Raw genomic sequence first — 144,179 nt, forward strand, 5'->3', positions numbered from 1 at the left:
CTTCCTTATCTTGACTTAAAACATTCCAAGCCTTTAGACAAAACTTCATTTCTTTAAACAATTACTAATCAAAGAATTTTTTTTTTTTTTTTTTGAGATAGAGTCTCACTCTGTTGCCCTGGCTAGAATGCAGTGGTGTCATCATAGCTCAATGCATTCTCAAACTCTTGGGCTCAAGTGATTCTCCTACCTCATCTTCCTGAGTAGAAGTGCCAAGATGTCTGGCTGATTTTTCTATTTTTAGTAGAGACAGGGTCTTTTTCTCACTCAGGCTGGTCTGGAATTCCTGAGCTCAAGCAGTTCTCCCGCCTCAGCCTTCCAGAGTCTTAGAATAACAGGCGTGAGTCACTGTGACTGGCCCCAAATCAAAGAATCATTAAACCCACCTATAACCTGTAATTCCCTGCTTTGAGATATCCCGCCTTTTCAGACCAAACCAATGTATACCTTCCATGTACTGATTTATGGCTTTACATGTAATCCCTCTCTCCCTGAAATGTATAAATCCAAACTGTAACCCAATCACAGTGAGACCACTTGCTCAAGCCTTCTTAGACATGGCTCTGGGCCATGGTCACACCTGCTTGGCTTGGAATAAACCTCTTAAAATTATTTTACAGAGTTTGGGTTCTTTTTTGTTGACACTGCCAAGTAATCAGTTATTGCCCCTCAACAGAAGTACCTATGTTCCTCATCTCTCCCCTCGCCTCTAAAATAAAGGTATATAAACTTCTGGACCCCATTGGGACATTGAATAATCACTCTGTGATTTTCCTCATGTGCACAGTACATAAATTTGTAATCTCTTTCTCTTATTAGTCTGCCTTATTGTGGGTTGATCTTTCAGCAAACCTTCTAGGGCTAAGGGACAGTTTTCCCTTTCCCCGTATAATTTCATTGGAAGAATTCTAATGAGTCCTTCATTTTAGGGTCAGTTTTATTAGTCCATAAAACAAAACAAACAAAAACTTGGTGGAATTAGAAATTTTGTTGAAACTGAAGGAAAATTGATATCTTTATGTTCTGAATATCAGTATCCACATACATATTATGTTGACCCAAGTAAATGAGACAAAAATCTCAATCAATGGAGGTTTATTAAGCCAAAGCTGAGGATGTACCTGGGAAAAAGAAGGACTACAGACAAGGTATGGCTGTTTTTTCTGAAGGGGAAGTTGGAACCTTGGGCATTTTCAAGGCATACAAAGAAAAGGAAAAAGGAGGGGGGTGTTGCTGCTGAGGCAAAGTGGTTACATTGTTGTGAGGCCCAGGAAATCCACATTTTACATAAAATAAGGGGAATGCTACAAGGGAAAAGGAAGTGAAGGAAGCATCAGTTATGTAGATGTCCCTGCCTAGGGGGAAGAATGTCTGATTCTGCCTTGTCTCCAGTTCGTTTAACTGTAAAGATAAACTTATTATCGGTGTGGAATCCAACAGGCTTCAGTTTTAGGTGCTAAACATAGGTATGATTTGCATGTCCTTCCTTATGGGAGGTTACAAGGAATTTCCATAATGAATGATCTCTGGGGCCAGTTTTTGACAGGTGCCTTAGGCTTTTACCTTCTCTTTTGCATAAGGAGTTAGGTGGTGGCCCTGTAACTGGCTCTATGAACAAATTTCAATGACCTCTATATTTTTTTTATAATCCTCTCCCTTAACTAGCTCCTTGACCTTTAGAGTTATTTCCCAGAATTGGTGGATTTTCTGCAAGACAAAGAAGCTGAGATTCTAAAGGCCCCTGGGCAGACTTCTGACTCCAATATTCTCCATCCCTCTTCTACCTACCCCCAGTGCACAGTAGCCCCTTCTTAATTATACCACTACCTGCCCCAAGGCACATGGCCCCTCCTTTAAAAGCCCAGGATCTCCCATTAGCTGGAGAGATGGATTTGAGGCAGCTTCTCCCATTCTCTTCACAAGATGTCTTTCATATTAAAAATTACTTTCTTCTTTGGCAATCCCTGTTGTCTTAATAATTGGATCTTTGTGCAACAAACAACAGGACCTAGGCCAGAAACCCCCTTGCAGTTTCAACAACAGCTCCAAGACTTATATTTTACAATTAGTAAGTCTCTTTTAAAGTATACCAATAAAGATTTATAATTTTCTCCATAAAGTCTGCACAACCATAGATAAGTTAATTTTTGACAAATTATGCATTTTTGCTTTTAAATGTAACCTTTAAAAATTACATTGTGCACGGGGCGAGGTGGCTCACACCTGTAATCCTAGCACTCTGGGGGGCCAAGGCGGGAGGATCGCTCGAGGTCAGGAGTTCGAGACCAGCCTGAGCAAGAGTTAGACCCTGTCTCTACTAAAAAACTAGAAAGAAATTATCTGGCCAACTGAAAATATATATGGAAAAAATTAGCCGGGCATGGTGGTGCATGCCTATAGTCCCAGCTACTCGGGAGGCTGAGGCAGGAGGATTGCTTAAGCCCAGGAGTTTGAGGTTGCTGTGAGCTAGGCTGACACCACGGCACTCACTCTAGCCTGGGCAACAAAGCGAGACTCTGTCTTTAAAAAAAAAAAAAAAAAAAATTACATTGTGTAATTGTTATTGACGTATAGAAATACAATTGATTTTTGCACATTGAAACTTGCTATAATAAATCTATTATTATTCTAACAATTTGTCTTTCGTTTCTCTTGGGTTTTCTATGTAGAAAATTGCTGTTTGCAAATAATACTTTTAGTTCTTAATTTGCAATATTTGTATGTTTTATTTGTGTATTTCTTCTTGAACTCTCTAATTATTAGCTACAAGATTCTATATATATCTGTTTAGGTCATCTATTGCTGTTGTTGGGGAGGAAAAATCATTTCTCTCCTCAACTCCTCATAGCTCTTAGCTGGGACACCTCTTACAAAAGGCAGATTAAGAAGAGAAAAACAAACCAGTGTATTAATGCTTGCAGAGCTCATCATGTGGGAGAAAGCTCCATGAAAACTAATTCAAAGCAGTGACTAAAAACTCTGACTTAAATAGCATCTTCAACAGAGAACAATAAACATATAGAGAAATGCCAGGAGAAAGGAAAGTGGTTTTTGGCTTTCAGGGGTGGGGAATTGTGGGAAGGGAATGTATGAAAGAAACCAATGAAGTAAGGTTTTTTTGCAGATTCTTTTGGTGCCTTCTCTCCAGAGGGTAGATTGATCAACAAGTTGATAAATTGTGTCCAGTAAAGGAGAATTTATATCCTGTCTTTAGGCAGAAAAGGGTAGGATAAAGAGAGCTTTTCCTCCACTTGCTTCTTTTTAATTACCTTCAACTCAAAAATAATTTTTATGTCAAAGAAGCATATTTTGGAGTGACATATTCTCGTTTTCTTCATTGTGTAACAAACTATGCCAACACTTAGTGGTCCTTCAGTTTGGGAAGATGAAAAGGTTCTGGAGATAGATGGTGGTGATGGTGACACAACAATGCCACTGAACTGTACACTTAAAAAATGGCTAAAATGATAAATTTAATGTTACGTACATTTTACTACAATAACAAAATTCTTATTGGCATAATACAGCAATTCATTAGCAGTATATCTTATGCTTCTGTGCATGAGGACTTTATTCAAGGCACAGCCAAGACGGGTCCTTAAGGTCCAGGGCTGCAGCTGGGATGACTGGGTTCTATGGGTTGGAACAGCTAAGGGCTAGCTGGACATCTCTCTTTTCTCTCACACAGCTCCTCCATGTGAATAAATTGGATTTTTTTCATAACACGATGGGCTCAGGGTAGTTGTGAAACTGCCCTTTACAAATTAATAAAGGGATACAAGGCAAGAACTGTGGTGGGGCCTGAATTCTGCGAAGGCACAGACATAGTTAAAAATAATAATAAAAACCAGCAGTGTCCCCTAGTTTCCTTTCCTATAATTGCTACTCAGTAGTCACATAGCTAATAGTAATAAAAATTCTTAACTTTCCCCATAGATAACATCACCCTTGTGAAATCTAAGGCTAGTTTTTGAGATATCGTCCAGGCTGTGCATTACAATGGATCAGCTGACCCACAGGACCAGTGGCCCATGCCAAGAAACTGACTCAACTGGTATTGCGACAGCCACCCAGGAACTGACTCAGCACAAAAAATGATTTCTACACCCCTATGATTCTGCCCTAAACCCAGTCAATTAGCAGACCCAATTGCCTAGCCTTTTGCCCTACAAACTGTCTTTAAAAACCCTTTGTACCAAATTCTCAGGAAGAGGGATTTGAGAAGTTCCTCCTGTCTCCACACTTGGCACTCTGTGGCATTCAACACTTTGTCCACTGCAGCCCTGGCTGTCTCAGTATATTGGCTCTTCTCTGTGCGGTGGGCACTACAACCCAACTGGGCTGTGACAGTTGGATTTTTTACATGGTATCTCAGGTCAGCAAGAGATCAAAATGAAAGAAGTCAGTCCTTACAGACTAGTCCCTGAAAGAGTACAGTGTCAATTCCACTGCTCTCTATTGATCTAAGCAGTCAAGGAGAAGGAAAAAAATCCTCTCAATGGGAAGAATGGCAAAGAACTACAGCCATCTTTAGTCAACCACAGTGTTCATTTAGGTAAAGCTTTTTAATTCTCTTTTTTAAAAAACTATAGTCACTCTTTCCCATCTTGCAAGATGGTAGGTGAGAAGCAAGATACTAAAGAGAAGAAACCTGAAGCCAAGAAGGCTGATGCTGGTGGCAAAGTGAAAAAGGCTAACCTCAAGACTAAAAAGGTTAAGAAGGGGAAGCCCCACTGCAGCTGAAATCCTGTACTCCTCAGAGGAATCGGCAGATATTCCCAATCTGCCATGTACTCTAGGAAGGCCATGTGCAAGAGGAAATACTCAGTGGCTAAACCCAAGGTTAAAAAGAAAAAGAAGGTCCTTGCCACTGTTACAAAACCAGTTGGTCGTGACAAGAATGGTGGCACTTGGTTGGTTAAACTTCGCAAAATGCCTAGATATTATCCAACCAAAGATGTGCCTCAAAAGCTGCTGAGCCACGGCAAAAACCCTTTAGCCAACATGTGCGGAGCCTGTGAGCTAGCATCACTCCTGGGACCATCCTCATCATCCTCACCGAACGCCACAGAGGCAAGAGGGTGGTTTTCCTGAAGCAACTGGGCAGTGGCTTGTTACTTGTGACTGGACCTCTCTCCCTCAATCGAGTTCCTCTGCGAAGGACACACCAGAAATTTGTCATCACCACCTCCGCAAAAATTGACATCAGCAATGTGAAAATCCCTAAGCATCTCACTGATGCTTACTTCAAGAAGAAGCTGCAGAAGCCCAGACTCCAGGAGGGTGAGATCTTCGACACAGAAAAAGAGAAATACGAGATTACAGAACAGTGCAAGCGGATCGGAAAGCTGTGGACTCCCAAATTTTACCAAAAATCAAGGCTATTGCTCAGCTCCAGGGCTATCTGAGATCTCTGTTTGCTCTGACAAATGGAATTTATCCTCACAGATTGGTATTCTAAATTTTTACAAAGAACCTAATTAAATAACTGAAAGATTAAAAAAAAAACCAAAAAACTATAGTCACCATGATGTGCAATAGAGCTCTAGAACTATTCCTCCCATCTAACTGAAATTTTCGTATCCTTTGATCAATATCTCATTTGTTAAAATCTTTCATAGTCTTACTAATTTTTGTTTGACTGATCTATCAGTTTCTGTGAGAGTTAAAACTTCCCATACTGTACTGGTGGGTTTGTTAACATCTTCTTGTAATTTTGACAATTTTTGTATTATGTTTTTTTAAGCTAAGAAATTAAGTTCATACTCATTTAGAATTTTTTAAATTTTCCTATGAATTGTACTTTTTCATGTCACATAATGATGCTATTTATTCCTAATAATTATTATTTTCCAGGGATAGTCTTGGTTTATGCTTGCTGTCCTGAGAATTTACTAATAGCAGCCTCTCACCTTCAAACATGTCCCTTGGATAACAAATAGGTTACCCTTCAAATAACGGGTTTTTTTTACTTAAAATTATCTTTTCTTCAAATATTAATATAGATATAGCAGCTTTACTTTGTTATATCTTCTTCCGTTTTTAATTTTCAGTGTTACTTAACCCTTTGTTTCAGGAAATTCCCATATTGCTGAATTTTTAATATTTTCTTCTATCTATTCTCAAAATGTGTCTTTAGTGAAATTGAGACAGAGCAGGGACCCTTCTTAGGGACCTTCCAGGCCTTCCCCCACCCCCACCCTGCCCCACCCCGCCAACCCAAGCATGGAAATAAAAGAAAACCTTGAGTCCCTTCAGGGGAAGTTCTGGGCACCTGGCTAGCCTTGAAAAGCCAATGGGCAACCGGATGAGAACAATACCCCTCTAAGCAAGCCAGAATCATAAGGTGTTTTGGTTCCTTATGGAAACTAAAAGATGTCATCTGAACATATCCTCTTGAGTTGTTTTTCAGAACTCTCCCCCTCATGGAAAATGGAGATAAGGGGGAACTGAGAAATTAAACTCTGACCTCCATTCTTTGTTCTAAATTTCTCCCTGAGGAGCCTACCATACCCATCTTAACATTCCTTTCTACTAAACTAAGAATCTCTGAATTCACCTATTCCCCTCACCCCCACTTCAGGATATCCCACCTTTTGGGGGCAGCCCAATGTATAACCTCCATGTGTTGAGTTATAATTTTGCCTGCATAAAATATACCCTTTCCTTTAAAAACCCTAGCTTGTAAGCCATCAGGGAGTTCAGGTCTTAAGCATTAGCTGCCCGTAATTCTTGCTTGGCGCCATGCAGTAATGATGCCTCTTTCTCCAACCACAGCTCTCAGCTTCAGTATTTAGCTTTACTGCACTGGGTGAGTGGACCTCAGTTTGGTTTGGTAACAAGTTCAGTACATTTTCATTTATTGTGATTACTGATGTGATGTTTGGTTGCATTTTCAGCTTTTTTTTTTTTTTTTTGCTCCCCATCCTGCATTTGCTTTGGTTATTTGATTTGGCAGGTGAGTTGTTACACACTCCTTAGCAGATTCCGACTTCCATGGCCACCTTCCTGCTAAGAGTTTATACGTTTTTTCAAAGGAAGTTAGAAATTCTATTTTTGCCCTTTTAATAGTTAACCTTTATTGTTTTAAAACATTGCTATGTAACTAACAAAGCCAAAGTTAATCACTGTGATAGCCTATGCTATGAACAATACAAGGATCTTAGAATATCTTAACTCCAAACCCTTCCCATTATACAAATTATTTTTGTCCAGCACTGTGATTACATATTTTTCTTAAAACTCCCCAAATTCATAATTATAAGTAGCATTGTTTTATGCAGTCTCTTTTTTTAGGCTTAAGCACATTTGAATGCTTTGTTTGAACATAAATCTTTCTTGAACCTCATCGCGTTCCTCTGAATTCAATTTCCTTCTTCCTACAGTTTATCTTTTAGAAGTGCTTCAGTGAGAATTTGTTAGTGGTAAAGGCACTTAGATTTTGTTCATTTGAAAATGTCTGCATTTCACCATTATTCTTCTCAGTAATTTAGGCATGTGTACAAGCATTGGTTAGCAGTCATTCCCTCTTAGCACTCTGAAAGATAGTTTATTGTCTTCTGTCTTCCTTTGTTGCTGTTGAAAGTCAGCCCTGGGTTTAATCAATAGTCTATTTTCCTTGCCTGTTTTTAAGATTTTATATTTACCTGTGTTTTGCAATTATATTCTGTGCCTATGTCTGGTCTTCTTTTTATTTGTTGTTAAATCAACTTTATTGAGATATAATTTATTAATACATGCAATAAAATGTACTCATTTAAAGTATATGTTGATAAATTTTGAAAAATTTATAAACTCATGAAACCAACATCACAATTACAACATATAACATTTTCGTAACCCAAAACGTTCATTTGATGCCCCTTCTAAGGCATTCTCCACCCCAAACTTGGCTCCTCCTTTCTATCACTATAGATTCAAATTTTTCTTTTCTAGAATTTTCTATAAATGAATTCTTACATTATGTACTATCTTCTGTCTGGCTTATTTTGTTCAGTGTAATGTTTTTGAGAATCATCTATGTTATTGCATGTATCAGAGTACATTTTCCTATAAGGGTTATAGTTTTAGCTTTTACATTTATTGATACCCATTTTAGAGTTAATTTTTGTGCATAATATAAGGTAAAAGTAGAAATTCTCTTTTCCTTTTTTAAAAGTTGCCAGTTGTCTAGCATCATTAGTTGGGGATAAAAAAACTATCCCGTGTCATTGAATTGCCTTGGAGTTAATTGACCATATATGTGTAAGTATGTTTCTGAACTATCTGTTTTCTTCCAATGATCTCTATGTCTAGCCCTATGCCAATATGACGCTGCCTTGTTTACTGCAGCTTTATACTACATCTTGAAATCAGGTGGTATAAGTTTGTCTCTTTCTTTCTACCCCTCCTGCTCCTGCTTCTGCTCCTGCTCCTCTCCCTTCCTTTCCTGGCACAATAAGCTATTTAAAGTAAAATGGAATAAAACACTGGTATTAAACTGTTGGCAAATGCCTTAGGGTTTTTATATATAGCAGTGTGTATGTGTGTGTGTGTGTGTGTACAAAACCCTTCACTCTACTTCATACTCATGTAAATTTTTTAGGGATATTGATTGATTGGTCCTTAAACTAATCAATAAAATCTAAGAAAATCAGTGTTGTTTGCATTTCCTCCATTGATTTGTTCTGATATACTGGAAAGGTGAAGTAACATTAAAAATTAAAAATGGATAGAGATATTACAAAGCTGCTATATCTACATTAATATCTGAAAAAATGATTTCAAGTAAAAATGTATCATTTGAAGGGTCACCACATGATTTGTTATCCAAGGAATATGCTTGAGAGTGAGAGAGGACACAACTAATAGTTTCTTCAAACTTGGATAATTTTTCCTTCAATTAACTCTGAAAATTTGGGGAGCATCTGATTTTATACACACACACACACACACACACAAACACACACACACACACACACACACATGTTAGCCCACTACCTACCTGCTCCTTACATTTTGCATACCACTAGATTGTTCATATTTTTAAATGGTAGACTGATTCTAAAATTTTAAAAAAATCTATTACATCTTTGCAGATAAATAAAAAGCTGTTAGAAAGTCAGAAAAAGATTTGTCTAAATAGTCTTCATGTACATGACATCTCTAACACTTGTTGAAAATTATTTGTACATAAAATATGTAGAATTGACATTAAAATTAGAGATAGGAGTCATTGATGCCTTGTTTTCCTAGACATTTTTTTTCTTCATTCTGATCTGTCCTTGTTTCCCAATGCAATCACACAAACCCTTGCAATTCAGTTTCCTGCTGACTCTTTAAGCAAATCTTTTACTAATGTGCCAGACCCGTGTTTCTGTGTCATTCTCCTGTGGTTTGTTCCCCATCCTTTCCATGAATCCAAACCTTGCTCACTCTTTAAGGTCTAGGTTAAGTCTATAAGAAGTATTTCTTTTTTTTCTTTTTTTTTTTTTTAGACTAGTCAAGTGCAGTAGTGAGGAGGGGGGAAAGTAGTAGAACAAGGAGTTCAATCTGTAACTCACTGTGAACAATCAACTGAGATAACTCACTACCTTTGGACCAGCCTATAAGAAGTATTTCTTAAGTGTTATAATTCATGTTCATTTCTTCCTGTCTTGTACCATTGGGAAAGATATAATTTGATTTCCTGATTTTTTACTTTTTCTTTTAATCAAGATGTAACTCTAAAGGCATTAGTATGACAACCATCGTTTATTTAAAAAAATATTATCATTACCTTTTACATGTAGATAGGTTTACCAAATGAAAGAATTTGTTATTCAGGCTGGTGCGGTGGCTCACACCTGTAATCCTAGCACTCTGGGAGGCTGAGGCAGGAGGATCATTTGAGCCCAGGAGTTTGAGGTTGCTGTGAGCTAGGCGGATGCTACAGCATTCTAGCCCGAACGACAGAGTGAGACTCTGTCTCAAAAGAGGAGTTCGAGACCAGTCTGAGCAAGAGTGAGACCCTGTCTCTACTAAAAAAGAAATTATATGGACAACTGAAAATATATATAGAAAAAATTAGCCAGGCATGGTGGCACATGCCTGTAGTCCCAGCTACTTGGGAGGCTGAGGCAGGAGGATCGCTTGAGCCCAGGTGTTTGAGGTTGCTGTGAGCTGGGCTGATGCCATGGCACTCTAGCCAGGGCAACAGAGCGACACTCTGTCACAGAAAAAAAAAAAAAAGAAAGAAAGAAAAGAAAAGAAAAGATGATGACACTTGGACCTGAGCTGTTCCCTGGAGCATATCTGGGATGGAACCAGGATCAGGATTTCTTGGCAGCTGAAGTAATCAGCTACTGATTCTTTTTTCCAGGGTCATGTAGCCATTGCACTGAGGAGCTGCTCACAGTTCTAGTTTCGGAAGTGTTTGAGAATTTAAAAAGATTTACACTAGTTCCTCAGTATCTGTGGGGGATTGGTTCCAGGACCCCTTGTAGATACCAAAATCCAAGGATGCTCAAGTCCCTTAGATAAAATGCATAGTGTTTTCATATAACCTGCACATATTTTTCCATATACTTTAAATCATCTCTAGATCACATGCAATACCTAATGCAATGTGAATGCTATGTAAATAGTTGATATGCTTTATTGTTTGGGGAATAATAACAAGGAAAGAAGTCTATACATGTTCAGTACAGACAAAACCATCCTTTTTATATATATATATTTTTTTATTTTATTTTATTTTATTTTATTTTATTTTATTTTATTTATTTATTTTTTTTTTTTTTTGAGACAGAGCCTCACTCTGTTGCCCTGGCTAGAGTGAGTGCCGTGGCGTCAGCCCAGCTCACAGCAACCTCAAGCTCCTGGGGTTAAGTGATCCTACTGCCTCAGCCTCCCGAGTAGCTGGGACTACAGGCATGCGCCACCATGCCCGGCTAGTTTTTTCTATATATATTTTTAGTTGGCCAGATAATTTGTTTCTATTTTTAGTAGAGACGGGGGTCTCACTCTGGCTCAGGCTGGTCTCGAACTCCTGACCTCGAGCGATCCACCCGCCTCGGCCTCCCAGAGTGCTAGGATTACAGCCGTGAGCCACCGCGCCCGGCCAATATATATATATATATTTGACATGCTGTTTGTTGAATTTGTAGATGCAGAACCCACAAATATGGAGGGCTGACTGTAATTGGTTCCAAAATAGGAAAAGAAACTACAAAATAGAAATTAAGTAATGATTCATTAAATGCTTATAAATTGTAAGATTATGCCAATTTTATTACTCTTCATAAAAATTGTATTCCATTTGCAAGTTAGATTTTCATCACTTGGCAAGAATTGCCAAGTATGTTTCATGCTGTGTGATAAATCAATCATTCTATAGTACTAATTGTAGTCAAATCATTTAAAAGGCAAAATTATTAATGTTTCAAAATCTAAAGAAAAATTTCTTTGTTATGATTTATGGGTGCAATGGATTCATTTTAATATGTTTGCTAAATTGAGGGGATTGGGTCTTCAGAGAAAGAGTGCCTGGGGCCCCCGAGAACCCAAAATGGCCATGCTGGGTTCAGTACCATTTAGTGCTTTTACTATGGAAAGCATAATTACATGTACAAAAGAAGAAAAAAAGAAATCATAACTATGAAATAACATTTTTCACAGTATAAAAGTAACATTTGTTCACTGTAGACTATTTTGACATAAACATTTACAATCCTATGCAGAAATATCTACTGCCAAATATTATTTTTAAAATTTTTTTCTTCTATATTGCTAAAAACTTTTTAAAGTATTGTCTCACTATTCCCTAATAATATTTGAATACCAGTTATGCTTTATATTATTGTTATAGCTTAATTTGAATGACTATTAAATGAGCCAATATTAGAGCTAGCATTATTAGACCCTGGCATTTTTGTATATTAAATTGCATGACCTGAAAATCACCCCCGCCCCCATGACGGAGACCAAGAGAGAGTGCTCCGTTTGGTAACATATCAGACTCTCAAGGACATAAAACAAGACAAGAGGGAACCTCAACCAGCACCCCTCTTTATGACAGGACACATAAAAACAAAGACAGAGGAACAGGCTGTTTCTGGGAGGAAAGGGATCAAACAATATGAATATTTATATCACAAAACATCAAAAAGTACAGCAGAGTTGCACAATCTTTTTCTCCCATTAATCAAAACCCTACAGAAGAAATAAACAGTGATTTTTACTGTCTGCTCAGCCAGATTGCACAGAGAGAGAGACCAGGAGCCTGACTGGTAAGAAATTCTGGCTAATCAAGTTCCTGGATTCCCTTAACTGGCCTTCAGAGGAGCAGAGCTTTGATCCACTGATCACTGCACCAAACTGTAGGAGTCAAGGGAGAGCTTTCCCCTTGGCCGTCTGAAGTTCTGCTGAAAAATCAACCCGCAAAAGGCAGATAAAATGCACACAAATGTATTTAACGTGTACACACAGGGGGAGAATCACAGAGTGATTACCCACCCACCCCCAACAGGGGTCAGAAGCTTATAACCATTTTCTGGCCATTTTTCTCCATATTTTAATGGATACTAGGGACAGGCTGTATTACAAAAGAAAATCATTTTGTTTTCTTTTATGGGTTCATAGGCAAAAGCCACACAATTTTGTAAGATATGACCCCAACGGGTTGCTTGGGGGAATCAAATTAGCATTTCCCATATGGCCAGAGACAAAATCACAATGCACACATAACAAAAAACGGGTCCCCAAGTCAGGCCTGCTGAGCTTCTGCTAGCAATTCCTTCAGGGTTCCCCACAAACAAATGAGACAAGACAAGACAAAAACAGAGACACAAGGTCTCACAAGTCAGAATTCTAAAACCAGATTTCAGAACTGAGACCCAAAGTGTCCAGTAGTACTTTCTCCGAACAGTGCCCTTTATTCTCCTTCCAAATGGGCAAAATCCTCTTAAGCAGAGCCCTAACCTGTAGGTTAGGGAGGGTCAACAGGACCTCTGAAGAGGTTACAGGACCTCCAAGGAGGCCAATAGACCAGGAGAAGGGCAAGGAGGTGTCAGTTGCGTTTGGGAATACTCGCCAGCGATGGCTTCCAGATTCAGAAACTGTTTCTCCGTTGCAAGCAAGCTTGTGTGCTGAAGGTTGGTAATGCCTCCCCAGCAAGGGAAGCTCCAGAGATGGTCCCTGGCTGAAAGGAGCCTGCCAACCACTTGGACTCGCCTCTGGCCCAGTGAAGTGGCAAGGGGGCACTGAGACACGGGCAAATGCCCACAGAGGGCCTTTTGGCTGGATGGCCATTAAATTGTAACCATAATAGGTTCATTGCTTGGTGTGCACGGCAAGTCAATATGCTGAGAACACCAGGTTGCAGCAGACAAAGAGGCTTAATTGTAAGGCCACCAAATGAGGAGATGGGAGGAAACCTTAAATCCACCCCTCCAAGGGGTTTTGGGGCTAGGGATTTTAAACGGTTTGGAGTGGGCCCAAGTGTGGGGATTGTTGATTGGTTGAAGAGTCCAGAGTGAGGTGATGGGAAGGGGAGATGAAGACACTGCATTCTTGTGCTGATGCAGTTCCTCTGGGGGCGGGGGTCTTCAAACTGGTTGGCATCGGCTGTTCCACTGGAATTCAGGATCTGAAAAACATCTTAAGCAATTCTTACACAAAGGCCTTATGATTCTAACGCCAGAGATCCTGTCTATAGGAACAACAGGGATGAGAATGGTCAGTATCCAGTGCTACCTGACTTTCAGTTACAGGGAAATGGGTCAAAGTGCAGCCTCATTAAGGTTTAATTATCACTATATTTCTGTCCAGAATCCAGCATGTAATTTTGTTAACCCTGTGAGGCCAATGTCACCATCACCTCCTGGGTCTTTCACATGTCTAAGCATTTTTATGCACAGCCCAAGAAAGAGCTGCCTTTCACTGGGGAAGGTCAAACACCACTGATTCAACTTCATTCTTTATTTCTCTAATAGGAATGATAAAACGATAAAAGCTAAAAAGCTAGCACAATCTTGGTATACATATATCCATAACTATAAACACCTTAAGACAGGGCTCGGTGGCTCACGCCTGTAATCTTAGCACTCTGGGAGGCCGAGGCGGGCAGATTGTTTGAGCTCAGGAGTTTGAGACCAGCCTGAGCAAGAGTGAGACCCTGTCTCTACTAAAAAAAAAAAAAAAGAAAAAAAGAAAGAAAGAAATTAGCTGGACAACTAAAAATATATAGAAAAAATTAGCCGGGCATGGTGGCACATGCCTGTAGTCCCAGCTACTCGGGAGGCTGGGGCAGGAGGACTGCTTGAGTCCAGGAGTTTGAGGTTGCTGTGAGCTAGGCTGACACCACGGCACTCTAGTCCGGGCAACAGAGTAAGACTTTATCTCAAAAAACAAAAAACAAAAACACCTTCAGAGGCCCTATATGCCAGACTGCCATATCCGAATTACTGTGTTTTATTCTGACTTTACACTTGAAGAGGAGTGTTGACAAGGCAGCGTGATAATACCCGCTCCATTTGCTCAATTCCATTCCACAAATATTTATTGAGGGCCTATTTTATGCCAGTCCTTGACTTGGTCTCAGTAATATAAGGATGAACAAGACAAATAGGGCTCCTGTTCTCAAAAGGCTCACAGTTCAACAGGAGAAATAGATATAAAACAAGAAATTACAAGTGTGATAAGTATTATAGAGTTAATATGGGAGATTATACATAGGGGATTTAGACTAGTCTTGTGACTATGAGGAGGTATCTGTAAGGAATTAAAGTTAAATTAAAGTTTGAAGTATGAATAGATATTAGCCCAGAGTACCGGGGGGTGGAGGAGTGTTCTGGGCAGAGGTAACAGCAAAAAGTCAAGATAAAAACGGAAAGATTTCTCATTAGCTGGAGCACAGAATGAAAAGGAGGATAGAAATGAGGCTGACGAAGTAGGTAGGGTAAGACCATGTGGGAGCCATATAAGCCAATTTACAAATTTTGAACTTAAACTTGAAAGCCATGCATAATATCCTTTAGCATTTACCACACCTGTGTGAGGTAGGTACTGTTACTACTGCCATTTTAGAAATGAGGACACTGAGACTCCAAGAGTTCAGTGAATTCCCTGAGCTTATGTAGGTAGTAAGTGGCAGAGCTAAGAATGAAATCCAGTATGTCTGGGTCCAGAGTACTCTCTCAGATGCATGGACTACAAACTCAAATGCCTTCAGACAGATAAATGAGTAAAAACTGCTGGGTATAGAACAATAAACAGTGGTTGAGACTGTTAGAATTTGGAGAGTATAAATCCAGGTATAAACTCTGTTATGGGTACCAGACACTACTTGGCTCCAGCTGTATGGGTAAATTAGAGAGCCCAGTATTATCGGATATTTTGATTTCTCAAGAGAAGCTGAAAAATCCTTATTATCATGAAAATATTCTTATTTTTAAAATGTTGGGAACTAATGAAAACTTTAAAACAACTATATATTCCCATTGAAGGCAGTATGGCAGACTAGAGACAATAAATGGCCTTGCCTATTAAAATAGTGAAAATGCTAGAAAAACAAAAGAACTGTCTTTTATGGTGCATGGCTGTGTTTATACAAGAAGCAGAAGCTCACAGAGGCCAATAATGAAGTTAAAACAGAAACCCTAGGTCATGTGGTTGGAGGGTGGGGAGAGGGACAGGTAACACAGGCCACATTTTTCTCTGTAGGATTCTCCCAGCCCTGGATATTTTGAGATTCCACCTTGACAGCTGAGAGCCAGGATTGAGGCAATAGAAGGCAAAGCCTGGAGTCTGTTTGGATGAGAAGTCTAAAAAGGGACTCCTACATAAATACGGGACCCTTGTGGGCTACCTTTCAGTGAATGGGTGAATGAGCAACAAGCCTAGTGATCAGCAGGAGACCACAAGGAAGCCAGCCAATTTCCATCTCCGTACAGGGAGGAGAGGGAGAGAAAAAAAAAATCATTTGCATATTAGAATATACCTTTCAGTCTTCAGGGAGGTCTGCAGCCATTTTTCATGGAAACTGTGTGTTCTGATAAACCTCAAGTGGAAAATTTGAAGTAGTGCCAATTTATATTGCCCCTGATGACTAGAAGAAGCAAACACAAATCCTTCAACACAAGTCTCAAAAATTCAGTACAAAGCCATTTACAATCAATCTCAAATGCAAATGAAATCAAGACATGAGAGCAAATAGAAACAAGAGATGGCAGAATTAGACCTTAAAACTTCAGACACTGAAATTATCAAAACATTGAAATGATCAAACTCAGACTGTAAAATAATGGTTAATGTGTTTGAAGAAGTAATAGAGAAGCCTGAATATACTAACAGAAATGATAAATATTCTAATTAAAAAAAATTTTTTTTTTTTTGAGACAGAGTCTCACTCTGTTGCCCAGGCTAGAGTGCCATGGCATCAGGCTAGCTCACAGCAACCTCAAACTCCTGGGCTCAAGCGATCCTCCTGCCTCAGCCTCCCAAGTAGCTGGGACTACAGGCATGAGCCACCATGCCCGGCTAATTTTTCTAGACATATTTTTAGCAGTCCGTATAATTTCTTTCTATGTTTAGTAGAGACGGGGTCTCACTCTTGCTCAGGCTGGTCTTGAACTCCTGAGTTCAAACGATCCACCCGCCTCAGCCTCCCAGAGTGCTAGGATTACAGGTGTGAGCCACCGTGCCCAGCCTCTAATTAAAATTTTTTAGAATTTTGGAATACAATATAGAATTAGTAAAGCTGAAAATAAAATTGTTGCTGCTGTATAAGCTGGAGTTCCAAGCTGCCTCTTTGAGTTACTTTTGTGAGATTTCTCCAGCATAATATGCACTGCGCGCATTAATAAACTTGTTTTACCCTTGTTAACCTGTCTTTTGTTACTAAGATGGATAGAGGTAAAGTTCTGCCTCCCCTGCAGTGGTCAGTGGTGGGCGAGCCAGCGACACTCTGCATTCATTTGGTCCGGGTGCCAGATCCACTGGTGCTCTCACAGCAGCAGGCATCGTGGGGGCAATGCGGGAGCTGGCACTGTCTGTGGGAAAGATCAGGACAACTGGCAGTGCTTGTAGATGAGGCAGCAGCCTCAGCAGCCATGGAGTTATCAAGAGCTCCCCAAGAGCCATCAGCTGAAGACCCTGGGGAAGGTGAGTCTGAGTGAATCTGAGGAACTACATTAATTATGTCCAAAACAATTGGATATTCATATGGGGAAATATGACATCTGATCCTACCTTTCTTTTTCTTTTAAAAAAAAAATCAATTCCAGGTGAATTAGAGATTCAACCACAAATGGCAAAATTTTACAAGACAATTTAGGATAATATACTTACCTCTGGAAGAGAAGGATCTCATAAACATGTCTCCAAAAGTGCAAACCACAGAGCAAAGATTTTAAAATTTTATAACATCAAGGGTAAGAATCTACTGTTCATCAAAAGACCTCATAAAAGAGAGAAAGGACAAACTACAAATTTGGGGAAAATATTTGCTACACATATAACTGATAAAGATATTCAGGATATAACAAAAAGTTTTACAAATCAGTAGGAAAACGACAAGCAATCCAATAGAAAAATGGGCAAATGGTATGAACAGTAATTCAGAGACCACAAATGGCCTGTGAATGTATTTTAAAATGCTCAAACTTAATATCTGAAATCAATTAATGTAATATGCCACAAAATAATATAAAGGACAAAAAAAACATGATCATCTCAATAAACACAGAAAAGACATTTGACAAAATTCAACCCCCTTCATGATGAAAATTCTCAATAAACTAGAAGTAGAAGGGAAATTCCTCAATCTAATTAAGAGCATCTGTAATAAACTCATAGCTTCCATCATACTTAGTAGTAATAGATTGGATGTTTTCCCCTTTAGATCAGGAACAAGAAAAGGATGTCTGTTTTTGTCACGTTTATTCAACATTGTACTGGATGTTCTAGCCAGGACAAGTAGGCAATAAAATAAAATAAAATGCATGCAGGTGGGAAAGGAATAAGTAAAACATCTCTATTTGTACATAAAATAATTTTGCATTTATAAAATCCTAACAATTTCACTAAAAAACTATTAGAATTTATAAACAAGTTCACATTGTAGGATACAATATTGATATACAAAAATCAATTTTATCCATATACCATAGCAGTAAACAGAATATGAAATTAAGAAACCAGTTTCATTTACCATAGTGTCAAAAAATACTTAAGAATAAATGGATAGAAGTACACAATTTATACTCTAATAATTACAAAACCTTGTTGAAAGATATTAAAAAATGCCTAAATAAATGAAAAGACAGGCCGGGCGCGGTGGCTCACACCTGTAATCCTAGCACTCTGGGAGGCCGAGGCAGGTGGATCGTTTGAGCTCAGGAGTTTGAGACCAGCTTGAGCAAGAGTGAGACCCCGTCTCTACTAAAAAACTAGAAAGAAATTATGTGGACAACTAAAAATATATAGAAAAAATTAGCCAGGCATGGTGGCACATGCCTGTAGTCCCAGCTACTCAGGAGGCTGAGGCAGAAGGATTGCTTGAGCCCAGGAGTTTGAGGTTGCTGTGAGCTAGCCTGATGCCACAGCACTCTAGCCCGGGCAACAGAGTGAGACTCTGTTGCAAAAAAAAAAAAAAAAAGTAAAAACCATCGAATTGTACACTTTAAATGAGTGAATTGTAAGGTATATGTATTATACCTTATACATATCAATGAAGTTGTTATAAAATAATAAACAATTTAAAAGTGCCCAACGTCATTCAATTAAATGAATGCAAATTAAAACCACAAAGATATAGCATTTTACTGCAGACAGGTGGGGACAATTAAAATTCTGGAACATACCAAGTGTTGGTATGATTTCAGGCAATGAGAACTGTCATCCACGTCTTACAGAAGTACAAATTAGAAGGACCACTTTGAAAAACACTTTTCCAATAATAGCTTTGCATACCCTGTGACCTAGCAAATCGCCCCTTCTTTTTTTAAAAGAGATGGATGAGGTCTTGCTATGTTGCCCAGGCTCGTTCTGAACTTCTGGGCTCAAGTGATGCTCCTGCCTCAGCCTCCTAAATAGCTGAGATTATAGGCACATCCCACCACACCGGGTATAAAATCTCCTTTCTTGCACTAAATACCAGGAGACATGTGTAATAATGTTTATAGCCACTCTTTTCATAACAGCAAAAGACTGAACACAACCCAAATGTCCATCAGCTGCGGAATGGATTCAATTGGCTGGGACCGGGTGGGCACCTTATCGATTGCCCCATCAAAATCACTCACAATAGGGGAGAGGATATTTTGTAAATAAAAATTGGGTGCTATTAAGAAAGGAGAATGGCCAAAAACAACTGCCACCACCACAAAACAAATACCTTCTAAACACTAGTTTTTGTTTGTTTTTACCCAGTTGGTTCAGAACCCACAGTCAATATGGGTATGATTACCTAACTCCCTTAAACTTCTAAAAAGCAGTGCACCTTATTATTAGCCTAGCCATAAGCCCAGAGTCACGGAAAGAAGGTGAGGGTAGAGAAAATGGGGGCTTGGCAACTGAATGTTTTCCAGGGTACAGCATGGTACTGTGGGGTGAAGGACGCTCTGCCTTTTGCTGTGCATGAGGAAAAGTAACAGCAGGCAGAAGGCAGATCAGTCTGGCTACATCCCCCTTCCCCAGAGAATCAAGAACAGGAAGCGAGGAAGCCCCTGGACCCTCCATTATCCACATGAACAAGTCCTCCACTCTCCACCCTCTCACCCAGGGCCTGGGAGAAAACCAAACTGATTCTCCTTATTTTCATTCCTGTCCCCTTAGGCATACAAAGTAGAAACTGTCTATCTTCCTTACTGCTGAGAAAAGCACTTTCTTCTTTCGTCGCAAGTAGGTTCCCAGCTTCTCTCGGCACTAAATCATTTATTTTCTAAGTGTGACATTTACCCAGTTGCCCTTTCTATTAATAAACCCTCATTGCCACCCCGTCTTCCCAGGTGACACTGATGTCATTGATTTGTGCCCTCACTACAGCTTCCTCTTCTGGCCATAATACTTAAAATCTCTCAGGAGTCCCTCCGAAAGCTCTCTCTCCTCCCCCACCATCAACTGTAAACAAATCTCAGTGTCAGTTGAAGGATTTCATGGCCTGAATCTGCAAACCAGGATCATCTGGCAACAGTGTTTACCTAATGTAGTAAAACCCATGAATCATGATTTTTATCCAAGTGTTTTTTCCTTGTACAAAGGAAGCAGGGAACTCTGCAGGCCACACAGAGAAGGGGTTTTAAGTGGGTCTGCAAGAATTTTTTTTTTTAATGTAGTAAAGTAATGCTTGAACAATTCAAGTGGATTTTACTCTTTAAAACAAAGCTTAACCTTTTCACTGATAAATGTGATCGGTTTTAAATATATAATGCTTACTTATTCTCACATAATACCCTATAACGTAGCTGAAGAGTAAAAAAGCTCTTTCAATTTTCTGCTACTTAAAGTTTCTTTGGTCACTATAAGTTAACCTTTCATGGTACACACATCATTCTTTCTGGGGGATTCCTAAAAATTCAATTTTTACTGTGAAGAATATTTATTTATTTACTAAAATTTTTAAAAATTTTTTAATTTTTAAAAACTTTATTTTAGAGACGAGGTCTTGTTCTGTCACCTAGGCTGGAGTGCAGTGGCATGATCATAGCTCACTGCAGCCTCCAACTCCTGGGCTCAGGAGATGCTTCCTCTTCAGCCTCCCAAGTAGCCAGTACTATAACTGTGTGCCAGCATGCCTGGCTAAATTTTTTTTTTTCATTTTTTGTAGAGACAGGGTCTCACTATGTTGTCCAGACTGGACTCCAACTCCTGACCTCAAGTGATCCTCCCACCTTGGCCTCCCAAAGTGCTGGGATTACAGGTGTGAGCCACTGTACCTGGCCTTATTTATTTATTATATGTTACATGCTTTCAAGAAGTATTTGAGATGGCGTAAAATAAAAAACATAAAAATAATGCAATTACAACAGTAAAAGAAAAAATGCAAAAGAAACAAAACAAATATGCTAGTTTCATATAGCAATATATAGCAACATAGCAACATATACAGCTATGCTGAGCACTAATTTTAGCTCTAAGCTTCCTAGCAGCCAAAGTAAAAAGGAAAACAGAAACCATACCAACACTTCAAATTAGAAAAAGAGGTTTTGTTCTGTTTTACAACCAAATTCTAAAATGGGTTTATCAAAAAGGAAACATTCATTCATTTGAAAAGCATTTATTTCACACTTACAATGAGCCAAACTGAGCATAAGAAAGATACTGAGAATACAATATTAAATATTTCAGAAATGGTCTTTTCCCTCATAGACTGTAGTAGAGACTATTGGGAGAGACAGAGAATAAACAAGTAATCAACACAAATATAAGTTTCAGCTGAAGAAGTATACAGAGACCTAAGAGAATAACCAAGATTCAGGAAGGCCTCCCTAAGGGGCTGACATTCAACAAACAAGAGATAAAAGATAGTTTCTGTACATAGATAAGATTTAGGGGAGAACAAAACCTTGGAAGCACTCTTACTGAAGATTTGATTTTGAGGGGCAGAAACCCCAAGTGTGCTTATCAGATGTCTTGCTTAATAATGTTGCAGAGAGGCAAACTGGAATATAGGCTTCAGATTTGTAATAAGTATGCCTAAGTATGAGGCCCTTGGGATAGAGCATCAAGGAACGCATTTAATGTGGCAGTGGCTACGAGTAAGATGTACCTAAAGAAGTAGCAGAATCTGTTCCAGGAATCCTTAAGGGTACATGCCTACGTACCTGGGCTTACGTTATTTTGCCTTACCTCAAAGGTTAAGGAAAATGGTCCCACTTGGGTAACTTTGGGCCTTATAATTGCCTCATACCTCCCATTTAAATAAAAGAGAGACAAGTAAGACATGCAGTTTTATGATGAAAACAGTTCATTCAGACTCAGTTAAGGTCTGAATAATTTAGAGATTGAAAACCCAGAAGGAAGTTATCTGAAATGTCTTTGTTCTATTTTAGTCTTCTGGGAGAGAGTGGTCAGTGGGGAGATTGCAAGGGGAGAGGCAGAAAGAGGGGAAGAAATGAGAGGAAGAGAGGAGAAGTGGGGGGGGGAAGCGCGACTCTGCTTAAAAGAAATATGATGTCGAAAAAAACTGACAAGCAGAAAACAAGCCTAAGTGCTGTTGCTATGGAAACACTGTACCATCTGTGTTCTTACCTACCCTACACCAAAGGGTTATATAATCTAATAACCAGTTAAATATTAAAATGGACGTTACAGTAACCAGTTATTTTTATTATTTTTAAAAGAGCGACTTTACATCAAAATGAAACACTGCACAATTGCTCTTTATGTTTAATATCTACCTCCAGAGATGCTCCCTAGAATGCAAGTACAATTTCCCTGGAGGGCATCTAGAAATATCTGAACTACTGCAGTGGCCCTAATTTTCAATCCTTGAGAGACTACTGTTTTTATTTAATTTATAATTAGGCAATGTCATAGCACTTAATATATGCTTCCATTTGCAACTGATTTACAATTAAACCAAAGATCGGCTAAAACACAAGAACTGTCCTCTACAAGGACTCTCCATTGACCAAAAATTAATCCAATTTTTCCCAAATGTAGGAGTTTGTAAAGAATACACTCTCCCTAGCACAGAGAAGATGATATTCTAAATCTACATCATTCACTAGTAATAGAACTTTCTTGTGCAAGTTCATAGGAACTGTGATAAGAATTGTGGTGTCACAACCGGCAGAAAAATCAGCCCTGAGCCGTCCCACCTACCTGTGGCTCATAACATGGTGTATTAGATAAATACAACTATGGCAAGCTAGAACTGGACCGGTGTTGGGTTTGCCAAAGTTTCAGCCCCAGACCACTTCTTAATCCCTCTAGAAAAAGTAGTGTTATGGTTCCCTGAATGCCAGTCATTCCTAAACCAGTATTTCCAGTCCTCAGCTCTTCTCTGTAGATATCCTGCAGGGACCCAAAATCCACATGTCCAAACATTCATTCAACTTTTCCACATCACAGTCCATGTTCTGCTTTCCCTGTCCCAGTTGATATCCAAGCTAGAAAAGTTCAAAGCTACCTTCAACTTTCTCACCTCCGAACACTTAGCCATGTAGCTTTCTCACATTAGCCTGGGTTTTCCTCGTCGTCAACTGAGTACCTTTCTTCTCAAGTCTGTGGCAAAGGTTAAGTGAGACAGTTTGCGGACAGGGCTCAGAACAGTGGCTGGCAATAGGAGACACTCAGGGAGTGTGGTGGTTTCCTGATCACCCTTCGCTGGAAGACTGTGTGGGCTCCTAATCCATCTTGCTGAGGGCGGTACCTCCCCACTGTTTCCCGTGGTTACTCTGCTCCCTTCAGGGCCCCGGTTGCACACGGTCTGTGAGCTTTTGTCTGTAGCAATTTTCCTGTCCTTGCCTCAGCACTGTGTGTTGAGTGAGCGGGGAGCAGGTGTCCAGAAGGCACACCTGAGCAGCTGCACACAGGAACACAGGGAGCTTCGCCCCTCTAGGTTTGCAGCTGATCCAGAGGACTAGACCTTGGACTTTGAGCAGATGCCGTAACACGATGCCTCACGGAAGCGGTGATTAGCATAGTTGGCATGTGGGAGGAATGTGAATTATTTTAGGTAGGAGGTGGAATGTAGTAGATGGCTTCCAAAAATGGCTGCGTCAATATCTCCCATCCCACAAGCCTTTCTCAATGTGACCTTGCCACTTCTCTCTTTAAGAGTTGGAGTGTACTTTCTCTCCCCTAGAATCTGGGCTGGCTTCTCTGCTTGCTTTGACCAATAAAATGTGGCAGAAGTGACCCAGGTCTGACAGCTTTTCTTTAAAGGTTTTAAAGCTCCGTTGTTTTCACACTCTTGAAATGCTCCCACTAAGCATGCTGCCTTGAGACTACCATACCGTAAGAAAGCCCAGGCTGGCTACGCGGGGTGACCACACGCTGTAAGATCAATGTGCCGTGACCGTGACGACAGCTCCCGCTGAGCCCTGCCCGGCCAGTCTGCCTCAGAGGTGCAGCCACACGAGTGATGTCAGAAGAGACGAACACAAGAATCACCCAGGCAACCCACACAATTGTGAGAAATAATAAATTATTGAACTATTAATCATATAGTTTCATAATCTGCTTCCAAGCTTCCATTATAGTTTCCTACTCTCTCCCCTTGAAGTTGCATCAGGACCTATTTAGACAAATGTTAAGAAGATCATAACTTTCTTCACAAGAGTATTATCCAAAAGCATCTTGAGTTTTTAAAGTGCAGTAAATCTATAATATTCACGGCAATTTTTAAAACATGGGGAATTAATTCAATGAATACCTAGATTAAATTTTTAAGTGACAATATGAAATCTGTAGCATGGGGATCCAAGCAGTTGAACAAGCACTTTTGTTATCAATTGACTGCTGGTGCAGTATTCGACACGTGAGAGTCAAAATGTGAGTTTTGCAAAGAAAACTTTGAACATGTGTCGTTACTCTAGCCAGTTTGATTAAACACATTCGAAAGAGAAATTATTCCTGCTGAGCACATCAGGAAACAAAAACAAGAGACTGGAGGCATTATGGCAGAGTTAGTCACCAGGAAGCAAATTTCATCTGGAAATTAAATCTTGGTGAAAAAGATTTCTTGGTGGAAAATCTTACTTTGGCCTTACTTATTTCTTACTGGACATTTGATTGTCAATTATATTTTAACCGCCAGTGAAAAGAATGCAGAGGCTCCTAATTTAAAATAATAATATAATGAAATTTTGTAGTACTGTTAGATTGGCATCTTAGTTCATTTTGCATTGCTATAAAGGAATACCTGAGTCTGAGTAATTTATAAAGAAAGAGTGTTATTAATATTTGGCTCGCAGTTCTGCAGGCTATGAAAGAAGTATGGCACCAGCATCTGCTGCTGACGAGGGCCTCAGGAAGCCTCCACTCCTGGGAGAAGGTGAAGGGGAGAGGGGAGCAGATGGCGGAGGGTGGCAGGGGGTGGTGGGTGGGGGTGGGGGAGGGGAGCAGGAGACACACTCACTACTGCAACAACAGCACCAAGCTGGTCAGGAGGGATTTGCCACCATGACCCAAACACCTTCCACTAGGCCCCACCTCCAGCATTGGAGATCAATTCTCAACATGAGATTTGGAGGCAATAAATACCCAAACACCAATATCAATTGGTCTTCCAAACATGGTCTTGCAAGATACCAAAGGGTAGAGGAGGCCTTTCCAGAGGTGGGAGATGGTCAGGTAGAGCGGCCATCTGAGGAAGCGCTCACAAACCACCTGGTGTCCTGTTAATCACAGGTGGGGATTGCAAAGCATCCTTTCTGCTGACGGAAAGGACAAGTCCGCCCTGCTTAGATCTCTGTGTACTTCCGGAGTCTTGGGACAATCCTTACACGACAGTTTTAGGTTTGGGGTGGTGAGGCACGCATTTTTCTGTTTTCCTAACTCTTAGTTATATACACACCTATAGCTACCTTTTGTATTCTCCCATCTCTGAAATGTATTTTCTTCATGTTGGGAGTTAGATACCCTTCCTAGAAGAATTTGGATCTTTTGATTTCGCTTATACTACATTTATCCTACTATGCTGAGCACTGCTGGGTAATGACAACTGGGACTGACACGGGTACCTCACAGAAAATCAGTCTGGCCCTTGGTGCCTCGCTGACTGGCTGGCAGACCCTTTGCTTTTCGGTTAAGATGTCACAGGTTACTGTATCAAGGAAATTTGATCTTTGGCCTTTTAGAAATCAGAAACCCACATTCCTCCTTCCTTTTACTCAATACTATATTTTTTGTCATGTAAGCAAAGGACAATTTCCTTTTTCGATGACTTTATATAAATTAAAAACTTCTGTCATTTATTTACACATTAAAATCTGGATGGAAAGTTCTGCTAATAATATACATCGTATGAGTAATGTTATTACCTACAAATGCATTCTTTTTCTTTAAGAAAACTATTTTGGTTTTAGACTCAGTTTCAGAATTAAACTTTGGGCTCCAGTGTTGACATTGACATAAACATCTTTTTCCTGGTTGTTTAAAAGGAAAACAGACATGGCTTCTTTTTTAGAATAGAAACAAATACTCCTCTGAATACATTTTTAGAATTCTTCAGACTTTGAAAAGACTTCACTGCTGACTTTACTACCCCATCCGTCTTTCCCCTCTGCAATGTTTTTTGAGAATGTAAATAACCTGTTTCACAACATACCCTTTTGCCCACAGGCCTTGGTTGCTTCCAGACTCATTGTGATCTCAGTGGCTATAGTTTGGTTCAGCTGGTCTTACTTACAGTTTTCTGTTATTTGGAGCTTCCTATCTTCTGCGGATTCCCTGTAGCTTCAAAACTACAGCCTTGCAATAGAGCACGAATGAATAAGAACACCAGCAGTCTGATGGACAGATCCAGGCATGGAAAGCAGAGCATTGGATAATTAGGCTCAAAATGCACAACTGGGCAAACCACACATGCTGAGCTCCCACTGTACCAGGCAGGAGGCAGAATTCCAGGCTCTTGTTATTTCTTTTTCTCCTATCTTTATTATTCCCATCTCCCTTCCTTTTTTAAACCCACAGTACTATTGAGTCCTTACCCCGCAGATCTACGGCCTTGCTAGATGTTCTAGCCTTTTGTCAATTCTTCCCTTCTATAGTGCCCATCCTAACCCCATGGGCACAGCTGCACCAACTACAGATGCATCGCACCTTGGATGTTTCTTCAAATGTGAAGAACAGAAGTGGCAGAGGAAGCCTGGCCTTCTAGGAGGACAGTCCTCACTAGCACCTGCACCAACATGTACCAGGATCATCCCCTTCCTTACCCCTGGCTCTTTTAGTCTCTAGATTACTATCTGATTGTTCATGTATGAGAGTTTTTTCCACAGTCTACGTTCAGCATTAGCTTCTTATTGACAGAAAACATTTACCCCCTCTGTTGCCCAAAGGATTTGGCACGCAGTAACTGTTCCAAGAAATTCTGACTTAATAGGATCCAGAGTTTCCTACAAAAAGATTACATTTCAAACTGAGGGCAGCAACATGGGGCATTATGACAGTGGTGTTATAGAGATTCCTAGAATGTCTCAGCAGTTATTATTCAGAGGAAAACATCTGACACTTAAAATCTTTTGTGTGTGTGTGTGTGTGTGTCTCAGAATTCAACCCGGGATGCTGGCTTCCCATCCTAGCTGTAGATCAGAGCCACCTGGAATATACTCATGGGAACTACAGATGTCCCACCCTGCTCCATTCCCCTCACCACAAATTTGATTCATTAGATATAGAATGCAGTTGGCAACTCTGCATTTAAGTTGCCCAGGTGATGATCTCACGCCTAGCGGGAGCACGATGGGCACATTGCCCCAGAGGGTGCCAAAAGGCAGAGCCCTGTATTCAGAATGTGGTGAGACTAATTCTTTCACAAAGAAATTCTTTTCACAAAGAAATTCTTTCTTCCTGCAAAATTGCTGGAGAGGTCAAGGGTGTCGTGCTCCGTGGTCTTACCACTCTGCTTCCTATCAGAACTTGAACTAAGAGGGGTGAAGATTCAAGTTGATCGTTTACACTAAATACACATTGACTGTTGGAGCTAGAGGTGCTTCCTCATTGGTAAGCAACACAATTTTCCCTTGAGTGATAAGCTCTTTTTCTATTCATGTCATTAGACGTTGGGATATATATTTGAGACTGATATGCTGATCGTCAAAGAAATTAGGTAGTGTAGGCTACAAAATGAACGTTTTTTAATGGGAACATGTATGTAAAGGGAAGGAAGATCATACCATTTGAAAAATCTCTGTTTGTCTACTAAGGACATTGCTTAGATACATCCAGACAAGTTTGACTAGAAAAGGAGGAATGACCATACCCAATACTGGCTTTGATCCAAAAATGTGCCCTGCCTTTCCAAACTCAAGGTCTCGACCTGCACCAGCCCTGCCCTCTCCCCCACTAACAGGGGGCTCTCCTAATTAGAGGAGTGTCTTTCTTTCATTCCTCAGCCCCACAGCTTGGTTAAGTCAACAGAATCATCTGAGTTGGCACAATCCTTTTTCTATACAATTATTAATAGTTCATTCATACACAGTTGATCCAGTAGCCGTATTGATCCAAGAAGTCACATAGCTATGTTCCCATTAGCTGTCAGGATTCCAAAAGACTGAATCAGTCATGTCACAGCCTAGTTGCCTTTATTATAAAGACACGCTCATATTTTCCACTAATGCAGCAAATATGCTTGTGGACAGAGTTAGAAGAGGCTGGCTAAAAGCTTATCCGTTTATCCGACTAAAGAAGGGAGGCAATTCAAGTCTCATTTCTCATGTATCCCAGCAAATAGAATTATTATTGAATTTCTGCACATGGAAGGCATATTTCCAATGTCAAATTAGAAAATTTTAGAAATGTCATTATTCAACCTGCTATAGTTTTAGAGATATGCTGCCTGAGATAATGCCTGCTTTTCCACACACTGACTTTACATTTGCTTCCTTAAAGATTGTAAGACATTTTGCTGACATTCTTATCTGAAGTAAAGAAAGGCACAATATGACTATCCTTTTTGATAGTCATGAAAGATTCCAAAAATGCAAATTGGGAGAATGAAATAGAAACCAGGCTCAAGGTTGCCACTACTTAGTTATATAACCTTGCATAGTCAAATCATTGAACTCACTTTTCTTAATCATACATTTTTTCATTTAACATATATTTCTTGAATTATGTGCAAATGTTTAGAGCCAAAAGAGTCTCACAAATAAAGTGCTTCAGGAGTTCATGCTTTCGACTTGGAAAGACAGAGAAGGTCTCATTCCCTTGAAGCCAGGGAGGAAGCTGCACCCTCTGTCTGCCTTATGCACAATGAGGCCTGCTCTTATCTTCATAAATGCTCACAGCAGTTCATAAGTCACGAACATGATGAGTATGGCCCTTTCTTACAGAAACAGATGCTTCTCATTATTCTTATTAACCACATTAAAATAAATCACTGTGGAGTTCAGAGAGGACGGAATCAAAAGGCTTGGACTTAATTTCATGCAAGACAAGTCACTCCAAAAGTAACTCGGAATGGTATTTCTGACATTCACATTTAGGATCAAGTTATACCTGATGCTCTGGCTCTGGCCTCTCCTCTCTGGTTGAACATTTTTCTCACTACTTGTGGTCAGTTTCATGCCTTAGATCTCATGTCCTATCTGCACAGACCTGTTCTTGTCCTGCCTTGTGCACCAGGTCTGACAGAAAGAGTCCTGGGCCTGGGAAATAGGAGACAGAGCCATTTGTGGCACATAGTAGGCACTCAAGTCAAAGTTCGCTAATTGAATTGAGCCTGCATTCTAGTCTTGGATTTAAAACTAACTAGATGATGTGTCCTTTGGGCAAGTGGGATAATATTCTAAACCTAAGTTTCTCTCCTTGTAAAAGTAGGAGAGTTAGACTAGGTCACTTTGACTGACTCTTTTGGCTCTAAAATTCTATGATTTTACTATTTTATATCTTAGCTTTACCCTCAACTTGGATCCATAGTCTAATCTTTCTAATATCCCCTGAACTGCTCCATAAAAGGGTACTAGGTAATCTCTCCGAGTGTTTTTGTTCTCATTATAAAGCTGGACAACAATACCTAAGGCTGTTTTATGGCTTAAATGAAATAAGGATGTGAAGGGCTTAGAAACATTCCTGACACATAGAAGGCACCCAACAAATGACAGTTGTTGCTATTTTCATTATTAAATAACAGCTTTTCCTCTACTCTTTTAGCTAATGGAACTTTGCTAAATCAATTGGCCTTAAATTAACTACGGTATATCACTTAAGTCTCTAGTTTGAACCTATTCAGTCCTGGACTCCAGTGTTGGGCAAATCTAGATTCCAATGAGATCAGCCACTTACTAGCTGTGTAACCTTGGGTGGGTCACTTAACCACTCAGAACTTCGGTAAAATAGAGATCATTATGACTCTTGCGGGTTTTCTGGGAGAAATAATTGTATGTAAAGAACCTGGCATAAGAATGGCTCAATAAATGCCAGCTATAATGGCAAGTTCAAGGTGTTAGGCAAGGCTAAGCCTTTCACCATCCATGGGAGAGAACAAGCATGTGTAGTATATTAAGTCCTATTCTCCCAACTGCAGCCTACAGTGATTTCTTCTAGCATCCCCCATGATGGTTTTATTTCTCTCATCCCACCTTTATCTAGGAACTTCCAGAATTTTAACATGGATCTGATAATAAGTGGGTGAGAAAATGTAACTGGGTTACATAGATAAGGATACTTACTGCACCCGACTCCCTGTTACAGGGATGCTAAAATATAAGTCTGGAATGTATGCAATCTGAACCAGTGAGTAATGCAAAAATCATTTTGATTTGACTTTGAAATGAAGCTTGAGATGTTTTGGCAACAAATTTCCTCTTTAAATTCTGCCTAGGATAAAATCAATTCCCATTTTCTGAGCTCACATCAACTGAAAGCAGGAAGAGGCAGCTCAAAAAATCTACTTGGTTTCCGAGAAGCTCACTTTGCTCAATGTTTGATATTTGCTACAAAAATCTTTCAGCAACTCATAAAATGCATAGAGCCAAAATTTGTCTACTTATTAAATGAGGAGTGTGTAGAGAATATTTATTTTATGAATTCAGCAGGCTCTGGCTGTCCCACTCACATGCATCTGTGTCTTTCCTGGCCACATATGGATGTGGGAGCAGCCCCTGGGGACACTGGACTGCTGACCCTGCCCTCAATGGCTTGTAGAATGAGGCTTTGCCCAGGGAACCTCAGGCTCCATGCTGTGGAAGGCCAATCTTGCTGGGACTTTCATTACCTGAGAGCGAGTGTGATTAACCCCTGCTGGGCTGATTAACCCCAAAGACAAGGAACACTTTGTTTAGAACACAGCTAATAAACTACTCAACCAGGCTGTCCTTTTCAGAATCAAAATTGAAGAGAATCTGCAGCTCAAAAGAAGAGAAGCTTTGAAGGGCATCTCTCTTCATTCTTTTTCTAGCATCAGAACCTTCATCAAAATCCAAGAGTTAAAGTGCCTGATGCAGGCCTTTGTGCCTAAAATACCTGAAATAGGTAAGTCATGACCAAGCAAAGGAAAGAGCTGCATTTATTTGAGTGAAACAGGCTCACTTTTGAATATTATATTAAAGTTTACAGTATATTATATTATAGTCCATAGTTTCTGGGGGCATTTTGGGGAAATGATGCAGAGAGGTCATACTTTTTCTCTATACCTGCATGTATTCTAGAGATAAGGCTTTTGTGTAAACTTTAGAAACAATGTTTGCATGAACTTTGGAACCCCCACCTGTCAGATAATCCTACCTTGGTTACTCCTAAAAAGCAAATTTTTTTGATCTGATTCTTCTCATGACATTACTGTGGTTTCCCTGAAGGAAGGTGAGTTTGGGGCCTTAAGTGAAACGCAGCCCGGGGCCACGCTGACTTGAGCTTCTGGCCCCGGTCCAAGAGCCTTGGGCATGGGGCAGTGAGAGAGAAGCCCCCTCTGCCCTCCTAGGTGCGCAGAGGGCCCTCTGTGCATAATATCCTGGCTGGATCATAGCCTGAACCAGTAGGTTATGCTTTTCCCCCACAAACATTCTCTGTTCCCTCCCTCTGCCCACTTCTCCCCCTTCTCCTTTCGTTGCCTCAGGGGAGGCACAGGGCAGGACAGACAGCAGAAGAGTCTATAGGCCCTTCTGGGTTTTGTTTTCCAAAGACCAAAGCCATGGAAGAGGACCCGGTTTGAGGGAGAGGTAGAGGCCTGGGGGACATGGGAGGATGAGCCGGCGTCCCTCTGGATTACAAAAGAGATCTCCCCAGGTCTCTGCTCAGGGGGAGACAGTGCACTGAGGGCCCCTGCTGGGATCTGTACAGGCTGGGGGGCCTGCTCTGAGGACATGCCAAACCTCACGCTATAGCTGTTGGGTGCTCCTGAAGAGGACACCCTCAAGCCCCGACTACCCAGCTTGGTGACGGATATGTGGCAGATGCAGAATCACTAGACTGCCCTGTTGTGGGGCCAGCACAATATCATGGACTAAGTGTTTGTGTCCTCCCAAAATTCATATGTTGAAGCCCTACCCCCTAATTGATAGTAGTATTAGGGGGTGGAGCCTTTGGGAGGTAATTAGGTTTATTTTTTATTTTATTTTTATTTTATTTATTATTATTTTTTTTTGAGACAGAGTCTCGCTCTGTTGCCTGGGCTAGAGTGAGTGCCGTGGCGTCAGCCTAGCTCACAGCAACCTCAAACTCCTGGGCTTAAGTGATCCTACTGCCTCAGCCTCCCGAGTAGATGGGACTACAGGTGTGCGTCACCATGCCCAGCTAATTTTTTTTTTCTATATATATTTTTAGTTGGCCAGATAATTTCTTTCTATTTTTTTTTTTTTTTTTTTTTGTTAGTAGAGATGGGTTCTCGCTCTTGCTCAAGCTGATCTTGAACTCCTGACCTCAAGCGATCCACCCTCCTCAGCCTCCCACAGTGCTAGGATTATAGGCTTGAGCCACCGCGCCCAGCACGTAATTAGGTTTAGATTAGGTGGGTCATGAAGGTGGGACCTTTATGTTGGGATGAGTGTCCTTATAAGAAGAGGAGACAATGTGAGAGCTCACTGTCCACACGCATGCAGGCACTGAGAGGAGGTCATGGGCACCCACGGCAGGAAGGCAGCCTTCCGCAGCCCAGGAAGCAGGTTCTCACCGGAGCCACATCTGCCAGCACCTCAGTCTTGGACTTCCTACCCTCCAGAACTGTGAGAAATAAATGCCTGCTGTTTAAACCAACCAATCTATGGCATTTTGTTACAGCAGCCCAAGCTGACTGGGACACACAGGGAATGTGCCAAAGACCACTACTTGGGGAACTTTTCATCATTTTCGGCCCTCTGTGGGCCACCCTCCCAGATTCTGATGCAACCCTAGAAAGGAGGAAAGGCTCCAATACTGATGGAAACGCATGTGTAGTTAGGCACAGGCTTAAAGTAAAGATTAAGTTGATGAACAGAATAGAAAAGAAAACCATATATTTTGCATAAATGCATTTGTGGATGGAGAGTCATGTCAGCAGGAATAGGTGACTTTCTGTTTTCAAACCATCCTGAATTTAAGTTTTGAGGACTCCATGATTTTCACTGATCAGAAGCAATAATAAATGATGTAAAGACAGGACTTTTCTCTATCTTTTGTATTACATCAATAATGTCACATTCGTCTGGAGCCAGTCCTCATGGCACCAGAGAATTGCTTTTCTGCTTTTTGTTCTGCCTTTTAGAAGACATACGATGCCAGGCACAGTGGCTCACACCTGTAATCTTAGCACTCTGGGAGGCCGAGGCAGGAGCATTGCTTGAGCTCAGGAGTTTGAGACCAGCCTGAGCAAGAGCGAGACTCCGTCTCCACTAAAAATAGAAAATTTAGCCGGGCATGGTGGTGCATGCCTGCAGCCCCAGCTACTTGGGAGGCTGAGGCAAGAGGATCACTTGACCCCAGGAGTGTGAGGTTGCAGTGAGCTATGATGACACCACTGTACTTTACCCAGGGCAACAGAGTAAGACTCTGTCTCAAAAAAATTTTTTTTAAAAAGATCATATGATGTGTAGTTTATTTAACCTCTCTAACAGCTCTTCATCCGCAATATGGAAAAGGCATTTATCAAATTGAAAAGTGCCACACACAAAATAAGGCAATGACATTTTGTTTCCATGGCTGTGCCCTCCGTGATGTAGATTCTTTACCCATGCCTAGGCAGTGCTGGGTGAACCGAGGTTACTCAGCAAATAACTGATGATGATGATGAAATTGCATATTGATAACAATGGGCCCAAATATCTGTCAGTGTTTTATGGTTCGTGAGGCAATTTCAAATATTTAATGTGATTTGATCCTTCCAGGAACTCTGTGAAGTGGGAATTGTTGTGCCCCTTTCACAGAAAAAGAAACCTAGAGAGCTATCTCATTTTTCTTTTCTATTTTTCTTTTTTGAGACACGGTCTTGCTCTGCTGCCAAGGCTAGAGTGCAGTGGTGTCATCATAGTTCACTGCAACCTCAAACTCCTGGGCTCAAGTGATCCTCCTCCCTCAGTCTCCCAAGTAGCTGGGACTGCAGGTACACACCACCACACTCAGCTGATTTTTCTATTTTTTTGTAGAGACAGGGTCTTGCTCTTGCTTAGGCTGCTCATTTTTCTTCATAAATGCCATGTAATGTTTCTGGATTCTCTCCCTGAGAGAACTCTAACTCTCTCACTGAAGCTGTTAAAAAAATTCTAAAATAAAGAATAATTGTATTCTATGTCCCCAGAGGCTTCCTTCTCAGTCCCATTTCTTGTTCTTTGTCCAGTCTTCACACTTCCTTGTTCTCTTGTGCTGGGTCACCTTCTGGTATTGCCCTGAGGGACAGGGTGGTGCAGTTTTTCTAAGAGGGAACAGTGGAACCACATCATCCCACTGCAAGGCTCTGCCCTTTACTAATTGCATAAACTTGGCAAATCCCCAACCTCAGACTTCGCACTTGAAACTATCTTACTTTGATATTTGATATTACTTACTTCATGGTGTTATTGCTTTTTTTGTTTTTGTTTTTTTTTTTTTTTTGAGACAGAGTCTCCCTTTGTTGCCCAGGCTAGAGTGAGTGCCGTGGCATCAGCCTAGCTCACAGCAACCTCAAACTCCTGGGCTCAAGTGATCCTCCTGCTTCAGCCTCCTGGTTAGCTGGGACTACAGGCATGCGCCACTGTGCCCAGCTAATTTTTTCTATTTTTAGTTGTTTGGCTAATTTCTTTCTATTTATAGTAGAGACGAGGTCTCGCTCTTCCTCAGGCTGGTCTTGAACTCCTGAGCTCAAGCGATTCTCCCGCCCCGGCCTCCCAGAGTGCTAGGATTACAGGCGCCAGGCCTGTTCTCAGGTTTTATCCTCTGACATTGCTCATATTCATTTCACTGCTCTCACCCCTTCCCACTTCCAGTAAGCATTTATTGGCTCAGGCAAATGCCAGTCATGGGATAGACAGACTAGTAAAGAATCATAGTCCAGAGTGATGGATGCTATGCTGCTGCTGGTGACACTAATAGAAACACTAATAATTAGCATCTGTTTGGTGCGTTCTACAACGAGGCAGTCTTCTTAGTGCTTTATGGTTATGAGCTCAGTCCTCTCAACAGGTGAAGTTTATTCATCCTCTAGGTGTCGGGGCCAGATTCACACCCAGACAATCTGGCTCCAGAAGCTGGTATGGTTACCAGCACATACCACCAATCATAGAGAGAGAGCATGTTGCTGTGGGAATCCCTTAGAAAACACCAATGGAGGAGATCCTGGAGGAGGTGACCCATGAAATGAGTATTAAAATGTAGTTTAGGTTTAGCCAGTTGGAGACGGTGGCCTGAAAGGAGGTGATTCTGGTAGAAAGAGCAAAGGTTGGAGGTGAAAAATGATAGAGAGCATTATGGGTGAAGCCATTGGGTTAGCCCAGCTGGAGTGTAGAATGCACAGGTGGGAATGGCAAGAGATTAGTCAGGCAAGGTATGAATTTTATTTGTTTTTGTCACCTGGCACATAATGTTTGGGCTGGAAAGTATTGTTAACTGGAATATTACTTAAACTGCTATGGCCCAGCCAGGCATGGTGGCTCATGCCTGTAATCCTAGCACTCTGGGAGGCTGAAGTTAGTGGATCATTTGAGCTCAGGAGTTCGAGACCAGCCTGAGCAAGAGCGAGACCCCGTCTCTACTAAAAAAATAAAAAGAAATTATCTGGACAACTAAAAATATATACAGAATAAATTAGCCGGGCATGGTGGCGCATGCCTGTAGTCCCAGCTACTCAGGAGGCTGAGGCAGAAGGATTGCTTGAGCCCAGGAATTTGAGGTTGCTGTGAGCTAGGCTGACGCCACGGCACTCTAGCCAGGGCAACAGAGTGAGACTCTGTCTAAAAAAAAAAAAAAAAAAAAATGCCATGGCCCTCTTAAAATTCTTTCTTTATCCCTGAACACCAGAGGTTTCTTTCTTTCTTTCTCTTCCTTCCTTCCTACCTTTCTTTCTTTTTTTCTTCCTTCCTTCCTTCCTTCCTTCCTTCTTTTTTTCTTTCCTCCTTCCTTCCTTCCTTTTGGAACCCATATAGCATTTTGTTTGGTATCATTCTTAACAGCATCCACATTGAGCCTCACACTGTCACCACCTCTGTATTTATCCTATCCTCTGTCATATTTTAAGCATCCCTCTCTGAATCTAGAGAAGAGCTTTTCATATAGTGGACACTCATGTATTTACTTACTCAATTAGTTCCAGGCAGAATTCAGGGGAGATTACAAGTATATACTTGGGCAAATTGTGTAGAAAAGCCTCTGATTCAAACTGAGGCAAACCTTGAGTCAGATCTGTTGGTGGAAATGAAGTATTCGTTCTGTGGGTCATGGAGGTCAGTGGCCACAGGAAGGTAAACGGTAGTTTTAGGAAGGACTGCAACCCAGGACAGATAGCAGCCAGGAGCATGGAGAAGAGGAGGGCCGTAAGTCACTTTCTGATTTGGTGGGACTCTGGGAACAGAAACAGAAAGAACCCAGGAAGTGACCCCATGGCCTGGGAATTTATTCCCTGGAAAGAGGTTCTGCTTCAGATAAGCACTTCTGAGTTCCCTCTCAGGGCTCAGCCCAAATGTTGCTCATACAAGGGACCGACACAGGCACAAGGCAGAGGCGGCCAGAGGACGCGCTGTTAACATCTGCAGTGGACAATGCCCTCAACACGGGTGCTCACACATGCTTGGATTGTTTGGGAGCCGTCCCGCTGCTTGGGAGGCCACAGGCCCCAGGGTTGCTTTAAGTTTGGGGGACTCACAGCAGGGACCACACACTGCTGGCATAGGGGGTGGTGTCAAATGGAGCTTGGTTTTCAGCCCATCAGCAAGTGGGGCTGGACTTCCCTATGAGTTTACAAATTCACTGTAGTTCCAGGTTGATGTGGTCTGAAAAAAGATCAGCTAGAGTCCAGCCGGAACACTATCACCACAGTGACCTCTGGGAAGCCTCTTCTATGCGGAGTGACGCTGCAGCCTGGTGCTCCCTGCTCGTTAGTACCTGTGTGGGCTTTGGAGTGGGACCCAGACACAAAGGTGGCTCTGCACCGTACTCGATAGATCGCTTACCTGGCAAATCTCTCTGAGCCTCGGTGTTCTCATTTATGAAAGAGTTGCTGTGAGGATTGTGATAATACTACAAAGTGGTTGATACCATGTTAAACCTTCCACAAATTATTATTATTTTTTACTTTAAGAGTCCTTGGCTCTTCCTAGGTATAAACTGTATCGCCCAGTAAACTGTACCCACCTCAAGGCCAAATGACTTCTGGTTTTATATTTTTTTCTAACATTTTGTATTTTTTTGTAATCTGCTTTTAAACCACCCCTGATTTCTTCAGGGTCTTATTTTGCAATAATGTGGGCTGAAGCCACCTTCTTCCGCCGTGTTTGGGAGTCAGCGAGGCCCTGAACAGCTGTTAATGACGTTTCCTCAGCAGAATGACACAGCAGGGCTGGCATCAGATGGCAGGGGCCGAACACCCACAAGGAGAAACAGGAGCCCATTTGCATTATGATCCTGCACACAGCTTTTCTCAGGAACGCCCAAATGAGATGGATGCTGAAAAGGGCAACTGTAGGAAGAGCCGGAGAAGCAGAAAAATAAAGGGAGGGCGGTGAGCATCTACAGGCAGGAGTGATGAGAATTAACAATAGTTCACTGTTCATATCCAAGTCGAATATCCTGCCCAGATTAAAATTTCCTTGTCTCTAGAAGGTCTGTTTTATAGCTTCTGATTTTTGAACCAAGAGCCAATCAAGTTTTGCCCATTGTATTTGCTTAAGCAAGTTAAACAAGAACAGTCTCTCAAGCTTTGGTTTGTTTTGTTTCATGACATTGACTTTTAAAAGAGTCCAGGCCAAAGTTTGATAGATTAACCCATGTTCTGGATTTGTCTGATGGTTTTCTTGTGATGTTAGTTAACTCCGCCCTGCCACTTCCAATTTTTCCTGTAAACTGAAAGTCAAATCAAAAAGGCTGGACTAGATTTAGGTTAAACATTTTGGCAAGGATACTTCATAGGTGATTTGTACTTCATGTTACATCAATCAGGCGGCACATAATGCCAGGTTGGCCCCAAATAGTGACATTAAATACAATCGCTTGGCTAAAGTGATGACTCATACTTCCTTCTGTTATGAAGGTATGCAATTCCCTTGAAAACAGCCAGCAGTCTGTACATAATCTGTTCCACAGCAGCCTTGTAGTTAATGGTATTAGCACCCATTAATAACTGTTTAATTATATAGATTATTTAATTTATAATTGCCACATGGTTATTTTCTAAATTATCACTTCTTTATGTATTTGCAGGCATACCTCTGTAAAAAAGAGCTTCTCCTTACATACTGAAGATGAATTATAGTTCCTTTTAAAAAGGCAGGGTAAGTGCTTAATTCTTTCTCTTTGCTGATTTTCAGAGTAAAGAGTTGCTGCTATAGTCACTTTCAAGGGTGGCAAATTAGTGTTTTTTGTCTTTCTTTTTTTGAACAGTCCTATGGACTATGTGGATTTTTTTTTCTTTTTTGAGAAAGGGTCTCACTCTGTCACCCAGGCTTGGGTGCAGTGGTGTCATCACAGCTCACTGCAACCTCAAACTCCTTGGCTAAACCAATCCTCCTGTCAGCCTCCTGAGTAGCTGGCACTACAGGCATGCACCACCACACCCGGCTAATTTTTCTATTTTGTATAGAGACGGGGTCTCGCTCTTGCTCAGGCTGGTGGACTTTTATTTATTCAATTTTTATAACCCGTTGCAGTCACTGATCTTTTTGGTGTTCACATTGCCCCACATTTGCCCAGAGGGAGCTCTTTTAAGCTGGCTAGCTCCCGTGCCCTTTTGAGATGTCCCCATAATTTTTTGAGCACTTCTCTTATTTTTTGCACAAGAAAATGGCCAGGCTCACTTTGTACTTTTGCTGCCCTGAGAATCAGCTATTTCTCCAAGAAACCCTGGGACCTTTTATTGGAGAACTGTACGTATTTCATAAACCAAGATCTATGCATTTGATAAGCTCATTGCCGCTGGAGTGTCATTGCATCTAGCTCTTATAGTGACCAAAGCTAAGAAATATATTTATTTATATCATGAGTTCATAGTGACACTTCCAATTCAAATTTAATATTACAGAATTCTTCTTAACTTTTTTGATTTATATCTGTACCTCTTGTCTTTTACATAGAAAATTTCAGAACCTAATAACATTAACTTATTTATTTTTTGCCATAGTCTACAATATACACAAAGTAGATTTAAAATTGAAATACTAGAAAATTACTTGGTAAATTTTAGGGTTTTTATTTTTTGGCATTTCTTTTTACATTCTTAGAATGTATTCCATTAAAGATAAACAATGAGAACACTGTGTTCCTAAGTCACTTGAAAGAATTATATTCTATGTATATCATGTCACTCTTGTGACATACAGTTAGGATAACTTGTTTCAGTTTGATTTCAAATTTAGTTCGTTTTTATTTTTCTTTGCAATTAAATTTTATTTTTGAACAGATAAAATATGTTTGAGCCATTATGTGGCTCAAATTCAAAACTACACCAAAAACATAGTCAGAAAAATGGGCTATATTCACTCAGATTGCCTCCAACCTGCTTCTCTTCCTCCCCACTGCCTGACTCTTGTAGGTAACCAGTTATTTTATCTCTTTTAGTTTGATACTTTATGTTATCTGTGTGTTTAATTTCCCTCCCTTCTCACACGAAAGATAGCAAACTGTCTTCCCTGCTCCGTGTCTTGTGTTTTCTCCCTAACAATATTAATAATATATCCTAGAGAATCCATGTAAGTACATACACATCTTCCTCATTCTTTTTGGTTACTGCAAACTTTACTCAGCAGTCCCATGCTGTTGTTTAGCATGTGTTGTATTACTTGTGGCCCTTTTCGTCTTGTTGAGACCCTCATGGTCTCTGTAGGCATTTCAGGCTTTGACCCCTGCTGAGGCTTTCTGGGTGGGCAGAGGCAGGAACATTGCATACATTTTGATTCCTAGAGGCTTCATCATGTCAATGCCACTTGCCCTTGGGAGAGATGAGGGTAAATAGGAACCGCACTGCTGCTGTTTCCCATTTCTAGCCCCAAACACCCTGGGCTCTTTCCTGTTTAGGTGGAGAGCTGGGAGGGATGAATGAGGGGAGGGTATGGCTTTAATGTAACTTGGTTTTAATGTCAACATCTATTCCCTTCCCCATCTCTCGGAGGCACAAGTGGGAATCGTTCCCCTTTTGTGCTAATTTAAAGTCAATTTAAGAAAAAGAAAAACAAAAACAGGGTTTTACTAACATTCAGAAGCCATACCATTCAGTATTAATGGAAAGTGAAGGAAGATTATATTGCACAATGAAGCTGGAACATCTATTTTCAAATACAAACGTTTAAGATTCCTCAGAATAGCTTTCTCTTTATGCTGACATCCCCCCCTGTTCATCTCCAAAGCTCACAGTGCTTTTTCTAGTTTTCTTTTTCTGCCATGTTCCATTCGTCACTCTCATAGGTGAGAGTGAACAAACGTTCTTTCTTGCTGGGTAATTCTTTTGCAAATACACTTTCAAATCTCATTTCTTAGGTGGTTTGGCCTACATGCTAAAAAAATGGTGAATAAACTAATTTGGGTAAATGTAAAGATTTTTTTTTCTGCCTTTCTCTAAATTGATTTCCTTTTGACCTTTAAGAGAGTGATATGGCAAAAAGAAAATAATGCAATAAGATGTGTTTATCAGACAATTGATACATGTTATGTGTATGATTATTGCCTGGCTTGTGAATTACTTATTTTTTAGCACATGTGGAATAAATTAACTACACTCTAAGTATATCACCTATTAGTTCTTGGAGGATAACTGTTTCATAGGAATCTGAAGAGTCTTGTGTGAAGGTCAGCATCCTTTTCAGCTTTGAAGTCAGGAGCAGGGTGAAGCAATGATAATTTCTTGGCCTGAAAGCAAGGGGAAGGGGGACATGTATGGGAAAAGAAAATGGAAGAGGAGATGTGAGAAAAAGTGGAGAAGAGGAAGAGAAGAGAATGAGAGAAAGAGGCAGGAGTAGGGGATAGTGCAGAGAAAAATAGAAAAGGTCTAAATTATGTCATAGACATGGGTCTGGTGGAAAGAACTCTCTACTGAGAGCTGGAAGTCATGTTTTCCAGTTCTGTCTTCTGCACATGTTGTTCTCCAGGGAATCTGAAGAATTTAGTTGTAAATCAAGCACTTGGGGAAATATAGTGCCTCTTTTAAGAGTAGCTAATATTTATAAATGCTTACCATGTTTAAGTTTTATCATTATCTCTACTTTATTGATGTAGAAACTGAGGCAAAGATGATGCTGTGATCTAAATGGAAACCTGATTCCCAAAGTGATGGTATTAGGAAGTGGGGCCTTTTAGGAGGTGATTAGGTCATGAGGGCACAGTTCTAATGAATAAGATTAGTGCCCTTATAAAAGAAACCCTGGAGTGCTAGCTAGTCCCTTCAACCCTGTGAGGACATAGCAAGAAGGTAACACCTATGAACCAGGAAATGGGGCCTCACCAGACACTGAATCTGCTGGCACCTTGATCTTGGACTTCCCAGCCTCTAGAACTGTGAGAAATAAATTTCTACTGTTTATAAGCTACCCAGTTTATAGTATTTTGCTATAGCAGCCCAAACAGACTAAGACAGATGCTAAGTAATTTACTCAAGGTCACATTGAGCAAATGACTATTTGTTGCCACATATTCCTCATTGTCTTCCTTGCTAGCAGAACTCCAGTAGTCTGGGATGGTAATATGCCCACCCCTCCCTGCAGACCCAGGGGGTGAATGATATCAGACCTAAACCCGTCTTGGCTCTCCAACTCTCCTTCCTGATGTACGTTTTCCCAGCCTTCCTTGCAGGTGACCCAGTTCTGACCAATGAGGTATAAGTCTGCTGAGGGCCAAGAGACAAGCATGTTTTCTGCTTCTCTTTTCCTTCTTCCTGCTTGGGATGATGGTATAAATAAGCCACACTTGAGGCTATGGCCATCAGCTTGCAGCTATGAGGCAATAAACCCAAGGAAGAATGTCATTATGCTGAAGATGGCAGAATGGAAAGCGAAAAGTGTCCTGGGCTTTGAGGACATTGTTGACCTAGATTCACCTCCCAGCACACATCTTGTTATGTGAAATAATCAAATGTCACTATTACTAATGGAAATTTGTCAGGTTTGGCCAAACTTGCAGCTGTGTGTATATCAACTGATATGGGAACAGAGTGGGTTTGGGAAACAGGAAGCCTGTCCTCATTTTAGTCTGATAGGTTGCTACACAGTACTGCAGGATCTGTTTCCTCCAGCACCTCCCATGCCCAACCTTGACTCCACATACACAGTTGTTACTCTTAACTGAGGAAAAATGTAGCAAAGTGTAGGAAAATAGATACTGGTGAGATTTTAATTGCCTAAACTACAACTTATTTAACTTTACTATCTAAAACCGGAATGATAATTATACATATTGCAAGTAAATTTTAGATCACAGTACAAAGATCCTTTCAAAGGAGACATATTCCGGTGTCTCTCTGCCTGGGTCTCACACAACCACTCACTTCCTGACCTTTTTGCTTCTATCCAGGACTTCAGTTTTTTCTAAAACTGTTTCACTCCACCCCCCAACACACACTCTCTGTTTTAAAATCTTCATATTTCCACCGTCTAGTACAGTGCTTAGTGTATAGTAACAATTTAATAAATGCTTGGAATTAAAACTGTATTAATATAATACCCCCTCTATTGAATAGCTATCTAAGTCATACACCTTTTAGGAATTACAAGGACATATTAACATTTTTTCTGGTCTTGAGAGATGATTTCTTAATAATTATTAAAAATGTAAAGACATGTAAATTTCTGAAGAGAAGTTTGATAAGTTACTGATAGAGAGCAGGTGTTCAACAAATAAGCTGAACTGAGCAGAATGGTCTTTTAAAAAGCTATATGTTCTGGGCAAATATAAACTGTGGTTAAAATAAAATAAGGCATTTCACTACATTGTTCTTGGGGCAGAAGAATTAAACGAACTTTTCAAATATGTCTGATTTACAACCAGGGAGCAATTAACATGGGAAGGACTAAATTCCATTATTGAGAAACTGGGCACCGTGGGTGGCTCACGCCTATAATCCTAGCACTTTGGGAGGCCAAGGCAGGAAAATCACTTGAGGCCAGGAGTTTGAGGACAGCCTGAGCAACATAGCAAGACCGTGTCTCCTCAAAAAATAGAAAAATTAGTTGGGCATGGCAGCACGTGCCTGTAGTCCCAGCTACTTGGGAGGCTGAGGCAGGAGGATCACTTGAGCCCAGGCATTTGAGGTTGCAGAGAGCTGTGATGACACCACTGGACTCTACCCTGGGCAATAGAGTGAGACTCTGTCTCAAAAATAAATAAATAAAATAAAAATAAAAATAAATTCCATTATTGAATACTTCATTTTGTCCTAGACTTAGTGATATCTGGGTCAGATGAGGGCTTCTGAGTATGGTAAGTTAAATTCATAGGGAAGTCTGGCTTCCTGCCATCAGTGTTAAATGGAATTCTACTTAATGCAAAAATGCTTCCCCCCACCCAAAGACACCATTTAAACCCAAAGGCTCTCACTGAAGTGTAGACAAGAATGATATCTACAATTCAAGTTGCCTTTGAATGAACTGGATAGAGATGAATGCAAAGAACTAAGGAAAAGAAGTGGTAACCTAATGTTAAGATGCCCTGTGGTTTTTCTCAGTCCTTTGACTTTACTTTTAGAAAAAAAATTGAGGAATTTAAATGTACAGACCTCATTGTTCTCTTCAAAATATTTATCCCTTAAGGTACTAAAAAGCACTAAAAAAAATTTATAATTTCCATTCAGTAGGCCCTTCAAAATCACAGGAAAAAATAATTAAAATAATTGCTACAATAATAACACTTTATGTTTGTTTAACCCAACTTTTCCATTTTCTCTTAATTGTATCTATATATAAACATTTCTCATACTTCCTCTGTTGTAATTATTCTAAATGGCCTTTATGCCTGCATAATGAGAAATTATAATGAATTCTGAAGCTCATTAGCAATGTATTTATGAGGAAACAAAATAGTTTCTGAATTCAACAATGGCCTAAATGTAAATTTTATGTTTATTGTGATATGGTAATCATTTACAAAGTAGTGAACTAATAACCAAAATGTAGAGTATAACTCGTATAGTCTATAACTCGTATTGCCTAGAACTATTTAAGCAATAATCAACTTTGAATATTTACTTTGTTATAGTGATGTCATCTCCTGTCTTGGAATGTAATCTTGCAAAAAAACCTCCATATATGTATAATATACATCACAAAAAAAAATGGTTGGCTAGAAGAGTCCTATAAGATTAAAAAACAAAACAAAAATACAAAACAAAAACAATATCTGGTCTTTTCATTTAAGCACTTAGCGCACTTGGAATGACATGTTCAATTTTCATTTTCCCCAATTAGGCCATCATTTTCATGAAGATAGGGATTGTGTTTGATTTACAGCTCAATCCCCAGCATCTACTATAGCATCTGGCACATACTGAATGAATATGGCTGCAAGACATGAACTGCACACAAGGGATTTAGTTCTTCCGGCGGTTCTATCAGCAGACCTCAAAGCCTCTTTGTTATAGTTCCAAGATGGTGGCTTGTGCCGGTCACCTTCCTTTCATCTCATACCTTTTTCACGGTTTGCTGGATTTTACAGTGGGAATAAGGCATTGGGGAAATGAAAATGTTTTTTCCTGTCAGAGAGGATAGAGAACCCCGTTGGTCAGGTTGAATGTGAACTGACTCAAGAATATGTCCTGAATGTTGATTTTAAGTCTAATTCCTAACTTCATGATTTGTCTCCATGCCCTAAACACAAGAGCTGAAAGTTTCATCTAATTCGGGGATTGGTTAGTATAGTTCCTGTTAATTAAGATTTTATTTGGTCAACAATAGACAGAATCAGCCTGATGCAGCAATAAAGCAGCAGATAAATTTTCTTCTTATGAAATTAAAGCTGCATTATTTGGCTTTATTGATGTTTCCTTTTATCTTAATTATGGCCTCTAAACTTCATTAACATCAAAAAGATTTTGCTAAGTACTTTAACTGAACATGGCAAGGTACAAAGAGGCTCATACAAACAAGATCCTTGGTATTTAGAAAGTTAAAAGCACAGACATGAAACAAATATTTATAGGATTTATATGCTTTATGCAAATGCAGACCATTCCTTGATTTATTCTGCACAATCAATAATAGCTAATAATATCTATTGAGTCCTAACTTATTGAGTCCTAACCAGGAATTGCATAAAAAAGCACTTTACACATATCATTTCCATTAAGCCCCCCAAAAATGAGGAAAGTGAGGGAGGTGAGGTATTGGCAAGTTAAGCAAGCCGCCTAAGGTCACACAGCTGTGATCCAGGTCTGGTTCCAAGGCCCATTCCTTAACCTCTCTGGCCGACCTCTGCCCTTTGTCTCATAATTTCCTCTGCCACGAATCTATCACCCATTAACAGCCAAAGGTGCTGACTCTGCTTTTGGAAAAGTAACCCCTTGGGACAGGACAGGGATTGTGACAGGCATGATGTGGTGACTGTGCAGTCCCTTAGAAAGTTAAATCCTTAGGGAGCTAGACAGTATTGGTTTAAGAGCTATTAAGAACAGGGCAGCTCTAAGGGAAATGAATTATCAATCAGATTCCATTCCATTCTAAAAATAAAATCTGGACAGTTGAGACTTCAAACTGTTTAAAAGAACCCTGTATTTAATCTGTAGATAAACCTTAATAAAAAATATTTATGTTTCCTGAGTCCCCTTATAGCTTCTGCCTTTGCTCTCCTCTCCTACCATTACCCCTCACTTTTCAAATAGGAGAGACTGAGGCTGTGCTGTTGCCTCTACACCTCATTGGCTATCAGTTCTCGAGCCGCTGCAATTTGGCTTCTGCCTCCTCCTCACTACTGGAAGTGCTCTCACAAAGGTCAGCAATGATAAGAAGCCATCACCATAATAACTGCTAGTGCTTCTTGTGGATTTATTGGGAGCCAAACCCTAGGCTCAGTGCCTTAACGCTGGAGAGAGAAACCTGGAGAACCATAGGGCTATACTTGCAGATAGTTTTGGTTTAGTGGGCTCAGTTTTTAAAAATTAAGCTAACATTGAAAAATCAGAATTTTTCAGACAAAAATCTGAACGAGACGTGCTATCCAGCTTGCTCCAGTCCTCACAGGGCTCACCTCTCGCACAAAGTGAATTTAAGGAGGGACCTTCCTCACCTTCCTCATTCTGGCACCTGCTTGACTGCCCAAGGAGCACGATTTACTCCCCATGCTTTACATGGGTATTCTGCACAGGATGTTACAGTTGCTAGGAAAAGAGGCTCATTTAAAGGTGCTTTATGAAACAGCAATTCCAGTGCAGGAACTGTGGCAGACTTGGATTCATAACAACTGAGACTAGAAGCCAGCTTCCTTATTAGTGTCTCTGCTTCTCACTATATAGTGACTCCATGCTCCTCTTGCCACTGGCAGACTGGCTTCCTCTTCTTAGTCATCATTTCAATCCCTTCATTGCCTCAACTTGATCAAAGAGTCTCATCCCAACCCCACACCAGACCAACAGCATCCTCCTTTACTGCCAACTGCCTTAGCCTTTAAATTTCCCAACCATAAACCAGGTACTGTGGTGTGTGCCTGTAGTCCCAGCTACTCAGGAGTCTGGGGTGGGAGGATGGCTTGCCCCCACAAGTTTGAAGCTGCATTGAGCTATGATTGTGCCACTACCTCCAGCTTGGGTGACAAAGTAAGACTCTGACTCTAAAATAAATATTAATAAATAAATAAATAAAATATCCAACTATAAATTCCTGAAAAAAGAATTTGATTGACCAGCATGTATTTTCAAACTTGATCATATATGTCATAAATCACTTTTATAATGCAACAGGTCATGCTGGGGGAAGTACACAGATGTGGTCCAAACATCTGTGACCAAGTGGACTAAAAGTTTCCTTTTGAAGGGCTATGGGTTGACAGGCATAACTTAGATAACACCCTAAGCATAATAACCCTCATTGCAATCTTGAGTGAGAGCAACCATTTATACCCATTTTATAGAAAAGAAAATTGAGTCTTAGAAAGATGATGAAATTTTCCCAAGATATTAAGAGGTAGAGCTGGAATGTGAACTCAAGCTGCCTAACTGACAAACTCAGAGCCTCCATTTTCATTATAATCTTTCATAACTTCTAGGCTAACATTCTTAGCTATTCTCTACTTTTTGAAACTTAAAACTCTTCTTTTGGGTTCTGTGATACTATGCTCTTTCAGTTTTATACTATTCTAATTGTTCCTCCACTCTTTAATTCCTTGCTCTTCCAATTCTTAAATGTAGACTCTCATGTCTCTTTCCATACTTTCTTCTTAGGCAAAATCATAGGCTTCTACAGATTTGGACATAGTTAGACATCATAATTTCTTAACCTGGGGTGCTTGGACCTCCCCTCACTCCTAGCCTAAAGGGATCCGTGGATAGAATTCATGTATAGAATTCATGAATTTGAATGAGAAAAGAAATCTCATCTTTATATTTTCATTAAACTCTAACTAAAATTTACCAGTTCCTTCAATTATGAATATAGGGAACAAACCACTGTAATAACAGCAACACTGGTGACCTTGTTACTAATAGAAACCGCAGGTATTTTCATATTTTCCAGTTGTTGTAAATATGTCAAAATTTTATTTTTTCTCATTACTACTTCAAAATCATGGTGGCTATTTGACCTCCCACTAGATCTTGATATGTAATGCATTAATAAAGAAGCATGTATATTACCATATCAAATATTTAATATTTTGATCCCTGTTTTGCAATATAGTTTCCTTTGTAATCCTGTAATTTTTTATTTTCTACATTTAGAAACTTTATTTTTTTGAGAAAGGGCCCATAGACTTCACCAGACTTCTAAAGGGTCCTTGGCACCCCTCCCTACAATGAAAAAAGTTTAAGAACCCCCACTTTTTTTTTTTTGAGACAGAGTCTCACTCTGTTGCCCCAGATAGGGTGCTATGGAGTCAGCCTAGCCCACAGCAACCTCAAAGTCCTGACCTCAAGCGATCCTCCTGCCTCAGCCTCCCAGAGTGCTAGGATCACAGGCATGACCCAACACGCCCGGCCAGAGAACCCCTGCTTTAAAGCACTATGGCCAGATGGTCTCTCATGACATGTAAAGAGGATCGAGTCCTAGGCAACACAGGGGCAACTTCCCTCAAGCCTAATGACCTGCTCAGTTTTCTGAGTCCTGTCTTGAAGTTTCAGCTGCCAGCTCTATCCTTAGACTTTACTTGTCAGATCTGCATCTAATCTTCTTTGTGGTCTGATAACCTGGTGTTGATCTTGGATCTCTACCTTATAGCCCAGATTGCTTTCTGCTCTTGGTCACTCTTCCACTTTGTTTACTAGCTCTGGGTCTCAATTCCATACTGGCCTTGCTTGGTTCCTGGAGTGTTAACACACTTTGGCCTGCATACAAGCTCTGGAGATGAAACTTTTCATCTAGGGTGGACAGAAATAGAGCTAACATCTGCTTGAAGTATAGTTCTGATTATGTCTTTGTTTCTCAGAATACTTATGAAGTAAAACTTCTCAGTGCACTTTAGGTTGCACAAAACAAACCCCATTTGAAGTGGCTTAAGCAAGATGAGAAATTTATAGATACAGGGATACTACACAGCCCTCCAGAACGGGGATATAGGAACAGGTTGAACCACAGACAGCGACTGACAAACTTTTTCTGTAAAGGGCAAGATGTAAACGTATTATGCTTTGTCACTCCATAGACAATACAAAATGTAATATGTCCCAATAAAACTTTATTTATAAAACAACCGGCCAGCCAGGTTTGATGCACAGGTCATAATTTGAGGACCCCTAGATTAAAACATTGTCAGGACTCTTTCTGAAATTTAGCTGTTACTCTCCAACTCTATTACATCTCTGTTGTTCTCTTCCAACTTAACTATTAATCGCTTCTTCAGCTTCTCTGGTTCTCACGTTGGAATGTGCCTTCTGAAAGGTCTGAGCTTCTGAGGTACAAATTCAAGCTCTCTTGCTTTCCCAGCCCCAATTCCAAATCCTTATGGTGGGGATGTTGCCTTGCCTTGCTCATCCCTAGACCAATCAGCTGTGGACGGGGGGCTACGTCTTGCTGTATGAACAGGGCTTTGGGGACCCTTAGAATCTTTAAGATGAGAGCAGAGGGACAGATCCCAGAAAATTGCAAGAAGCTGGGCAACCCAGTGCAACTTTGTTGCATTCATTCAAACCTACTTTTTTTTAGCATTGTCCTCTATTGGGTTCCCTCATATCACTCTCTGAAGCAAAACCAACTCTGTTATTTTCCTCACACACTCTGAATATTCTCACTCTGCATCCTCCCTATCTGCCAGAAGAAATTCTACTCATCTTTAAAGTCCCTTCTATAAAAAGCCACCTTTTCCTTCTTTTTCCTTTCTATCCCCACAACACTCCATTGGCACACTGTGTCTTGTTCTGTTGCTATTTTTGTACCTGTCTTTTTCTTTCACAGACAATAGGCGCTCTGCTGAAGGAGGAAATGACTTACTCAACTTTTCATCCACTCTGGTACCTTTCACAGAGTAACCTCTGAGTTCCAATTTGTTGAGTTTAACTATATTTTCATAGCTGAATAATTCTAAACTGAAGAAAATGTTGACTTTAATAAAGGCTTGCACTTATACAGGAAATATGGTATCTACTTTTAAGAAAATTATTTTATTCCACATTTATGGTAGCAAAATTACATTTGCAGAGAGATATTAACTGCAGCAAAATTTATATTTAAAATTCTTAAACACTAGGAAGAAATAAAGTCCCACCAGAATTGTATGTTCTGTTATCGTACTAAATTAAAAAAAGATTCCTACTACAGAAATGACCTGTTTAAGATAAGCTATAGGAAAGGTTATAAACTTGAAATATTCACAATTGCTCTAAAACATACTCCAAGGAGATTATTTGTGCAAGCAATTTATCAAAGAGCCAGAGACCTTATCATCTAATTTCTTTCTTTTTTAGAACTATTAATTAACATTGTTCCCAGATCTCTGCTAAACTCCCCTGCTGAAAGTAAAAAAGTAAATACAGTACTGCAGGGAAAACTGGTTCATTTCCACGAATTGTGAGAAGCTTGAGCTTTTGTCAAACAGAAAATACTTGCTAAAGAACTATTCCTAGTGTATTAGCAACTACATAAAAGCTTTTTACTTAATGGCATCCTCCTGGGATACTGCGCTGGAATGTGCAGCAGTTCTGAAAAAGGCACAGATTTGGCAGAACTGTAAATATTAGGTGCACACAGGCGAAGCCATTGTGTAGGGGGGCGGGTGGGGTCCTGATTTCCAACGTTGATAGCAGCATCTCATTTCGTTTGGTATTTATTTTTTCTACTACAATTACAATTTTGCTCAGAAAAATAAAATATCGAGTGTGCTCTCATCTGGATTTCTAATTTTCAGCATCCACCGAAAAAAGAAAACCTCTCATTTACCCCAAAGAATCACCTTTCTGAAATCTCCAGAGCCGCTGGAAATGCAGAGGGGAGCCCCACCCACGCCCCGCCACCTGCTGAGAACCCGGCCCGCCCACCCAGCCAGACTCAGGTCGCTGGGCTCGCCCTGCGCGCTGCAGCCCTGAAATGAGTCGCCGCGGCACAATCCATCCATCGTGTCTGTTGGCAATTCTGGGTGGGGATGCTCCAAACCAGCAAACCGCAATACACAACCCCAGCTTGGACTTTGAACTAAGCCCTTTTGCCCAGTTTGCCTTTTTGCTCGGCACGCCGGAATCCTCGCCGCCCCAACTCCCAGCTTGTCCCCAGCCTCCGGCCCCCCTCCCGCCACCTGCGCGCCTCCCAGATCAAAGCGCTTCTGGGAGGGGGCTGGAGGGCGCCCAGTCCCCCCGCCACCTTAGGGAGAGACGGAAACTACAACTCCCATCACGCCCCGCAGCCGGCTCCCCCCCGCCTCCCCCTCCCTCCCCTTCAGCCTGCGGCCGGCGGCGCTGAGCTTTCATCTGCGGACCCGGCGGGAGGGAGCCACTCCCCGCGGAGCTCCCCGACGGCGGCGCCGTGCGCGGCAGCTGCAGCTCTAAGCCGGGTTCACCTTTGCGTCCGCGCCAGCCCGGAGCCTGGGGGCAGAGGGTCCGTTCCGGGCGCAGCGAGAGGATGGGCATCCGCGTATTCATCGCCTCTTCCTCGGGCTTCGTGGCGGTGAGCGCGGCGGGGGCCGGGCGCGGGTGGGGGGCGCGGGGCGCGGGTCCTGCGGGAGGCGCCCGGCGCTCGCCCCTGTGCGGCTGGGCGCGCAGCGCGTCCGCCGCGGGAGCCCGCGCCCGGCAGGTGATCCACCACACCGGGACAACAATGGAAAGGGTGGGGAGGAAAGGTGGGTGTGGGACCCCGGGCTCGCTCGCACGCCCACCCTGTGCGGCCTGGGAGCCAGACGGCGCGGCGGGAAATGGAGTCCGAGGGAAGCCCCCAGCCCCTGTTGTGTGGCTGAGGAGATCGGCGAGCGGGTGGCATAAGAGCTTCGGGGGTCCCCCTCCTTTAGTTTAGTTCTTCCTGATTTGGGACCTTCAGCCTGGTTATGTTTTTGTTCGGGAGCTTTTTCGGCTGCTTTGGTTTGCTAAACTAGTTCCTCAATGAAACAAGTTTCAGGGAATTGCTCTCCACCCTCCCTTCCCCGCCACCAAGTACATCTCTTTAGTTTTATACCTGCGCAAAGAGAACAACAACCCTGTTGTGCCAGGGTTGCTAGTTTTTTGTCGCTTTTCTTGCTAGGGGGCCATAAATATTTTTACGTCTTTATGTAAATATGTGTGTATTCGCATTTTCTTTCTACCTGTAATGCTGTGGTATATTTCATCTTGGGGAGCTATACATTGTAGTCTCTTTATTTTTAGCTGTTCTGTTTGGTGAATGTTCTTGAAATTTTTTAGGAAGTTTTTTTTGTTTTAAAGAAGAAGAGAAGTTAAATAGCCAGAGATGTCAGACTTTATGGAAAAATTCAGTAGTGTATTTGACATCCCATTCAGTAAGACATGTAGCGCATGTGTTTTACATGATTGTTGAAGCTTGGTTTTCTTAGCTAAGAGTTAAAGTATAGATTTAAGAGTCTCCTTGGTGAGATATATAATCAAATACATCAAAAAGTGTACTGTAGATTGCTTAAAGTTTGGATTGGCCAATTGCCTGCCCAGTAGTTTAAACAGATTGTCCCAAAATTGGTTTCTTAAGTGGGTGGGGTGGAGAATGGAATAAAATATTGCCTGAAAATCCTTTTAAACCACTAAAGCTTTTTATTTCAAAAGAAACCGACACTATAATACAAAGACCCCTGCCCCCGCATTTAATGCTAGGAGCAATAGATGGGAAACTCCAACTTATCTTTATGTACAGGCATGTTCTGGTCCTCAGACTTCTGACAATTTCTGGTGTTTCTAGTTATTTGGGTTGCTTAGTCATCCCTGCCTTTTATAGATTTCCCCATTGAAGCTGCACTTCATGTGTTTGGAAACCAGTATTGTTTTATGGATAGATTTATTCAAATGCTCTCTCCTTACTAAGAATGCTACAAATCGCTGGGTTTCATCACCAACTGGCATGCTCCAATAATTGTTCCAATAGCATTTTATTGATTGCACGAGGGATGCTTTACAGTATTAAGCCAAGGCCATGTTTGGCAAGTCAAAGACAAAGTCGGAGTAATGACTTGGCTATTCCTGTCAGTAGGTGGTATATCAAGATAGTTCTGGAACCCCACATTTCTGTTTCCTTAGTTCCATTAACAAACATTTATTGTCTGCCTGCTATGTGGCTTTTTAATTTTAAGATTTGTTGTTGTGTGTTTTGCACATGCAGCTAAAATTAAGAGAGTTTTCATGTCGGTCCTGACTGGCACTGTAAGGTGCTCTTTTTCTGCCTGAGTTTCTTTTCTGTAAATGAAGGATTTTGAGAACTCAGAATTGCACTGTAGTTTTACAAATGTTTTGAATTCATCAGTTTAGTAAATGTGGATGAATCCTCATAACAGCTTCTTTTACTTGGATGATATACCTATTTAGTCTCTCAGAGTGAATTTATTCTTCTCCTTGGGCATTTTACTGTGATGGCTTAGGTCCCTTCAATGCCCTACCTGGAAGCATGTGTTCTGACGAAGTTTCATTTGAGCTGGAAGACATACTCAGTTATCACACACTTACAGTCCATAAACACTAATTATCTATTTTAATGGTCTGCCGTTTTAAGACCCAGTCTTTTCAGGTCTTAGAAAATTCTTGTTCATTGAATTTTCCCAATTACATCATATATCAGAACACAGTTATTCACTGACTCCTTCCAATTGTGATATCTCCTATGTCAGTACACAGTTTTTCTGTAATATTGATACTTTTGTTGATGTTAAGCTTATGTTCATATGCAAGAATAATGATTTCTAAAAATTAATGAAAATGTTTAGGTCAATTCTTGGGCTGAGGAAGCTAATGGGGCTTAGCATTAAGCTACATTAAGCTTTGATGCCACAGCCATAATGTTTTTCCTCCAGCATTGTTGGGTTGACTGTAGGCAGTGTTTTATTTCGTACCCAACCATGACCAGATAGTGCACGAGAGAACAAATAATTTCATTCCCAAGTCAGTCTGGTTTTAGCTGAAGTTTATTAAACCACAAGGAGGAAATGTGACTAGAATTAGACTTAGCTAAGTAAGTTCCATGGAATTCAAAAAAGATGCTCTGTTTCAATCACAATAGATTTAAACAAAGTCTATTTGGAGAAAATCAAGCTTTCTTATTCTGATTCCCCTAAGCTCTCAGCTTCAGCAACTGAAATAACTAGCATCAAGGGGTGATTCCCGTATTAATTCTACCAAACTACAGGTGAAGCTTGCTTTTATCAGGAAACAAAAGTGATACCACACTGTTATACAATGAATACCTGAAAATCAGATTTCTTATGCAACTGACAGTGTTGCTGTCATTCATGTTATAGTGTAGGAACATTTTATTTCAGTTCTAAGAAAATAGTATATTCATAGAAAAGTCATTTTAGAATTTAATTTATTTTGGATGTATACCTGAAAGGGGTGGTCTTGGTAACTTTGTTCAGTAAATATATTCATATGATTTTTGAATTTAAAAACATTGAAGTCAGTCAATTATTTCATTCATTTATCCATTCAACAATTATTTTCTAAGGGTCTGTGCTGCTTGCTCAGCTCTGTCCTTGGTCTTATGGGGAACCAAAGGATAGAGGGTGTGGTCTCCGTCCTCAAGGAATTCACAGACCAGGTGAGGAGATAAGAGAGGAAAGGTAAAACTGGCAGTAATAAAGTACAGCCTGAGGACACATGCCTGTTTCAGGAACATTCTTACCAGAGACAGAAATAATATAGGAGGCTGCGGGATGTATTGCAGGATGTCAGATAAGGAGGAAATGTGCCAGAAATCATAAAATATGCATGTGGGAGCCTGAGGCAGATGGCAGGGAGAGGAGTTGAGTTAGATTTGGAGATGGGGAGAGAGTTCATGAGCCCATCTTGCACAAGCTGGGAAGGAGTGAGCTCTGGAGGGGACAGGGTACACTCCTAAGTCCCTGAAAGAAGCCCATGACAAGCTCCATAGGCTCCACATCTCAGAGATGTTTTCAATTCCTGCAGCTTGTCTGCTACCTGGAGCAATTTGTCCCTCAGAGAACATGGTGCTGTCCGGCAGTGGGAGACCCTTGGTATATGATTTCTGAAGAACCTTTACTTTCCTACCTGCCTTGAATAAAGTTTCTCAAAAAGCAAATACAGTCTTTTACTCATTAAAGTCCCTGGGCTCAGTTAGAGTTGGAGGGAAACCTAAAGAGGTTTCTGGTGAAATCCAACCACTAAATTTTATAGAGAAGGAAACTTGGGGATAGGGGTTAAGTGGCTTGCCCTGAGGTCCTTTATATCCACTCAGTGCAGAGCTAAGATTTATTATAATAGGAAGCCAGATTCCTGAATGCTTTCATTCATGCATTGATTGATTCACATATTCATCAAACAAGCATTGGAAACTTACTACCCAGGCTCTGTATTAGGAGATGTTAGGTGCTAGGTGTATGTGATGGCCGGGAGAACAGGCTCTTCCCTCATGGCACAAATCATTGCTGTCTCTGCTCACCTCAGAGACTTGCTGTGCAAACCATTTAATCAAGGAGAATGAAGGACCAGTGCTGGCGTGGGGGAATGTTTCCTGGGGGTAGGGTGAAATGAGCTAGACAGAAGTATTACATGGATATTGGAGAGCCATGTCACTGGGAGCAAAAGATATAAAGATACTGAAAGCAAAGTTGGAAAACAGAGCTTTATTCGGGGCTATAACAGTATTTTCAAGAGAGGATGAGTAGGGAACACATAGAAACTACACTCAGAGTTGTGAGTTGTCTTGCTCTTTGCAACTGTAAAATGTATACCTACTATTTTGCATGATTTATAATTATTTTAAACACAACAATTACCAGGTAAGCTATTGCATCCTACATGAATGTGTTCAGTAAAGCTTCATGGTGTGAAAAAGCCTTAGAAAAGAATTCCAAGGCAGTTAAAGTCAGGATGTGATCATGTAGAATGGACTGGGTATTAATTTCTAAGTTATTCTAATGTCACAAGGAGCTAGTGAGGGTATGCCTGGGCTCTTTAGGATCTTTAACTCTTTAGATCCTCACTGTCACATGCAAAGTAGTTATTTATTCACATTTTGCAGAAGAAGAGGCTGAAGTGAACTGACTTGAGATCACCATACTCAGTAGGTGGTGGGACCTAGAGTCAAACCCTGGTGAACAGGTGGCTCCAGAGCTTCTAGAGCAGAAGTTCTCCCTTGTGGTCTCTGTTGCACCCTGGGGGAATGAGAATATCAGGGATACTTGACATCCTGCAGTGTGGGACATCAGGGCACAGAGAACTGCCCCATTCAAAATGCTGGTGGTATCTTGGGGAGACACAGTGCTGAAGGACTTTGGCAGAGGAGGGTGTGGAGCGAGGTTAGGGAAGAGGTGGGAGCATAAGAGTGATCAGGAGAAGCAGGAATAAGTTGGGGGCTCAAGGGCAGGATGTGGTTGTAATGGAAGGTCAGGCTAAGTAGGCATGTGTATTAGTTTCCTAGGGCTACTGTTAACAAAATCCCAGAACAAGGGCTTACCTAATAGAAATGTATCTCAACTTTCTGGAAGCTAGAAGTCTACGATCAAGGTGTTGGCTAGGTTGCTCCTTTTGAGGGCTGCGAGGGAGAATCTGTTCCATGTCTCTCGCTTGGCTGGTGGTTTGCTGGCCATCTTTGGCATTCCCTGGCTTGCAGATGTAATCACCCTGGTATCTGCCTTCACATTCACATGGCATTCTTCCTATGTGTGTCTCTGTGTCCAAATCTTCCTTTTCGTTAAGGACACAGTCACACTGAAGTAGAGCCCACTCTAATGACTTTATCTTAAACTTTATTATCTATTAATGCAAATATCTTATTTCCAAATAAGGCTCCATTCATAGGTACTGAGATTTAAGACTTCAGCATCTTTGTGGGTACACATTTAAACCCACAATAGCATGCAACAGGAAGGTTGAAATAAAAAGGCTAATTTCTGACATTTTTCTCTTTTAATTGGGAAGACTATGGGCAAATTTCTTGACTCTTAAAGTCAGCAGCTAGATATTGGATTATGTGGAATTGTAGCCTATGTATGAGGTCTTTTGCTAGAAAGGGGGATTTATCAATATCTCAGTGAAGACCTGACCTCAGTTTTTCTAGTATATTTTAATATTTCTTAAATTTGATATGTATTTTTCTATTTTACAATAACATTTAAACTTGTAAATATAATCAAGGGCATGGACTCTTTTAGGAAATTAGGAGCTTTTTATCCATTTGCTTTGGACACTTTAAGCATTTCAATCTATTTCAGGAAACTAAATTTTTTTTTTTTAGCCAAGATAAAATAATTTATTTGAAAAATAAAATGTATTCCACTTATAATTATAGAAGAAATTAAATAGATATATAATAACAAATAAATAGGTACAGATAAAAATAGATTATCAAGAACTATGTCTTTGCAGGTAGAGTGATTGGTATTGATGTATTGAGAATCTCTGAGATTCTCACAGGTCCAGTTATTCAAAGAAAAACATTTAACATTTCAAAATTAGATAGTATTAGAAGTAAACATCAAGATAAAGTATTAATTCTGGAATGATATTCAAATATTGCAAATATACTTTTTCCTACTGTAAGTAGTATACAGACAGTAATTATTTATTTACTTTTACTTTTTTATTTTTTGTAGACACGAGGTCTCCCTGTTGCCCAGGCTGGTCTTGAACTCCTAGCCTCAAGCGATCCTCCCGCCTTGACCTTTCGAAGTGCTAGAAACTTATGTGCAAGGGTGCCACCTCCTATAAACTTAATTACTTTTAGGCCTTTGCAGCCCCCGGGACAATTTGGAAACAATTTGGTTGGTCCCCTGGATCTAGTTCCCTTTGTTACTGTTGACAGCTTATTCCTGAGGGATGGGACTCCTCCGGGCTGGCTCAGCATTTGGCAGAGCCCTAAGAGGGGTTTCCTGGAGCTGCCCCCAGAGGTGGAAGAGCAGGGCGAGGCGTATAGCAGGGTGTGTCTGCTTTGCTGTGGGACCTTTGTGGCCCTCCGCCAGCTTTGCTTCAGGCTCCCAGAGCAGACAGGGGTTGTTGGCTGTGACTGAGGGCAGAGGGTTCTAACTACTTCAGGATATGTTTTCCATTTCCTACTGGGTCATGGCCCAAATCTGGAAATGGCTTTTTGTCATCTGAGATCTAGTGGCTTTTTTGAGTGTGGAGGGCTGAGAGTAAGAGGCACCCAATTAGGTGACTTGCTTGACAGGTTAGTTTAGTGGGATTTGGTAAATGCAAATATGGTTAAAGTCAGCAGGTATTGCTGCATACCAATCTAGTATTAAAAGCAAAGCAAAACAAAAAAACCCAAAGCAACAACAACCAGCATACCTTTTGAGTTAGTTTGTTTTCCTTCTGTGGGTTGCACAGGAGTGGGAGTGTGGTCTTCTTCATTCGTGACATTCCTGTGTGAATTGAAGCTTGCTGGTTCTTTGCTTCAATAACTATATTCATTGGTTGCAGTTCCTTTAAATGGAAATTGGCCACCTCCATAAGCCTGGAGCCCCAGTTGACAGGAGTTTGGATTATACTGTTCTTTTATGATAAATAGACTGCTTACTAGCCAAAACAGATGTTTGGGTTGAGTATATGCTGATTTATTTGATTCTGGAGTCAGTTTATATTCAACCCATGCACCTACTTCTGTGGGATACCTGTCATTGGAGGGCAGTGTAGCATTATGAGTAAGGCGGGGGCTATTGCCACCGATGAAGGACATGACCTTAGGCAAGTAACCTCAGCCTCATCATGTGTAAAAGTGGGATAGGAATAGTACCTTATGTATAGAATCGCCATGAGCCTTGAATGAATGAATGAATGAATGATTCTGCATTAGGCATTTAGCAGAGTGCCAGGAACATAGTACTCAGTGCATATTACTTAATTTTTTTTTTTTTTTTTTGAGACAGAGTCTCACTCTGTTGCCCAGGCTAGAGTGCCGTGGCATCAGCCTAGCTCACAGCAACCTGAAACTCCTGGGCTCAAGCAATCCTCCTGCCTCAGCCCCCCGAGTATTTGGGACTACAGGCATGTGCCACCAGGCCTGGCTAATTTTTTTTTTTTATGTATATTTTTAGTTGTCCGGCTAATTTCTTTCTATTTTTAGTAGAGATGGTATCTCACTCTTGCCCAGGCTGGTCTCGGAACCCCCGACCTCGAGTGATCCTCCTACCTCGGCCTCCCAGAGTGCTAGGATTACAGGCGTGAGCCACCGCGCCCGGCCCGTATTACCTATTATTCCTATTATATCATCATTGTCTTCAGCAGCAGTAGTAATAACAGTAAAAAAAAAAAAACCATGACCTTGAACCATGTGAGATCTTTAATCATCCAAAAATTATGTACAGTATATGGTACTTACTAAGCTGAGAATGCATGCTGGTATAATTTTATGAGAGTTTTTAGCAAATTTAAGTGTTAAAGGTTTTATACATCAACTTAATAAGAACATTGTAATATGAGCAGGTCATTATATACTACCTTAATTAGAGCTCTACTGTAATTTTTGGATATTTTATAGGTCTAGAGCATGTTGTGGAGTCATTCTGACCATATTTATTCACTGCTTACAAAGTGCTCACTACCATGCAAATGCTAACTATTCTTTGCTATACATAGTGCAGTTGGCCCTCTGTATCCATGGGTTCCACATCTCTGGGTTCAACCAACCATGGATCAAAAATATTCAAAAAGAAAAAGTGGATAGTTGTGTCTGTATGAGTTCGGTTGTCATCATCCCCTAGATAATACAGTATAACAGCTATTTACATAACATTTATATTAGGTATTGAGTAATCTAGAGATGATTTAAATTATATGGGAGGATGTACATGATTATATGCAAATATGAAACTATTTTTTATCTAAGGGACTTAAGCATCTGAGGATTTTGGTATCCGAGGGGGGTCCTGGAACCAATCCCCCATGGATACTGAGTGATAACTGTACATAGTATTTTTTAGAGTTGTAGCTTGATTTAAGGATTGCCAAGACTTGGCAAGTAGATTTCATTCCAAATGACAGTTCTGACTGATGGAAAGTGGCTGCCTGGAAAGCTGGGAAAGGGGTTTTGGAGCTTTGTCTGAAATTGGCAGAAAACAGTATGATTGATTGTTGGTGCCTGGTGTGGCACCAGAGGAGGGAGAATCAGGGCTTATGCCACATATTTGCCATCCCTGTCTTAGACTTTGTGCATTTGGACTTTGTCTTTCAGATTTGTGTAACTGAATGTAGAATATTTTGAGTCTGTGAATAACAGGGAAGAAGAATATGAGACACCAAGTTGAACTGATGGACAATGTCCTCTGCAAACATCCTGCCTTGTGTCTCCCCGCAAATTTGGTGGTGGTGGTGGGTGGTGGTGGTGGTGGCAAAGAAGGTCCAGGATTTCTCTGTTTAATGAAGATAAGTGGTACTTCCCAGAACTACCAATTTCCTGACTGTGAAATTGAACACTGTAAATTTTGGATGCTTGTGAAATATAGATTGGGTGCTTGCAGATTGGCAGAAGGGTGGGTGAATGATGGCAAAAGAGGTCAGGGGGCTTTGTGGAAAAATGTGGTGGAGACAGGAGAGGGAGAAAGACACCTACCGACTTGCTGTGCTGAGCCTTGGAGCACTGAAAGGGCAGGTAAACAATGACTGTTTCCCTGTGCCCAACTGTGAGGTAGGATTTTTCCCGTAGGTTATTTCATCCTTACAATCACCCTACAAACTATGATTTATTATACTTATTTTACAGATTAGAGTATTGAGGCACAGGGTGATTAAATACCGTGCCTAGGATTATTCAGCTCAATGGTAGAACCTAGATTTGAACCCTTTTCTTCTGATTTTGTATCTGGTTCTTTTTTCATTACCCCACATTGCCTACCGGAGAGCCCCTGACCAGAGACTAGTGAGAACCTGGGTTGTGCTAATGCAGAAAGCAGCCAGAATAACAGGGTATGAGCATAAGCTAACGAAAAGGGATGGCTCAGGGTTCCTAAAGAGCAATTCCAGGGCCTCCACTCAGCTGTTGAGCTGGCAGTTGTAGTCATAGGGTCCTGAGGGCATGTGAAAGCAATGGCTGTGCTGCAGAGACTGAAAAAACAGCTAAAAAGAGTATGATTTGGAATGGAAAGCTGATATTTCATAATAATAGCAATGAGTACCATTCACACTATACGCAGGAAGTACTGTGGTGGAGATTTGCATTTGTTTTTGTCATTCCTTAACACAACTCTGTGTAGTAGCCATTCATATCCTCCCTCCGTCCCAGTCTCAGTGTAAGAAACCCAAACTTTACATAACTTGCCTTGCCATAGACCCCAAAAGGTCCAGGCAGCCAGATCGGTGCCATCCTCTTCCTATGGGCTGTGTCCCGGACGAAGACATCAGAGGTTAAAGGAAATGAGAAAAGGCAGTGCTCTGAAGGGACTGTTTAATGTTTTGTTGGATGTGCTGAAACTAAATGTGTGATGTGATTCTCCTGCTGTGTGTGATGAAGTTGAGTAGAACTGACGATGTGTTGAACTGGCGGGAGCAGGTTGGGATGGGAGGGAACTAGGGTAACATGGGAGAAAAGGGGTTGGCTGGCTGGTGGCTGGCACCCAGAGATGGGGTTGGGGCAGAGATAATTAAATGTTAGGGCCCTTTGAAATCCACTGGGACAGATGTTGGTGGAGGAGATGTGTGCCCTCATCCTTTCTGTCTTGGACCCTGGGTTTCTGGGAGAAATGTTCTCTGTCGGCTGATTAGTCCCTGTTTTCTACTCTGCAAAAAAGCGTCCTTGTGGGTGGAAGGAGCTTACTGGCATATTGCAGCCTACGGTGGGAGTTCAGTGGGAGGCCAGAGTTGGGGCTGTTTGGTGGTCTGAGGGAAGGAAGTTGAGAGCCTGGGGGAGTGTAGACATCCTTCCTGTGTAAAGGGAAAGATGCAGTCAACTGGCTCTGGAAGGCCAGAGGGAAGACAGGAGGCCCTTAGGGGTGGTCAGGGAGCTGCGTTTTGTGTATCGTCAGTCATCTCTAAGATCAGATTCTTCGCATGGAATTTGCTGAGAGCCTCATAGGCTTGAGAGGTAGAAGAAATTTGTGTGTTATAAGTGAAGTGATGAGTGTAAAGAATGCAGAACTTTAGGTACAAAAAGTCTAGTTTAGGTTCGAACTATGGATCTTGTACCTTAATGGGCAAGGTGGCTTAGCAAGTCTTTTAACATCTCTGAATCTCAGAATCTCCACTTGTAAAATTGTTGAAACTTAATGAAATGGCAGCCATTATTATTATTGAGTGTCATTTAAATTTAATACTCTGGTCTTTTGTGATTTTTCAACTTTAAATGAGCTATTAATATCTAGTTAAGGAAGGCCTGGTGCACAGTGGCTCATGCCTGTAATCCTGGTACTTGGGGAGACCGAGGTGGGAAGATCGCTTGAGCTCAGGAGTTCAAGACCAGCCTGAGCAACAGTGAGACCCCTGTCTCTACAAAAATATAGAAAACTTAGCTGGGCATGGTGGCATACACCTGTAGTCCTAGCCACTCTGGAGGCTGAGGTAGGAGGATCGCTTAAGTCCAGGAGTTTGAGGTTGTAGTGAGCTATGATGACACCATGGCCCGGCTGACAGAGCAAGACGCTGTCTCCAAAAAAAATAAATAATAAATAAAAATCTATATAAGGAGAAAAATTGCTTCAATAATCAGATAATAGGTCCTGAGTTAGATGGAACATAGCCTTAGGAAGACCTGAAACTGTCAATGTTTATTAAGGTTAGTGTCAGCCGGAAGTCACAATCTGGTTGCAGGATCTGAAACCTCCTCATCTTTGGGTTAACACAGTGCTTTAAAAATTTTTGAGCAAAGATTTTAGATATTAGGAGATACCTTTCTTACACACAAACATAACCTGGATTTCCCACTCTTGAGACATCTGATGATCTTGCGGTCCTGGGGCCTTACTTTATCACAGCATCATGGCGTGGGTCCACCAGAGCTGAGCAGTGAGGGCCCCTTCAGCAGGGCATGTGGTCTTGGCGTCTCCACAGCCCTCACCATTCCCACCATTTTCCTAGCTCTGAGCTGTCTGTTGCTGAGCTTGTGCTATTCTTTTTCTTATAATAGAAAGTATTTCTTGGCATCTATGTCTATCAAAAGTGGGAAACCACAAGATTATATTGAGAGAGTTATATGTTTCATGAAGAATTGCAGCCAGCAAAAGTTTTTTTGTGTGTGTGTGTGTGTGTGTGTGTGTGTGTGAAAGGAAGGAATTAATAGTCCTAAATGGTTAGTAGGTGTTTGTTGGCTTCATTCCTTTATGTTATTAACTGACCCACTCCTGTGAGCATTTGAATATTTGACTCTTTGTGGAGACTGACTACTATCAGAGTAAAACGTGCCCCCTCTATTTGCTGTGTGCTTGGTGCTAGCCTCCTAGTCACTCTGTAATCTCAAAACTGCTACTCTAAGGTCATTAACTCTAGGGCAGACCTGCCTTGAAAAGCTTAGAAATAGTTGGTCATACCCTAAGCCAGGGTTTCTCATCAGTGGCACTGATGACATTGTGGGTTGGACAGCTCTTTGTTGTGTGAGATTGTCCTGTGCACTGTAGACATAGAGCAGCACACCTGGTCTATAACCAATGGGTGCTAGTAACACCCCCTGCCTCCTGGTTGCGACAACCAAAAATGGCTCCAGACATTCTCAAATGTCCCCTGGGGGGCAAAATTGTTCCTGGTTGAGAACCACTGCTCTAATCTATAGTAGCAGAGAGGAAATGCTCACATCAGGAGAGGACTCGGATTGCTTTAAAACTGGAAAAACATCATAAAAAAAAAACCTGGAAAAACGTGAAGAGATCATTTAATTTATCTTTTTCTGATGAGGTGTGAGCTGTTAAGTGACTAGTTCAAGTCTGCACTGCTTTCAAGCTCATGATCTATTGTCCTGATGCTATTGTCTAGAGCAGTGTATTGTGGAGCTCGACTGCTGAACGGGAAGTTGGGAGACTTGGCCTCTAGTTCTGGTGATGCCATTTAACTAGCTTTGTGTCTGGATGAGAAACTTAGCTTCTCTGGGCTTCAGGTTTTTCATCATTTTGTTATTATTGTTTTCTAATTGAGGTATAGATCACATACTATAAAATTCACTTTTAAAAATTATATGGTTCCAGTGGTTTCTAGGATGTTCATTATGTGTGTACCTAATTCCAGAACATTTTATCACCCCCAAAAAGAAACCCCATTCTGTCTATTAGCAGTCACTCTCCATTCCCTCCTTCCTCTAGCCCCTGGCAGCCCAGTAATTTGCTTTCTGTCTCTGTGGATTTGCCTATTCTGGACATCTCATATAAGTGGAATCTCATAATATTAGACCTTTTATGTCTGTCTTCTTTCACTTGGCATAGTATTTTAAAGATTCATCCATGTTGTAGCATGGATCAGCACTTCATTTCTTTTTATGGTTGAATAATATTCTATTGTATGAAAATACATTTTATTTATCCATTCATCAGTTGATGGGTATTTCGGTTGTTTCCAGTTTTTAGCTATTACAAATAATGCTGCTCTGAGCATTTGTGTATAAGTTATTCTGTGAACATAAGTTTTCATTTCTCTTAGGTATATACCTAGGAGTAGAATTGGTGCTTCATGTGGTAACTCTGCATTTTATGTTTTTGAGGAACTGCCAAACTATTGTCTAAAGTGGCCATTCCATTTTACATTCCCACTAGCTATGTATGAAGGTTCCAATTTCTCTACATCCTTGCCAACATTTGTTATTGTCTGTCTTTTTGATTATAGCCATTTTAATGGGTATGTAGTGGTATCTCAGTGTGGTTTTGATTTTCATTTCCCTTATGATTGATAATGTTGATACTGTGTTTTAAGAATTGGTTTAGATTATTATTTTTTAAAGATCTCTTCTAACTCGGAGTTTTAAATTTTTTCTTCTATTCTACACACAGACCCATATGAATAACACAGAACTGAGTCTTTAGGGGATATATATTTTGGAAATTAATTGAGTTAATCAATTCCCATGTATTTATGAGTACCTTCTATTGCCCAGTGTTCATCCATGTTCAGGATGTAGAATGCGTATATGGCATGATCCTTCTCTCCAGACAACTCGTTATCTGACTGAGGAGAAAAGATGAACACAGAAAACCAGAGGGCAACACAGGGTCATGTGGAATGTAATCCTAAATTTACTTATCCTGTAGATAAGTCACGAAGGCAGGTATGTTTATTTGGACAAGGACAAGAAAAGTCATATTCGGAGCTGGAGAGAAAAGTAGCATCTTTTGAGTTGGGAAGGTGGCTGTTTTTGATTCTAGAAAATTTCACTTAAAAAGGCTCCAGTAGAAAATTAAAAGACCCCCCCCCCAATATTTTGTATGAGCTTGTGAATTGGAAGAGATGTTGCCCTCCCTGTTCTTTTTTGTCAAACAAATGAATTTGATTTGTACATCCTTGAGCTGCCCTTTGTTTTAGACTTGATGACCAAGTTTTTCCATTTGTAAGTATTTCCTGTGGTGTGAGAGCAAGACAAATGTGTGCTCTATACTTAGTCCCACAACCATGTTTTAATAGTGAGCTTGGTTCTAAGAGATAATTAACAGGGTTAAGATGATTAATAATTCACCTTTGAATTTCTTTTCCATTAATGGAAAAATAAAGAAAAGAACAACCCATCATCTTGTTAACGATAAAGTCTTGTGTGTTAGGTTCAGAAAGCCTAGAAAAACCTCACTGGTCCTTCAGAGCTTGCCGCTTCAAGGCCTGGCTTTTTGGCTTGGCACTTTGGCCCCCCTGTGATGCATCCCAACCTACTTTTGCAGCATTTTCTCATTCTATTTTTTTGAGATATATATATACATCTGAAAACGTGTGTATATATATATATGTATATACACACACACACACACACACACACACACACACACACGCGCGTGCACACACACCAGGCCTCTTTTTTCTTTTCTCTTCCTGTGCCTTTTCTTGTGCTATTTTCTTCACCTTGATTGTGCTCATCCTGCATTGTGACCAGTTAGGTTCCCCTCATTTCTTCAAAGCCTATGCCAGTGCCACTTCCTCATGAAGCATCCCCTCTCCCGTCCCTTCCTCTTTCAGCCTCCACACTGGGAGGACTCTTCTTCCACACCCCTCCTTGGTACAGCCTGTGGAACTGCTCTCTTCCAGCCTCAATACAGTCCACCCTATTTCTTTGAGCTGTTAAGTTCTTCACAGTCAGGGACTATTGTGTTTATCTTTTTATCTCCCCCCATTTCCTTTTAGAGAACTTGCTATATAGTATTTTATTGAATGAATACAGAAGAAATACTGTTTCTCTAGCATCCACATCAGAAACGTAAAGCTAATCAAGAGTTTATGACCGTGCCAAAGAGGAACAGGAGTGCAATGTGAAGATAGACGTCTGGTTTGGAAAGCATAAAGGCTGTGAGGGACATGATTTATTTTACTGCTTCTTAAATACGTGGCGTGAAGTATCTATGTTATTAAAGATAATTTTATTAGAGTGTTAATTCTATTTACATATCAGAATTCTAGAACCCCCCTGTGGAATGAAGCTGGAGACCTGGGAGGAAGCAGAAATGCTACGGAGAGGCCACTGGCTATTCATTCTGCATTCTGCAGGGCAGGGTGCTGGCCTGCGGGACCACTTCACCCAAGAGGACTCTTAGTGAAATAGGCGAAATCTTCTGATCCCAAGTGAGGGAGTCACAAGGGGAAACTCTGAGAAGTGACAGCTGCCTTCTGAAGGTAGAACTAAAGGATTCCAGAAGCACAGTTTTGGACTCTGTTTGGTACAGGGTGAGACAGCAGACTCTTACATGTGAACGGACTCGTCAAGGCACCACATTAAAGTGCAAAAGTGGGTTATCTTGAAAATTCTTAGTCCAGAACAGATTAAATCAGATTTGACACATTTTGGTTTGATGTACTCTGCTTACTCTGCTTAATGATGTAGGAGTGTATGTGGTGCATTTTAGGAAGATCTCTAACCTAAAAATAGTTTTAAAATAAAATATAATAATAAATCCGTGTTTGAAAAGGCAAGCTTTCAATTTTGCAGAAAACTTCCATCTCCAGTTCAGGAAAAAGTAGGCCATTTGCTCCTAACTCTGTCCCCCACATTGCAACTCCTTTTTTGCCTTCCATGATTCCTTTCTACCTTCTAATACCTATAGACTTTCTTTTCTCATTGTCCTAGGAACTGTTCTTTTTGTGTTTCTTCTTTTTATGTTTCTGATGCTGTGCTTTTGTTCTTTGGTTACACATCACTGTAGCTTTCAGGCCTCCCATGTATCTTCCCAGTAGAGGACCTGCCTTTTGGCTGCCCTGGCCCTATACACATGCCTGTGTTAATGCCAGTTTAATATTGTAGTTACTTGTTGTCATGCCCTGTCCCTCCTTCCCCCGCCCCATTAAACTGTGCACTGCATCAAAGCAGAGGCTTTGTTTTGCCACCTATGTTTGTCACCTATGTTCCTTTAGTTCCCAAGTTGCCATTTAGCACATCTAAAGATCTCTAAACACCTGTTGAATAAACCTCCTTGACCTTTTTAAGAGGTTTTGTTTTTTCTTTATGCTGGCTCTTATGCACTCTCTTGCCACACACACACACACACACACACACACACACACACACACTCTTTCTCTCTCTCTCTCTCTGTCTCTAATTCTCAATTAATTTTTCTTTTGATTCAAGATGGAATGGAGAATTATATGGCTGAAGATAATAGAGAAATTTGAGATGAAGAAATCAAAATTTGGAGACACTCTTCAAGTGGGACATTATCTTCCCTGAAACATAGGAATTATGGTGATCTGAGGGAAGGGCAAGTGCCTGTAGAGATTTGAGAAGGCTGTGAAAGCTCCCAGTGGCAGTTCTGTAGGATGGAAGCAGCATTGAGTGTGCAACTGAAGTTAGTTGGAATTTTCAGCAGACAAGGCACATTAGCATTGCTCAGTAGCCCAAGGAGGGAGGAAAAAGCTGATGACATGGTCAACCCGAGACAAGAGGCAGGTCCACAGAATGCAGCTAAGAGCATCCAGACTTTCTCTTAGGTGTATCAATTTATGCCTAGTATAGAAATGTAAACTAATTATATTATAATTATATATTATATCGAATGTAATTATGAAAATGATCTGCTGTCTCCTATTATTTTCCAAATGTAAATAGAAGTAGTTTTTAGATCATCTCTTAGGATTACTTTTCATACAATTGAGGATTGACTGATAGAGAAATGAAAACAACATATTCCAAAACATACTGTGTTGCAGAGCAGCATCTCCGGACATTGATAAAGTCACGGCCTTTGGCTGAGGTCCTGTAATTTTTGTCTATGGAAAATACTATCCTCAGCAGAATTTCCTTCTTACTGCAGAGGATTTTGACTATTACAGCAAGTTTTGCTAGAGCAGCTTTTCTACAAACTATCCTCTAATTAGCAGGAAGCATGTGTTTGAAGAGTTGTATATAGTTTTCAGAGAGAATCTCGTAAAGTAGTGGCATTGTAAATTCATATTTTATGCTTGGCTGACTTTTTTCTTTAGGAAATAAACACGTAATCTTGCCAGGAAATATAAAAACAGTAAAATCCAACCACCCACATCTTTCATTCCATGTTTCTGGTAAATGTTTTATTATGACTTTACATCACTACTTACAGGTTTTTTTTTAAAATGCAGACTAAAAGTAGTTTGTTAGCACACATGTTGATGGAGAAACTAGTTAGAGCCACTTGAATTGCTTCAAACACAGGGGAAAGGAGGTAAATCAGCTGCCGGGTATGCGAAGAGCAGCCCTCTGAAGCCACCCTGTGCAGATGTGATGTGGACATCGTCTTCATCCTCCAGGGAAGTTTATGGTTAAGTTGGGGAAAGAGACACAGACAAATGCAACTGTTACTAAACAGTGCCAGGCAGTATGTCATTAAATGCGAGTTTTGTGGTGACTGTGGGTATGGTGGAGTGTGGTGAAGGAGATGATCCTGGAGGGGCTAATGTAAGTCAGGGTTTCTCAACCTCTGCACTGTTGACATTTTGGTCTAGATAATTCTTTGTTGGGGGTGGAGGAGCTGTCCTGTGCATCCTAGGATATTTAGTAGCATTCCTGGCCTCTACCCAGTAGGTGCCAGTGGTTTCCACCCCGCCCCACCCCCGCAGTTTGACAACCAGAAATGTCTTCAGACAAATGTCCCCTGGGAGGGCAAAATCACCCTCAATTGAGAACCACTGGGTAGGCATAGTTGAGCACAGTGTGGATTTGGGGCTGAGCTGTGAAGAATAATAGAATTTGGACAGGACGTTTGGACAATATGGATTTTAGTTGAGAAGAGCCATTCAGGTGAAGACCCCGAAGCCTGTCTGCAGTGGGGCCGCTCAGAGTGTGGTTCTCGGCTGTACTGTGTTACCAGTACAAGTACGACAGTTGGGGTTAATCATTTAGAAACTTTTATAGCAACTTTACTAAGTAATTTTATAGTTTATCAACTGTAATGGTGAAAACTTGAGGCTTCTATTTTGTATGTCTTTATTATTTAAATTTTCTAGAAATTTACTTTCTTATTTTATGAAAGTATGAGTCTGTGACAGATTGGAACATTAAAACAACAAGAACAACAGCTAACTGGTCATTGGCCAGTGAGACTTTGAGAGAGGCTGTGACCAGACTGGATTTAGGGTGCATAGTAGGAAATAAGATGATCTCTAGGTATGGCCCAGGTGGAGTTTGAAGTCAGAGTGGTTTCTGAGATCTCTCAGGGTGCCTGACACAGCCAAGGCCTGGTACTCAATAAATATTTTCAGGATGAACAAATACCTAGAAAACTTCCAAGTCGGGGAGAAAGGACCTAGGAGTAAGGAAGGGGAATCCAGTGGATATTTTGGGATGGGGGTGACTCTTAGAAGAGTTCATTAATGTCATTTTAATTTGTCTCTGTGGTTTTAGTCTTCAGTTATCTGATTATCCCCTTTTAGAAAATTTTCTAATTGCTTACTCTTAGACTGTAATTTTGAGTGGATAATTGCCCATATGAAGCTGTAAATTTATACATTTTAGACCTTATGTGTCAAATTATGTGGGTCCTTACGTGGTCTCAGGATTTATAAACACTTTAATGTCTTTGGCACAAAGTAACTTTTGTGATTATTTGGCAATGTTTACAGCTGTCCCCTAAAGCTTAAAAGAGAGTGCTGTTTTGGTTCATTTGCATTTTCCTGTAAGTAGAAAAAGGTCTGCCCCTGGCAGTTTTTATAGTGGTGATGGGGTGTGTGCTTGGAATCCTGTTCCACCCACATGAGCAGTGGTAGGAGGTTGTGAAGGCTGATTGCTTAGCCTGTGGCTCTGGGCCATGCCCATGTGTTCTCTAGAAGGTTTGGGGAAATTTAGTTTGCTGAGACTCTCACCTGTCACTTTTCAATTGCCCTTTTTTTATGTCTTTGAACGTATTAAACTTATTTTATATTCTATATCTGGTAATTTCAATCTAAAGTGTCTGTGGGATTTTTTTTTCTCTCTACTGTTTTTATAGTTCTGGCTCATAATTCCTTGTTAACTGGAATGCTTAGTTTTTTAATGTTAACTGCTTATTTGCTGATATCTCAAAACCAATTGCTTGAAATGATATATGGAGCTTTAAGCTTTGTGTCTTCATTTGATATGAAATTTATGAGACGAGAATTCTTGGTTGTCTACCTCCTAAATTCAGATCACTTCACAGAATGGGGAAGTGGATGTCGGACTGCTTTTTAGGCGGACTGGAACTAGGCAGTCTGGGTTCCAGTCTTGGCTGCTGCCACTTACATATTGAATTACTTCGGGTAAGTTACTTAGCTCTCTGTGTCTGTTTTATTTTGTCAAATGAGTAGGTTGACAGGTCGATAAATAGCTGTAGGACAAATGACTGAGGTCAGGATCATGGTCTAGATATTGGCAATTTGACTTCCAGTGTTTCTGCAACTTCATTATTTGCCGAAGTAGTAGCAAGCCACCTTAAAATCATAGAGGTGTAACATATGTTCCCTGCTCTCCAAAATTTAAATTACATGAATAGACAAGACCTAGCAACTCTCAGACGGTAGCAAGGTAAATATAGGTAGCATGTTCTTTGGCAGTTCAGAGGAAGTAAGTGGAGAATACTCTGGGTGAGAGACGGGCTCTCAGTTGGGCCTTGTAGGAAGAGTAGGACTTAAATATTGAAAAGGCAAGAGGGCAATCAAGGAAAGGGGAACAGAGAAAATCAAAGAAAAATTATCAGGGGTCATTCACTACAGGGAGGAAGTGTAGGGAAAGGAGACGGGTAATAGGGGATTGTGATGAACCGCAGGGCCAGGCTCAGAGTGAGAACTCTCTGTGGCAGTCAGAGGAGGCCCTTGAAAGTTCTAGGCTAGTCAAGTGATACAGAAATGAAGTTTTAAGATGCTAATGGGCTCACGCCTGTAATCCTAGCCCTCTGGGAGGCCGAGGCGGGTGGATCGCTTAAGGTCAGGAGTTCGAGACCAGCCTGAGCAAGAGCGAGACCCCGTCTCTACTAAAAATAGAAAGAAGTTATCTGGCCAACTAAAAATATATATAGAAAAAAATTAGCCGGGCATGGTGGCTCATGCCTGTAGTCCCAGCTACTCGGGAGGCTGAGGCAGGAGGATCGCTTAAGCCCAGGAGTTTGAGGTTGCTGTGAGCTAGGCTGACGCCACGGCACTTACTCTGGCCGGGCAACAAAGTGAGACTCTGTCTCAAAAAAAAAAAAAAAAAAAAGATGCTAATGGGTATAGAATAGCCAAGAATGGTGTTTCATTTAGGTTCCTCTCAGGAAAGAGACAGCATTTAGAAAAAGGGCAATTGAGAGAAGCTTAAGAAAGAGGGGACATGAAACTAACGAAGATTTGGAAGGCAGCCGCAGCAGGTTTAGGGGTGGGCAGGTGGCCTGGCTGTTGGCCAGGGTGATAGAGGTGACTGAGCCATGTACGTGTGTCTCATTGTCCAGCTGGCTGCTCAAGCTTCTTCCCCTGCTGGTGGTCTCAGGGTTCTAATAGCAGCAAAGGGGCAAGCACTGAATACTTTCAGGGACTCTGTTTCCATCAGGCTTGCTAATACTCTGCCCAGATTCAAGGGATGGAGAAACAGACTCCACCTTTTGGTGGAAAGAGCTGCAATGTCACATTGTCAGGGTGCGGATGCACAGAGGGGGAGAATTTGTGGGGAGTTTTATAACTTACCACAGTATGTGAAAGAAGAAATAACTTTTTTTCATTAAGCTTATAAATCTTTTAAAAACACTCTAAACCAATTGCCACTTATTTTTGAACATAGGTGTTATGAAGTACTGTGGCTTAAAATTATTTTATTCATTTTATTTTGACATTTGATTGTATTTGGTGAAGTTCTAGAAGGGAAAGATAAGAATGTTTGGTATGGTATGATCACACAGTGATTTATTTTTACTAAAAATCAAGTGAATTTTCCAGTCCTTTCCAGTGAGCAAATGGATGGAATTTGTGTGGGATTTTGTTTGACAATATACCCATTGTGGCACAGCGTGGAGGATCTTTGTTTTGTTTTGTTTTGTTTTGTTGCAAATTGTGTTTTGGTCCCTGTTCTGCATTTCCTCTTCTTATAGCTCTGTACTTCATTATGGACAAATACCAGTGGTGATCCCCCTCGCTTGGACTGCTGTCATTGTTCCACCTGGAGCAATTCTCTTGGGTCCACTAAGCCAGAGGTGACCCACAGAGTGAATTTACTCTTTGTCGTAGTTTCTCTTTTTGGTTTGTCTTCTCCCTACAGACTTTAAGAGGTCCAGCAGAAATGCTTTGATAGATATTCCCTTGTCTTCCTCTTAGAGAACTTGATGCACATTTGGATAAGCAGGAGGAAAGGGCAGGTGGGATCCTCATGTACCTTCTTAGGGCGATGGTGTTAAGGTTCAATTCCTTTTACTTTCATTCCTTTCAAGTGCAGATATCTGCTAAGATTCTATTATGGCTTGCCCCAGGCATCCGTCTGAGAGCACTGGCCACTCTGCCTTGTATCTGGTTTACATCCTAACTCGAGGATACACTTTGAGGAGCCTATTACTTATTTACTTAATTAAAAGTGTAATTAATGTTACAAAGGAGGAATTAAGGACACAGTGAAAGTGTTTACAAAGGAAAGACCTTACCTAACCTGAGTGCTTTTGTCAGGGAAGATTTACTCGGTGGCTCACGCCTGTAATCTTAGCACTTGGGAGGCCAAGGTGGGTGGATCCTTTGAGCTCAGGAGTTTGAGACCAGCCTGAGCAAGAGTGAGACCCCATCTCTACTAAAAAAATAGAAAGAAATTGTATGGACAACTAAAAATATATAGAAAAAAATTAGCCGGACATGGTGGCACATGCCTGTAGTCCCAGCTACTGGGGAGGCTGAGGCAGGAGGATCGCTTAAGCCCAGGAGTTTGAGGTTGCTGTGAGCTAGGCTGACGCCACGGCACTCTAGCCAGGGCAACAGAGTGGGACTCTGTCTCGAAAAAAAAAAAAAGAAAGAGCATGTTAAGTCAGCTAGGTGAAGGAAGGAAGGGCTGGAAAGAGATTTCATGGGCTGCTGACCGCCGTATGAGAAGCTCTGATGCAGGAAGGGTGGTACAGTTGAGCAAAGGGAGGGAGAACTGTGTAGGGTCAGTGGAGAGCAGTGGCTCTTCAAGCTTGATCTGTGCATCACCTGGAAACTTGTTAGAAATGCAAATTCTGGGTTTTTTAAAAACAGGTTTATTGAGATATGATTAACATACCACGTAATTCACCCATTTAAACTATACAATTCAGTGGCTCTCAGGATATTTGCAGAACCATCACAAAATTTCAGAACATTTTTATTACCCCACAAAGAAATCTCACACTGCTTAGCCACCAGCCCACAATCCCCCAACCCTCCTCACTCCAGCCCTAAGCAGCCACTAATCTACCTTCCGTCTGAGATTCACCTATTCTGGACATCTCATGTAAATGGAATCCTACAATATGTGGTCCTTCATGACTGGCTTCTTTCACTTAGCACAGTGATTTCAAAGTTGATCCAGGTTGTACATGGATCGGTACTTCATTCATTTTTGCGACCAAATAATGGTCTATTGTTTAAAGATATGAAGTGCAGATTCTTGAGCCACTCTAGTCTTACTGAATCAGAAACTCTGTGGGGTGCTCCCCCTTCCATAATCTGTGTTTTCACAAGACCTCCAGATGTCCCCCATTCACCCCAGCATGGAGAGCTACTGCTGCAGACAGAGGGGGCAGTTCTCACCACTGCCTGGGCCTGGGCACCGATTTCTACCTTTATCTGAAGGATGATGGGAAGTTACTGAAAGATTTTTAAACAGAGATGTGAAATCATGCATTGTATGTGTGTTTTTTTTTTAAAATCATTTTAGCTTTTCTCTGAAATGTGGTTTTGGGGGAATCTCACTAGAAGAACATGCAGGAAGCTCTGGGGAGAGATGCCGGCCTGGTATGGGCTACTGGCAGTGAAAATGGAGAAACGTGGATAAGTTCAAGAAAAATGTTGGAAACAGGAAAGCCGTGATGTGATGGTTAATTGCATCATTGGGGAGAGTCAAAGATGAAATCCAGGTTTCTAGTTTGGGCAAGTGAATGGGTGGTGGTGCCATCACTAAGATCTTCTGAGTTTTCTGGTTTTCTGATATGTGGGTAAATCTAAGTCACGCATTCATCTAGAGTCTACTCTTCCAAGGAATGCTCAGAGAAATCATTGGATAACATTTGAGTATTTACTATGTGGAAAATACTCTTGGGAAGACACATCACAACCATCTAGAGCCATAAATACAATTGGCCCTCCATATTTGTGGGTTCCACATTGTTGAATTCAACCAACTGCAGATGGAAAATGTTCAGAAAAACAAAAACAAAAAATATCTGGGTGTGGTCGCACATGCCTGTAATCACGACTACTAAGGAGGCTGAGGCAGGAGGATTGTTTGAGGCCAAGAGTTTAAAGCTGGCCTGGGTAACATAGCGAGACCCCCATCTCAAAAAAAAAAAGAGAAAAAGGAAAAAAAATAATACAACAATAAAAAGTAATGCAAATTTTAAAAAACAATACAGCATAACAACTATTTACTGTATTAGGTATTGTAAGTAATCTAGAGGTGATTTAAAGAGTAAGGGAGGATGTGTGTAGGCTATATGTAAATACTATGCCATTTTATACCAGTGACTTGAGCATCCTCAGATTTTGGTACGGGGAGGTTCCTGGAACCAAGTTCCCTTGCATACTGAGGGGCGACTGTAACATAAATATTAATGTGTGTGTGCACACACTGAACCTGCAGTAACTATAAATAAATAAAGATTATATGTATCTGAGAAGTGGAAAACATAGGTGTCACCAAATTGTTTAGACTCAAGGGTATGTGTAGAAGTCTTTCCAAGCAAGGTGACTTTGTATAATTTAGAGAGAAGAGATGGGGTGTTCGATGAGAAGAGAGAGAGATTTGAGGTTGCAGCCAATTCTGAAAGGAGTGAACATCAGTATTCCAGGATTCTGGATGAGGAAACCAAGCCTTTGGGGTAGTAAGTAACTTGCCTGTGGTGACACAGACCTATCCCTTTGTCACTTCAGGACTAAAACAGTTCTGTACCAAAACAAAATCAAAGCCAACCAGCCCAGCTGAGGATCAGGCTGCTTCCCTTGGCATCATTGTCACCTTGTTCAGACCAGCACAGCCACCTGCACACAGGCCAGCCAGGGCCCCGCACAGGCCTCCGTGTCATGTGGCAGCGGTCAGACTTTCATTCATCAGTCGTACAAAGGTTGTTAAAGTTTTGATAGTTAAAATCATACTATCTTCCCTGATGTCAGTTAGTTATTCCACGAAACCAACTGAAAGATATTACATTTTTTACATTAAAAAACTCACTAAAATTTTTCATTTGGAAGACTTTTAGGAGATTAGAAAAATCTATTGTCTAGATTTGTAGTGGTGACAATTCTATAGATCTATGATCCCCAACCCCCGGGCCTTGGACCAGTACCCGGCCCCTGTGGCCTGTTAGGGACTGGATGGCAGGACTCCACCGTACCCCCCATCCCTCCATCCCCTCCACCCCCCCACCCCGGGGAAAAATGATCTTTCATGAAACTTAGGAACTGGGGTACCACACAGCAGGAGGTGAGTGGTGGGCGAGTGAGCAAAGCTTCATCTATACAGCTGCTCACATCACTGCCTGAGGCCCTCTCACCCCTACCCCTACCCCTATCCATGGAAAAATTGTCTCCCGTGAAACCGGTTTCTGGTGCCAAAAAGGTTGGGAACCGTTGCTATAGATGACAACCTTTTTTCAGTAAAAAAAACAAACAAACAAACAAACTATTTGAAATTTTCCTTAAAATCCACTTTGTGAGGCGTTTACCATGAATAAGACAGTTACTTGATAAGGTATCAATCATCTTTACCTTGAAGGGACAAATTAAGAAGGAAGAGGGTGTGTATGTGTGAAAGGCTGTGTGTTTTAATACCTGCTAGGTAGCCGACTACTGATAACCATTTGTTATCATGAAAAAAGTCAGCATATTTGGAACAGTTATCTTTTTTTATTAAAAAAAATCTTTAGAACATGCCTAAGTTTCCAATGTTAGGATGATATTTTAATACATTAGCATAAGTACTCAACAGAATTTATGCATACAATAAGATAACTATGAAATTTATAGAAACAGAAAATATTTATAATACAACTGCAACATCCTTCTCCAAAACATTTGTTATTATGGCAACTATGTATGTTGAATCCCTGGAAGGTGATATGAAAAATAAAAACCTTAGGGTGATAAGATTATGGCTTTTTTAAATAAAAAAAATTCAAATTGAAAAGATGATTTCACATTATAAACATGGAAAAAAGAAACCAATTCAAGTTGGTCAAGAAAACAGGACTAAAAATGTTGACTAGTTAAAAAGAAAAGAATGTTAAAAGTATTTATTCAAGCTCAATGTTTATTTGTTTAATACAAACATATGAGTGCCTAGTAAGTACCAGGGACTGTGCCAATGATACATAGATAGAAAACCATGGCCTTTTTCATCATTAAAATTGTATTGTTTTAATTTACAACATATAATAATGGTTCTTTCAAAAATTGCCTTGTATCTTTTAATCGATCTTGCTGATACTCTGATTCTCTAAAACTCAAGCTTCAATCTCTTGCAAGACAGCCTCTTTAGTTATCTTGGCTTGCTAACCTGGTGTTTGCTTTCTAGTAAGATAAACTGAAATAGAAACTGGAGACACAGTACTTTATGTGTAATCTCATGTTTAGTTAAACAGCACTAGAACATTGCCAGTTAGCAGATGGCTTCCTAGGGTTTACTCTACCCTCCTGCCCTACTCCCCAACAATGAAGCCTAGTGGTGAGGGTTTTGGTTAGGAATGCGTTCACCTGCAAGTAACAGAGAACCTGTCTAACTCGAGCTTACGTAAGTAGAAGTGTTTTGGCCTCTCCTGGTAAGTCTGGAGGCTGAACTTGTTCAGGACCTGCACTGCTGGGATTCTCTTGGCGGTTTCTGATGCCTGTCCCTGTGAGGTGGAAAGGCTGCCTCACACTTCTAGTCCTCCTTCCAAGCTGGAAGGAGAAAGGGCAAGGACAAAAGGCCTTAATCTGTCTGCTTCAGCAGGAAAGCCTAGTTTGTCCAGAAGCTCCACCTGGCAGACCTGGGCTCACACCGCACAGACCGGATCTGGATCGTGTGGGTGCTCCAGCTGCAAGGGTGGCCGGGAGAACCCAGCTTTAGTTTTTCAGCCTTCACCTGGGAGGTAACGAATGGCTTTGCGGTGACTAGACTAGTGTCTGCCACAGTGGTTTCTGCCATCCGCATCCTGTTTATAGTAATATAATGCCCAGTGAGTCCAAGACTGGGTTTTATTTAAAGAATTTGTTATGAAATTATGTATCTTTGAGGTACCCTACTCAATCTCTGGAAAGTTCCTGGGATCTTTGACAAGGGAAAGACCCTCAGTCCTTTCCTCCCTTTTTAGTAGATAGGAGTTGTCTGTCGGGCCTCTACCTCCCTTAGTCCCATCTAGCCCCTCTGTAAATTTTGTCAAGTTATGAAAAACTTACCTTTTCTGTTTCCTCTGCTTGTCTTTGACTTTTTTTTTCCATTGGAAATACATAAAAGACTCAAGTCAGCCTTATGTCTACCTCAAGTCAGAAAAAAGAAAGCTGTGTATTTGAAGTGTGAAAGTAGGTGAAGAAACTATCAAATTGAATACCTAAAGCCTTTGAAAAACCCAGAAGTTGCTTTATACCTTTTACAAAAGGCCACCTCCAGGGCAAAGAAAGAAAGCTAATATGTTTGAATGAATGAAACAATTGAGCAAGTGCCTATTACTGCTTAACTCTTACCTTATTTAGTTTTCCAGTGAATCTATGGGAAAAGATATTGGGTCCATTTCACAGATTTGAAAACTGAAGCTGAGAGAGAAGCTAAGTAATTTCTCCAAGGCTAGCCGGCTGACGGGGTCAGGATGAAAACCAGGACAATCTAACTCTAAAATACATACTCCTCCCGCCCCAGTTCTCCTTATCATCCTCTAATCTGTACCTTATTTGTCTTTAATTAAACTTGCTTTCCTGTAATTGTTCATATTAAATCTCAGTATTAAAAAAAAAGCCTATGTTATTCAAATTGACTATGTCTATTTATTTATTAATACTAGTGAGTCCCAAGGTCCCAGGCTGCAACATCAGCTGTGTGTATACCTTGGAATTCAAACATGACTAGACATGTCTGGAAGCTTATGGAAGGAATCTGGCAGGGGCTGCTTAATTATATAAGTTAACTGGCAGCCTCCTGGGAAAGAACTAATCCTACAAGAAGAGAGAGCAGAGTTGTGCAAGTTTACTTAGAGGTCAGTGCCACAGAGTAGGGGGCTGAGTCTGAGTCAAATGCAATGTAATTATTGAGCCTGTCTTCTGATCCAGTCTCTGGGGACTCGTGCGGCCAGGAGATTGCCAGTGAAGGCTACAAGTGTGTTCACTGAGATTTCCATGGGTCACTGGAATGGTCACGTCGAGTCAGCAGACTCTGCAGCATGGGCCAGCCCAGACAGCTTACTGCCCAGGGCCCTGCTGGGGTGGGTCACCATGGCTTGGGTGCAGGCATTGGGGTCCTCAACAGATGCAGGGATCAGGAGTTGAAAGGGTAAAGGCTTATCATGCAGTGGCCAAGAAGGCTGCTTCAAAGCACATCTGAGGGAGGAGCCTGCTCCAGAGTTCCTGGAGATACTTGGGGGGAAGTAGTTGAGGATAATAGAGTTCTGTGGTAGCAATTGGAAGCAGAATCGGGGGAATACCAACACATTTGCTCAATTCTCAATTGCCATCAATTTGCAAATGTATCCACAATTTAATAAAGTTATTTGAACAAATAAAATACTACATTATGTATTTTTAAAATGAACTGACAGTAGAATTTATTTAAACATCCAATCATGTACAACTTTCTTCTTCAATCATTGTCAAAGTTAGAAGCAAAGCCTTTTCTCACATCAGAGTCTAGAGAGTCTTCTGAATTATTTTGGCTATTTAAGGTTATATGTAGCATCCTAGGCACACTGCTTTTTAAATTCATGCAGTTTTAGGAGGGAGAAATGCTGGCATTTGATTCACATTCCTGGTGGGCTAAACTTGAGTTATATTTGTTCCTAAATTACTAACTCAGTTTGAATAGCTTTTTTTGAATATCACCTAAAAATCTTTGATGTTCAGTGTTGGAGTGATAATTCTTAATTACCCATTAAGTTAATATTTTTTGAAGACCTCCTACATACTAGTCCTTATGCTTACAGAACTGACATTGTGGAGAGAAAGGTGAGAACAAAAACAAGCAGACATATAAATAAATAAAATTTTAAGAAATTTCAGCAATAAAACTTCGACCAGGGGGTTCCAGGGCTCTCTGAGGAGGTGATACTTAAGGTGAGCCCTAGAGGGTGAGAATCAGCCTTGCTGTGAGTGGAAGGAAAGCTTCCTGTGCACAGACCCTTCTGCAGGTGAAAATCTTATCTGTTCATTAACAAATGTTTAGCAAGACAGACAAAATCCCCTGTCCTTGGGGAGTTTATATTCTAGTAGGAGGAGGCTGACAAATACATAGAACGGATAGTTTGTCAGATGCTAACTGCTATGGTGAAAAATAAAGCATTGAGAGTTGTGGAGTGGCTAGGTCAAAGTGTAAAATGGAGGCTGGACCTCCCTGTAATACCAGCACTTTGGGAGGCGGTGGCAGGAGGATTGCTTACGCCTGCCTGGGTAAAATAGCCCGACCTTGTCTATACAAAAAAATAAAAGAAGAATTAGCCAGGCATGGTGGTACATGCTTACAGTCCCAGCGCGCTGAGGCAAGAGGACTGCTTGAGTCTAGGAGTTAGAGGTTGCAGTGAGCTGTGATGGCGCCACTACACTCTAGCCTGGGCAAAAGAGCAAGATTGTCTCAGAAAAAAAAAAAAAAAAAAGTGTAAATTTGAGTGGTCCCGGGGAGAGCTTACCAAGAAAGTGAAGTTTGAACCAGAGATGAAGATCTGTGATCCAGCCCAAAGGTTGGCAAGTTTTTTCTGTAAAGGGCAGCTAGTCAATATTTCAGGCTTTAGGGCCCACACAGTCTCTGTTGCAGCTACTGAGCTCTGCCATGGCAGGGCTAAAGCAGCCATAGACAGTATGTAAATGAATGAGTGTTGCTGTGTTGCTGTGTTCCCATATAGCTTTATTTATGTACACTGTATTTCATAATTTTTACATGCCATGAAATACTATTCTTTTGATTTTCTTCTCCCAACCATTTAAAAATATGAAGGCCATTTTTGGCAGCAGGCCATACAAAAGTAGTGAGCTAGATTTGGCCCATGGGTCCTATTTTGCCTTACCCTCCCCCCTGCCAATCTAACACAAGAGATTTAGTGTTCCCTTTAATTGCTTTGTATGGTGTGTAACGGCATATGTTTGAATGGTAAAGTGAAATACAACTTTCATCCTTTTGTAGATATCTTCCTCTCTTAGGTCCAACACCTTGGTTGTTGCTTTATGAAGAATATAATGACATTTCCTCTGTTTATCCAGTGACAAATATTCACTCACTCATATTAAATATTAAGTCTTATGGCTTTTATTTCCAGGCTCTACTTGGCAGTAATATCTTTTATTTTCAATCCTTCATTATAAGACAATATTTCTGAATACATTTTTAAATAGCCATTAAGAATTTTATCAGGTAGCATTACATTTGGGTGCAAGCTGTAGAAAACTGGATGAAGAGTGGCTTAACTTATTAAGGCTTTATTTGTCTACGACAGAAAGGTGTCGAGTAGGCTGTGCAAGAAGAGACTGGGATGGCAGCTGCAAAATGTCATTAAGGACCCAGGCTACTGCCTTTCTGCTTGACCATCCCTAGCATATGGTGTTTGTTTTCACATTTGTGCAGCGGTTTCTGCACCTCTAGGCACCCTGTCTGCGTTTCTGCAAGGAAGAAAGGGGAAGGGAGAAGGGGAAAAGGCACTTTGTCTTTCCATTCATTTAAGTGGAGCCCTCCCACGAGCAGTCACTGGCCAGACCTGTGTCTTGTGATCACTTCTAGCCATAGAGGCCTTTGAGTAAACAAGGTTCTGTAGCTGAGCACATTGCTCTTCTAAATAAAACCAGGCTTCTGTATTAAGGAAGCGCAGGAGATTGGTTACTGGGTAAATAACTACCATTGTTTACTTCTAAGTGTGTTTAAATAAAAACAAACAGCTGAGTTACAGGTACCTTCCACCCATGGGTAAATAGACATAGATGAAGGCAGTGACTCTTGGCCATAATCTACTTTTCTTCCATTTACTTAGCAAATTCCCTTTGATACTGATTGTAAGGTGCATTCATTTCAGACAAGTTGAAATGTGGGGAGAATAACTCACTGTGTGAAGGAAATGATTGTGGATGTTATTGTTATTTGGACTCTGGGATTGTGCCCAGCACATGAAGTGCCCTTGACGGCTTCCTGTTGCTTCTCTGTAACCTGGAGCCCCACCCAGCAGGCCGGTGTGTTCTCCCAGGTCCCTGTTCCTGAACTGCCTGTGCCCCTGCCACCCAGCCTGGGCTCCCACCGTTCCAGGCTACATTCACCTCTGCAAATGCCACAAGCAGCCCATGGTGGTTTGACTCATCTTCCTTCCTGAAGCTAATGGCCCAGACATCCACTTGAAAACTTCCTTCTCTGGATTACTTTCTCCCACCTTGTTTATTTGGGTGATTTGCTATAGTATTACCTGATTGTCTGTGGTTTTAGCTATTTGGTCTTTTCATTTCTTCTTTGTAATCATCTGCCCTTTGTTCTAAGTGTAAGGAAACATGGAGGCCAAGGACGAACAAAATGGTTTGAGTTCTGCTTCATGTCACATTGGGAAAACTTGATTTCTATAAAGCATCGCATCTCTGGGGTGGGTACTGCTCCTGTCTCTTATCTGTCTGTCTGTCTCTCTCTCAAAATATATTTCTTCTATTATATTTAATCTTCTGAATATTAGCACATTTATAATGTCAAAAAAATTTAAGTAAAACTCTTGTCTCACTTTGTCTCCTCACCCAGTTTCTATTCCCTCAGCCCCTGGGTAACCACTTTTCTTGGTTTCTTGTGTGATTTTCAAGAGTTTTTAAAGAACAAATACAAAAAAATACAAATGTGTTCCTATTTTTCTCCATTTTTTTCTAAAAAAGTGGGCCTACACACAGTTCTATTCCTTTTTTGTTTGTTTGTTTTGTTTTTTAATCTAATCTATCTTAGAATTTAGGAGATCTTTTCATACCAGTGTCGATAGTACATACAGTGCTTCTCCTTTTTCCTTTTATGCTGCATAGTATTAAAATGGTATCTTTGAAACACAAACCTGGCCATGTCCCCCCTGCTTTTCTCATTTAAAATAGAGATATTATCACTCACATTTTACTGATTAAATGTAATTAATCTACCAATTAATGTACATGATTAATTTTCATATACAATTTTCAAATATAGGCCATAAGGAGGGAGGGGTGCTGAGACATGGGCACTTTCAGATACTACTAATGGGAGTGTAAATGGGTGTGGCCTTGTTGAGAGCGGTTTAGCACGGGTCCATGAGGAGCCTGAAAAATGTCTCTTCCTTTGTTACCTGGGTTTCATTCACAGGGCTTTGGCCTAGAGTAGTATGAGAGATGTAGTTAAAGATGTTGCTGTGGTCTAAATGTTTGTGTCTCCCCAAAATTCAGGGAAACAATAAAATCTATCTTCCAGGGTCTTCAGGGGAAATTAAGTAGGATAGATGATGCTTTCCTTGCAAGGCAAAGTTTCAAAGTACTATAGCTAGATTTCTGAAATTGTTTATCCATAAGGCACAAAAAGTTAACTTTTTCAGAAACGAGAAATGGTTTAGTTCAAGAAATTGAAGGGCCAGGCGTGGTGGCTCACGCCTGTAATCCTAGCACTCTGGGAGGCCCAGGCAGGAGGATCGCTCGAGGTCAGGAGTTCGAGACCAGCCCGAGCAAGAGCAAGACCCCGTCTCTACTAAAAATAGAAAGAAATGATCTGGACAGCTAAAAATATATATAGAAAAAAATTAGCCAGGCATGGTGGCACATGCCTGTAGTCCCAGCTATTCGGGAGGCTGAGGCAGGAGGATTGCGTAAGCACAAGAGTTTGAGGTTGTTGTGAGCTAGGCTGACGCCATAGCACTCTAGCCTGGGCAACAGAGTGAGACTCTGTCTCAAAAAAAAAAAGAAGAAGAAGAAATTGAGATAATCCCACTATCAATTTGCATGTGTAATCAGACAGTAGTTCTTTCATCTTATACTATTATGGAGCTTAAAGATACCCTATTTTGCTAGTTTTTTATTTCTGTCCATACTGACCACACCGTCTTGTTAGTCATTCGTACACTTCAATCCAGTGACCAGAATCTCTTTGCTTATAGCATATAACAAATTTCCAACCTCAGAAACACATGTCATTGAGGCTTTCTGGGGGGAGTTGGCAGGAGGGCATTGGTGGAGGTAATCAGTATGTGAGAGTTTGTTCTTCAGGCGTCTTATTTTTTATGACCAGAGGTCTTATTGGCTGATTGACCTCTCAGAATGATTCTTTTCTCTGGTCATTATAAAATTACTTCACCACTTAAGTTTGTTCTTTATGCAGATTTCCCGGAATCACTTAGAAAAGGCCAGCTGGCTTTCTCGTGTTTTACATGCTGTATTTAAGACAGTGAATACAGTAGTCCCTCCTTGTCTGCATGATTGCTTTCAGTCCTTTCAGTTACTTGAGGTCATCCATGGATCCGAAAATGTTAAGTGGAAAATTCCAGAAATAAACATCTCATAAGTTTTAAATTGACCACCATTCTGAGCAGCGTGATGAAATCTTGCACCATCCTACTCTGTCCTGTCCAGAATGGAATCATCCCTTTGTCCAGCATTATCCATTCTGTACATGCCACCTGCCTGTGTGTCACTCAGTAGCCGTCTTGGTTATCAGATTGAAAAAACAGTCTATTTAGGGTTCGGTCCTATCCGTGGTTTCAGGCATCCACGGGGGGTCTTGGAACATGTCCCGCATGGATAAGGGAGGACTACTGTATTGTCATCTCATCTAAATTAGTTAATACCTACCCTTAAATTAGACGATAGTAACATTTTGAAAACCTGCGGATGTGTTTGCAGCTCAAGAGCACACCTGACCCCTAGTGACTGAAGCAGGAAACGTGAAAGATGAGAGGAAGCAGAGTTTAAAGTAAGATGGCACTCGTCGTTTACGCTCACCTTAGGAGTGGAGAACGTTTTCTCTTGTGAATTGATGAAAGGATGCTTTCGTGATAGCAGCTACAGCTGTGGAATATCTGAAGAAGCTGTTGAGGGGAATAAAAATGTTGCTGCTGTCATGAATCAATGAAATGCCAACATCTCAGAGGGTTTTCAGGTGGTTTTGGGCAAAGGGAGCTTTCATGACTGTAAATGTCAACTTCTTGTGAGGGTGGAGGGTGGGATGGGGAGTGACTATGGCTCACTGAGCACTAAGTGAATCTCTCACCTCATCGTCTGTTCCTTCCACGCAGTCTGTTGTGCCTCAGGGTTCTGGGGAATCCAGGTGAAAAGAAATCACTATGTTAGGACCGGCTTAGGCTTAGTCCTCTGCTAATATCCAGTGAGTGGACAGTGCGGGACACCTTCATAAATCACCTCTTCTTTTTGTGTCAGTGACCCCTGACAATGAGAAATCAAGTCTAGGTCAATTTGGAAATATGTACATATTGTTTCAGATGAACATTTCTCCTGATTTGTTTGTCTTCTCTCTTTAGATAAAGAAGAAGCAGCAGGATGTGGTTAGATTTCTGGAAGCCAACAAGATAGAGTTTGAGGAGGTGGATATCACAATGTCAGAAGAACAGAGGCAATGGATGTACAAAAACGTCCCCCCAGAAAAAAAGCCTGCTCAGGGCAACCCTCTGCCACCTCAGATATTTAATGGCGACCGATACTGTGGAGTAAGTGGCTAGATTGTTATCACACTCTTTCTTTTTGTTGCTCAAAACACATAGTCACTTAGAGTGCAGTTGGGTTTTCTCAGTGAAGACTGTGACCTCTTCACTCAGTGCCTATTCAGGACCACAAGTCTAGCAGCGGGTGAAGTTGGGTAGGAATACCAGTCCAGGGTCATAGACTGTGTTCATACATGCGAGTGGTTGTGTGGTGTGGGAATGTGAGTGCATGTGTGTCTGTAGTCTTCCTGTCTCTGTCTTTGCTTTGGAAAAGGGAGTCAGAAGGGAAGCTGTGTGTGAGTGTGTGTGTGTGCGTGTGCGTGCGTGTGTTTATTGTGTCCTAAATTTTGAGGCATCTATTTTGATTAATACATTTTGGGGGGCAGAGTGGATGGGGTAATTATTTTTGAATCTTTATCCCTCTATGATATAAATAACTGCTAATAGCTAATTATAAACCAGAGTTACATTTTTTATGAAAATGAGCCAAGGGATCATTGTGAACATCTGTGCACATCATATATGAGCATATAGTAGGTATATACAAGGGCTGTTCGGCAAGTATCCAGCCATTGTTAAGTATAATGAGCGCAGTTGCATGGCTGGGTACTTGCTGGACAGCCCCTCGTATGCATGTTCTCTCTCTCTATCTACATATATATGTATCTATAGGTACTATATGTAGCTATATGCTACATGTAGCATGTGAAAAGATGAAGTTACGTTTATATACTTACCATATCTACGTTCATACTCTCATACTTCTTAAGAAAAAAAAATGAGAAACTTCTTTCTACTGAGTAAGTTAGGATTTGCCTTTTGCCATAGCTCTAAGTGCCCTAAGTCAGTATTTGTTCTGGGACCTGTACTACAATTCTTTAAGGATGGCTTAGGGAAGGAAAAGGAGCTAAATGCTGAGGTGCTTGAGATGAAATAAATAGTTGGGTTGTCATTAGGGTACAGAAAGGGATAAAAGAATGCTTTTGATGGCTTCAAAGAAAACAGTTCCCTTCTCCCATGTGCCTAAAGGAGAATGAGAAGTTGGAACATAAAGCCATGAGTAGATTATACACAGACTTCTCACCTGTAGCATCGTGAACATGGTGTACTAGACCTGACTTGCAAGTTTTAGCACTACCTTATATTGGTTGTGACACCTTTGGAAAGTTATTTATCTCTCTTAGCCTTAGTTTTCTCATCTTTAAACAAGGGATAATAATATCTGTCATAGAGGGTATCTGTGACCATTTTTAAAGCATTTCTTAAGTATATTATTATATAAAAATAAAGATTATTTTTGTGTGGTTGATCTCGTATTTTACTAGGGGAAGTGTGTAGTAACCAAGGGTGTATCCTATTCATGATTATAGAGGATAGAAAATGTGCCTGGAGATCAAAATTGAAAATGTTTGTAAACCGTACAGTTCAAAATAAAGTGAAGTTGTAAGTCAAATAGTGTTGGAAGGCTTAAAACAAAAATCCAGCAGTTTTCTGTCCCTTAGACTATGAGGGTATGAAAATGCCTTTATTCTGGTCTTATAGTTGAATGACAGTTTCTGGGTGTAGAATTGTAGGCTGGAAAGAATTCGGATGATAATTGCTTCATTATCCTCTGGTTTTCCAGTGCTGTAGTTGAGTTGTCTAATGCCATTTTCCTTGATCTTTTATATGTTTTTGTCTTTGTTTCTTTGATGCAGATTTTTAAGATCTCTTATCCGTATGCATATACTAAAACTTTTTTGGTGAATTACCATGGTGTATGCTATTTTTTATTCATTGTGCTGAGTGCTCAGTGTGCCATTTAATCTAAGAAATTGTATGATTGATTGTGTCTTATATTATTTTTCTTAAAAATTTTCTCCCTACTTTTTTCCTTATTCTCTTTGTCTTGAGTGCCTGTTAATTTGGATATTGGATTTCTTACATTGATTTTCTAACATTTTCATCTTTTTTTTTTTTTTGTATTGTCCACCTGTTTGACTTTTTGTTCTTTCTAGGAGATTTTTAACATTTACCTCTTAATCCTTTCATTGAATTTATGTCATCTTTTTTCTTCCCCTTTCTTGCTCTCTGATATTTTCTTTTTAATAATGTTGTGTTTTTATGATATAAATGCAAGATCTTGACTCAATAAAGATATTAAACATGATTTCTTTGAAGTTTTCTTTTGTTACCAGTATTGTTCCTGTTTCCACTATTTTTTTGTTTTTCACTTTGTGTAAGTTGCCAGTATCCTTTTCAGTTACTTGCAATAAAGAACCCAAACTGGCACAACCTGGTTTATTCTTGTTGATTCCCTGGAGTGTCCCACTATGAGCAAGATTCTTTTATGGGGATGTGGCTTATGGGATTCTAAAAGTAAACACCCCAACACTTAGGCTCTTCTGATGGGTTTTAATGTCTGATTTGGATTTTGGAAAGCTCAGGTCCTCTTGTCCAAGTTTTAAATCTCTGCTCTCTCTCTGTGGAACTGGCACATGTGGAATGTACCAGAAATGAAAACATATTCATCTGCACAAAAGGAAGATACCTGCTCCCCTCTCACTTCTTTTCTCCCTCTCCAATCAGCCTGTAGTTGATTTGGATTTCTTTATACATTTTTATTAAAGGCATTTTTATTGTGGTAAAAAACATAGAATTTACCATTTTCAATGTGTACAGTTCAGTAGTATAAAATATATTCACATTGTTGTGAAACAGATCCCTAGAACTTTTTCATCTTGCATGACTGAAACTCTGTACCCTTTTAACAACTCCCCTTTGCCTCCTCCCCCAGCCCCTGCTAACCACCATTCTACTTTCTATATCTGTAAATTTGGCTACTTTAGATACCTTACCTAAGGGGAATCATATAATATTTGTCCTCTCATAACTGGCTTCTTTCACTTGGCATAACATCTTTAAGACTCATGCATGTTATAACATGTGAAGATCTCCTTCCTTCTTAAGGCTGCACACTATATTCCATTGTATGTATATACCACATTTTGTTTGTTTGTCCACTGATGGATATTTGGATTACTTCCACCTCTTGGCTATTGTGAATAGTACTCTATGAACATGGGTGTGCAGATATCTTTTTGAGACTCTCTTTTTAGGTTTTTTTGATATATATCTAGAAGTGGGATTGCTGGATCATATGTTAGTTCTATTTTTAATTTTTTAAGGAACAGCCAGTTTTCTGTAGCAGTTGCACCATTTTATAATCCTACCAACAGTGCACAAAAGTTCCAGTTTCTATACATCCTCACCAACACTTGTTATTTTCTGTTGTTTTTTCAAGTAAGACTGCAAACTTTTGGTTTACATACTGTTTTCTTAAAAGTAGCTTTAAATTTTTAAAATCACGTTATTAATCATAGTATAGATACCATTTTGTGCCCTGCTTTATTCTCTAACAAAAATAGATTCCATATCATTGTAAACTTATTTTTTAGAGGTTGCATGCTATTCCCTTGGTGGCTTATTATAATTAATCATTTCCGTACTGTGGGCTATTTAGTTTGTTTCCAGCCACTTGAAATAACAGTGCATTACTGGCAAGCTATTCTGAAGAGTACATTTAATTGAATGCTCTTTTAGGAAGTGCATTCTCATTTTGGACTATTTCCACTTTTCTTCCTTAGAGTCCTCTGTCAAACAACAAAAATATCCCAAGATATGAGGGATTATTGTTGGTGGCCCCAGAATCTGGGTTCAAGATCAAGAAAAACTCATTTGATGAAATGAAAATTAATAAAAATTAAAACAAAATGATTATTATATGTGTTGCTGGTAAAACCAGAGTTGGGATTCTCAGTGCTGAGTGGTGCCCAAAGTCGTGGAATGAAGACTGTCCATCTGCCCAGAATATCCATTTGACTTGAAGTGGTCACATTTTAGAAACATTGGATTAGCTGTTTCCTTAAGTCTTCCTCCTGACAACTAAGTGTATCCTCTGGCAGAATAAAGTAGAACATAATGATGGACAGACATTTTGACCTATGTTGTAGCCTATCTGCAGTAATTATGTGTTAATAGAACCCTGTTTAGAGTTAGTAAAAAAAAAAAGCTAATGTCCAAAATTTTTATCATTTGTCCATAGGAGATTGTGCCCTATTTCTAAAACATGGATGTTATTTAGGATTAATGGCTATGTCATCTATGTAATACTTAAAGCAAAGCCCTAAAAATCACTCCCACACCTGTTTTCCTCACCTCATACACCCAGTTGGTTACCAAATCCTCCAATTTTTATGTTGTACATAATTCTATCCTATTTCACTCTCAAAACTCAATTAAAAAGTGTGGTGTTATTACACTTTCTCTATGACTCTGGTTATTATTTCCCCTCCCCCATGCCCAGGAAACATGTGCCTTATTACTGCTGTTACGATATTTATCTCATAGAACTTTTTTTGTCTTTGCCTTTAGTGAGTCTCTGAGCACTCTGTGCTCACTGTCGGCTCTGTGACCTGTTTATCTTAGTATCTGTACCCATTAGAATGCTAGGAACGTGGAACACACTTAACAAACATGGTTATGTGAGGGGATGAATGGGCCTACACAGAGGCTTTCAGCTGACGAAGTAGGTAACTCATTCTGCTAGGTCTTGCCTTGTCAGGGTTCTGAGCATTTGCTATATATGGTTTGAACTCTGTTAGGCCAAACTGTGCTGCATTCCCATTTTATTAATAAAGATCAAAGCCAAGTTTGTCATGAAGCAAGCTTATTGAACCTACGTCTAAACTTCTAAATGTATTTGGGAAATTACATCTATTAGAAGCTCACCTATGCTACAGGTAGAATTTTCTCAGGAAACTTTTTGTCTGCGTTTGAAAGTGTAGTATTCCAAGGCCTTCTGTCTAAAAGATCAGTTATCTAACCAAGGAGCATCTTATTCATCAAATGTTTTACTGTAAATGTTCTTACGTGGCATCATTCCAGACACCAGGGTGGAAAATTAGAGTCATGAAGGAGGGGTGATACAAGTTCCCCTTTGTCGTTGATCGCTGATCAGTGTGTGCCCAGAAGCAGAGCAGTTTGATTACTCTCAGCTGTTTTATCTGTTCTGTATAACCCTAGTTTTTATTCTTCTGTCTATAAATGTTTAATCTCCCATTTTCACCTTACCTAGATGTTTGCCTCAATATTCTACAGTGATGAATCCTGGGATGTGACTTTAATAAAAATGATGAATTGTGCTGCAAATATTGAAAGCCTTCATCCAGACAGTTTGAGGCCACCCCAGTTGCATATTTAGCAAGTATATCTTAGTTGATATCCAAACTGGCTATTTTCTTTCTGCTAGGATTTATTTCTCTCTTTCTGAACCATATGCAGTTAAAGTTAATGAAAAGAGAACAAAACTATTAAGATAATCAGGCGATGTTAATATCAATGTTAGGAAAACCAAGCCTGTTTACAGGAGGGACAAAAGTGAAAAGTTTTCCACTGCCCTTGTTTATCTGTGACTTCCCCCATTTTCCCAAGATGTGGCCTCTTCATGAGGTTGTGCTTTGTCATCTTCTAAGTTATTGCCACTCAGTTTCATACATTAATATCTATACTCCTTGATATTAAAACTTGGACAGTTTTTACTTTTTTATTTGAGAATTGGAGAGAAAGTGGCGTTCTTATAGCTTCTCTCATTTCTCCCCTGTTTTGATATACAAATAAACATATACCCATGATATTGCTAAAGTTTATATCACATTCTCTTCTGTAACTATATTAATATTATATAAATATGTATTACATTTATATTGTTAAACAAATACTATTCCCTATAGAACTGTTTTGTAATGTGGGCAGCCATAAAGGAGGGTATATAATCCTATTTTACCAAATCCCTGTGGCTTAAAGGAGAATGACACAAATGTCAATATTCAAGGAATTCTCTTAACAAATTTTAACCTTTCACTTATTCCACCTCATACCTGTGAGGTTTGAAGATATGAGAGACACCTTTTCTTTCTTATATTTCTTTTTATTTGCTTGGACTACCTCCGCCCCCCCAAAACTTGTTAACATGATGTGCCTACCTGGTAAACCTTCTGAATGCTTTAATATTTTTTAAAGTCTTTATTTGACTTTCATTCTTAATGGATAATTTCATTGAATATAAAAGTCTAAGATTTGAAACCTCAGGAAACATTATTCCATTTTCTACATTCATGGTATTGATTGGAAGACTTCATGTCTGCTAGATTAAATTCTTATAGGCAGATTGTTTTACTTCTCTCTCTGGAAGATTTAAGAGTTTTCTTGGAGTTCTGGAATTTCATCAATATGTGCTCGTTTTTTTTTTTTTTTTTTTGGAGACAGAGTCTTGCTCTTTTGCCCGGGCTAGAGTGCCGTGGTGTCAGCCTATCTCACAGCAACCTCAAACTCCTGGGCTTAGGCAATCCTTCTACCTCAGCCTCCCAAGTAGCTGAGACTACAGGCACGCACCACCATGCCCAGCTAATTTTTTCTATATATTTTTAGTTGTCCCGCTAATTTCTTTCTATTTTTTTAGTAGAGACGGGGTCTTGCTCTTGCTCAGGCTGGTCTTGAACTCCTGACCTCGAGCGATCCTCCCCGATCCTCCCACCTCAGCCTCTCAGAGTGCTAGGATTATAGGTGTGAGCCACCGCGCCCAGCCTAATATGTGCTCTTTTTTAAAAAAGATTCATTCCATTCAGCAATTGTTAGGATTGTTCAATCCGAAAACTTTTTTTTTTTTATACTTTGGAGAAGTTCTATTGTTTCTTTGCCTTTTTTTTAACCTCCCTTTCATTTTCTCTTCATCTGCAGGATTTTTCCTTTCTTTTGGATGAAGTTTTATTGTTATGTTAAACTATTGATACTCTTGACTTTTTAATAATTTCTATCTCTTGGTCTTGATGCTCTACAGTCTGAGAGGCATTCTTAACTTTTGTCTTCTAGATCACTAGCTTAGTTTTTGTCATCCTGTTGTTCCTTCTGCCTCAGCCTCTCGAGTAGCTGGGACTACAGGCATGCGCCACCATGCCCGGCTAATTTTTTCTATATAGATTTTTAGCTGTCCAAATCATTTCTTTCTATTTTTGGTAGAGACAGGGTCTCACTCTTGCTCAGGCTGGTCTTGAACTCCTGACCTCAAGAGATCCACCCACCTCGGCCTCCCAGAGTGCTAGGATTACAGGCGTGAGCCACCGCGCCCAGCCTATCTCTTGGTCTTGATGCTCTACATTCTGAGAGGCATTCTTAACTTTTGTCTTCTAGATCACTAGCTTAGTTTTTGTCATCCTGTTGTTTAATCTATTTTCAAATTTTTATTTTGAAATCAAATTTAATTTCCAGGAGCTCTTTTGTTGTTTTCTTATTACACCTTTAAAAAGAGTGGCTTGTTCTTGTTCTGTGGACACAGCACCATCTTTAATCTCTCCAAGGACATTAGTTAAAAGCATTTTTTCAAGTTTCTTATGTTCTGTAAGTTATCTTTTGTTCTCTAGCATTAGTTCTGGTTGTTGGTTTTTGTCTTTCTCTCTTGGGAGCCGGCTGGACTCAGACTTGCACAGGCAAGTTTCCCTTTGAGTAGGAGGGCTCACCAAGCCTGTGCGAGGGGTGGGGGCAGCAGGGAAGCAGGCTGGAACCCCTCTGGTGGTAGTGAAGAGCAAAGGACTTGGACGTGTGTTCCTTCAGGACGAACTTCTTCCCACTTGTGCCTTCTGTGTCTGATGTGGGATCAGGGTGACCACCAGGAGTTTTCAGCAGGCAGGCAGCGTCCTTTGGAGAGCACTTCCTGGGAGCTCTGGCTACACTGGGGAAGAACTGACTGTCTGGGCCATGACAAATGCACTTCTTTATTAAGACGGTGATCGCCCATCTCCAGAGTGCTGTGTTCATTGTCTCAGGCATGCGGTTTCTGTGGGGGTTCTCTGAAAATGATTGTTCTTTTGTTTTGAGCTGTGGTTTCCCTTGCTCTGTTTTCTGTGCCAGTCCAGTTGTATTTGTTTTATACATTCTGGGTATTTCTTAAAATATTATTACTGGTTCCCTTTTCTAGGTTTAGCACAAAAAAATTTTTCCCCTCCAGTTTTTTGGCACTTGGGTAAGAGTGGGGAGACACATTTGCTTGCTCTGCTGTCTTAAACTCTGTGGTCAGAAATATTAAACATGAATTAGGAATTTGAGATTCTCAGCTTTGGGCTTACTCATGTATTGGTATTTGGCGTAAAAATTGCTGAATGAAGCTATTTTAGAGAACTACATCTTACCTATCTTACCAGGCTCGGAACTGTCAACTTTTTTTTCTTTCTACATCAAGATTTCATAAAATAGAATATAGAATTAAGGGCCTTTATCCACTAAATCAAGAAATTCTGCTCAGAGACTACTCTAAGGCTTGAAAGAAAATTTAAGAAGGAGCCTCTACCTATTTTAAGCAGCAGCAGCAGCAACAGCTCTAGTCTTAAACAACAATAACAAAAAATTTTTAGTTTTCTTCTTTTGGGTAAACTAAATTGACTTTGGCTCATTTAGAGCTGATTGCTGCCACTGTTTCCTTGTTGACCACGGGTTCTTTTTGTTCCCTGCAGCCTCCTGTTTGCTTATGTCTTGGGCATGAAGAAATAATATGGGTCTGTCACTTAATTGTCATTGACTTAGCCGTGGAAAGCAACACAGCTTTTCAAGAGTGGCTGCTGTGGGCTTTCTTAACCTTTCTCTTCAGGGACACTCAAAGGGCAAAGAACTTTAAGGTGTTTGTCTCAAATGCTAGTTTAGTCCGTAGTAGTCTAATTGGAGTGGACGGGTAATGTCCTTAAGTAAGCTTTGTGGAAGAATGAGACTGTTCTTAACTCTACCTGTTGCAGATTTTATCGAGAGCTTATATATGTCTCTGACATTGGTTTTACTTGAACACAAACAGCAGTGTAGGTGGTGAGATACTTTTTTAAAAATAGCTGTTTAGCTTGCTTTATTTTTCTTAAAATTACAGCATTTAGATAAATGTTCCCTTAGTGAGTAAGAATGCTCAGTTATGCTATTATCAGAAGTGTTTCTTTTTGTAAGCAATTGAAAGTTTGTTTTTTTGTCCCTTCCTTCCTTTGTCTTAAATGTAATGAAAATGTACCAGCTTCTGAAACTGGGCAATTTTACCTTAAATATGATTTGTGTGTTTATATACTTATGCTAAGTAACTATTAACTGATCATTATATTCTATAGTTACAGAAGGTTGATTGTCCTAAAATGCACAATCTGCAGACATGTATTTACAGACACTTCAGGAGAGTGCCTTTGACTATAAGGACTTCAGCAAGCCTATTTAGAAACTGTATGTGAATTTCTAAAACACAGTTCTTTTAATCTTTATAATAGGAACTCTAAAATATTTTTAAAATATATGTAAACCTGACAAGAAAAACAAATTTGATAAGAAAGCAGAATGTTTTCTTTTATTGGAGAATGCCTACAACCCATAAATAATATGAGAATTTATATCTTAGTAGGAAGTGATCTTAAAATTTTCAGTACTAGATTAATCTTAAATTATTTTACAGCATACAATTTAACTTATTTTCTCTGAAAGGAGGTATTAACTATTAAGGTGGTTCTATATTTTAAATTATTAATCACCTATTTTTTACCTAAATGTAGTAAAGTAGTTTCATTTCTTAAATACTATAGGATTTATCAGGCCACTTTAAAAGCTTTTTAATGTTAGAAAGTAAATGTTTTATACATTTCTTTAAAACCAGTAAATAACAGAATAGAAATAGGATTTACTCAAAGTATGTTACTAGCATGATATTACTTAAAACATGGCCTGTGAGTCATTAATTAATACAACTCATCCATCCACATGACAGAAATTATTGGTAACCTGGTATGTATCAGGTACTGGTCTAACATTGACTTTTAGAAATGATTTTCTTTAAATCATTCTTCTTTTAAAGTTAATTACCACATTTTTTATTTGTTTCTTAGAAGGAGTTAATTACCTTAAATGACAATTTCTAAACCTTAGGGTAGATCTAATTCAGTATTCATGTAAGAAGTTCCCCCTGGCCATAGTGATATGGCATTGAGTTAAAGGTTCATAAAATAATATAATGCTTATAATTTTTATGGCAGAAATATAGTTTAAGAGAAATTTTTCTTTCTGTAAGAAATTCTGGCCGGACGCGGTGGCTCATCCCTGTAATCCTAGCACTCTGGGAGGCTGAGGCTGGAGGATAGCTCAAGGTCAGGAGTTCAAGACCAGCCTGAGCAAGAGCGAGACCCCATCTCTACTTAAAATAGAAAGAAATTAGCTGGACAGCTAAAAATATATATGGAAAAAAATTAGCCAGGCATGGTGACACATGCCTGTAGTCCCAGCTACTCGGGAGGCTGAGGCAGAAGGATTGCCCAGGAGTTTGAGGTTGCTGTGAGCTTGACACCACAGCACTCTATTCAGGGCAACAGAGCGAGACTCTGTCTCTAAATAAATAAATAAATAAGTAATTTTAAAAAAAAGAAATTCTGCCATTCTGAGATTTCTAAATATCTGGCATTTCTAAATACCTTTGTTGGTAACTAAAACTTATGAGAACACTTTTAGTTCAATGTGAATAAATGAATTATTGATAGTGTTACCTATTTTCTCTACATGTATTATTTTATAGGTCTTGTTTTATGTCGATGAAACTTGCATGTGAGAGTTTACCGTATTTCTCATTCTGTGATTTGGGGAATTGTGATCATTTTAAGATTAAAGTTTTTCATTATAAACACTGAAACCTGAAATATAAACAGTAAGTCTCATTGCAACTTGTCTTTTGTTCTTTTACATGCACAATATTTTCATGTTACCCCTTCAATCTTTTGAAAGTAGAGATTTATAGAGATTGAATGAAGCATTGTTTCTCATTTTTTATTTCTTACATTATTACCTTTTCATTCCTGCATTTCATACTGACATTGGAGGTTTTTAATCAAGTAGAGACAGATAGAGGCCTTTTAGACGCAAGAACAGAGATAGCATTTTGATGACCAAGTTACTAACCCTCAGTTTTTTCTTCCCATTAATCTCTTCCCTTTCCTATTCAGTTAAACAGGAGAGGGGCAATTTCCGAATAGATATATCAAGTAACAGGAATGCCTTGGTTGGACTTTACAGCTGGACATGGTTAACAGACCACTTACAAGCAACTCCACTGGGTGCACCTTTATTTTGTAGAATTTTGGAGTTTCAAGGGACTTTGGTAGTGTCTGATACAGAGAGGAAGAAAGTCAGAGAGGGTTAAATGAGGTGATGAAAGTTGTAGATAACTCACATAGTAAGTAGATTGCTGGACATCACACCCACAGTTGACTGGGTGTGTACACCAATTAGTTTCCCAGAAACCAGACAGCGGTTGGTGCAGGTGGAAGGATAACATCTCTCTCCTCCCCAAACTTGATGAGTTAGTCAGAGCTGGACCATTTAGCCGCTTTTACACTGCGTTAAGGATTTAGTGTGTATCTTATGAGCAATAAGAAGTCTTGAAGCAAAGGATTTAAGCAGAGGGTGACAAGATCAAATTTATATTTTTAAAAGATCAGTCTGTCCTCACTTGAGGGAATGACTGGGTGGAAATAGGTACGATTAGATGAGTGTTGATAAGTTGGGGTGTGGTTGCAGAAGTCTAGTATGGTTCAAGGCGATGGAGACAAATACAGAAAAATGGAGAGGCTTAAGGGATATGTAAAATAGTGGTTGAGGGAAGAAAGGAGTGCTGTGATGCCTTGGTTTCTAACTTGTAGGGCCCATTAAATGGTGGTGCCGTTTTCTGAGAGGTCCAGCTTGGGGTGTGGAAGATCATGAGTTATGGTTTAGACCTTTTATGTTTAGGAGTCTATGAACAGCTAGTTGCCTATGCATATATGGAACCAGAGCTCAGAGGAGAGGTGAGAACTAGAGATGTGAATTTAATTAGGGCCATGGCTGTGAATGAGGTTCCTTAGGAAAAAATTTAGAATGAGTAGAGACAGAATATGGCATAGAGAGGAACAAGTACACTAATTTTCATACAGTGAGTATCCAAAAGGATGGAATAAATCTAGCTGTAGTGCAGCTCTCTTCTTCCTCTTACCACATTCAGTATAAGCGACAAATTATCTGGTAGAGAGTATGGTATGGACAGGATTATACAAAAAATACAGTATTTCCAGTTCATTCCAGTATATTCTACATCAAACTTTGACCTGTATTGTTTGTGACATAGTTAGGGTCATATTTTGTCTTATAAAAAGTAATAGATTTTTAAAAATAAATTCCATGGAATCTGTACATCCTAGGGCCATTAGGAACCTCCAACTACCTAGTTGATATCTGTCTGCTTTACCTGGATGTCGCATACAGTTTCTCAAATTTAAACATGTTGAAAGTCAACTCCAACCTTCCCCTCAAATCTCTTTTTTCTTTAGTCTTTTCCATCAAGCCAGAAAGCTCAGAGCCACTTTAATTCTCGTTTGTCCTTAAAACCCTCCAACCACCACCAAATCCACACCCAAGTGTGATCAATTCTCCAGAATGTATCTGCACCCAGTCTGCTGCACTCTTTCCATTGCCGTCACTCTGGTCCAGGCGGCCTTCATCTGTTACACAATTGCCAAGGTACTTTCTTTTTTCCTTTTTTTTTTTTTTTTTGCCAAGGTACTTTCCTAACTTTTCTCCCTGCTTTCCTTCTTGTTACTTTCTGTCCACACAGTTATTTAGGTATTTTCTTAAAGGCAACTAAATCATTTTGCTCCCTTGCTCAGAACCCTTATATGATTTCCTTTGGTACTTAAGATAAAATTCAAAATCTTTTTCTTGGTTTACAAAGCCAAGCACATGCTGATCCTTGTCAAACCTACCAGCTTCACTCTTCACTAGTGCTGTTCTCTGCCCCAAATGCCCCCGTCCCAACCCTGTGCTTGGCTCACTGTACTCATCCTTCAGATGTCAGTGTAGATGCCAAATTTCAAAGAGGACTTTGCTGAGCCTCTTTAGAGCTGATCCTAAATGACAGAAGGAGCAGCCAGCGCAAAGCCTGAGGCTAAGATGACTGTGAATTAAAATCACAGCTGCCTTCAAAACCACGAGACTCAACTTGCCAAAGCTTTTGGACAAGAGGGTCTGTACACAGAGCCAAATAATTCAAACATGTTTAATCAAATGAGGCATGTTTTGCAAGAGGCAGATCTGTACTCTACAAGTTTGTTGACTCATTTAGATTTCTAGACAGGTTTCTAAAGTATTTGTGATACCATTGGCTTGGCGTAACAATGGATTCATTAGGGCTCAGTGACTCCAGCACACAGGGTGCCCCACACCTGGTTTCCTCTTGGACAGGAGGCATCTTACAGTACAAAAAGTGTGAATTTCAGGATCAGTGAAACATGAGCCCAAATACCAGGGCTGTCACTTATTAGCTGTCAAACTTGGACAACATATTTCTTTGCTCAGAGCCAGTCTCCAACCTGGCGGGCTGTGGTGGAGATTAAATGACATAATGTTGGTAAGGCACCCAGTACAAAGTGAATGCCTAAAAGGGACCCTGATCATCATTTGCTTACAATATTTATCCTTAGGATAAAGTTACCAAATTACCACATTTTAAGACTGCTTTATGTCAACTTAGAAACTATGTAATATGATACTTGCAAACTTTTGGAAAGAAACAGTTGATAAACACATTGCCCAGAATTCCTTGATGGCTTCTCGTGAAAGTAGAAAGAGAAAAATGATTCTGTGTCTGAGGCAAAGGTAAATGTTATAGAGAATATAGTTTCCTTTAGTTTTTATTTGATCTTTTTATTTTCTCTGAAGACATAGTCTCAGAGAATGTGGAAAACTTCAGAAGCAGAATAGAAGCACCTGCATTGACACATGGAGACCTTTATGACTTTGTGTTTACCCAGTGATTGTTTTTAAAGCCCTAGATAACAAAATATCAAGAGTGGGATTGGGAGGCAGCCTTCCATGTTGAAGAGCTAGAGTAAAATCTTAGGTGGGAGTGATTCCACACAGGTAAATGTTAGTGTGGCACATGAGAGAAGAGGAGTGTGTTTTTTTTTGGTCAAATGTTTTACTTTTTAATCCTGCATAGGTTTTGGATTAGAAACTTGTTACATTCATCATCCTACTGAAATAGATTTTTTAGGCTCAAGCAGGAGCAGATTTAGGTACCTCTTCTCTGACGTGGGTGGAGAAATGGTACATTTTTTACTTCCATAAAGAATTTGTCAAAAGCAGCAAATATAAATATAATTGTTTGCTTTTGTTTATTGGTTTTATTTTCTTCTTCCTTTTTTTCTAGGATTATGACAGTTTTTTTGAATCCAAGGAAAGCAACACAGTCTTTTCATTCCTTGGCCTGAAACCACGGTTGACATCAAAGGTAGGTAAATCTTACCTTATTCTTGTTTTAGAATTCATCTTTTTTTAATTGTTCTTAGAGATGGAGATTCAAGGTATTAGAGGAATGTGTATATAGTCTCCTAAATTTTTAGTTTTTGCTTCTTCAAATGCATTAATTAGTGGTAAAACACACAAAGGAGCCTAGGGTTTTTTTTTCTTTCCAATTTTTAATTGTTGCTGGAAATTAGAATATGAGTTTATTTATAATTTATACCCATTCTTCCAAGAAGAATTTAAGGTAGCAAAAAGTAGTAGGTGCTTTCTATTTTAAATTGAAAATTTACATTACATTTTTGAAATAGACTCAAAGCCATATCTTAAAGGTATTTTAAACTTATTTTCATTGGAGAGGAGATGATCTACAATAACGAATGGTCAGCCTTGAAAACGTGCTGCAATTCCTAAATGGTTTTGAAGCCACTTTATTAAGTCATATGTTTTTTGGAAAATGTAAAGCACTCAATATTTTCTCTTGTTTAGACCTAGAAATGATGCATATTATCACAACTCTGCTAAGCACATGGATTCATATTCAAAATAAGAAAAAACATTTCTTTATTAAGTAAGATAATATTTTGATTGTTATTTCCCATTTTAAAAGACGCAGTTTTTTTCTGATTATGGAATAACCTAGGCTCATTCAGAAAAATTGGGAAAATGCAAAAAAGTATAAAGTAGAAAATAAAAATCATTACCCAGAGCTAACCACATTGACATTTTTGTGTATTTCCTCGCAGTCTTTAGGTACATAGTAATTGAGGCTTTTACTATATTTCAAATTGAGACTGAATTCTAAAGTGTCTATTTTTAACACAATTGAAATGGAAAATGCATTACTTAGAACTTTGATATCTGTAAGTAATAGGTCTTTCCAGGCTAGCCAGGATTTGTACCATCTCTGGAACACCTGTGGGAGGAAGGCAGGGGCCATCGGTGACATAAATTATACACCAGCACTTGCAGTGCATACGCCATGTGAAACCTTACTTTGTTTTTACATCAGTAAGTCCGCAGATGGTTGTGGGTGGTTTTTGTGCACATGTTTTAAGCAGAGGCAAAACCCACACGTAAAGTATTTAAAGGTTCTTAAAACTATTTTTATAAAGATGGAACATTTGAATACTTGTTAGGAAAATTAGAGTATTTTTATAACATGTTTCATCCAAAGATATTAAACTACCCAGGTTTATCTTCAAAGGACTGTAAAAAAACTGGGATAAGCATATTCTAATGAAGGCATAAATCCAGCGGGCATCATTGTCTATGCAAAAACCTTTAAAAAAAAATACCCTGTGTTCCCATTTTCCCCAAAGATGTAGATTCCTTAGAGATCCTGTGGGCTGACTTTTTTTATTCTTTAAAAAAAATTATTTTCTCAGAAATGTTCAGGAAATCTATGACCTATAAAATACGCATTCTCACATGGCAGTGGTCATAGTATTAAAGTTGGCCTTGGTGCCGTTGAAGTTGACTTGGTTTCAGTAGACCATCCCAAAGGCGGTGAGGGCCCTGGACACCCCCACCTGTTCAGCCCACCATTTTCAAGCACCTGAATCAGCTGCACTTGGGCAGGAGCCCCTGGGACCAGAGCGGATGTCCACGGTGCAGGGCCTGTGCCACTCTCTCTGATCAACCTTAGAGGGCTTTGGTTAATAGCAACTCATACCTCAATGAGAGAAGTGAAAATATCTTTAAGAACAATTTAGCATTTTTCCTCTTCCTAGTCATTTATTTTTTTACCTTCATAGTAATTCATCCCACAGTCTAAGGCTTTGACAGGGTGTTCACAGGTTTAGTGTACTAACAGATGAAAGCCCCCCTTTCTCCTCTCCTTTCCTATTCTCTGCAGTATACACACATCACAGACTGTGCTAGAAAGCCGATTAGGAAACCTATAACGACACCATTAGCATTTATAATTGCTCTAACACCGCAGAAGAGCATTCTCGGGCCTGACAGGCACAGGGGCAGTGTAGACTCTGATTGGGCTGCTCTCAAAGGTGGACAGGGCAAAGGAAGGTCAGAGGTCATCAAATGGTAGCCTGCAGGCCACATTGGCTCTGCATACGTTGCTTGTCCTGAACAGAATTTCAAAAGAACATAAATGTTGTTAATATTTAAAATATAGATCTTCTGCTTTTCCTGAGAAGTCGGAAGGTATGGAAACCCCTGGCAGTGAGAGGGGGGCTTGCAGGGGGCCTCACTTTCCCCTGTGGCTGGCTGCAGCCAGCAGTGGCTGGCCCATCATGGTATCTACCTACCCCTGAGAAAAGGGGCCTTTCTCACTAACAGTTTTCAGGTAGAAAGCTATCAAGTTTATTATTTTAATAGACCCCAAGTAAGGCCTGTAGTAGAAGATTTTGCTCTTAGATCCCCACTGTTCAGAAGTGCTATTCAAAATATGTAACAACTGGGAAACTTTGGGCAGTGACTGGCCAGAGCTGGAGCAGGTCACAGAGGACCCCTGTTCCAGGCGTCAGCCATTTATCTGTTGAATCTTAGGGTGGAGGGCCAGGTGGCACTTGGGATTTGGGCAGTGACTCTTTGCTAACAGGTACGGCCATACGAGTGCTGTTCTTCACCTTGGGTCAGCACTAACCAGCACCTCCACAGACCCCCTGAGCAAGGTAACCCCCACCCACCCAGCCATGCACTGGTGGAATAGTGCCTCTGAGAGGAGTCTCAGTAGGTTATTGTAAACGTGCAGCTTCCGCTTTTATATTTGGCAGGTCAGGTAGGTTTGACTTAAATCTGGGCTCTGTGGCTGAAACCCAGGATTTGTTTTTGTCAATCACATGGGGGTGATTTATTGTGATTTCCAACATGTCTATTCCTAACGTTAAAAAAAACCCTGTCAAGGGTGAATTTTCTTGTGAATGTAATGCAATAACTGGTGCCTTTTTTTTTTTTTTTAATAAATAGGCAGAGCCTTAGAGAAGAAAAGTGAAAGATGATGGAGATGCATTTTGGAACACCCCCTTGGTACTCAGCACACACCTGCTTACCTAATGCATCACTGTGACAAAAGCCACATGCATCATCAGTAACTTTGCTTGCCACGGAAAAGGTGTTTTTGGAAGATGTGGGTAAAATGGGAATTGCATGATTGCTTTAAACCAAATCAGGTGGTGGATTTTTCTTATTTTTTTCAGATTTGCCTGCAGTTGCCTCACTCACCAGGAAATATTATCACCTGTTACAGGTGTGCTTCCTTAATGACTGAAAGATAAGTGGGTAGCACCATCAGAGAGAAAATGTTGGATCTGCCCTAGGTTATAATAGATGCCAGAATTGTATAAACCTGCTTCTCTTTAAGCTGCCTGGATTGCATCCTCGAAATTAGCCTGCCAGGTTATTAGAGTCTTTGAATCAGAAAGAAAAGAAGCAATGCTAGTTGACAAAGGACACTGAAGATTTTTGCTGTAGAATCACAAATGTCACTGTTCCAGTGCTTTTTAATAACACCTGTGAAAAAGTTAGATGTTCTAGACTCATTTTTGTAGTGGAAACTCTTACCCCTATAAATCCTCCAAGCTCCTACAGATCTCTCCAAAAATCTGTTACAACATTGAGTGATCAGAACTAAGTTACAGGGATGAAAATAATTGCTATTTTAGAAAATATATGCTTTATTTCTTGCAAGGGGAAAATTTCACCTAAATACATAAGACTCCTTGAAAGATCTATTTTAAGGAATCCACCAATTAGATAATAAATTTATGGGAAAATTATCTGACTAGTATCTGAAGGCTTATTTAGCCATAGCAGTTTATTTATACATAAGTAGACTTATATTTTTAAATGCAGCTCCCCTAACTGTTAACAGCTGCTTATTCTATTTTGTGAAGGGATTATATTTTCTGAGAAAGGAAGATCTCAATTAGATATATTTTGTTAACCCTTGATGAGACATATTAAAGATACCAATATTGCTGTATAATTTAATTGTTTCTTACATTACTTTTCATTTTTCCTCTAACTTGCTCATATTTCTGGCCAAAACAATCTCAGATTTTTCACAGTGGTACAGATACATGTTCTCATCCATATAGGAGTGCAGTGTTTTCAGAGCAACATATATGAGACAGAGGCTGTCTAGAGAGTAACTCAGAATTGTACTTGGCAGGTAAAATCTCTACTCCCACTGGAGTGGATGCTGATAAACACTGAAGATGTCTACTTCATTAGGGTTGAGGCTACTTTTCTGCATCATTGTCCCTATAACAGGGACACTTCATATTTTAGAGTTTTTAATTGCCAAACATGGGAACAGCTGTGAATAGGGTAAACTCTCAGAGTGCTGTTTAAAATATAATTCCCAGCACCCTGATTCTGGACCTTTCATTATGATTCTGAGCAGGAAATTTATAAGAAATGGAAAGAGCAGAAGAATTAAAGCTCTGTCACATCTGTCCTCCTACCCCTCCCCCCTGGCCCCATTCCTGGCTAAATGTGGACTATAAAGAACTTGCCAAATGCTAAAGCTGAAGTCCCAGCCCGAGCTTTGCAGTCCAGGACTACACAGAAGAAAAGCATGACAGATTTCTACTTGACTGGAACAGACGCGTGATCCTCAATTTTCTCTCCAAGGAAAGCTCTTGTCTAATATGAATATTACTGGCTAGTTGGCATTAAATAAGATCCAGGTCAAATTCCATTTGATTAATCCCAGGGACTATTCAGGAATTCTTTTTTTTTTTTGAACTGGATATTGTGTTTGAGTATGAGTATGTGAGTCTTCTGTTAAGACTTAGAATTTCTTAAGATACAGCAATTTTAAAAATTGTTATAATTACCCAACTTATTAAATACGTTTAGTCTACTCTTGCCAGGGAGCACCAAGAACCAACCTGGTAAGGTTGAGGCTTTGCAAGTAAAATTCTGGGGTTATAGGATCAATACCATATTTGCTGGACAAAGAAAGCTGTCCAGATTTGCTTGTCTTATAACTTTTGAATTAACCATAGTATACCTAGTATGACTATATTAAACAGACTAGATGGATAGTAGTGCTAAATTATTGCTGCCGTTACGTACCATCTCCCTAGCCTGATTTTTTTTTTTTTTTTTGATCAACAGAGAAATACAATAAACCAGCCTTGGCCAATACTATACTTGTTGTGAGTGAGCTAGCAGCACAGTGTGTGGCATTTATACAGTACCCAGGCCCCACAGCGTGCCCAGGTATTGCCCTCTGGGACCACACAGTGTTAGAATATCATGTCCTTGCCTGTACCCTTTTGCCAGCTGAATTCCAAACATGTAATAATGATTTTCCTACTCCCTTTTTTACCTAGCTGCCTTTAGAGTTTGATAATCACAGTCTTAAAAACCCAGGAAAGAAGTGGATGGGAATTGTAGGCATGGATTTAATATCAAGGGCATTTCAAGACAAAATTTTTATTTCCTATAGTGGGCTTGTTAGGGACAAAGGAAATGTGCTGCTAAAAATCAAATCATGCCATTGAAAAATCAGATAAAATACAGAGTGCCATCCTGCTAGATGTATACAGACCAGAAGTAAATTGAGTTGGGAAAATACTTGTTTTTCCAAATTCTGGTGTTTTATTAAAATCAAAGAAGAGAAAAGGAAGATTTTTTTTTTTCCCCACAAACTCTAATATATTTTAGATTTGTTTCTCTTTTATAGATTTAATTTAGTACTCCCACAGAGATGTTTTTATATTATATGAATTTAATAATGGACTAAACTTATTTTTGTCTTCTGTTATTGAAAGGTACCAAAGCCTCTTTCTATTTTGTTTTTGTTTTGTTTGTTTGATGTTATTATGGGGTTTTGCTTTCTCTGGAAATACTTCTCATTTACCAGCTTTTCTTACGTGTCAGGCTCCACGTTGATCTGTATAATTATTGTTTTTAGATTTCAATTTGTATGTGTCTCTAAAGGAATTGGTGAAATCTCAGATTTTATATTCAGCATTAAAGGGGAATAAATTCCAGAAAACACATACCCTGAAAGTGGAGTGTTTGTTCCCTACCATTTCTCACACTTTTAAAAATTTCAGTTCTGTGTTTGGCTGAATCCTTTCTGTTTAGTGGGGAGGCTGTGTTTCTCCTTCCATCCATGAACCCCATGTATGAAAGCTGCACATTCAGTTGTAAAAATACAGATTGTGTGACCCTTCAAGGAGCCAGGCACGGGTCCTTCACAGTTAGGTTGGGAGGAGACAACAGAATCATCTCAGATGGTGATCAGGATCGAGGATGGAGTTAAATCACTCAGCCGCTGGGTGGGTTCAAATGGATGACTTTGAGGCCTCCTGAGTACACTGAAGCCCCGGGCTGGTGGATGTGTTCCCCTGATTGGGTGCAGAAAACAAGGACAGAGAGGCCACGACCCTTATTACCAGGGCCCCTTTGGGGACAACCACCTCTGAAAGCAGAAGAAAACATTTCTGAAGTCAGTGTCAGAGGTTGATCTCATCACTGAACTATTTCAAACCTTAAACACCAGGACAGAAGGAGGGTGGAGAAAGGGATCAAAGGGAACAGGCTGTAAGTTTGCAGAAATGGGAGAAACTGTGAAGCCAAATAAGCAAAATGACCACCGCCCACTTGTGACCCGAATTTCCAAAGTTTTCCTAGTTCTTTTAGAAATGCAGATCAAGTCAGTTTGTTCATCCTTTTCATCAGCATGGATTGAGCCCCTGGAATGTGATGGGTACTGTCTGAGCAGGACACTAATCTCCACCTTCACGGGTGAGGGAAACAGAAACAGAAGCAGCAGTTATAGGCAGTGGGAAATGACAGTCGAGGTGAGTTACTAGCACTCCAGGCTGTGATTCATCATCTGAAACATTACACGTCATCTTTTCCTTTGTTACGTCCATTCCAATTTTTAAAAATTTCATATATGCAATGAAATATATATATGCATACATACATATAATATTAATATATATGTTAAAGTATAAAGAGTAATAATAATAATAAAAACCCCTGTGTGCCTACTACCTACCTTATTGCCTTTCCTTTGAGGCACAATGTGCTTTTTCCCGAACCTCTCTCTCCCTGTCTGTCTGATAGAGGAAGCCCCTGTACTGAACTCTGTGTGGACCATCGTCTTCCTGTCCTTTATCATTTTACCTTCATGTATGTATCCTTAAAGAATAATAAATGGAATTAAACTGGATGTATTCTGTCACTTCCTTTTTATGTTCATTGCAATGGGAGTTTTTTTCATTGCTAAATACTATTCCATTGTATGAAAGTATCACAGTTTTTCTGTTTTCCACTTGCTGGTTATTGAACTGCATCTTTGATTGAAATAGAAAAAGGAAATATAGCTGTGAAGATTCTTTTATGTGACTTCTGTACGTAAAAGAATGGAAGTATACCTTGAATTGAATTGCTGAGTTATACGGTAAAAACACATTATAACTTTACTAGATAAGGCCAAATTGTTTCCAAAGTAATGGTACAACTTATGCTGTTCCCACCTGTATGCTAGAATTTTCAAGACTCTAGATCTTCAGCAATGTTTGGCATTGTCAGAGTCCAATTTTTGCCAAGCTGGGGAGTGTAAAATGGTATCTCACTGTGGTTTCATTTTGCATATTTTGATTATTATTAGTAAGCTAAACATGTTTTATTGTGGTAATTTCTATTTCTTCTTCTTGGAAACCTCTCTTCATGTCTTTTTACCTTTTTTCCTATTGAGTTGTTTTTAATTATTAATTTTTAAAGTTTCTTTATACTTACCTTTTATTGGTCAACATTTTTTTTTTTTTTTTGAGACAAGGTCTCACTGTGTTGCCCAGGGTGAGTGCAGTGATGTCATTACAGCTCACTACAGACTCAAGTGATCTTCCTGCCCCAGCCTCCTGAGTAGCTGAAACTACAGGCATGCGCCACCACGCCCAGCCAATTTTTCTGTTGTTAGTAGAGACAGGGTCTCGCTCTTGCTCAGGCTGGTCTCAAACTCCTGGCCTCAAGTGATCCTCTGTCCTCACCTCCCAAAGTGCTAGGATTACAGGCATGAGCCACCACAACTGGCCAGCACTTAATTTGAGCAGAAACTAGATTTACAATAGAAAAATCTTCTGAAGCTATTTCCAGAAGATGAAAAGCATGTGATTCTACATTCTATTTGGAGAAAATAAAGTTAAGTGGATATATTATATATTTTTCTTGTGTGCTGATTTTCAGCTCATCAGTGTATCAGCCAAGAGATACACTCTGGGAACTTCTCTGCGAAGGACCTCTAGAAGGGATCCTTCTTTGAAAGTATTTTAAGGCTCTCATCAAGTCCAGTTATTTGGTAAGAAATTAATGTCACTAATGGTATGATTTAGTTTTCTGCTACAGAATTTCATCAATAGGAAATCTTTATATAGATTTCATGTTTATATATACACAGTTCCTTAGTATGTGAACATATAACGGACTTATAGCAATAGCCAAAATGAAGTTATTATACTTAAAAGAACATTAAAAAATTATTTAAGTCATAGGAGATTTTATTGACTCTATACCGAAGTAAATAATCCTTCAGCTGAGTGATCTAGGTCAGCATCATGCTGAATATAACCCAGTGTATTGTGGTGGCAGCATGTTTGCATATGTGTAAACCAACTGGTAAGTAAAAGAACAAGAAACTAGAATGCAGACTTGTCTTCTGAGGCACCTGCTAACTCAGGGGACAACATTTTTAATAGACTGAGGACCCTGGTATTTGAAAGCATATTAACTGAAAACTTAGTATTGCTTATAATGAACAGAACAGAGATTAGAACTTTTTAAAATAGCACTCCACACTTTTGTAATATACATCATTTTGGCCCTTATGATAATAAAATTCATTATAACCAAACTTTCCACTGGAGAAGCTCTAGTGCAGGTATCTATCATCACTAATGTTATGGAAACAAAAGCTCTGTAGTATGGAACAGTACTATCCAGTATGGTACCAACAAACCATGTATAGCTATTGAGCACTGGAAATGTACCTACTTGAATTTGTCATGTGAGTGTAAATATATTCCAGATTTTGAAGACTTAGTGTGGAAAAAAAAATCTCAATAATTTTTATATTGATTATATATTGAAATAATAATTTAGATATAGTGGGTTAACCTAAATATTAAAATTAATTTCACCCTTTTCCTTTTTATTAATGTGGCTACTAGAAAATTTAAAATTACATATATGGCTTCCATTATATTTCTTCTGGACAGTACTGTTCTGTACAAACCTTTTTACCTGAATTTGTAATAGAGAAATATCCTTAAAAGGTTTTTTGGGTTTTGGCAAAATATCACCTTCCTTCATTTATAATACTGAAAGGAAATGTGAACATCTTAGGAACATAATTTTCTAATGCTGCTGCCAAGATAAATGCTTTTCTCATTTTGCCTTTTGTCCCTCTAGCTTGAAGCATTTTTTGCAGTGAAAGAAGAGGTTCTTTTTTTCCTGGAATAACAGAATAATGTTTGTGTGTTGTCATAATATGTGACATCTCCCTGTGTCCAATCTCCTGTTACTATGTCATCTTATAAAGTCGATGTCTGCTGTTGAATTGGTCTGTATCTGTGAATTAATTCACAGTGGCATTTTTGTATTTTTCCCTTTTCTAATCTTTTTTCAATTAAAAATAATATTAAATTTAATCTTTTGGCTAATTTTTTCTATTTTTAGTAGAGACAGGGTCTCACTCTTGCTCAGGCTGGTCTCGGAACTCCTGAGCTCAAGCAATCCTCCTGCCTCGGCCTCCCAGAGTGCTAGGATTACAGGCATGAGCCATCGTGCCGGGCCTATTTTTCCTTTTTTTAAAAATAAATTTTATTGTGTGTATTTAAGGCATGCAACATGTTGTTATAAAATACATATATATATTTAATAGTAAAGTGGTTACTATAATGGAACAATTTAACATACCCATCATCTGACATAGTTGCCCATTTCTCCCTTCCCCCGACAAGAGCAGGTATAATCTACTCCTTTAGCAAATATCCTGAATACAATACACTATTATTTTTTATTTCAAAATATTAAGGGGATACACATGTTTTTGTTACATGGGTAGCTTTTGTAACAAGTGTTCCCATCATCCAAATAGAGTTCATTGTACTGGTTGGGTAGGTTTTTGCCACTCCCTTCCTCTCCCAGCCTCCTGCTTGATTTCCAATGACTTTTACTTCCCCCTGTGCACATGTGTACCTATAGGTTAGTTCCAATTTACTAGAGAGTACCTGTGGTATTTGTTTTTCCATTCTTGAGATGCTTCACTTAGAATAATGGTCTCTAGTTCCATCAAAATTGCTGCAAAAGGCATTAATTAATACTTTTTATGGCTGAGTAGTAATCCATGGTATACATATACCACATTTTGTTAATCTGTGATACCCTATTATTAACTGTAGCCTTCATGTTAGATCTTTTGACTTGTTCATTCCACATATTTGTTACTTTGTATCCTTTGGCCTACATCTCTCCATTTCCTCTCTGCTACGCTGACCACAGTAACCATTGTTTCATAGTGTTATCTACATATTTGGCCTTTTTGGGGGGGAGAGTTCTACATATAAATGAGACCATGTGATTTTTCTTTTCCCTGTGTCTGGTCTGTATTCCTTAGCATAAGGTCCTCCAGGTCCATTCATTGTGGCAAATGGCAAGATCTCCTCCTCTCTTTAGGCTAAATAATATTGCATTGCATACACACACACACACACACACACACACACACAACCCCCATAGTTTCTTTATCAGTAATAGGCAATATCTCTCTATGTGTCCAGTCTCTTATTACTATATCATCTTATAAAGTTGATCTCCTGTTGAGTTGGTCTGTATCTGTGAACTAAGTCATAGTTGCATTTTTGTATTTTTCTTTGTTTAAAAAAGGGAATTTAATGAACCATACAGATAATATACACCTATAATCTGTAAAACAGTGATGAATATTAATGGGATTTAGTCCTAGATTTGCTAAAATGTTAATTCTCTATCCGTAAAACTCATTTGAGCTCCTAAGAATATGTGGATAATCTGCCTTTAGAAAGTTTCCGTCTGGTCTCATTGCCAAAGATTAAAACAGAATGTGTGAATGTTAAGGGAAAATTTTTACTTTCCCTACCCAGGGTTTTTAACCATTTTCTTTTTGGTCTCCTCTTAGCAAAATAATATTGGGGAAAAATCTGTATTTTTGTCATTAAATAATTGATTGTAACTGTACTTGTTAATGGAGGAAATTTTTCTGGTATTATTTTGTTTGAGATCCTTCCCTGAAATAAGAGAGTGATTGTATTATAGTCCTTTCAAGCCCAAGAGATGCCAACTGTCTGTGTTTCATGTAGCTTCTTCATGTATTGCTTTGCGTCTCATTATTTGCCACTCTAATAAATTACCACACCTACGTGTAGGATTTAGCTTCTGGGGATGGGTAGAACAACTTGTCCCAGATAAATACAAACAAACATTGTTCATGCTGATTTGATTTAGTTTATCGATATTATTATTCCATTTGTGTAATTTCTCATTTTTTTCCCCTGTCAATCTATCTCATGTCATGTACTAGTAACATACATCACTAGGTTGAAGTACAGATTCTGGGCTCTGGGACAGCCCACAGTTCCGCTCCAAGACTGACTCTGAGCTCAACAGCTAGGCTAAAAGACCAGCAATTTGGCAGTGACTCTGTTAGCCAAGCCCAGACATACCCTTTCCTCTCTCTCTCTTCTGTCTTTAGTGGTAAACCACTCTTAAACAGTCTGCTCGTAACCAACTAGTATGGGGAACAGAAGTGATGACAACAGCACTGTTACTCCCCAGACTGGGAACTGGAATAAATGATTCCACCTGCAGCCTCCCTTCCTGTACTGCTTTACGTGCTTAATAAGTATTTATCATTATGCTGTATCCTAATCACAAACGAGGAACTGTATACTGACTGGTTTTCCATCCTAGTCATAAGGTGGCTGTGTGAACAGCATTGTAGCAGTTACTGATCTAGCAGGTGATGTGACTGCAGCATTCAGACTGGTGGACGGCAGGAAGCCCCTTTCCCGTCATTGACTCACTGAGGGCACCAGGCTGCCTCCAAGTAAAATCCTTGCAGAGTGACGCAGTTCTCTAGGGAAACTTTACCAGAATGCCAAAACATGTGAACAGTTACATCTGCAGTAAGGATGGGCAGAGGTACTGCTGAAATCAGAAAGATGCAGTCAAAATGACAGTTGATAAAGGAATTTGGGTGTGGTGGTGTCTACCTCGAGAGACAGCTGTCTCCTTGAAATGCTTCATTTTAGCAGTGCGTGGATTTCATGTGTTGGTGAAGATCTGTTTTCTACAATGTTTTTACCATCACTGAAAACTGCTTATTAGGCATCCTCATGAAAATGGCCCTTTATTCGGTAGTATTTTCAATGTGTTATCATTTACATTCTAATTTTTTGCTGATTGGAATAGCATCCTTTGCATGACTTACAGTGAAGAAAAGAGTCATCAAATAAGCTGTCCAGCCAAAGCCTGAGAACTCCGTGCTGATGAGTCATGTTTTTTTCTTTGTACTTTGGCTTGTGTCTTTTACCTGGTGAACATCTGAGGAATGTTCTTATTTCAGTGAGGGCACGATCACCAGCTTTGATGATAGTATTTATATTTGCGTTATATTGTTGAAGAAAGTGCAGCACTCTTTGTAACTTACCTGTGAGCATAAATGTTTACTGTTTAGTTTCTCAGAAGCTGCTTTTTTTGGTGTTTTTTTTTATTTTATACTATTTAATTTGGATCAGCTTTGTACTAAGAAATTATTTGTACATCCTCTTTACTTATATACGTTTGTCATATAAAAGCTGACTCTACAGTGAAATGAAATACATGATTTATTAGTATGTGTTCAACAGTCTATTTGGTAATTAAATGTATGGCCATGATCTGAAAAGTCTAGTTTTTCCTTATTGTATCACTAGAACTTTGATTCCTTATGTCTTTTTTTCTGCTGACAATTACCAGTTAGTAAGTTTGTAATGTGTTAAGACCAATCAATCAGATGTTAAACAGCACACAGTGATTTAAACAGGGGAAGTTAAATATAAAGAATTGCCAAACTCTGATAAGAGGGAGTGACTATAAGAAAACTGCATTTTACCCTATTATATTTGAGGGAGAAGACCCAAGGAAGGACAAAGTTGGAAGGGAGGCTGGGCTTCAAACTTCCTTGGGGAAGTTACAGTTGCAGTCCACTGTGTGTCAAAGAATTTCGCAGGGCAAGCAGGAAGCAACCCTCCGGGGGGCAGGCAGGGGCCAGATTAGCCTCAGCCAGTGCCAGGCATGTGTGCTTGCAGAGGGAGGGGGTGCCAGTGCAGACGGGAGGTCTGGAGCACGTGGCATCCATGTCAAGGGGGCTGCAGGAGGTGACCACCAGGCCCCACCAGAGCTCCAGGTCCCTGAGGCACCATGTGTTCTGGGACCCTGAGCTAGGGCAGAGCTACCCACACCGCTGGCCCAGTGGACACTACAGGAGAGCCACCTTCCTCGTACAGTATCCCTTCCGGACTCTCCACTGAGAAGGCTGAAGGAGAACTGCTTAAAGGAATTCTGTCCATTGTCACAGAACAGGTGTTGAAGAGTGACTTTGGAGTTAAGACGCAATACAGTGATCACTGGCACATGTCATAAAAGAATTCTGTAAAAGGATTCTCTTAGTGACTTCTCATCTGGAATTAGTCACATTCATTAAGAGCAAAAGGATTATCAACATTTTGTGAAGTATAGGTAATTGAAGTGAATATTTGCATTACAGGCAATACTGATGCCTTGCTGTCAAATATGCACACCTTCATGGGGGAAGTGAACAACTCAATTGTTAACCAAGCTAATGAGCGGTTCGTCACAGATATAAATGTTATAGGAAGTTATAAAGACAGGAATATAATGTGGGCTCCTAGTCATTCTTATTTTGTGGTTCTGTACTCATTTCATAAAGCTATTGAAATTTAATTTCAAGGAAAAAGCATGGTGATGCTGAAGTACATAATTAAAGCTTATAAAAATGACTCCTGGGTGTGGTGCACCACCTGTAGTCCCAACTCCTCGGGAGGCCGAGGTGGTAGGATCACTTGAGCCCAGGAGTTTGAGACCAGCTTGGACAACATAGTGAGACCGTGTTTCAAAAAAAAAAAAAAAATAAAGACTCCTCATGTAATCAGTTATTCACTAACTTATATTTAGAGCTTTGGTCTTAGTCTAGCCCTAGAATTTCTCTTTAATTCCAAAGCAATAAATACAAAGGACCCAACAGTTTTGTAAGACATAGTTGTTGGCCCTCTTTTTATTTTTAATTTATTTCTGTAGCAAATAGAAAATTGAAAAAATTATCTGTAACTTCTGACCTATTCATTTACCCTAGATCATACCTATAATGGAGGACAAAGCAGAAGGTGATTAGGAAATGACAGGCACCAGATCCAATTAAATCCAGTGACTGTGCATCCCCCAGGTCTCAGTCCACGTGGCTCGTGATTAAGTGGGTGGACAGTAGGTAGGTAGATGATCCTGCCAGATAGCCTTCCTTTATTAGCTTTAAGCAAGGCTGAAGTAAAAGAAAAATTAATTTTACTGAGAAAGTAATTGGCTTCAAAAGATGGCTTGTCCAGGACATGCTGTTCCTTCCTTACTAGGGCTTCTCTCGGCTTGGTGCTTTAACCCCTGGTAAGCGCCTGTTTTCTGTTGATTTTCTCATCAAGTCATGTTTGCCAAGTGAGAGAACCAGTACCATTCGGGACTTTGTTGGGACTATAAAAGTGCTTGCCAGTGTGGCTCTGTCATATTAGGAGCTTATCACGTAGTGTTGGCGTCATTGCGGTGTGGTCAAGCCCACCTGCAGAAAAGATTCTGTGATGGTGAGGAGGCTGCTCTAGAGGCCTCTAGACCCTTTTAATTCTTAGGCTTTGTGCTGTGGACTTTATTAATACAAGTTGTGTTTCACACTGGTGTCAGTTCCAGGAGTTAATTACCCTTGCCCCATAGACCCAGGATTTGTCAGTCATTAATATATAGGCCAGGGACAGATGGGGGAGACTTGGGACTATTTATTATTTTACAAAAGTATTAGCTAAACCTTCTAGCTTCTCTAATAGCCAAATAAATGGAAGACTTATTGCTGGCTTACAATAAAAGTGGACCAAAACCTGATACTGCTCATTTTTATCTTATTGTGTAACTACCCACTTTTTTCAATTTGATCGATTTTCTTTTCTAGTCATACAACAATATTTTTTTAACCCTTAAGTAGCATAGTCATTTCACTCACTAATATAAGCTTTGGGTTGTTTCTCTGTTTAAGAAAAACTTTGGCTTTCCTGGATTCCTTATTAATTTTAGCTCTAAAGTCAGAAATCAATAGGAATTGCTTTTAGAAGCCTGGCAGAAGTCTGACGGGTTAGCAGTTACTAGATATAGCCCTTAACATGAGCTAACTGCTGTTCCGTATTTTTCTTGGGTAGAGCAAGTGGGTGGATGATAAAAACAGCATGTTCTCTAGTCTTACAATAACCTTGATTATAGTCAAATCTTTGCCTAACAATAACTTTGGTTATATTCAAAGCTGTCAGAAAATCACTACATAAATATTAAATGTGAGATTTGGAAAGCTCTCATTTTAAATATGTGTGTGTATGTGTGTGTCTGTATATACACATATACATATATATCTTAGGGGACATTTGTCTCAATTTTTAGTTCTACTGAATCTCAGTTTATAAAAAAGAGAGAGAGCGGCAAGGAGTATTTTTAAACAAAATGTTCTTTCCATTTATTCAATTTAAGTCTTGGCCTGGGCTGTGAAATGTGACCTACAGCAACCATCAGAAGTAAAATGCAATAATTACAAAGTCAGTAACAGGAAGAATCATAGGGAGAGAGTGGCAAGTAATATTGCAGAAGTGATCTCAATGCAGGGGATAAAGAAGGACACACGAACAAATGAGGCCATTCTAGCACAGAGAGAAAAAACTAAGCTGATGGTTTTTGTGAAAGTTTGTTGCCTGTTTTAAAATCAAGACAGGCAGGTCTTCTGAATTTGGCAATGTGGAGAAAAACTGTCAATGAAATCAGAAAAGGGGGTGCAGGAGGGCAGGTCTGGATCCTTCCTAAACCCTTCTAAATTCTCCACCCAGCACTGTTATTTCAGATTCAAAAACACCATATATTTACATTTATAAGTTGCAAAACTTTAGAATGGGAAAGGACCAAATGTTAGTGACTAACTAGTGAACTTCCAGAGTATTTCCAGAACTCTAAATACATCTGCCCTTCGATGTTTGCTGCTTTCTGCTTACTTTGAAAAAACCAAATCAACTCACAATTGCTTCCAAAAATGCATGCAAATCTAGTGGAAGGGAAAATACTAAAAGGATGTGGTATAAGAAAAACAATTATTTGTGTGTCTGTGGAACTGGGTGCACCTTTTATGAATATGCTAATAGCCAAATGAAGTCAAGGATGTTCTAGGGCTAATGTGGAAAATAGAACAAAAGAATAAAATTAAAAAGTAACCAGGCACATCATTTACTCTCTTAGTCTGAATTTTGCACATAAAACTGAAGCTAGAATGGAACAGAGGAAAATGTTGATGTTCCATGACATATATATATATGTATTTGCTGGGTAATCTTGAAAAAATACCAACGTGCTTAGCACATACGTACAGAGCCGGGCGCCCTTTGGTGACAGGACTAGTGTGGTGGCGACACCTAGAGGCCTGGCTGCTGAGTACACATTACAGGATGGGCTTTGTGTTGCATTTTAATGTTGACGTGGCGAATAAAAAGACCTGCGGAGACAGCTGTGAAAATGAAATCTCCTCTTAAAAAAAACAACAACAGTCTTTTATGGCATATGATATTACATTAAATGAGAAGTGAATGCCTGGTAAAGGGAAGCTTTGCACTATTTCAGAAAGTTACTGAAGTGGGTCAGGAAACCTGGGTTCTGGAAGGAGGTGGGCGTTCCTGTCCTGTTTTTGGGGTGGTGGGAGGTGGGGGGGCCTGATGGAGGGCAGGAGCGCATGGCCAGAGACATTATGCGCCAGTTTACCTTGTTGTAGTGCTCATTTTTAAGGGGTTCTAGAGAATTTTAAAGTAAATCCTAGACCAAGTAAGATTCTTCATGGCATTAACCACAGGATCTTGCACTAGTCTGAGATCGAAAATAATTAAGCCTGACTTTGTGTTTTGGTGGCATGCCATAGTGCAGGGCACACTGCTGTGCCGGCTGGGCCAGCGGAACGCTGGGGACAGAACCCCTATGGGTATGCAAAGTACCTTGTGACAGGTCCTACAACCTTCCCTTGCGGCTCAGGGAGGAAGAAGAGACGGGAAAAACAGGGAAGAATTTTAAGCAGAACAAACAGCATATGCAAAGATATAGAAGTGTGTAAAATAGCTCAGCAGTTTCCATGATTAATAAGATGTTAGATTGTGTTGCTGAAAGTGGCAAGAGATAAGGGTGCACCTTAATGGCTCAGCTATGTAAAGAGAGATTGTTCTTCCTACGATAATATCTGTTCTGGGTTCAGAAAAAAGGAGGTCGATCTTCTCTCACATAAACATTGCTTCCCAGTGTTCATGGTGTAGGAAATTATGTTCAAACCTGGTCAAACAGCCAAATGTATTTTAATCTATCTTTTTATTAGCTACTCCTAGTGATAAAAGAAGAAGGAGCTGTAAAGTCAGAATGAAGATAAGCAATTGATGATCCAGTGAAATTATTAAGACAATTTCTAGAGAAAGATGTATAATATATTTTTCATAAGGCTCTTAATATACTTCTGTTCTCTCGGCACTGGCCTCATGAAAATTTTAGTGAGATTTTCATTAAGAAAAAAAGATCACCATGGTAAAGACCCAAAGGTGAATTGCTAAGAAATGTGAAACAAATGTGATATTATTGAATGATTTCACACTAAAGAGCTTGTAAAACATCTATTTCCCTGCTATTACGGAGATTTTTATTTGATCTTTATCTTTTGACTATGGACTAATTCACAGCTGGTGTCTGTTTCACTGACCGACAAAAGATATCAGAAATGTGGCTAGGAAACTGTGTGAGTCAATGAACTGAGTGAGCCTCCTGACTTGCTCAGGTCTCTTGCCAGCAAATCTTATGAGAATATTTTGATAAGGAAAGCATAAAGATTAACAAATATCTGAAAACTCACTTTGTGCCAGGCCTGGAGGAAACAGGGTAAGACAGAGTTTCCCCTCAGGGAGCCACAGACCACTGCAGGGTGAAGGTGGGGAGCAAATATATGTAAGCAGTTCTGTTATTTTATGTGTTAGATGGTACAACTGAAACACACCCAGAATGAAAGTGGTACTGAAACACAGTGGAAGGACACTTGACCTAGTTCTGTCTTGGAGAGTCTACCAGAAAGGTCTTATCAGAGGATGTCATTCATTAAACTCAATCATGAATGTATGAATGGACCAACCAGTTGCTCAATCAATAGAAGTTTCCTAGGTCTGAACACGGTGCCTCATGCCTATAATCCCAGCACTCTGGGAGGCCCAGGTGGGAGGCTTGCTTGAGCCCAGGAGTTCAAGACCAGCCTAAGCAACATAGGGAAATCTGACCTCTATAAAAAAAATAGACAAATGAGCTGGGTGTGTTGGCACGTGCCTGTAGTCCCAGGTACTCGGGACGCTAAGCCAGGAGGTTAGCTTGAACCCAGGAGTTCAAGGCTGCAGTGAGCCATTATCATGTCACTATATTCCAGTCTGGGTGACAGACTGAGATCTCATCCCTAAAATAAAAAAAAATAAAAGAAAAGTTTCCTGGGGAAGGAGACTGGGAGGAGAGAGCATCAGGCAGAAGCAATAGTGTGTGCAAGTGACCAAGGTAGAATAAAAGTTTGGAATGACAGTGGTATCACAGATGTATTCTGGGCAAGAGGCTAGATTGTAATGGGCCTAGCATTCTATGCTATGAGATTTGGAAAGTAACCTATAAACCCTTACTACTCAAAGTGTGGCCCAAGGACCAGCGACATCACGTGGAGATTGTTAGACTTGGCCCCAGTCAAAATCACATTTTAACAAGATCCCTAGGTGATTCAGAGACTCATTAATGTTTGAGAAGCACTGCTGTAGATATTGAAAGGCATTGACAGATTTAAAGTAAAAGTGTCAAACAAATCATATTTGCATTTTCAGGAATGCAAATGAGAGGAGAAGATAGGGTATGGGGAAGGTGATGTGGGGAATACAGAGACCAATTAAAAAGTTAATTTAGCAGTGATAAAGGCTTGAACTAGGTCATGGCTGTGGAGGTGACTTATTAGCTGTTGGGGAGATGGAAGAGTAAAGGATGACACTCATATTTTCTGGCTTGATTGATGGATGCAATTAACCAAAATGGGAAAATAATGAGGCTGTTTTGGGACATCCTGAGATTGTTTGAGGTGCAGGTTAAACAATCAGGTGAATAAGTTCACTGTTGAACAGCACAGTGGCTGTGATAAGATAATTCAGAAAGCCCTGGAGAACAGAGAAGGAAAGATCACCTGAAGTAGGAAAACCCGGAGAGAGTATTGCAAGAAAAGCCCAAGGAGAGAAGAGTCTCAGAAAAAAGTCAGGTCAAACACTAGAACATGTCCTTTGGCTTCGACATTCTGGAAGCTTTGAGTGAACTCCTTAATTATCTGCCAAAGCATTTGGAAAGAATTGCTAAAACGGAGCAATAGTGAATAGAAATGGAACAGGGTTCATGCTGCCTGTAGAAAATTACTAAAGAAAAAAAATGTAAGTTGGGGTAAGTGGCATTCTAGTAATAGGTGTGATTTTTAAGGACTCCCTTGGATGCAGGTAAGCCACTTAAAAAGAAGGATGCTTCAGCAGAAATCTTTCAAAATCTTACAACTGAAACACGGGCAGTCCAGAAACAAGAAGGTAAAAACTGAGAACATCGAGATCAGAGATGCTCGAGGCTCTATGAAGATTTTTACAGAAGGGAAACAGAAGAAAGAAAGGGGTGACTCTCCTTTTCAAAACTGTGGTCATTAAGAGCATCTCAAGTTTTGTGCTGTCTCGTTGAGAACAGGTACATGGAGTTAAACCTTCTTACTGTCTTATATACCTAATAGCTTCTCAGTTGGCCGTTCATGTTATACAGTGTGTTAGAAGCTCTCTGCGTTTCAATCCTAGGTGTAATTCTTCAGTATATTAGAAACTGGGTGAGCTTCATCAAGTTCTTAATTATTGATTCATCATATTCTGTGGGCTACATTGAGATTTTTTTTGTCACAATAATTTTTTTAGTATCTTCCAGAAAATGCATGCTTCCAGGGAACTTCTACCCCGGAAGCCAGGCCCACAGGAGGGCCGCCATATAGGAATGGCAAAATCTCACAGATGCGCGGATGGCTAGCTAGCTGTGTCTAGTTATACCTCCAGTCCTTCTAAAATAACTCACTAAAACTTGGCAATATCTTTTTTTATTCCCATAATCTCTGTTTCTTGTCTTTTTTTAAAGTAATGAAAATGAGAGGCTAATTGCTATACTTGTAGGAGTCTTTATATACAATAATTTCCTCCTCTAAACAAAGCATAATAAATCTGCACGATTTTTTAATTGCCTTCTAATTGGGTTAATTCAGTTGGCCCTACAGGGAGACCTCCCATACATGGTCTTTATTCATTTAACACTATTTGTCTTCTGTCATTGTTCCCAGTTTGCACACTTCCTTTCCACGTGTGTAGTGTGCATAACTGAATTTTCTCCTGGTGCTGAATCCAGCTTCCAGCCTCTTTCCTTAAGCCCACCCCACTTTCCATGGCAGTCCTCGCTGGGCAGCCTCCCGTCCACTGTCAGCTTACATCAGCACCACCTGTTGCCAAGGGTAACTTTGGATATGAGGCAAGTGGGACCAACCCCCTTTTCTCAAATTCAAGCAATGATAACAGAGGATACTGATTTGAGAACTGGAGTCAACACGCTAGGCAGGGCTGGATCTCGAGGCTCCAGCCACGTAGCCAGGGCTCTTGCCGTCCAGCTCCCTTCTTGCATCTGGGTCTAGCATGAGTATCTTACATGCTGAAGAAAACACAGCTCCAGGTTCTCATGATCTTTAAAACTAAGGACCACATGTTGAATATAAAGGAAGACTTTAGCCAGCCTGGGTCCCATGCCCACTCTACGCACAGCCTACAAGAACCACATGGAATAGGAAGGGGTGGTTCCCCGAAAGAAAAGTTGGGGGGTTATTGCCAGATGCCAGAAGCAATGCTGGTCAGATGAAAATAACAGCTACCTTCCACATCCCAAATAATGAGTGAACCTAGCCATCTGGAGATTTTCTGAAAATGATCAGAAGGAAAAAAAAAAAAAGCAAGAAACAATAAGACCTTGTGAAAAGCAGAACTTCATTTAAGGCAGTCAGGGACATGATGATATAACAGAAGACTGTAGCCTAACTGATCACAGTATAATGCCAGAAGTTATGTGAAGAGAGTAGTTGTCATAGAGAAAGGGGGACAGAGAAGAGAAATCTGTCAGGAGCCACTGAAGGGACCCTCACAGGGTGAGGCCAACATTGTTCAGCAAACACTTTAAACACCCACCACGTTCTCAGCCACTGACACCCCGTGGAGCTGACCTGATGAGTTGAGCCGATCCATTTTATAGTCATGACAAAAAATAAATTGTTGTCTCAACCCACTAAATTTCAGGGTGGTGTGTTTCCCTGCAAGGCATAACTGAATCACCCCACCAAGTGCCCTCTCCTCTTACCCTCCTCCCCCGCAGCAAGCCTCGCAGCTCTGCACCTCCCTGCGCTGGAGGATGGCAGAATGAAGGAGGAGACAATTCAGCAAAGCTCCTGGGGTAATCCTGATACTACCTGCTCCCAGGTAAGGTTAGTTCTGGCTGCAAGTACTAGACAAAACCCACTTACACTGGCTTAAACAACCTGAAAGTTTATTTCTCTTGTCGTGCGAAAGCCTAGAGATAGTTTGTGAAGCAACTGGTCAGAGACAGCATCGAGTTCCAGGACTTACTCCACTTTGGTCAAGAATATGTCTTTTCCAACATGGTGTTAATAATGATATAACTTTGTGTGTCCCCAGATTGGAATTCAATATTTCAGATTACTAAAATGGTGCTTGCTCTTTCAGAGTTGCCCACACTAATTCTGAACATAGGTCTTTGATTTTAGCTTAGAACACCTTGCAGGAAGTCCTCGTGTTTAATTATAGCATCCTGGTCTCGGTTTCAGGGGATCAAGCTTAAAGAGAGACCAACTAACCATAAGAGGACTATGGTTGGATTCATAACTAGCAGAGGTGAATTTAGTCATGATTGTGAAGCTTCAGGGCCCCTCATTTGCAGTGTCGCCTATCAAAGCTATGGGAGAAGCCCTTGCAATGTGCTCACCTGATTGTATATTTGTGTAAAATTAACCGTAAGACCAGCTGAGACTGCTGTCTCTTTCCCTTCTGATGACTCTGCCACCATTTCTTTTGTATCAGTGTGTTGGCTAAGAGGAAGTTGAATTGGGGATACATTTAGGTGGAGAAGTATTTGTATGGTTTGCAGTCCCTTCTCCGCACAGGGAAGTTATTGCTAGGGGTGAGCTCTAGGAATACTGCTGCCTCCGGTGCTGACTCATGGCATCACGGCATAGTGACGCAGGGCCAGAGGTGGAATCATGCCACGAACCTGTCCAACAGCAGCTGCCAGAGAAGCATATGGGCATAAAAGGAAAAACAAGGTTTGTAACATACAGAGTCATAAGCTAGTCTGTGGAAAATTCTTCCAATAATTGGTGTAAAGTTGTGAGCAGAGGACTCAGTTCTCATTAATGCCTTGTCAAAAGAAGTTGTCTCTGGTCAGGAATATAGGCAATAAGTGGCATATATAATTATAAAAGCACTACACACTTTTTTCATTTTTACGGGAACTTTGCAAAATAAAATGTATTGGAGTTCCTATGTTTGGAAGTACGAACTATAGCAAATCAGCCAGGATATCTGTATATGACATGATATATTGTATGTATCCCAACACAATGGATTGAGTCCTAGCAGTTCTAATACATGCTCTCCTGACATAGTCTGGCGGTTCCAAACTATGAGTTTAAAGAATACCTAGATTTAGTCACTGCACGAAAGAACTTGACATGCCCTGAAATCTTACAACACATATATAAAAGAAATTTGATAGCAGTTTCCTAAAATTATACAGACCATTCCCATTAATAAGTCATGAAGTCAGAAAAAACTTTTCTAAACTATCAATAATTTTTTTAAAGTTCAATCAACTATGCTAGAGGAAAGACTCAATTATTCATATTTTTTTTTGCAAATTGAATTACAAAATAATTTTCATATGAAGAAGTGATCAAAAATATACAACCAAAAATGTAGGAAAAGTATAGGTGTGTTAGACATTTAATTATAAGAAATACATTATTTTTCTGGATTTGGGAATGTTGGTATTGGTCAATTTTTAAAAATCTATAATTTGATGTGATATCTTTTCTCATTTTTACAAATATTTACTTGATGCCTAATTTTGGATTCTTTATTTTGTATATGTTTCAGGCCCCGTAAAATTTGAATCTACTCCTGAACACTAGAAGAAAATCTTGATCAGTTCAGCTAAATAAAAATAGCCTATTTTCTCAAAAGTGTTAAGGCGTTATGTTAAGACGTATAACTGTGATGCTAGCATTGAAAGATGGCGCTTTCCAAACCTGCAGACATATTTCTCCTAGAGCCATAGTACATGGGCTCCCGGGATGTGTGGCAAGTGTATAACCTGGGATGTCTGTCTACTAGAAGCATCGTTTTGTTAATATGTTCCAGTCTCTGATAGGGGCAGTTCTAGTCTCTATTGAATTCCACAGTCTATCAGTTAGCAGACACACCCTAAGCCAGGTGCACAGTTGGCTGTCTCCGTGGCCTACACCTGCCGGCCAAAGAGCCAGGCACCCTGCACTGGGTCTGTTGGGCACTAGTGCCATACGGCCTGGTTTCTACCTCAGGACTCCTTATTTATGCCGAAAACACCTGTTTCTTGAAAAGAAAGATGGAACTTCTTTTTTTCTTTCTTTTTCTAGCCAAAAAGGGAGTGTTAAATAAATTGTTTAAATTCCAACTGCAAGGATTTATTTACCCCATAAACTGTGAACTTTGCTGTATCTACCTTCATTTTCCTGATTTCCTGCTTTAAAATAAACATTTACCTCAGCGCAATTCAATTTTAAGCAGAGAAGAGAGAGACATTTAATAGCTGAAAATAACAATTACCCAAAATAAGTTCCCTTCATTTGAATGTGTATTCCCTGGGCAGTATCCCAACTCCAAATACGTTAGGTTTGTTAGCAAAAAAATGTTTTATGCATTGTCCTCTAATTAGAGTTCAGGAAGTGGTGGTCCCAGCAGATGAGTAAACTTATTTCTTTATTTTCACGTTGCACCATTGTTGGATTTATGGCCTTGGAGAAAGTACCAGAATAACTATTCACCACTTAAGTATTCACTGCAGGAACTGACCTGAACTTCATGATTTTAAAAATAACCTTCTTAAGCACCTGGACATTTAAATGTGTTTTAATTTCATCTGAAAGGCGCACAAATGATTTTTTCCAAGTTAGCCATTTGTCTTTTCTCTTGAAGTTTGTTTTTTTTTGTTTTTTCTCTTTCCTTTTGGAAGATTTTTCCTAGAATTTTTATAATTTGATTCTAATTGCCTAAAGAATTACATTTACATTGAAATATAATGGGAAGAATTTAATTTAGAAGTTTTTTTTTAATGTACAATGGAAAAGCTTTTAGATTTATTTTCTCTAACAAACCAGTTACATTTCATTTTTAAATTTCACCATTTATCTTCCCTCTCTGTTGACAGAAATAAATCATGTGATATTAAGATCATTGTACTCCTTTATTCTTCATAGAATTTGGTTCATTTAGTAGTATAATCACCCTCTTCTACAGAAATTAGTCTAGAACCATGTTTCAAGTTCAGTGCTGTCAATACCCGTCCATTCTAGTTACTCATGTGGTTGTGGATGGATTTTCAAAAGGTTTAGATGTTTTGGACATCTTCTTAAATAGCAAACTGGCCATGTCCTCTCACCATCCACACAAAATCTACCTGTACATGAAGACAGTGAATTCTGCTTACCAAGAGACAATGGTTTGAAGTTTTTGTTAATTTTTTTTTTCATAACAAGTCCGTTTCCTCAAGTATGCAAGATCAATCTGATAATTGATTATCTTCTATGTCTTACCTACAGGAGCTGTCTTAATCATGGAATAGTTTTATAATTCTTTTTCTCTAAAGTTATTCTCATACAAACAATAAGTGCACTTATGGTCAGTATTGACAGGTACCTCTGTGTAAGATGCAACTGGCCCCTGGGTCATTTATTCCAAGCCTGTCTGATTTACTCAGACTGGTAAATAAAATCAGTGATGATATAACAGCAAAAGTCTTTCTTTAATGAAACACCTTTGAGATTCAATGACTTCTAATAAAAACCATACCTAATGCCAAACCTGCTGGCAAAACTAACAAAATTATTGTTCTTTAATTTACTTTTTAAAATTTTTGTTTTGCATGAGCCAAAATTTTTAGGTTCGGTCACCAATTCGAGTGGTAAAAATCTTGGTTCCCAAGGACAGTATAAAAACAGTAGCATCTGCCATTAACCATTTTTAGCAAAATCTTTGACATGGTAGTTTTTAGGCTCCTTGTATCATCTTTATCGTTCTTCAGAATGTCTCTCCCTCTCCCATTCAAGGTTGATGGCTTCCTTAATTTGTTCGGGCTGCCATAGCAAAATACAATAAACTGGGTGGCTTATGAACAACAGACATTTATTTCTCACAGTTCTGGAGGCTGGGAAGTCTAAGATCAAGGTGCTGGCATATTCAGTGTCTGGTGAGGGCCTGTTTACTGGCTTATAGATGGCACCCTGTTGTTGTGTCCTCACATGGTGGAAGGGGCAAGGCAGCCCTCTGGGGCCTCTTTTATAAAGGCAGCAATCCTATTCATGAGGGCTCCACCTTCATGACCTAATTACAAAAGGCCCCACCTCCTAACACCTTGACCTTGAGGGTTAAGATTTCAATATATGAACTTTGGAAGGACACAAATGTTCAGACAGTGGCCTTAGCAAGAGCCACTTTCCTTTTTATTCTAATCCTTTGTCCGGTAGGGTGAGGGACATCTGTGATTCCCTCATTGTTTAGGACCCTTTTTCTAGGAAGCAAGTAATCCGAGCCAGTGCTTCTACTCATTATCTTTTCAAAGAAGTTCATCAGGACCTTGTATAAATAAATCCATTGTCTGTGCGGCCAGCAGTTGGTCACACCATGATGTGCCTGAATTCACAGCACTGGCTGCACAATTGCCATCTTTGTTCTGAGACCCTTGCTGTATCTTATTCTTAGGAGCCCTGTATGATGTGTCTATCTGTTAGAACTATTTTTTTTCCTATCTTACAAGGACTAAGGTGTATACTCTAATTCTTGCTGCTCATCTCTCTTCTACCAAAATATCATCAGATTTTTCTGTTTCCTTTGTGCTTCCACAGCTCTTGCCTGTGCTGTTGCTTTGATGAATACCACTTTATTATCCCTCTTCTTTACATAAGCACGCCATGTTTCTCCATTGTCAGTTGGACAAATCCTTCAACCTGGCTTGCAGAAATCTTCCCCAACCCCCACCCTGCCGTACCCCTCTCTGGATTCTCCCCGCTATACCCACCTGCCTCCGCCTGGCTGACCCCTCCTTTTCTGGAGCATGACTTTCTCCTGCCCCACACCAAGCCAGGGCTTCCCCTTTCCTTCACCTGGGATGACTTTCCCCCCTCCCCTTGCTCCAGTGAGTCTTCAAGCTCCAATCCAAGTCCTTCTTTCCTTCTTTAGGAAGCTTTTCTTGACTACTTTTGCTGATTTTTAGTTTATTCTTTTCTATAACTTGTTTCCAGAATTTTTCATTTGCCACTTGATTATCACTGATAATCCAGTATGTTTCCTTATCTCCCAAGGACATTATATATTTTGGAGAATAGGGACCACAATTTAGGCTTTCCATCCTCTGTCCCATTGACTTTAGCTCAAGGCTTTCCCATGGGAGGCACCAAGTAGGCACCTGTTGAGCAAATGACCTGTAACACCTGGTGGTGACTATTCTATATCAAAGATGGACATTTGTCTGCTGCCCAACAGACAGCTCATCCTTGACCCCAGGCTGGAGGGTGGGGCAGCATGTGAGCAGCAGTTGCTGATTCAGTCGAATGCTTGGCATACTTGAAATGTGCCTGCTCTGGGGAGGTCACCTCGCCCTGGCTGCAGCTCAATGTGACATTCTTGTTAGGCATTTTGGAACACTTTGTCTACTAACTCCTCTATAAAGTATTGTTCATTATTTTATCTGTCTCCAATATATATTCAACTTCTTAATCATACTTATGTATCAGTAGGAATTATACTTTATACTTGTATAGCAAAATGTTTTTATATATATTTTTGCATTTGAAATAATCCTGTGAGGGACAGAGAACATGTGATGTCCAACTGATCCTCAGAAAGGTTAGATGATTAACTGCCTTAGTTCACATTTTCTGGTTATCTGTCCAATTTCATGCTATCATCAATAAAAAATTCAGCAGTTTATATTTGATGTAGAAGTTTTCAGTTTTTTTTTTATATACCTGCTAAGCAATTCTCTACTCCTTCCATCGTCTCTCATCTTCTAAACCTTTCTGTTTTGTTCTGGTTTCTTATGAGGCAGCTGTACCTTAGTTTAACCCATTCCTAGCCTCAGTGTTTTGTGATACAGGTTGAGTAGCCCTAAACCAAAAATTCAGAATTCAGAATGCTCCAAAATATGAAATTTTTTGAGTGCCAACATTATGCTCAAAGGAAATGCTCACTAGAACATTTTGGATTTCAAATTTTCAAATTACAGATGCTTAATATGATGCAAATATTCCAAAATCTGAAAAAATTCAAAATTCAAAACACTTCTGGTCTCAAGCATTTCAGATAAAGGATATTCAAACTGTATCTATGCAAATCCTTTTTCTCATTATTGATGATACAGTATAGAGGTTGACAAATTTTTTCTATAAATGGCCAGAGTGTAAATATTTTCAGCTTTGCAGGCCATGTGGTCTCTGTCATAACCACTCAACTCTGCTATTGTAGCACAAAATCAGCAATAGACTACACATAAACAAATGAGGTGACTGTGCTCTAACAAAACTTTTATGAACATTGAAATTTGAGTTACATATACATTTCATGTGTCATTAAACATTCCTTTGATTTTTTTTTTTTTTTACAATTATTTGAAAGTGTAAAAACCATTCTTAGCCTATAGGCTTTACAAATACAGGTGGTGGACCAGATTTGGCCTGCAGACTGTACTTTGCCAACCCCTGAAACTGTATATTGAAGTATAGCCTAGATATCAGCCAGGGTATTTAATGACAGATGCAGCTGGCTTGAGCCTAGTATCACAACCTGTGGAATTTCAAAGCTGGACTTAAAGATTCCTGTCTGTTTTTGGTGGACATGTGCTCTTACAACCTTACCCTCCTGGCTCTTCTTCCATTTGTGAGGCCTCTTTCCTACACCTTGCTGACCCTTCTATAAAAGACAGAAAGAAGCCCCTACTCATACAAGTCTTCTTGAACAAAACCAACTTTACTGAAGATTTGAGAGGAGGAATTTGTCTCAGAAATCCAAGCAATATCCGATGGAACTTTCATATTACACTTCTTAAAATGTCATTCTATCACTTCACCTCTGTTTTCTCTTTTTTTTTTTCCAAATAAAGATTATGTCTTCTTTAAAAGGACTGGCTCAACTTTTTACAAAAGCAGCATCTTTTCTCCCTTTTCCATTGTTGGGCAGTCATTTGTTCATTCATGCAACATGTGTTTACCGAATGCTAATACAGTGCTGTCCAAAGAGGCTTTCTGCAGTGACGGAACTGTTCTCTATCTGTGCTGTCCAATATAGTAGCCACCAGCCACATGTAATCCTTGAGAACTTGAAATGTGGATATGAGTCGAGTATCCCTTCTCTGAAATACTTGGACCAGAAGTGTTTTCCAGATTTTTGAGTATTTGCATTATACATATTTACTGGATACTTCAGCATCCCTAATTCAAAAATTCAAAATTCAAAATGCTCCAATAAGCATTGCTTTGAGCATCATGTTGGTGTTCAAAGTTTCAGATATTGGAGCATTTCAGACTTCAGATTTTTTGAATAAGGGATACTCAACCTGCAGTGAGACAAAGGAACTAAATTTTGAACCATAATTTTAATCAATTTAAATCTAAGTAGCCGCACGTGGCTAGCACTACCACACTGGGCAGCACAGATCTAATAGGTGCAGGCCACTTAGATGGCTCTGTGAATACTCAATTCCTAAACCTTACGACCATGTTGGGACTGGTCCTTCACTTCCACTGAGCAGGATTTAATTAAAACTCCACAGTTTATCTTGGCTGTCTTATAATCAATAACTTTCACTCTTCACTCCTGTCATGTAGCTGAAGATAGTCCCTGGCTTTTAAGGTTCTCTCTTAATTTTCACTTTAGTTGTATGCAGATGTAAAGGTTCTTTTCCCCCAAGAACACATTCCTCACGCAAAGCACATCTTCAGCCACGTGTCCAAATGCTTTATGGATCCCGGTTTTTCTTCACCAAGTACATAGACACGACAGCTGTTCTTTGTTCTTAATGCCTCTCCATTTAGGCTAAATATTTTATCTTAAATAGTGTTTTAATATGTTAACATGGGGATGTTCCATATGGAAACTATCCTATGGAAATACTGATAATTTGTACGCAAGAGGATTGATCTAGCTGGATTATTAATAGAGAGGCTATGAAATAATGCTATGGCATTTCTCAGAAATGTCAATGGATACCTACTCACTGTAGATAAACACAGTCCCTTAGGCTATGAAGCCAAACTTTTGCAATTGTCACAAGAATATAACTAACTTGTGTGTTATATATTACAAAGCTGGAATCACTGTTGCCAGGCCACTTGGTACATCCTTTCAGGGGGTGTGATATTCAAATACATGTGGATCTTCAGGACACCTGGACCTACAACTAAATCAGGCTAAATCAGTGTTGGAATTCACTACAAAATTGTGGGTCAAAACCAAGATGGTGTCTAAGAGGGCCAGGATATTCAGGAGACCAATTAGCTTTAGGCTTCCCTAGTTGCTTGAGTCACTTAACAAGTGGTGTGGATGTAGGGTTTTTAGATTCTTCAAGGTATGAGATATTGATAAGTACTTTCCAAATTAAAAGGTATATTGGATATACAACATCTAGTTTGGATCTTGTCATATAATAACCACTTAAATATTACGTCTCTTTTTCCCCCCTTTGTTCCCTGGCTTTTGGGACTTCGGTTCCTGAGGAGGTACTACATATAAATAAATGAGTCCTCTCCCAGGGATGCTATGACCAAACACCTACCTCCATGGAATACAGGTGCCCCGGAGGAATTGTGGGGCAGGGCAGAGGGGAGAGCTAACTCCACACAAGCTGTTCCAAGCAGCATCGCAAACATAGCAAATGCAATTCCTCTCCATTGTAAGGATTGTAAATCCAGAACACAAAAAATTCTCAGAGTATGTTCCAGAAAACAGGAGATCAAATTACAAATCACTAAATGCAAGAGGAAATAAACCACCATAACCAAGAGTTAGCAGAAACAACAAACTACAGAATTATAGGATGGATATTGGAAACATTTGATACCTGAATATAAACTAAGTATGTTTAATGTACTTAAGAAATATTTAAAAGTATTGAAAATATGAACAGGACCAAGAGACTTACAAAATGACCAGGCAAGTTAAAAAAAAACTTGTAAAAATAAAAATAATATGTAATGATTGAAATGAGAAACTCCATGGATAAGTTAAATAGCAGTTAGACCTGGCTGGAAGGAGATTTGTAAACTGTAAATTAGCTCTGAAGAAATTACTCAGAAAAAATGACAGAGCTAAGCACGATAAAAAATATAAGAGAAAGCTCTATAGTAAGGAGATCTAACTATTAATATATTCATTCCAGACTTTCAGAAGAAGATAATAGAATGGAGGAAAAGCAATGTCCAAGAGGTACTAAAAATATTCCAAAATAATAGAAAGTCTCAAATTCCCAGGTTCAGGAAACCCAAACAAATCCCAAACCAGATAAATAAAAGGTACACAGAAAAGTTTATAAATGCATCGAGGAAAAAAAGGACAAATTATACTAAAATTAGACTAACACGTAACTTATTAACAAAATCAATGAAAGCTAGAAAACAATGAAATAATACATTCAAAGTGCTGAGAGAAAAATAATATCACAACAGAATTGTAAACTATCTTTTTAGAAAGAGCAAAATAAGTAAATTTCAATCAAAAGCCAAGAATGTATAGTATAAGTTCTATAAAATAACATGCAATGTCTAAAGGGCAATTTACAGATTGTCCTCAATAAAAATATATTACTTTTACAATCAAAAACAAACTGCCACTGATGTGTGTAACACTGTGAGTAAATAATGACTTAGAACAGTTAAGACAAATGGTATTCTTTCATTTCAAATTCTATGACTAGTGCCTAGCATAGAACCTGGTACAGGATAGGTAGCCAACAAATATTTATTGACTGACTGAACATTTAACATAATTTACTGTTTTTGTTTGTTTGTTTGTTTAGTTTTGTTTGTTTTAAGAGACAGAGTCTCACTTTGTTGCTCAGGCTGGAGTGCAGTGGCACAGTCAGAGCTCATTGAAGCCTCCAACTCCTGGACACCGGCAATTCTCCTGCCTCAGCCTCCTGATTAGCTAGGACTACAGACGTGTGCCACCACGCCTAGCTTATTTTTCTATTTTTTGTAGAAACGGGGTCTTGCTATTGCTCAGGCTGATCTCGAACTCCTGGCCTCAAGCAGTCCTCCTGCCTCGGCCTCCCGGAGTTCTAGGATTACAGGCATGAGCCACTGCACCTGGCCAGCATGTCATCTTCTAAAGCCACCCAATATATCAGGGTTCTGTTGTTTATCTACTAAAGGCTAAATTGGCTTATCTCAGATTGGAGAACTAATAAGAGCTATTATAAATAAATCTAATGTCACTTTACACTGAAAGATAGTTGCTGACAGTGCAGTAGAGAAGAGAGATTTCAAATCCCATCCCATAGGGAACAGATCATGTTCGATTCCAAGAGGGTCAATGAATATCCATGGCAGTGTAGTGCTGGGGGTACTGCTTTGCTGGAAGAACAAACATTTTAAACTACATTTTGGCATAAGCTCAAATAGGACTTTGAAGAACAATGGATAGCGTGGGGAAAAAACACTGCCTGGTGATTCGCAGAATTAGGTGCTAGCTCTACCTCTCTTGGGCTCCAAGCCGATCACTTTGACAATCAGTCTAATTTATATTGGTGAACCAGGGGTCTTGAACTAGGTGGGCTCAAAAGGGCTTCCCACTGTTGTCATTCAATAATATTTTATTAGAAGAATGATTTTGGTAATAGTTCTACTGTTTCCATCAACAAAAGAGCTACAGCAGTATCTTTAGCTGTGTCTTCAGAAATATCCTCGCTGGGGCAACTTGAACCTCATTGTGGTCTGAGTCCAACACTAATGGCCCATGGAAATGTTTTTATTTTAATTTATTTTATTTTAATTAGAAAAAAGAACATAAAATAACAAATATAATAATAAATGCAGCCAGATTATATCTGTCTTTATACCAACTCAATCATAAAATATAATTGTTATTATTTTTTTTTTATGGAGGAAAAAGCCCATGAGTCATAATGCAGCCGTCTATGTTATAGGTCCTAAAGTCCAGGAATTTATAAAACCTCAGATTAGCTAAAACCTAGGAGACACTAACTATAAGGGTCTCTGCATTCTAGGTTCGGAAGTTGGTACTCAGAGGTTACACTTAACAAAGTTACATTTCGAGAGTTAAATTATTATAGTAAAATGAGTGTAATGAATGAGACCAATAATTTTATTAAAAAATGACTTTAAAATACAGGCTGCCTCTCAGGAAGAACAAAATTGGGATATCTGTGATAGAAATTATAATTATTACTGAGCATTTATGACGCACCAGGTGCTATAGTAAGTGGGTTATGTGCAGTATCTCATTTAATCCTCACAATAACCTTATGAGCAAGTATTATTGTTATGAACTTCATTCATAGAGGAGGAAACTAAGGCTTATGAAGATTAAGTTAGCTTGCTGAATGTCACAGATTTGTTAAGTGGCAGAAAGAGGATTTAAACATAGAGTTTGATTTGAGAAAATGCAATAACATCCCCAACAAAAGCCCCTCACCTTGTGAAAACACGCTAATGCCTCCATGGTATTTGTGGAGCTAAGTGAAGGCAGAGTAAGTCAGCATGGAGCAGATGGCAGAAGAGCAGAGGCAGGGTGGACTCCAACTGGCTTAAGCCTAAACCGGACAGGCAAAACTCTATAGCTAATAGAAGAAATGTGATTTATTTCCTGACCAAGTATTAGACAGAAACCTCTTAAGCAAGACAAAAACAGTGGAATTCTGTAACTGCAGATCAGCATGATTCCCAGGTTAAGTAACCGTCAATGGGCCTTCCATGAGGAACTCCTGAAAAAAAGTTTAAAGTTAATGCTAGACCGGCAAAGTTGTGGAAATTCAACTGGAGGAGGTTTTGCATTCTAAAATCTAAGTTTTCAATGGTTGCTGAACAAGAGAAGGAAAAATTTTGAAATTAGTTATGAGGACTATGAAGAAGTGACCATTGCAACAGACTGAGGGGAATCACAGAAGAGAGAGATCAATAGGTGATGAAATATGAGGAATAAAGTGGAGAAGGAAAAGAAGAAACAAGAAAACTTTCTTTAGCCATGCTGCCAAGGGTTCTAAAGATTTCTAGTGAGATGACATTGGAAGTTATAAATACTACTGTGCATAGCGTTTGTAGTTTTTAGTAAATAACTATGCACAAGCTAATTTAGAGTAATTTGTTTATAGTTCTTATACCATATGGTTTTCATTAAGTTATTCTCTTCATTAAGTTATGAATGTAACTTAATGAGTATTTTATTGTGATCTTTATTAAGGGTTGAACTAATGAGATTCTCCAGTATTAACGTCTATATCAGATTGACCTCATTGGTGCATTAACCATGCCTTTTATTCTCTGATACTTTGACAGCTTGGGCCTTGCTGACCCTGGGAGGACGACCCTGGAAGGACTACCCTTTCCAGGGCTGGGGGCTGACTAATTTCTAGAGATAAACAACTCACCTTGAGAGAGTGTGCCGTTCATATGCAAATCAAATAATCCAGAGCTAAACCTCCCCCCAGCCCCTTTACTGGGCCCTCACACTCTGGACCACTATCCACCTGCCCTAATCTCCCCAAGGTCAGGTACCAGACAACGGGGGACAGTCCCTATGCCCCAGAATCCACTGAAATTACTCAAACTAGTCAATTCCAGACACATTCACCCTGCCTCACAAGTTCCTTCCCACAGAAACCAGAACAAAAGCTCTTGTCCACATTTTCCCCTAGCCCCCTCTGCCTCCTGACCAAGCAGGTCCCTCTCCGTGTGCCCCCCCCCCCCCCCCGCCCACGGTGCCGCATGCCTCCTTCTCTCCGAATCTCTGAATATCACAAACTGTCTTTTCCATGGCAGTTGTCTCCTGATCTGCCTGCCTTGCCATACCTAGATAATAGCCTACACTTCAGAAAACTGGCAGTTATCTTTAAGATTCTGGTAACTTGGGTAAGAAGACCAGGTTAGAAGTTCTCTTCATTCAATGCATTACTCAGCTGGGGCTGCCGTATAAAATATGATAGACTGGGTGGTTTAAACAACAGAATTTATTTTCTCAGAGTTCTAGAGGCTGGAAGTCCAAGGTAAGGTGCCAGCATGGTCGGGCTCTCTTCCTGGCTTACTGATGGCTGCCTTCTCACTGTGTCCTCACATGTCACAGAGAGTGAGAGAGAGCGAGAGAGAGCGAGAGAGAGCAAGCTCTCTGCTGTCTCCTTTTGTAAGGAGACTAGTCCCATCCTCGGCACCCCACCTGCATGACCTCATCTAAACCTAATTTTCTCCCAAAGGCCCCCTCTCCAAGTACCCCCTCCAGGGGTTAGGGCTTCAGTCTGTGAGTTTTGAGGGGACAAAACCATTTAGTCCATAGTACCACCTTAGCCGGGTTCATTCTTATCTGGGTGTGTGAAGAACATTACAAAAGAATTTGAGAATGTGTTTTTCATGCTGACCATAGAAGAAAACCAGACAACCCAACAACACATATTAATATTTTGTCACTAGATAAGGAATTTTTGTAGTTGGGTAAAAATAGTGAAATATAATTGTATCCCAGCCAAGGGAGAAAGCAAGGGAGAAGGGAGCTATGCTGTGGCAAGACCACTTTCACGTGAGTCAGTGAGGGAAAGCTTAAGAATGCACCATGGAGAAGTGAACATGTGAATGCACTCAAGAAATTGAAGTCAAGATTACTAGTTGACAAAAAATAAGGGTAAAAATATTTTAAAAAGAAGAATGTGAATTACTCTCATGGGCCAGTTGGAGATTTAGAGAGTGGAAGAGAAAATAAAATTATACCTTATGTGTGATATATGTTTGATTTTAGATGTCTTAGGAGACAAGAAGCCCTAAGACACCACTCGTCCTCCCTCTGCATAGTTCATTCCTGTCCAGACCCCCACCCCAAGAGTCCAGAGAGCGGTTTACTTGCTTCTCCTTTGTAAGCCAGGAGAAATCTGGAGAAGGAGCAAAGCCTGCCACCATGAAATGGGACATTTATAAGACATCACAGTGGGGATGAGCCTTCATCATTTCTGTAGGAAGTGGAACTACTTCAGTTTCTTCACCTACAAAATTGGCACTCACCTCTGAAGATTGCTATCAGTTGAGATACATGAATATAAAGCATCAGGCACATAGCCTGGTTCATCGTGGCTGCTCAGTAAGGTGAGCTATTGCTACTATCCACACAACATTTTACAGATGAGGGAACTGAGGTTTAGAAGAGACCATGTAACTATCCCTAGGGTTATATAGTTGAAATATGGCTGGGCTGGGCTCAAACCTTGATCTGACCCCCAAATCCAGGTACCCAACACAATGCCACTTTCTCTGGTACAACAGCATTCCCGTTTGTATTACTGCACTGAGACTTGTACGATTTCACCTTCACACTCCTACCTTCCTTTGTTCCAATTCCATGCTCGCCAAGCAAGCTTTTATGCCTTCCCAGGAACCAGACGTCAGAGGGGGTGCTCTGGTGGCAGTGTATGACTAGTCATTAGAAAGCAATATTCCTGAATTCATGGAATTCAAGCAATATTCCATGAATCCCAGGATTCATGAATTGACATTGTGGCTAATACATAATGGGTTTTTGCTTTGCTTTTTGTTTTTTGTATCTCTCAAGCCTGATAATTCTGGGAGCACTGGCAAAAGGCAGTTCCTGACTCTAGAAAGCTGATGCACAGACTCCATCTGTGGTGGCCATAACCGGGAATCGCCACTCTGCATTGCTCTCTGGCCTGGTCAGTCTCTTTACCTCACCCCTCTTGACCTGTCTCAGGTACCGTGGAATTCTTCTGACAAGGTCCCAATTTATTTTGCTATCTGTGTCATCCAATGACTTTAATGGGGTAAGTGCTAATATTCTTGACATTGAAATAATTTAATATCCCAACAGTTGTTCTTTTTTCACTCCAGTGAAAAGTTTTAAATATGGTCATTATTCTTGATTTTTCACAATCTAAAATTTCTCAATATTATTCATAGAAAACCAAGAATTCGTTTCTGAGTAGGGGGAAGTAGACTTCAGGGAGGACCTCTACAGAAATCCTCCAATTCTTGGGGAGGAAATACTGGTACTGAGTTAGATGATGTGATTTATTTGTTTTCTTCCAAGTTTGTGAGAATAATGGGAATTACTATCTATAATTGGTGGCATCACAGAGACTGATTTTTCTTATGCACTTAAGTTCAGGCCTCAGCTGGGAAATGTTGGTAAAAGGAATACAGCAGGCCTCACCGAGGCAAAGCCACTCTCTTGGATCTTCCCAACACCTGGGACATGCCTTGGTCTTCCCCTGGGGCTCAGAGGAGCATGAGTGTTTATATAAAGCTAGGCTCTATGCTTTCCTTCAGAGGAGATTTTATTTCTTTTAAATAAAAGAAGGCAAGGAGAAATTTTTTGCCACTTGATCCCAGCATTGTGCCTGGCAATGGTAGGCATTATATCAACATTTGTGGGATAAACAAAATACCTCTGTAGGCAAATGAAGGAAAAAATGCCCACCCAATCTGTCATAAAAAAATAACATGAATTTGTGCCTCAATCTAAATGAATTTAGAAATCCAATCTTTTTTGCAGATAAATGGAGAAGTTATTTTCACTTTATAAAGTCAATTCTTTACTGGAAGATTCCAGTGAATATTGAAATAACACAAAACATATATACATAAGCACAACTTTTGATACATCTTCTTCCCAGTGCTCTATCTTACGTTCCAGCCACACGACATGGCTTCTTGCTCCTAAATCTACCATCTCGGTTCATGCCTCTGTGCCTTTGCATAGGCTAATCCCTCTGCCTGGAAAGCCCTTCCACACCCTCCGCCTGTTGAAACTCTACTCAGATTTCCAGGCCCTTTCCAAGTACCGCCACTCACACGGTACTTCTATTAAACAGAATTGATCTTTCCCTGGTGTCTTCCTGCAGCTTTTGTTTGTGCTCATGGTGAACACATTTCCTACTTCCTAATTATAAGCACCATGAGTGAAAAGACCGTGGCTAGATTCTTTGCACTTCCCAGTGCTCCATGCCTAATAACTTGTCTTTACAGAGAATGTTCTCACATTTTCTCCGTAAGTGCCACTTATAGCACAGGAGGATGAGCCTTCAGACTGCTTTAGGATGGAATTTGTTTGAAGATATGCTTTCTCTTAAAAATTCATGTGAATTTTATATTCAACTCTATCACATCATATTAGTAATTTTAATATAAAAATGTTTAAATTGACTCCTCTGGAAAATTTAGACTCCGGAAACTGCCCACTGTTTATGCTTTAGCTAGTTAGACTTCCTACAACACGACCCTGGGGATACACGTTTCTCAGTTGAAAAGAGTGTGAGTAGAAGCTTTAAAATGTTCATTGAGTTGAATTAAACAAGTGTAATGTAATGCAAAGGGAGGTATTTGTTCCAAATGCCAAACAATTGAGAAAATATAGTCGAGACAGAGAGAGGCAGCTGAACACTAAGAAGCCTAGAATTATCAGAGAATTATTTAAAATTGCACCAGGCCCCCAAAATGCATTGTGCTTACGTTTGCTGGTGTTTCCCCTCAACTTCCCTGAGTTCCAACGTCCAACCTGAGAGGTGATTGTGTTTACACGCTTGCAGCCAGCCGCTCTGAAAGCGCACAGTTGCTGAGTCCCGCAGGAGGAAACGTGTCACCGTTTCCAGTTTGGCAGATATTTTAGCCCGTGAGCCTCCTCTGGCCCCATGTTCATTCTCACGATTGTGTTAGAAAAAAAGCTGAAAGGACTTGATAAGTAACCGACACCTGGCATTAATATCTAGCTGCTGAGGAAGTATAATTCGGTTTTAATGGACATGCCTGATGGAGATTTCTAAAATGGCCGGGGAGAATAATAGATGAATAAAAAGCCTTAGGAAATAAGTAAATTGCTGCATTTGAACATGTAAATAAATAAAACACCCCTAACTCTTGCCCTCTACTAAAATAGACACTAATGCTAAGGGACGTGAAGAAATCATTTCCTAAACAACATTCCTAAACCTGAAAGATGCTAAATGCCTCCCAAAGTAAATATTTTCATGATAACCTGATAATAATGGAATGTAGTGTATCATAGAACTCTCTGGCTCTGCGTGGGGAAATGTGTTCATGCAAGACCCAGACATTTCGCATTATAACCTGTAACTACAATCCAATTGAAAATGGCAAAGTGCATTTTAACCAAACAAGGCTACCTAAGCACAAATGTGAATTCTTCCCTTTGCATCTTTTACATATCGTAGCAGGAGCCTTATTAATATCTGTTGAATGACGAAGGGACAGTAGACCAATACAAACAACCACATGACGGAATTTTCTATTTCCGTAGTAACACCTTCCTCAATAGCTCTTAAATTTCTTGTAAATGTAGCCTGGTGTGCTTGGAAAAGTGTGAAAGAGTGTTTTTATAATTTTCTCTCCTTGAATATTTGCTTATATTATCCTTCCTTGCCTGCTTACAAAACCAACAAAGACAGGATTTTCCCTACTCTGGCTTTGACAATGCCATGGAATGCCTGGCATACATCGCCCCTTTCTTAACACTTATCAAACTGCACCATTCCTTGCATCGGGACTCTCTGAAACAGCCATTCTGTCATTTATGGTTTGGCTGTCTTTCTAGCGCTGCCGAGTATTTTCTGTTGCACTTGGCTGAAATTGTATATATGCAGTAAAATCACTGAACTGAGGAAGAGCTGCCTGCTTGCTGCTCCCGCAAGGCAAACAGCATCCGGAAGGGCAACTCATCATGGATCCGATAACATTTCAGTCACACTGTGATGGTGCACGCAGGTTTAATCAACTTCGCCACAGACATAATTCACAGTGGATCCCTTTTGTTTCACTCCTCATCAGAATGAATACACACAGGAAGCTCATTTAGCCCCCACCATTCCTCATCGGTTGCCATGATAAACATTGATTTTATTCTCCCTGGGCCAGAAATGGTGAAATCAATATCGAACATGGCAAGTTATATTTGCTCATACCTTTTCATTCAGATTCCCTGACAAATTTTAAACATTTTACATTGCATTTATTTTAAGGATTAAGTTTGTGAGCTTATAGATTTAAATGTCAGTAAAGGTAGAAGTTAAATTGCACATGAAACTGACTGCATTAAATTTTAAAGTGAGAGGAGTTATTATTAAACCCCACACGGAGAGGTATTATTTTATTGTTATGATCTACTAACTCATTCATTGATTAATTTGTTCATCATTCATTTGACATATATTAATGTACCACTTAGCATTTTTCAGAGAGCTTGAAAGTAAAAGGTTAGGTATTGTCTTGATCCATTTGTGCTGCTATAACAAAATATCAGAGACCAGGTCATCTATAAACAAAAGAAACTTATTTTCTCATGGTTCTGGAAGCTGAGAAGTCCAAGATGAATGCGATGGCATTCAGGGACAAATGCTGTGTTCTCACGGGGTGGAAGAGAAGAAGAGCAAAAAGGCCTAGGCTGGCTGCCTTCAGCTCTTTCCTAAGGCACTAATCTATCTATGAGGTGGAGCCCCATGATGTAACCACTTCCCAAAAGTGATGACACCTCTTAATACCTCTTAACACCACCACAATGGTGGTGTTAAGCGAAATTTCAACATAAATTTTGGAGGGGACACATTCAAACTGTAGTGGGTATTAACAGATAAAAGTGCTTTCAAATTGTAAAACTTCATAAAAATATTCTATCAGAAGTCACTTTTTTTGTTTCATTTGATCCATTCATTCACAAAATGTTAAGCAATAACTGTGTATAGCCCAAGGTTTGTGCTAAGCACTGTGGATTGACAGACAAGTAAAAATAGCCCTCACTCTCTAGAAGCTCATAGTTTAGTGGGAAAGAAACAGACACAGAAAAAGAAAAGAATTGGTAAAGAAGGCATAGATGAGGTTATCTCATCCATAACCTTATAGGTTGTCTCCTGCTCCTTGGTCTCTATAGAGGGACAGAGAAGGCGGAGAAGAGAAACCTCAGCTCTAAAATGGCTTGTGGTATTTAGGAATGTTGAAAAATTATAGTGCCTGGAACAGGAATAATAAGAAAACTGACCAGAAACATGTGAGGAGGCACGAAGATGGGAAAGGCTATCTGTGCCAGGCTGCAGTGCCTGGGCTCAGGCCTTCAGTCATGGGAAAGCACTGGTGATATTTATGTTAAGCAATTGCACGTCAAATGGAAACCTTTCCCTCTGTACCATGTTTTATAGTGTTACTTAATACAATTTATTTTACGGTAAAGTTAATCATACTCATGACAAGCCAGTGGTGCCACGATAGACCTCATTGATTTCCAAAGGTCTTACTCGTTCGGCTCTTAAACCTTACTACCTACATTACTAGCTCTTTGAAAATGTCATAGCACTGTTTAAGACTCAGAAGACACGAGTCCAGTTGCCATTCAATAGCTTTGTAACTTAGCATAGGTTAATTGATTTCTCTGAGATCTGGTCTCCTTATCTATCAAATGGGAATAGGAATACTATACTTCTAAACTATCTCGCAGGACTGTGGTAAGAGTCAGGTTAAATAATGTACATGGATCATTTTTAAGACAGTGAGCATGATACATGAGGAAGATATTATTATCATTATTATTTAAGAAACTGAGGTAGACCTGAATTTCTTGGCAATTAGTTATCAGAAACAATCTTCTTCCCTGGAACACCAGATATGGACTAGCTAATTTACAAATATGTAGTAGAAATTTCCTTTTTTAAACATCAATTCTTTGATAATTGATGAAAATGTCTCTGGGTGAATTGGATGAAAATAAGTTGAAAATAAAAGGCTTGGCCGGGCGTGGTGGCTCACGCCTGTAATCCTAGCACTCTGGGAGGCCGAGGCGGGTGGATCGCTCGAGGTCAGGAGTTCGAGACCAGCCTGAGCAAGAGCGAGACCCCGTCTCTACTAAAAAAAAAAAAAATAGAAAGAAATTATCTGGCCAACTAAAATATATATAGAAAAAAATTAGCCGGGCATGGTGGCACATGCCTGTAGTCCCAGCTACCCAGGAGGCTGAGGCAGTAAGATCGCTTAAGCCCAGGAGTTTGAGGTTGCTGTGAGCTAGGCTGACACCATGGCACTCACCGTAGCCCAGGCAACAAAGCAAGACTTTGTCTCAAAAAAAAAAAAAAAAAAAAAAAGGCTCATAGACTCTGGTTTGAATAATGCCCACACAGTTGTGCAGTGTGTTACCTGCACAACCATACACAGTATCTTTGCCAAGATAGGAGTTTGATGAGCATAAGGAAGGAACAGTGGAAAAGCAGAGATTTTGAAGAGATTTGAGCTTAGAATTTTCCATAGTTGAAGGACATGATTCACTGGCCCAAAAGCACACTCAGAGCATGATAAATACACATTCCCAGCTCTACTGCTAATTGGCTGTTGACACTGATTAAGATATTTCAACTCTAGGTGCTGTTGTTTCCCTAGAACATGGAAATATTAACAATACTTACTTCTTAGGATTATTGTGAAGTATACTTGTGCTTAGCATACTGGCACACAGTAGGCGCTCAAAAAAAATGTTAGTTATTATTACAAAGAAACGACCACTAGATTGACAACATATTTGTCACTGGCAACAATAGATAACAATGGATAATACACAAATATCTGTAAAGTGGTAAAGGGGCAATAACTATCAATCCAGAATTGTATTAAGCCAACACAAATTATTACTCAACGTTAAGATAAAAAAGATATTTTCAGACTAAAACCAAAAATGTTTACAACTCACCAATCCTCACTAAAAAATCATTGAAAGATGTACTATGTAAAAATAAGTGAATTCAAAAGGCCAGAGTTACAAGAAACAAAATTTATCATAAAAAGAGATAAAAACAAGTCTTAATTAGCTATTGCTATACAGCTCCCTCTATTTTTTGTGTTGAAAAAACTTAAAAGTTAAAATTAGATAGAAATAAGAGAAGGATTGTTCAATGACTCGTTAAAGCATGCTAAGCTCTGTGTCCTACACAACAGGAAGAAGGTTGAAATACTGAAAAACTTTAAACATTGTTAGAAAAATGTGTAGTTAAAAATTTATATTTTAAAATCAAGGGTAATTTGCAATGCTTAAAGTATAATATAGCTTCTAATTTGGCAGGGAAAAAATTAGAGGGGAAAAATTAAAGAAAAGAAAAATAAAAGGAAATAGAAAATACAAAATAAGATGGCAGAAACAAGACATTATTATTTGTAATAGCGTAAGTCAGTAAACAATATAACAATTACCAAGAGGAGATTGGATAAATAAATGTCTGTAAAATTGTTCCATGGTAAACAATAGCACAGGTCATGTGAATGAACTGGAGTAGCAGGTGTCAATAAGCTAAAGTTTAAGGAAGAAGCAAGTGACAAGGTATCCACCTTGTATGGTAATATTTATCTAAATTTCTAAAGCATAAATACATGGGAGAGAAAGGGAAGAAGGGAACTAAAATTGGCCAAAACCCAACAAATTGGTCTAAAGTTAATATTTTCACATATTGATAATATATTTTTTTATTTGTCACTATTTCTTAGACTTTTCTGATTCTTTTTTTTTTTTTTTTGAGACAAGAGTCTCACTTTGTTGCCCGGACTAGAGTGCCGTGGCGTCAGCCTCGCTCCCAGCAACCTCAAACTCCTGGGCTCAAGCAATCCTCCTGCCTCAGCCTCCTGAGTAGCTGGGACTACAGGAATGCGCCACCATGCCCGGCTAATTTTTCTATATGTATTTTTAGCTGTCCATATAATTTCTTTCTATGTTTAGTAGAGACAGGGTCTTGCTCTTGCTCAGGCTGGTCTCGAACTCCTAAGCTCAAATGATCCCTCCGCCTCAGCCTCCCAGAGTGCTAGGATTATAGGCGTGAGGCACCACGCCCCGCCCCTGATTCTTTTCATAGTATGAAAGCTTAGATGTTTTTGCAGTTTTCCATGTGCTTATTTGACATTCTTGTTTGTTTTTCAGATTTTTTCTTTTTAACTTCAAATTCCTTTTTTTAAATTTTCAATTTTTATGGATAAATAATGGTTGTACATATTTATGGAGTACATGTGATATTTTGATACAAGCATACAATGTGTAATGATCAAATCAGGATAATTGGGACATCCATCACCTCAAACATTTATCATTTCTTTTTTTTTTTTTTTTTGAGACAGGGTCTTGCTCTGTCACCCAGGCTAGAAAGCAGTGGCATCACTGTAGCTCACTGCAACCTCAAACTCTCAAACTTCTGGGCTCAAGAGATTCTCCTGCCTCAGCCTCCCCAGTAGCTAGGACTACAGGCACGTGCCATCACACCCAGTTAATTTTTTTCTACTTTTTGTAGTGACAGGATCTTGCTGTTGCTCAGCTAGTCTCAAACTCCTGGCCTCAAGCGATCCTCCTGCTTTGGATTGCCAAAGTGCTAGGATTATAGGCATGAGCCACCATACCTGGCCCGTTATCATTTCTTTGTGTTGGGAACATTCCAAATCTTCTCTTGCAGCTATTTTGAAATATATGACAAATTCTTGT

At 39.9% G+C, this 144,179-nt stretch overlaps 1 protein-coding gene and 1 pseudogene across 1 annotated transcript; both read left to right on the forward strand.

Moving 5' to 3' along the window:
- Positions 1-4,614: 4,614 nt before the first annotated feature.
- LOC123633020 lies at positions 4,615-5,461 on the forward strand (annotated as a pseudogene).
- Positions 5,462-51,035: 45,574 nt separating this feature from the next.
- On the forward strand, positions 51,036-105,767 carry SH3BGRL2 (SH3 domain binding glutamate rich protein like 2). Its single transcript, XM_045543929.1, has 4 exons — positions 51,036-51,434; positions 85,243-85,428; positions 99,698-99,778; positions 102,721-105,767. Exons 1-4 carry the CDS (start codon positions 51,390-51,392, stop codon positions 102,730-102,732), a joined length of 324 nt encoding a protein of 107 aa, XP_045399885.1. The 5' UTR covers positions 51,036-51,389; the 3' UTR covers positions 102,733-105,767.
- The last annotated feature ends 38,412 nt before the right edge of the window (positions 105,768-144,179 follow it).

Source organism: Lemur catta, chromosome 2, assembly GCF_020740605.2.
Source record: "Lemur catta isolate mLemCat1 chromosome 2, mLemCat1.pri, whole genome shotgun sequence".
NCBI lineage: Eukaryota > Metazoa > Chordata > Mammalia > Primates > Lemuridae > Lemur > Lemur catta.

Coding starts and splice junctions, on each gene's coding strand:
- SH3BGRL2 (XM_045543929.1), top strand. CDS start 51,390: ATGGGCATCCGCGTATTCATCGCCTCTTCCTCGGGCTTCGTGGCG. Junction 51,435..85,242: donor CTTCCTCGGGCTTCGTGGCG/GTGAGCGCGGCG, acceptor TTCTCTCTTTAG/ATAAAGAAGAAGCAGCAGGA. Junction 85,429..99,697: donor ATGGCGACCGATACTGTGGA/GTAAGTGGCTAG, acceptor CTTTTTTTCTAG/GATTATGACAGTTTTTTTGA.